The 133,852-nt window shown below is 41.5% G+C and overlaps 1 protein-coding gene and 1 long non-coding RNA gene across 3 annotated transcripts; one reads left to right on the top strand and one right to left on the bottom strand.

The window, feature by feature from the left end:
* Nucleotides 1-21,227: 21,227 nt before the first annotated feature.
* LOC311518635 lies at nucleotides 21,228-23,113 on the bottom strand. The gene is made up of 3 exons (XR_014711058.1): nucleotides 23,043-23,113; nucleotides 22,157-22,333; nucleotides 21,228-21,453 (listed from the first exon to the last, which is right to left on the bottom strand). It is a non-coding gene; the product is annotated as an uncharacterized lncRNA (long non-coding RNA).
* A 257-nt stretch (nucleotides 23,114-23,370) lies between these two features.
* On the top strand, nucleotides 23,371-109,051 carry MOXD1 (monooxygenase DBH like 1). Of its 2 annotated transcripts, XM_084624375.1 has the most exons (12): nucleotides 23,396-23,802; nucleotides 43,160-43,306; nucleotides 43,988-44,155; nucleotides 44,284-44,367; nucleotides 70,966-71,145; nucleotides 74,406-74,508; nucleotides 77,949-78,115; nucleotides 79,731-79,922; nucleotides 86,034-86,093; nucleotides 95,902-96,044; nucleotides 101,877-102,045; nucleotides 108,579-109,051. In XM_084624375.1, exons 1-12 carry the CDS (start codon nucleotides 23,548-23,550, stop codon nucleotides 108,741-108,743), a joined length of 1,833 nt encoding a protein of 610 aa, XP_084480501.1. In that variant the 5' UTR covers nucleotides 23,396-23,547; the 3' UTR covers nucleotides 108,744-109,051. The 2 variants fall into 2 exon arrangements, with proteins under 2 accessions (XP_084480502.1, XP_084480501.1); XM_084624376.1 differs by lacking the exons at nucleotides 101,877-102,045; nucleotides 108,579-109,051 and adding an exon at nucleotides 96,160-96,295 and having other exon boundaries at nucleotides 23,371-23,802.
* The last annotated feature ends 24,801 nt before the right edge of the window (nucleotides 109,052-133,852 follow it).

Genomic DNA, 133,852 nt, shown 5'->3' with positions numbered 1-133,852 from the left:
TAACTGAGGGCAGAACTTGGACTTGCAGTTGGAGTTTAGTTGATAATTATGTTGCTGCACAAGCTAAAACTAGATACAGTTTGCTCTTTTAATTTGGATACCATAGAAATTGGCATGGTATAAGCAGCTAAATCACACTTCAAATATTTAAGCACATACTTAACTTTAAGCACATGAGTAGTTCCACTGGATTACTCATGCTTAGAGGTAAGCATATGTGTTAATGTTTGTAAGCTTCAGGCTCTAGATAATTTGCTCTCAGATTCATAGAGTATAGGGCCAGAAGAGGCCATTGTGGTCACCTCTCCTATAGACTTTAAGATCAGAAAGGATCAGCATGATTATCTAATCTGACCTCCTGCACCTCGCAGGCCACAGACTCTCAGCCTCCCACTCCTGCAATTGACCCATAACCTCTTGCTGAGTTATTGAACTCCTCAATTCATGGTTTAAAGACTTCAAGTTACATAGAATTCACCATTTACACTAGTTTAAACCTGCAAGTGCTCTGTTCCCCATGCTGCAGAGGAAGGCAAAAACAAAAAAAAACCCAACAACCCCGTATCCCTGCCAATTTGACCGTGGGGAAATTCCTTCCTGCCCCCCAAATATGGTGATCAAGCCATATGACTTCCCAAATTAATTTTGTTTCAAGTCCAATAGCAATGGTTGAACTAGAGCATATCTTTTAGAAAAACGTCCAGTCATGATTGAAAAATTTCCAGTGATGGAGAATCCACTAAAATCCATGGTATATTGTTCCGGTGGTTAATTACCCTTACTGCTTTTAAAAAGAGAAGTGTGCTTAACTTGTAGTCTGTATTTGTCTAGTTTCAACTGCCACCCATGGGATCTTGTTTATACCTGTGTCTGCTAGATTGAAGAGCCTTCTGTCACATTTCTGTTCCCTGTGTGGGTACTTTAAACCTTGCATGCCATCTAACTCTCATTTGCAGGAGTTAGCTGTAAGCAGACGGCATTCTGAATGCTTGCACTGGGCAGATCTGATGAATCGCACAGCGCCATTTTTACATAGTTACTTTTCATAGTATAACTTAGATACTAAATTTTATTTTGTGCATACTGTAATCATAGTGTCTGCGTTACTTGCATTCTCCTGCTCCTAGGAAAGGGTTGAGGGAGATGTTTCCTTTTCTCTCCTTAGGTACTAGGAAAGGGAGTGAGCAAAGGATCTTGTTCCCCATTGCACAAGTGATAAAGGAGGGGGAAGCAGGAAGGATTCCTCCTTTCCCTCTACTCATAGTAGTGGGGATGAGTTGTCCGAAACCATGTAGTGCAAGCCTTTGATCAGGGCACAGTCACTTTGTGGTTGGAGTAGATCAGACAGGGTGAGCTGCCCACCAGATTCAGCCAAACTGCACTCTCTTGGGAGGTGGAGTAGGCTACTCAACCCCCCTAAACTGAATATAAAAACCTAGCCCGACTGGACAAGTGCCTGATTGCAGATTAGCTCAGACAGGGCCTTCAGCCTGACAAAACCAAGGGGGCATAGGGAGGAGGAGGATGGTGTGGGTTTTTTTTGGTTTTTTTTTTTTTTTTAAAGCAATTCAGTGATGGAAGGCACACAATTTAGGTGTCTGTCAGCAATTACTTTAAACAACAAATTCTAATGGAGCTACTTTTCCTAATCTTTTTCCCAGTATAGACATAGCCCCCCCTACACACACGCGTGCTCTCTCTCTCTCAAAATGTAATCCCCAAGTATTGAAAGAAAGCTTAGGTTCTTAATAGATAATCAGACAAAACATCTGGATAGTCTCATATAGATCCTAAGTGTCTTCTAGAACACAGACATTCACTGTTCTGCATTATCCATCAACATGTCAGAGTAGCAAGGCCAAAAAAAAGGCAATCAAAGCATATTTCAGTTTCACTGATGAGACCTTGTAAGAATAGTTCCTTTGTAGTTATCTTAACCACACACCAGGAGAGCTTCTTTTCTTTCCTGCTTTTTCAAAAGGGGTGAAAATCACAACACCAGAGGTTTTTGAGAGGTTTTTTTTCTTCTTGGAAATTGTTCTTTGTATTATACAGTATCTGCAAACTAACTTATTATCCAACAGCCTGTTCTGGCAGGCCCCCTTACTGTGTGCATAAAATCAGCAAATATATTGGAATGTCACTGTTTGAGAAACTAAGGGGTTGGCTGGAAGTTGGCTATCAAATTAATTGGTTTTTTTTAAGCATTTTAAACTGTTTTTAGTCCAGGGGGTGGGGTGGGAGGGTAGTGATCTAAAAGTGAAAATACAGTTGGTTATCAGATTTATATCCCCAGCTGCTAATGGCATTGGAAATAGCAATGTTCTAGAGCTGTTCTGAAGTGTGCTAGAGAACAAGTTCTGTGTTCTGGAGTCACTTTATTTAGCATTTTCATTAAAACGCTTTTGGGGCTTGCAAGCATTAACTGTTAATGAGAGGGGAGTGTGTGGGTATAGACATGAACCCATACAGTACGAGCCTTATTTCTCACTTGCACATTTATATTCTGATAGTATCCACAATGTGCCTGGTGCAGTGCAAACAAAGGCAGGCACAGTGCCGCCTCAGTGAGCTTGAAATTGAATCTTAATATCTGTCACTTAAAGTGTAACACCTTGTCTCCATGGGGAAATTGACCAATATAGCTATTACAGAATATGTAATTACTCCAGAGTTAGTGAGTTTTATTCTGAAATAGAATGCCCACACAGGGAGCTCTTCTGGAAGAGCTATTGCAGAATAGCTTAATTATCAATAGCTATGCCACTCAATTTCCTTGAAAACAATGCCCAAGACATACCACAAAAGCAAACCGTGCCTTAGAAACTGCAACCGTTTTCAGAGTGTAAGCATGCAAATAATTAAGTTTTCTTCTTTACTTTCTTTTCATTGAAGATGAGTAGGTCATACTTTTATTCAAACATCGTAAGTGTACAAAAGCTGTAACTAGAGATGTCCATAACTGTAACAAAATTCCGACTTAAAAGGTGGAGAGGAACATGTAATGTCTTCAAATAGGTCATCATAAAAGGACCAAATTTTGTCATAGGTTTTCTTCTTTATACCATTGGTTAGAAGCTTGTCCATTAGTGAGGTGCTGTCTATTTGTGTCCATTTCAGGGTGTACAGAGTCACTCCTTTGGTGCTTTCCCATCTTGCAATACTATTTCTAGCTGCTGTTAAAATAATGTGAAGGTGCTGGGGTTGGAAATGCAGCAAGATGTGTTCTGATCTCCATATGCAAGGGTGCAATGTTTTGCATAGGGGACAGTAGAGTGATGGTGACTGTCAGTCATATATAATATATAAAACTTGCCTCTGTGCAAAAATTCAGCAGAGGAAGCAATTTGTGTGGGAGAGGTTGGAATCTCTGATAAAATCAGGGAATCTGTCTAGCGTCAAAGGCTTGTTAGTGCAAGAAAGTATTACACATTTGCCTTTTTTTTTCTTAATTCACATATTGCTTTAACCTATCTTTGCAGGTGGAAAAAACAAGGCAATTCAATTTTGAAAATGGCCAGCAGCATTTTATTTTTCTTTACTCCATCGTTTCTCCACTCAAACCATAGTGATTTACAGTCATGGTTTTCCCTCATTTCATCCAAACCCTGGTGGTATTCGATAAGGAGTGTAACAAGTGGTTTTATAAGTGCCTCAAGAATAATTGCATTGCTGTGATTTAGCTATTTAGCTATTCTGGTGTGTCATTCTCTCATTTTGACCAGTATTTCCATTCCAAAGAATTCCCAACCAACTGTACATGGAAGCCCTGTCAGGACTTGCCCATGATTGAGCAGAAGAAGAGGTGGAAAGCATTCTCTTCTCTGATTTCAGAGCCTGGTCAGTTGCTCAGTCCACAAAAAAGGATAGTTACTCCAGCCCTAAAGTCACTGTAACTCTTGCCTACTAAGTGGTCCTAAATGAGAATACTGGGAGAGACTGAATGTCCTGGAGTTGGGGTGCAGGGAAGTAAACAGCTGATTAGCTTGAGCTGCTGCCTAGCTCTAAAATGTGCAAGCCAGCAAAGTATTATTGAAATAGTTTTCATAGGAGACTGAGGTTTCCTCTGTATCTGTTGCCTCCCAGGGCTTTTGCAACTCCCAATGCCAAGGATATCTTGAGATGGGTTGGGCCCTTAAGAGTTTCTTCTTAATCATTTTCCAATATTTTTCCTCTCTTTGATGTCTATATGACTATGTGACAGGAATTGCTTCCCATACAGTGTTTTAGCGTCTCTTAAAATTCCAGCTTCAGCCAAAGATGAAACTTGTTTTAACTAGCTTGGGAATTTTGTGTTTATACATCTTTAGGGTTTAACAGATTTTTTTAAATTGGCCTCTTTAATCTCAGTTCAGTCTGTAAGTGGAGTGTTATGTATTGGAGGGAAGAGCGATCTGGGGAATTCGTATGAATTTGGTTTGTAAAACACTCTGGAGGTTCTCCCCCGTCTCCAGATAAAACGGAGTATTAATACCTGAATAGAAACTAGGCCTCAATACTTTCTTCTCTTCCACCGCCCCACCCCTCCCCCCAACTTTTATAATAACTCTAGTTGATTTAAAGGAGCTTGAAAGATTCAAGCAGAACATATTTCATAAGGAAAAAGCTAGTGGATTAATTTTGTGATTCACCTACTTACAAACCCAGCTTTAGATAAAAATGTTCAAATAATATTTTTTAACCATATGCCTAAACCAGGAGGGCTCTTAAACCCCAGAAATATTCAATAAAGACCACAAGACTAAATGAAAGAGGACAATTATTTGGGGAGGAGATGACGCGGGGGAAGGAGGAAGCAATCTTCTAGCAGTTTCTACTTTAAAGAAAAGTGGAAACAAACAAAAAGTGTCTAGAAACTGCATGTGGCTCCAGAAGCTTCTGTATAACACTAAGGGATGTTGATTACTGCACAAAACAGTGACTGACTGTTGTCCATTAGAGGTGAGTCAAATGTTGAAAATTGCCCTTTCTGGATGGTCTCAAAAGGCCACCCTTTTCTGCAGCCAGAAAATATACTTGCGGTTTTATTTTTATGGTTCGGGGAGGAAAACTACAATAGCATTTCTGCATATTGTATTTCATGTATATCTGAAAAGGCTTTAGTTTTCTGGTGTAATCATTTCTGTTATGATCACAGAAGAGGGCTCAGTTCCCTGAACTCTTCCTGACTTCTCTCTTGCTTATGTCCTTGCTGTATGACAGACATACCTTCTAACTGAAAAGATTAAAATGTTATAAGGACTTAAATAGTGCTGGGGGCATGTGGCAGTATTAAGAGGACTGCGCTAATGACAACCATTTCAACTCCAAGAAACCAATTTATTTCAGAATCTGATTACCCAGTGAATGAACATAAGGCAAAATATATTGGTCCCAAAATTTATTCACTTAACCTAACCAAATTACATAAAAAAAAAAAATCATGGACCCCTTATTTATTTGTTAAGCTCGGACAGCATCCTTGGTGTGGCACAAAATACAGAAGTAATGGTTTGTACTCCTTTATTTTTGTTTGTTTCCTAATCATCTTTCTTATATCTCCCTCTTGGCCCTCCAGTTCTGCCTCTGTCTCTCTTTCCACAAGCGATTGTCAGATGGGTTTGATGAAGGAAATTGACTGAACCTGTTCCTGTCCTGTGCTTTCCTTGTGTTATTGCAACAGTGTAAAAATTGTGATTACAATCCTAGTAGCACTCTGCTATGACTGCCTAGAAGGGTAGGGCAAATCAACTTCACATGGTGCCATAGCAGTCTGCTGGCCCCTGAAGGTTTACTTTAGGGTACAGATGAGAGATTTTTCTTCCCCAACAAAATGTCCTAAGATGAATTCACCACTTAGTCACAAAGGGTCTAATTAGTGGAAGTAAAAGAACAGCATTATCAAACACCATTGGCTAGAAAATATTGTTTAATTCCTGAATAGGGTTCTGGAAAATAATTCCAAGTTGAGAATGCAAATTCATAGAGAAGTTTTCAACATAGCTATTTCAAGAGTCACTCTGTTTATCCAGAATTTAACTCTTCTCTGTGAATTTGTACTAGGGAATAACTTCATACTGTTCTGAACAGTACTATAAGAGCTTGCAAGTTGTCAAAGTACTAATTTGCTCTTAATAGATGCTGGAGTGTATGCTGTGAGCAATGGAATAAAATAGACAAACTAACTGGGTGAAGCAAAGATATGAACCAGTCTGGGTTGGTGTGCAGGTGTCATGGCAGTACAGTGCCACTTATCTAAAGCTGCAGCCCAAAAACACCACTTCTGCCAAGGTGGGGGAAAATCTCCTCTACTGAAACAGTTGAAGTACCAGTGCCCAACTTCAGCAACCAACTGGTATCAGCTCTGGAGTGTGGGGGAGGGCAAGGAATCCATCTAGTCCATATCTAGGCCTTCTTTTTTCTCAGGGAGAGCTGGACACCAAATGGTCAGTCTGTTTCAGACCCTTTCATCAGACCCTTTCATCCTCCAGGAAAGCACCTTGTCCTGCTTGCTGACTCTGGTCCCCAGGCCTTTGAATCAAACACTCTCTAGTGATGTGTGTTCCCCGGGATAGGGCAGCCACCTCCAAGGCTTGCCTTTCTCCCTTCCTGATTAATAAATGCAGCTGGGTGGACCTTCCTCCAGGACTGACACTTCTGGTAGGTGTTGTAGGACAAGGCAGATGTAAGTCCATGGGTGAAATCCTGGTCCCACTGAAATCAGTGGCAAAACTCTCATTGCCTTCAATGGGGCCAAGAATTTACCCTCCTGTCTCTGTTTTGTTGCCAAAAGCCAGTTTTTGCCAACAAAGCTTGCCACTGTAGACAAGCCCTAAGCCGCTACCTTCTCCTGCACTGGCCCAGTGTAGGGTCTGTGCACCCCACTGCAACTGGTTTCTAAATGCTGTAGCTAGGCTGACTCTCTCATTTCTCTCATGCTGTGACAGATTCTGCTCTGTCCACCGTGTACTGCATGAACTACTTTTCTTACAGAGTCTGTTGTCTCCAAGATACTTCACAAGCTATATTATCACACATGGCCAATGAAATGCAGCCTCTCTGGACTGTAAACAGGCTTGGAAGGATTAGATTTTTATCTGTAAATGTTGATAAATGTAATTTCCCCCCATGCACACAAACAAATCAACAAAAAAAATTCCATGAGTGATTATCTAAATTTACAGACAGGCCAAGTTTAAAAAAAAAAAAGTATTCATTTGAATTAGGGATATTTACTTTGTATATTTTGACATGTGATGTTGACAATTCATGTTTCAATAGTTTAAAGCTTTAACTTTTGGAATCTCAACATCTATCGTCATTAAATCATCTCCCCCCCCCCCCATTTCCCATAACTGAGAATATATATCAATAAAAAAAATCTTTAAAAATCTTTAATAATAAACATCAATATTACTTGTATGCAGTGGTGGTGTAGCTGCGTCAGTCCCAGGATAAATGCGAGACAAGGTGGGTGAGGGATTATCTTTTATTGGACCAACTTCTGTTGGTGAGAGAGACAAACTTTCAAGCCACACAGAGCTCTTTTACTGGATCAGCTGAAGAGCTCTGTGTAAGCCCGAAAACTTTTCTCTCTCTCCAACAGAAGTCGGTCCAATTAAAAAATGTTTTCTCAGCCACCTTGTCTCAATATTATCTGTGAAAATTATCAAAAAAATCAAATCCAACTCTGCCAAGCCTGGGCATAAGCTAAAGAAGTGAAAACATTACACAGGAATGAGAGAAGCAGACACTTTGGTCTAGGACAATGGAAAGCCCTTTTGAAAAATGTTCATACAGTTTTTAGGGATTTTTTTTTTCCAGTGGATAGAGGCCCACTTACACATGCCCACTCTCTTTTGCATTTTCATGCCTACATCTGCATGCACAATGGATATTTTGAAATTGAAATACCTGTTTGCATGTGCAGTTGTAGTGACTGTGCGTGCAGCTGAACGTGCATTTTTTGGAGTGCCTCCCTGAAGCTTCTGGCTGTGTAAAGGGAGCATTTCACTACTGTGCCCACAAGGGCCAGGGGGAAGATACCAGCGAAAGGAGGACGCTCAGGCCTAAGAATAGTAAACTACGCTTTATTGAAGGAAGGAAGAACTTACGCTCCAATCTGTGTGGGGAGCCCCTAGGCAGCGTAGAGGGGCTGCAGGGGACTCTGGCCATTCGGGACACCTGACCAGGCAGGACTCCGCCGGGGGGAGTCCCCTGCGGTGCTATATTCTCCGCGCGTATCTCGGGGTTACATGGGGTCACAGCTGGTTACATTCTTATATGTATGATTTATGCTTATTACATAAACTGACTTATTTACAGGCAAAAATATGCTGAGCTATGCTACAATATCTTTTGGCAAGGTCTGTTGGACAAAGTTTGTTGAAACTGCCTGCATCCTCCGCTTACATCCAGTCATGTACTCAGTCCACCACTTAGCTCCTCGCCAATCTTCCGCAACCTTGCTCCTACAACTACTTTTGTAGGGTGCAGATTCTTTCCACTACAAGGAGGGCCTGCTCCACTGGCAGGTGCACAGAGGGAAGGGGATGGGAACCATATGCCTTCTGTGTGTATCTCTCTCTCTCTCTTTCTCATTTTTGCAGTGTTGGGGATTGGGAGATACAAGTTCCCATACTGCCCTAAGCAAGGACTGTCCCCACACTCGATCCTCATGTAAGAGAGCAGGAGTGGAGAGGCTCCTAGTTTCATTTGCCTCAGTCCCCATTACCAATCATGTAGGGACCATGCAGACTCTGACCTGAAGCCATAACTTCTTGATACGCATTTTTTAAAGTAAATATCCTCTTGGAAAATAAATATTCAATCTTTATTTTTTATTTGTTGGCTTCTTATATAAAAGAACTGCAGGCCCTGGCACTTCTAAGTCAGAACCACCTCTTCCCAGAACAGAATTTTCTCCACAACTTTGCAGTATTTTGGCAAAATGAGATATCTCTGTTAATATTATGACTAATATATGAAGAATTTAAAGCCTTGGTTACAACAGCAGCCAGCAAAATAGTCAATTTCCTCTGTATGATCTTTTCTTCCCCCTGCAATTCTCTGTGGTTAGTCATCTGATGGGTTATACAATGGACATGGACCTAAATCAACTCACATCTCCACCACAAAGTATTAAATACGGGCTCAACTCAGCACTCCCTACAAATATAAGTATCCCCAGATGGATTTCAATAGGCATATGCACTGTCGTAGCTGTGTCAGTCCCAGGATATTCGAGACACAAAGTGGGTGAGGTAATATCTCTTATTTTACCAACTTCTGGGGGTGAAAGATACAAGCTTTTGAGCCACACAACAGAGCTCCCTTCAGGTCAGACCTGAAGTTGGTCCAATAAAAGATATTTCCTTACGCACCTTATCTCTTCAATAGGTATAGTCACATAGGGAAGGATACCTGTGTGAGGGTTGCAAGATTCTACTCAACAGTTAAACCAGAAAATCTGTCCTTGCTGAAAAATGAAATAGCATGTATTCATGCTTTGGACTGATATTGTGTGCCTACAAGCAATCATTTTTTTTAGTTTTGCTGGGAAGATTCTGGCTTTGGCTGAGCCCTGACTGAAAAATATTTGTGCTTGTGAACATTAAAGATGTGCAACTGCCTCCTCAGTGCTCTTATCGCAACATTAAACAGCTGCTTTTCTTCTGATTTTAGCAAAATGTTGTCACATCCCTGGTCAAGCTCCTCCTGTTGGACAGGCACCAGGCTGCTCTGTTTGGACTTATGCTCGGTCCACGTACTTTTGGTTTTTTGTTTTGGTTGGGTTTTTTTAACAGCTCCCCTGCACCTCAGTGGGCTCCAGGCACTGTTGTTGGCTTTTCTGACATAATTCTTGGGCACAGATTCTGCCCCGTGTCCCTTTTTGGAAGTGGGACCCCTCAATCCCAAGACCAGTGCTGAGCCTCCTAAAAGCTTAAACATACCCTTTCCCAGAGCCCCAGTCTTGTGGGCACTCTGGTTTATAGTTTATCCCTTCAAGGACACATGATAATTGAAGTAAATAGACAAAGACTTTGCAAATAGATTTCTAAAACAATCACTTTTTACTTTATAAAGCATGAGATATATAGATCCATGCAAAATGAACATGTGTACCCATTTCCCTTCCTCCGTTTCCTGCAGCCAAATGTCCTTCAGCCCAGATAGTCCAGCATTCAGAAAGTTCCTTCTCCCTCAGGAAATATGCCCCTTTTTATTCCTCCCCCAAACTTCTCAGCCTCTGTGGGTTTAAAGGGCTGTATGAACACCAGTTCCTTTGTTCCCCTCTTGGGGATTTTCCACTTTTCCTCTACAGATGAACAGAGATCCAGTTTCACAGAGGCTGCAGCCTTCTTATTGTTCCGTCAGAGCCCAGCCTATTGACTTGTTGATAGTCTGTAATGACTCTCTTTCAAAGATAAACACTCAGTAGCCCCTCCCTGCTCTTAGCACAAGGAGTCTCTGTGGAAAAGAGAGGGGTAAACTGAGTCACTCATCTTTTTCATAAAATTTAGAATTTTCTCCTATTCTCCACAAATGTCTAAATTTTGTTGTTTAGATTTTTGATTAATTTTCCTGATAGTGTTTCACATCATTCCCTGCATAGCATCTCTATTAATATTCTTGCTACAGGACCTCAAAATATTATATAGATTCTTAAAATAGTGTATACAAATTTGTCAGTACATTTATCAAAATTGTAGCATAAAATATTAAGAATAAAAACATATCACCAATATTTGTGTTAGGTTCTTCTGTGCCACCCTAGATGAGATTGGAGCCCTCTCTCAATCACATGATGAGAACAGTCCCTGTGCTGAGGAGCTTACAGTCTAAACAAACAAAACAGATAAAGGGTAGGAGGGGAGAGAGAGAAAGGGACTTGGCTATGGTCACATGGCAGGTGAGGGCAGAGCTGGTAGCAGAATGCAAGTCTCCTGCCTCCTTAGTCAGTGCCCTACCCCCTGTACTACAGTGCCTTCCTGCTAGGAAAATATAATCTAAAGCGAAGTGTAAATTGACAATTTTTGTACTGATAAACATGTTTTGTAACGATGAAGTTGATATACCAACTTGCATTCAGCTTTCAATTAAGGATTCTGAATTAAATATTGAAGTCTTCATATCATTCACAGATTTAACGGCCAGAAGGGACTATGAGAGCAATAGATTACCACCCATTAATTCCTGCATCTAGCACACAACTTCTGACTGAACTAGTTTTGAACTGTATCGCCTCAGTTTCCAGCCATTGGATTTTGTTATGTTTTTACTAGAGTAAAGAGCACTGTACTATCAGAAATTTTCTTCCCTTGTAGGTATTTACAGCCTATGATCAACTCATCTCTTAGACCTTTTACTGGCAAAATAGATTGAGCTTCCTTAGCCTCTCATGGTAGTTTCTTTAGTCTCTTAGTATAAGAGTTTTACAGAATTTGAATAATTCTTGTAGCTCTCTTCTGAACTTTTTTCAATATCCTTTCTAAAGTATGGACACAGTGCTCCAGTAATGGTCTCACTCATAATGCCTTCAGCCTTATACACATTAGTAATACGGTCACCACCTCCCTGCTTCTACTTTATTTTCCTGTGTTGCTACATCCAAAGATTGTGTTGACTCTCTTTGCTGCCACCTTACCCAGGGAGCTCATGTTTAGTTGGTTATCTGTCACAATCCCTAAGTCCCTTTTTGAGTCACTGCTTTCCAGGTTGCAGTCCCTATCTTCCTACATTCTTTTTCCTTTAGATGTATGACCTCATGTTTAGCTATGTTAAAATGCATGTAGTTCAGATGAGCCCAGTTTACCAGTCCTGAAGTTAGAGATGTTATTTATGTCAGTCAGTGTCAACAGGTAGTCACTTTTTTATTTAATTTTAGGGATTTTAACTTGTTTGACTGTTTTCTTCTTTTGCCTTATTTTTACCGTTTTAATAGTCATGCTTAGCATTTTAATCATCCACATGCTAATGAAACCTCTCTGCATAGGCGCCGACTTCCCCTCTTTTCCGTGGGTGCTCGACCCCTCCACCCCCACTCCACCCCTTCCATGAGGCCCTGCTTCTTCCCCCCTTTCCCTGCCCCTATTCCAACTCCTTCCACAACTCCCTGGCCCTGCCTCTTCCCCGCCTCCTCCCCTGAGCATGCCATGTTCCAGCTCCTCCCCTGCGCCCCCCCAGAGCTTGCTAACGCCTCCAAACAGCTGTTTGGCAGTGGCTGGGTGGGAAACGTTGGGAGGTAGGCAGATGAGCGGGGACGCAGCACGCTCATGGGGGGAGGAGAAGGTGGGGAGGAGGGGAGTTTGGCTGCCGGTGGGTGCAGAGCACCCACTAATTTTTCCCCATGGGTGCTCTAGCCCCAGAGCACCCATAGAGTCAGCACCTATGCCTCTCCACAGTTCCAGCTGTCTGAGGCCAGTAACTAATATGTCCCCATTTTACAAATGGGGAAACTGACATAAGAAGGGTAAGTGAGTTCCCTGGCTTCACAGAAGGGCTCAGTGTCAGATCCAGAATCTGTAATGGATGCCGATTACTAGACACCCCCAGCCACTCACTCATTTTCTTTCTATCTTATCTGTTGTTGTTCAAACACCCTATTTTCCTTCTTGCATTGATAGGTTTGCCGGCTGTCTGCTTAGATTCTCTTGTTGTTCAGTTTCTAACTCTTCAGAACCCGCTGTCACTTTTAGTGTGTCTCTTCTACTCTACTTTCTCTTGCAGAAGTGGGTGAACAGTTTGGCTTGAAACAGGAACCTGTCAGAACCACCTATGACCATGTGCCTCCTGAAAATTTCAAGTTACTGCAAGTACTTGGGACAGTGAACGTTGACTTTTTCGGGATGAACACTGCATGTGGGCCTATACCACCTTTCGGATATGTTAAAGTAAGCATGCCTTCAAGCCAGCAGACAAATGTCTCTCATGAACATGTATACACTTCTATATAATTCTCCTTTAAACCCATATTTCCTTATTTCCTTCCTTCCTTCCATAAATGTAATCTGTCCCCCAATTGTCCTTTTATCAAGAAGGCAAAATGTACTGTATAAATTTTTTTGGAGGAAAAAAAGTGCTTAGTGCAACAGATACTGAAAGTTTAAAAAAAACCAAAATATTCTAGAATGTTGTTGTCCTCAAAGATAAAAGGAAGTTCCATACTTGCTTGCACTGGAAGATTTACCATTGATTTCGTTGGAAGCAGGATTGTGAGCAATGCTACCTTCTTTTAAAATAATCTGGAAACTTTTATGTGACAGACTAATTATATGTTAGTCTTCTTAACTTGTCAGTAAGTCAGGTGCTGCCAGTTTTGTCCAAGGGATACAATAACTTATGATTCCTCCTTTCAAACAATTTTACAGGCGTATTCACAGCTCTTGCGTAATAAAGCATATAATTTCCTCTGGCTTCTCCAGAAGAGAATATATACCTAAATTCAACCTCCCTTACTGTTTGTTTAACCTTACTAACTGTAGTGTGTAAATAAGACATGGAAACTCAAATCCAGAGGAAATCTGTAGCTAACAGTCCATATGTTTTTTTATTAGTAAACACAAGAATCACTGATTGTCCATTTTTTTTAAAAAAAGTAGATGTTCATAAAACCGTGTGATGGCCACAGCCTGAAAAGATGTCCTCCTCCATCACCTTAAAGTTACACACCTTCATGTTCAGTAAAGCCATTCATCAATTCACTGCAGTACAGCATCATCAGAGAGCACTGGGAGAGACTTCTGACAACTACTGTCTCGGGCCTTGAGCCAGCAAAGTATTTAAGCATGGGTTTAAGAGCTTTGCTGGATTGAGACCTTGGCCAGCAACCTGTAGAGTGAGCATCTGAAGAAGACAAGGAATGTGAATGACTCTAAGGCAGTAGGTTTCTCTGTAGGCACAAACCGACAATCTTTCTGGGTTCAATAATATACCCTAGGTGATCCTGGATTTGGTCTTTGTCTGCTCATCCAACAATGTCTCTGCTAGTTCCCACCACCAGAAGAGGGGAAGAAACGGTGTCTAACAAATGGAGCTTACTTCTGATCCAGCTTTCCAACTTGATCTCAGGTAAACTAGAGATCTGCCTGCCCAAGGAATAAACTACGCCTCTATCATGAATCTGACTACAACCAACCTGCATTTTTTAAAAAATTAAGACAGAGGTTTTAATATTGTGTCATTAGTAAGCAGTTAAAGCCTTAGATCATGAGAGAACCTTAAAGGACAGCACTACCTGTGAGCAGCAATAAATAACATTTAATTAATCATGACAAGTCCCCTATAGTGATTTGGCTCTCCTCTCTCCCCAGTCTCATTTTGAGGAAAACCGACCTGGCGGCCAACTCTTCTTCCTACCCTGCCTGGCTTCCTTTACTCAGAATTTTATGTTGAAAATGAACATCTCTCACTGCACAGAAGTGATAGTACAGGAATCAAATTTTATATGTAGGAATGGAACAATGGCAGGGACATCTTCATAGTGTTTCACACAGAGATTAAGCATTTTCCATGGACATTTTTATTGCTACTTAAAGTTATGTGGCCTACATTTTCAAATGTGACTAGTGATTTTGGATACACAACTTACAGAGGTCTAAATTTTCAGAAAGCACCGAGTCACCCTCTAAAATCAGTTGCACACCCAAAAATTGCGGTACCCAGAATCACTAGTTACTTTTGAAAATTTAAAGCATGTGGTTCTAAGGTTAAAATATAGGCATTATGAGTGTGGTGAAAATTTTCACCTAATTTTGTGTGTGCTTTTAAAACTAAATATTTTAGAAATTTCCTCTAAACTGCAAACTTTCAGTTCCTTTTATAGGATCATAGAAATGTAGGGCTGGCAGGGACCTTGAGAGGTCATTTAATCCAGCCACCTCCGTCGAGGCAGGACCAAGTGTACCCAGACCATCTCAGATAGGTATTTGTCTAACCTGCTCTTAAAGACCTCCAATGATGGGGATTCTACAACCTCTCTTGGAAGCCTATTTCATTACTTCACTATTCTTATAATTGGAAAGGTTTTTTTCCTTCATATCTAACCTAAATTTTCCTTGCTACAGATTAATCCCATTACTTCTTGTCCTATCGCCAGTGAACATGGAGAACAATTGATCCCCATCCCTTAACATATTTAAGACTTCTTTTCTTAAGACTAAACATGCCTAGTTTTTTAAACCTTTCCTCATAGGTCAGGTTTTCTAAACCTTTTGTCAGGTTTTCTAAGCCTTTTATCATTTATCCTACTCTTGTCTGGACACTCTCCAATTTGCCCATATCTTTCTCAAAAGTGCGATACCCTGAATTGGACACAGTATTCCAGCTGCAGCCTCACTGGTGCTGAGTACAGCAGGACAGTTATCTCCTCTTACGTATGACACTCCTGTTAATATGAAGTTTTCGTTAACCTTGCGTATTACATCTGCAGCTGCCAGGGCTGGTGACCTAGGCTTGGGGGGTGCTGGGCTTGGGGTGTTGTTTTTGTTAACGACAAAAGGGAAAATAGAATGTTTGAAGTAAAATGTTTCAGGTATTCCGTATGTGAATTCATTTTTCACAAACCTCCTAGAATGTTCTGGACCTTTGTAGAATCTCATGGAACCTTCCAGACTTTGAGAACTACATTTGCCTCAAACCTCCTAGAATTTTCTCAGCCACGCCCTCGCCAGTCAGTCAGTGAGATATAAGAACGAATTGAAATGAAGTGAGAGCACAGCTGCAATATTGTGAGCCTTATTTTACTGTGTAATTGTGAAAGTATACTTGTGTTTTGAGACTTGAAGGTGAGAAAAGCTACTTTTTGAACCAAAGGACTAGAGCTAACATTCTAAGGTTGTCACCTACTGTAACACTATTTAATACTGGTCCCAGGGCTGGCTCTAGGCACCAGCAAAACAAGCAGATGCTTGGGGTGGCACATTTCTAGGGGCGGCATTCTGGTGCCGGCCAGGCCGCCCCTAGAAATGTGCCCCCGCTGCCGCAGCTCGCCTCCGCCTGCTCCCCTGAGTGCGCCACCCCCACTGCTCCGCTTCTCCCCCCTCCCTCCCAGGCTTGCCGCGTATGAAACAGCTGTTTCGCGCGGCAAGCCTGGGTGGGAGGGAGGGAGGGAGGAGAAGCCGAGCGGCGGCGCGCTCGGGGGAGGCGGCGGTGGTGGAGCGGAGGCGAGCTAGGGCGGGAAGCTGTTCCTCTAACCCCCCCCCCCGTTACTTCCTGCGCTCCCCCCCACACTCACCTCCGCTCCACCTGTTCCCCTGAGCACGCTGCCTCTCCCTCACCTGAGAGGGAGGGGGGAGAAGCAGAGCGGCGGCATGTTCAGGAGAGCAGGCGGAGTGGAGAGGAGCTAGGGCAGCGGTTGCCGCAGGAAGCAATGGGAGCGGGGAATGCGGCGCGCCCGGGGGAAGAGGTGGGGCCGGGGATTTGGGGAAGGGGTTGAGAAGGGGCGGAGTTGGGGCGGAGCTGGGGGCAGGAGGGGCATGAAAAAAAAGCAGGAGCGACCAAATGTTTTTTTGCTTGGGGAGGCAAAAATCCTAGAGCCGGCCCTGACTGGTCCGCCCAATGTTGATGCACAGTTCAATTTCTTGATGTTAGTACGCTTCAGTTATTCTTAGAATTAAAAAGTTTCTATAAGCCTAGAGGAAACAATTTTTTATTTGATTATATACGGCATGAATAAATACAGATTTACAGATCCTGGCAAATGTATCATCTTATATGAAAAGGGCAAATTGTGCATCAAAGTGGTGAAATGGGCTACAAATGCAATAAAAAAGGTATTCAAAATTTTAACAAATGGAGGGGGGTGCCATTTGGTCTAGGGCCAGCGCTGGCAGCTGCCATACGTAAACTAAATTTGGCAAATATTTAGTGCTGTGTGGAATACTTCCTGGAATATTTTAATTTAGTTTTAACAGTTAATATGAAAGTTTGAAAAATAAAAACTCTTCCAACTTTGATGCTAGCTGTTTTGCATGCTAATAAGCACATTCTGGCTGCTCTTGTATGTTGTTACAAAAGGGGGAGAGGATGCACTTATGTCTTCCCTCCTTGCTCAATCACAGAGAGGGCAGCTAGAACTCTGGTGCTTGAGTATCCTGACTACAAGGCACAGGAGACTAATAATGCTGTTTGGAGCACTAGTGTGCCCCAAGGAGAGGTGGCTGGATGTACTTAAGTGAGGTCATGGCAGTGACAGGGTGGTCTGCTCCTCTAAGGGTCAGAGGGCCTGTGGCCAGCCAGTCCTGTATGAATATTTAGACCCAGCTGGGAAGAGGTCATGTGATTCCTGTAACTCACTGAGACACCTCAGCTGGAGGGGAACTGCAGGTGCAAGTTTTACTCCTATAACTGGCCTTGGAGCAGAGACAGAGGTGGGGGTTGGGCAGCCAGCCTGTCTCTGTGCCCTGCAGCCTGTGTTGTTGAGGGTAATAGATTTGTTTTGTGTAACTTTGGAGTTATTTTGTTTCAATGAATAAAACTTGCACTAAGGGGAGAGCCTGAAAGAGTTCTGGGTGTGGGGTTTAATCCTTCCTGGGCTCGGGAAACAGGCCTGCAGCCCTATCATCCTACTCATTTTCTGCATTCTGTACTATCTTGGACTCTGAGATACCCATTTAATAAGTGTAGCACTTGCCTATGCTTCCACAGAACACTGGATGCATTTAATTTGCCTCTCTCCTCCTTGGGCAAAATGCCTCCAACTGCTGCCACTGGCCTGATGGCCCTCTAGGCACATACCACTGGTTGCACGCAGTAGCTGGTACAACCACAAGCTAGCTATAATATATACATATTAGCATGAATAGTTCAAGAAAAATAAAATATCGAAGCACATTGATTTAACCAAATAACTGTATTGCTCTAGCAGTGATGTGACCCTAGATTATTAGGGTAAACATTTTTCAAAATACTATATTACACCTTTCATTACCCTTTTAACTTTATACACTTAGTCTCCCCCAACAAAATTAGTTATATCAAGCCAGATTTTGATGCTTGTGCACCACTTTGGTGATGCAAAGGGGATAAAGAACCATCTTAAAAATCCTGCTGGATATTTATGTTGCACAGAGGAGCCCTTGGGTGGAGTAAAGCCAACATAGCTAACTCTATAATACTTACTCCTGGCCCTCACCAACATAAAGGAGCTGCCAAGGATATCACAAGAGGAGGAAGGGATATGGCTGGACATTGCTCTACTTTCCAACAATGCTGGGCCAGCAGGAAGTCTCCTCGAGGCTGTTACTACCAGAGGAGGCCTAAGACTATTTTAATTTACACCATCACCAAATTAGCTCCCAGCTGCCTTGGGAATAGGAATTAGGAAATTTGTCAGAAAATTGTTTAAGCTATTTAATATTAAAGAAAATCTCCTGCAGTTTGGAACAACTTACCAAAAAATTCTGCCTGGCTGGGGGAATGGAAAAGGGTGTGACATTGATTTATAACAGAGCTTATTAAAACTAAACATGGAAAAACTACGTTGCCACATTAATAATCAACTTTATTTATATATATTTACATTCCCATTAGCTGCTACCTTTGTTCTGAAGAGGGCACTGACTAGCTCTGAGAGGAGAAATATTTGGCTTCTTTAAGTTTGTGGAGAAAAGATTCCATCTAAAAGCAGAAACAGCAATGTACTTGAGATACAGGATCCCATAAATTTCATTTGTTAATCTGTTCTGTTTTAAATTTGCTCTGCTGTTTCATCTTTTAGTCTCTGATGATTTTTTATAGTCTGTTTGGTTTTATTTTCCCTGTTGGTAAGTGAAAATAGGCTCCCACCCCTAATCTTACATTGGAAAAATCATACAATTTGATTTATCCCTGTGAAGAGAAATGTTTTCACTTTCAAAATATGAAAACAACTTCAAAGATTGGCTAATATGAAGGAATTTTTTTTTAAGGATTTTAAATTGCTCCTGTTGACATTGTTTTTTGCAAAAAAAAAAAAATATTTGGCACTTGTATAGGGCCTGATCCAAAGCCCATTTAAGTCAGTTGAAAGAGTCATTGGATTTTGGATCAGGCCCATAGTATCTTCTATCCAATGAGTTTGAGTGCTTTATTAACATTAGTCAAGGTGGTGAGGTAAAGTCTTTTACTGGACCAATTTCTGTTGATCAGAGAGACAAGGTTTTGAGCTACACAGAACTCTTCTTAATGTTACCAACATTAACTAATTTAGCCTCTCAATACTACGGGGTAGAGGGCAAACAATGTTATACTTAATTTACAGCCCCTAATTTACCTAATTATTCTATTCTGTTTGTTTGAATTAGTTTGTATCTGAGTTTAGATAGCAGTAAAATCATGACTGGTGTGGAGAAAGTAAATAAGGAAGTGTTATTTACACCTCATAACACAAGAACTAGTCGTCACCAAATGAAATTAATAGGCAGCAGGTTTAAAACAAACAAAAGGAAGTATTTCTTCACACAACGCACAGTCAACCTGTGGAACTTTTTGCCAAACAATGTTGTGAAGGCCAAGACTATAACAGGGTTCAAAAAAGAACTAGATAAATTCATGGAGCATAATAATAATAGCCAGGATGGGCAGGGATGGTTGCCAGAAGCTGGGAATGAGTGACAGAGAATGGATCACTTAATGATTACCTGCTCTGTTCATTCCCTCTGGGGCACCTGGCATTGGCCACTGTTGGAAGACAGAATACTGGGCTAGATGGACCTTTGGTCTGACCCAGTATGGCTGTTCTTATGTTCTTATGAATTTGGGCATTTTGTCTCAGGCTCCAGATGCTGCAGCAGTGTTGGCTGAGTCTATTGAGATGACCTGAGAGGGCCCAGTTCTTCGGTTCATTGGAGTTGTGGTGAGCGCTGTGACTGTTTTCATTTGTTCTGGCTTGACTGGGGAGTCAAACAGAGGTGTAGACAGTGATTTCATGTTTTCTACAGCCATGTGATTGTACATGGAGCTTTGTATAGAGATTCTAAGAGTCCAGTCCTGTTTCCATTAAAGTCAGTTTCTAAACTCACACTAACTTCAAGATCTGACCCCTAAACTTCTGAAAAAGGATTCCCTCATTTCACTGGTTACCTAAAAAGATTTTGAAATCTTACATATATACTCACTGTGTTGCACAGGATTACCTGTACTGTCTTGTGTCTCTCTACAGTAATATCCTATCCTCTGTTCTGGGTTTTCAGAATTTGTCATTTTCAGATACAAACTATTTCGAACAAACAAAATAGAATAATTCAATTTTTAAATTTATTTTCTAGCAACAGAAAATTAAAGGCCAGATGGTACTATATGGCTGACTAAGACCTGGTCTACACTAAAAAGTTAGGTCTACCAGCTATGTCACTCAGAGGTGTGAAAAATCCACATCCCTGAGCTACACAGGTAAATTTACCTAATTCCCGGTGTAGATAGCACTACTGCCTATTAGGGAGATCGATTACCTATGCTGAAAGGAGAACTCTTTCCCTCAGCATAGGTAGGGTATACACTGAAGATCTACAGTGACGCAGCTGCAGCATTTCAAGTGTAGACTTTGCCATATCTGAGCTTTGGTATTTTTTCTTTTCTGTTTAATTCTGCCTTTATGTGGGTGTAACACGTCTCCAAGAGAAATGTAGACTTTGCAATCTCTGAGACATTTCTAACCGTAGAGGGATGGAAGTTGATCTACCAGTACTCTATTCTGATTGCAATTTGTGAAGTAATTAAAGCATCCAGGTTCACCTGACAGCGTTGGGATCAGGATTTTTATTAGGGAGAAAGGATGGCTTTGAGGGTAAGGTACTGGCCTGGGATTCAAAATATTGGGGTTCAGTTTCTGGCTCTGCAACAGACTTTCAGTTTTACCTTGCGCAAGTCACACAATCTCTGTGCCTCATCAGTTTCCCACCAGTTAAATGGGGATAATGATGCACCCTGGTGTGCTGTATGGATAAATCCAGTAATATATGTGTAAGCTGCACAGATATTAGACAATGGAGAGTAGTGGTGGAATGAAAGTAGAATATAGTTATCTTTTCTTAATTTTTTTAAACTGCTGCCCATCATCCTGGTATCTGAGCTCTTAGAATGTTTAAAATCAATAGCAGTAGTGAAGTCCCTAGTGAACCTCATGGAGTCTCAGGCTCTTCTCCCTTTTTGGAGTAAAACTGGGGTAGGGTTTGGGTTTTTTAAAATTAATTTTCTTTGTTATTGTCTGGTTGTATAGAAAAGGAGTACTAGTGGCACCTTAGAGACTAACAAATTTATTTGAGCATAAGCTTTCATGAGCTACAGCTCACTTCATCAGATGCATTCAGTGGAAAATACAGTGGGGAGATTTATATACATAGAGAACATGAAACAATGGGTGTTACCATACACACTGTAACCAGAGTGATCTGAAATCTGGTTGTATAGGTATTCTTGGACTCATACCCTGGATAGTCAAGTCATGGCTGTTGTATATCTCCCCAGCACCTCTATGTGAGTGGATCTGGAATGTTGCTGAGGAAAGACAGAAGAAAAAGATAAAACACTGAGAATGAATAAGTATATTACCTTCCTGTACTAGCATGCCAGCCCAGTTCTGATGCGATCTTTCAATTTTTCCCTCCCCCTACGGCCTGAAATTACCAGTCTCCTCTTTTAAGAGGTCTCTTTGCCGCATCTCTGGATACCTCTCTGCATGATAATTGACTTCCAAACGAATTAACACACATGGCCAGTGAAGGATATGGAGTTTTAAAAGTGAGCGCAAGCCTGGTAGCTTGGAGGCAATGCTCTTCACAGCCTCATGGGACTTCCATTTGAGAACATCTGCCCTGTGTGATGAACCTACCAGAAGCCGCGAGAAAAGGGAGCCTACACTATCGCTTTCAGATAAAGAACGCTGAAGATGAGCTGCCCTGGAACAGGAACGTTTCCTATATGGGAATATGTATTTGGGCAGCTTTTGAAAAACAAGACGAACTCAAAAACTTAGACTCTGCGTTAAAGGGGCACATGACAACGTGACTTCAGGCATTCCTATTGCTCATGCCTCATTTTAGCCATAAATAAGAAAGGGGCATAAGGTTGGCCGGTGGAGGGGGTTAGGTCCTAGGCACATTCCCTGTAAGAGTACCCACCGATTTCCTCCCCGGTGGAGAAGAACGATTTCCCTGCTTCTGCCACTTCGTCAAGTCATGCTATTCTTCAACCTGCTCACCTTTCCAAAGGCGTGTCACGTTGTCTTTGGGTTTCCTTGACGAATCGGGCGTCAAATGTGTACATGGTAGTAGGGGCATGTGTTTTCCATTCAAACACAGAAGCCTTCACCTTGTGCATAAGAGTCGTGTTCTCCACCTTGCTTACATGTTCTCTACTGTCTCCGTACAAGCTTTTCCTGGGGGGAGGGGCGGCACTATGCAGATATTTAGATGCACATTTTAAGCAGGCGTTGCATGCAGGCGACCGCACCCGCCGAGCACCAGCCGCTATGTAGCTTCGCGGGGCCCCTTTAGAATCCACCTTCCTCCCAGCTGCTCGGTCACTCTGTCGCAGCCCTGAACAGTGACCAGTAAGCATCCGAACTCGAACAGCGTTCCCATTTACACGGGCTGGTGGCCTTATACCGGAGTCTCGGGGCAGTGCCTGGAGCTTCGCCGCTGTTACCCCAGTGTATCAGATGAGCTTACACACAAGCTATTAGCAGGAGCAGGGGAAAGTGTGTGGCCGGCCGAGGGGCTGCTCTGAGGCTGGGACTGTGTAAACCAGGTTGGTTTCAAGCGGAGAGCGCGTGTCTTGGTAAACGAGAGCGCAAACACTCACAGGATCACCCATCCGCTCCGCTGCAGGGAGGCTCCAGCCCCGGGGGGCCTGGGCAGGCGCCGGGGCTGAGGGAGGCTGGGATCTGTCCTGTCAGGCCGGGGCTGGTAGCTAGCCGGGCAAGGCGGCTCACGCACGTGCGGTGCCTGCGGGCTGCCCCGGCACTGGCAAGAGTGTCTTGGCCGCCCGGCCTCTCCCAAAGGAGGAGAAGCCACAGCCGGCCGGCCAGGGGCTCATGCGCTGGGCGTGTGTGTGGTGTTGGGGGGGGGATAGGGCTCCTGACTCACCGACTCAAAGGGTGGGGGGACAAAACTGCACGTGGGTCCCCAGCCGCTTCTTCCCTGAACCCCTCTCTCCCCCATTCCTGGCCTCCAGGACCCTTCCCTTCCCCCCGAGTGCCAGCCCCTCCCTTTCCCTGACCCCTTCCCCCCGGCCCTGCCTCTTACCCCTGCGTCCCGCCCCCCACCAGCCCCACCTTCGTCCGTCCAGCCCCTGCCCTCCCCTCAGTGACCCGCCTCCGCCCCCCGCCCTTCCTTCCCTCCCTGCAGCCCACCCGCCCCATCACCTCGCCGCTCCAGGGGGGGGACAAAGCCCGCCCCCTGCTCCCAGCCAGGGCTGGTGCCGCCCGCTGCGGGGGCGGGCTGAGCAGGACACCCCCCCCCCCCAGTGCAGTGCGCGGCGGCGGCTGCAGCAGTAGCAGAGCCCAGCGCCGGCTGAGAGGGGCTGGCTGGAGCCCGGCGACGTCCCCGCACCGAGCCCCTCCTGTGCCCGAGCGAGCGGCGCCCGGGAAGGATGCTCCGCTGGCCGCTGCTGCTGTGGGGGCTGCTGCTCCCCGCCACCGCGGCCGCCGGGCGCTACCCGCACAGCGCCGTGCTGGACGGGGCGGCCGGATACCGGCTGCTGTGGGGCCACCAGGGCAGCAGCATCTCCTTCCGCCTGGAGGTGCGCACTCTGGGCTACGTGGGCTTCGGGCTCTCCCCCACCGGGGCCATGGCGTCCGCGGACATCGTGGTGGGAGGCGTGGCCAGGGGCAAGCCCTATCTGCAGGTAAGGACCGCGCCGCCCCCGGCACCTGGCCGACGGCCCCAGCTCCAGCCAGCCTGCGAGCTGCGCCTGCCTTCGCGGGGCGCCCCGTGCCACCGCCCGCTGCTGCGGCGCTGGGAGCAGCCCGAGGCAGCGGGAGAGGACGAAGCGCTGCGCACCGAGTCACGCTCTGCCCTTGCCTGTGCCCGCTCTAGTTCTCTCGCCTCTGCGTCTCTCCCCTTCCCTCCACACACCCTGCTTGCTCTGCGAGCCTCTGCCCTTCCCTTCCCTTCGCTGAGCTCCCTTTCCGCTCCGTCTTTCCCTCCCCTTCCAGCCTTTCCGTCTCTCCGGGTCTCTCCTCTTCCCCCGCTCCTCTGCTTTAGGCTTCCCAGGCTTTCCTTTCGCTAGAACTTTCTTTCTTTCTTTCTTTCTTTCTTTCTTTCTTTCTTTCTTTCTTTCTTTCTTTCTTTCTTTCTTTCTTTCTTTCTTTCTTTCTTTCTTTCTTCTGTCCCTCTGTCAACTTTTCCTTTATTAAAGCTGTCAGGGTCCTCCTCCTCCCGCCCCCCCGCCCCAGGATCAAGAATAGGTAACAATCCTTTTTTCTCCCCCTTTCCTACTTTCTCCGCGTTGCGTTTCGGGGCTGAGCTCTGTGCTTGGAGAAGTGAAGTGCAAAGGCGGGGCCTCTTCCAGCGGGATGCGCTTTCCTTGGCACACTGCTGCCCATGAACAGTTAACTGAGCGACAGTTAGCTATGCTTCCTGCGGGTGGCGCAGCCTCCGTGTATTATAATCTTCCTGCCTTTAGAGTTTCTCCTTTCTAGTCAATCTAGGGGACCCCACCGACATTATGACCTCTTTATAATTGGGATGTAACTTCCCCAACTTTTAGTCCCAGATCCAGCCTCATCAACTGGAGCATAAACTGTCTCTGCCCATCTCTGTTCGTGCCATTATGTGCTGGAAGCAGACAGTAATGTTTTGACCTTGTTCTCACAACGGGGTTCAACAGCAGCAACTTTATGTTATATATATGAGTATTTGTACTTGTGAAATGTACCTCCTGGTAAGACAAGCTCCCAAGATGGTTTCAGTGAATCTCTCCAGTCCACTTGTTTTAATATAAGCCTGGTGGAAACATTTACTAGGTAATGCTAAGAGGCCTGGCTTTGAAACAGAAGTCCAGGACCACATCCCCCTAACGTAACTGGTGTTTGCAAACTAATAGAAGTGTATAAAAAATTATTGCAAAACGGTCATCTGATCGATTTATAATGCAAACAACAATCCATTCACAACAGTGTAAATCTGAAGGAACTATTTTGAACCCAGTGAAGTTAGATGATGTAAAATTGGGGTGAGAGGAGAATCAAGCCTGGTATCTACAAATGATGAGCCAGATTCTGCCGCTCTTACTTGCCTCGGTAATAGTAATAGTAATAGTAATTTATACTCCCTGTAACTTCATTGATTTTAAAGGGACTACTCATGGAGTAAAGTACTAGCCAAAGCAAATAGGAGTGGAAGAATCAAGCCCTATAATATACTCCTGATGGCATCCTGTGCCAAAAAATTAAAAATTCTGTGCATAATATTTTAAAATTCTGCAAAATTCTGCAAATTTTATTTGTCAAATAAATGTGGAGGTTTCAGCATGGCATTGGGGAGCACAGGCCACTGGCTGCACAAAGGTGGGAGAACACTGTTCAGTACCCCACACCCCCCGGGACACAGACTCAGTGGTGAGGCTGCACCCAACCCTGACACATTGCAAGGACTGGGCCTGCCCCAGAAACACCCAAAGGCCCTACCCCTCTATGTCAGGTGCACCTGATGTGAGCAGGCAGGCTCAGGAAGGCAGGATCCAAGTATGGAGGGGCTTAGTGTGGGGGGATCCACATGTGGGTTGAGAGGGTTTTGTGTGGGGCAATCTGGGTGCGGGCAGCTCAGTGGGGAATCTGGGTGAGGAGGGGATGTGGATGCAGAGGAGATTGTTGGGGTTTTTTTGGATGTAGTGGTAATGGGAATCTGCAGGGGGGTCTAGGTGAAGGTGGTTGAGGCTCAGCGAGAGGTGGGGGAGTCTGGGGGTGAGTGGGGTCCAGATGCTAGGGGAGTGGGACTCAGTGGGGTGGGGATCCAGGTGCAACTGGTTGGGGCTTGGTGGGGTGCGGATCCAGGTGCGGGTGGCTCGTCAGGGTGGTCCAGGTGCAGGGTCTCCTCGGGGGGGGTTCTGAGTGTGTGTGGGGGTGAGGCTCAATGGGAGGGTCTGAGTATGAGCGGGTCTGGATGCATGGGGGTTGGGCAATGGGGGAGCAGCTCCCTGTACAGGGATTCCTCCCCTGCAGCTGAGGAGCGATGGGTGCAGGAAGCAGTGGGGGAGGAAGGAGTTTGCAGAGCTTCCTGCAGCTGCGGGGAGAAATCTGGGGATGGGTCTGATCCGGCCCAGGATATCATGCTGGGGAAGACTGGACTTCTCATGCAGGGGAAGAGGAAGTCCCATCTTCTCCAGCCCAGACTAGCAGCTGAGCCTGGCACAGGGTAGGAGCTACCAGCCGGTTCTTCCCCAGTCTTGCCGCCTGCCCCACAGTGATTTGCCTCTCTGCTGGCTGCCCTGGGCACCCGAAACATACTGCTGGGGAGGGTCACATGACTGCTCTTGTGGCTTCCCATTGCTTCCCTGTCAGAAAGTCATTTTTCTGCAGGGAAGCAAAGAAATCTACAGGGGACATAAATTCTGTGCATGCACAGTGGTGCAGAATTCCCCTAGGAGTAATAATCGTAGCCTTTCTTTTCTCCTCCAGGATTTACTAGAAGCATTTGATCATTGAAGTGACTTCATACAAATTGGAGGTGCTTTTATTTTAAGCATATGGCATCTCTAAAACTTCAGCAGTAGAAACCAAGTTATAACATTTCTCTGTTGCATCAACTCAATAATCCAATAATAATCAGATTTTCTAAAATTAAACTAAATTTTGGAATATTAGTAACATGTTTAACATTAGGAATATTTTGTTATTTTACTGCATGAAGTACAGGCATATATTAATTGATAATTTCAGGTAAAAAGGGATTTTCTTTGCTCTTTCAAACTGAAGATAGATTTACATAAAATCTGTCTCTGAATAAAACACAAAACCAAAAGAGACCAGTTTAGTTATCTGGAAATGTATGTCCTAGGTTCATAGAGTTTTAGGGCCAGAAGGAACCATTGGATCACCTAGACCAGAGGTGGGCAAACTACGGACGACCCTCCTACCTGGCTCCTGAGCTCCTGGCTCAGGAGGCTAGCCCCCAGCTCTTTCCCTGTTGTCTCCCCTCTCCCACAGCCTCACCTCGCCGCGCCGCCGGCACAATGCTCTGCGCGGCGGGGCAGCAAGCTCCTGGGGCAGCGCTGGTGCTCCAGACAGAACGGTAAGGGAACGGTGTGGGGGGGTTTGGATAGAGGGCAGGGGAGTTCGGGGGCAGGGGTGTGGATGGGGTTGGGGTGGTCAGAGGGCAGGGAACGGGGGGGTTGAATGGGAGCAGTCAGGAAGGAGAGGGAGGTTGGATGGGGCGGCGGGGGCAGTCAGGGACAAGGGTTCCGGGGGCGGTCGGGGAGAAGGGGTGGTTGGATTGGGCAGGGGTTCTGGGGGGGAAGTCAGGAAGGAGAGGCGGGGTTGGATGGGGTGGTCAGGGGCAGGGGGTCCGGGGGCAGTCAGGGAACAGGGATGGGTGGATGGGGCAGGGATCCAGGGGGGGGCTGTCAAGAAGCGGGGGGGGGGGTCAGATAGGGGGCAGGGGCCGGGCCATGCCTGTCTGTTTGGAGAGGCACAGCCTCTCCTAACCAGCCCTCCATGCAATTTTGGAAACCTGATGTGGCCCTCAGGCCAAAAAGTTTGCCTGCCCCTGACCTAGACAGACCTGTATAACGCAGGCCATTGAATTTCATCCAGTTGCCCCTGAATTGAACCCAATAACTTGTGTTTGACTAAAGCATATCTTCCAGAAAGGCATCCAGTAGTCTTGATTTCAAGACCACTTCCTTGGCAGTCTGTTCCAATGGTTAATCATAGAATATCAGGGTTGGAAGGGACCTCAGGAGGTCATCTAGTCCAACCCCCTGCTCAAAGCAGGACCAATCCCCAATTTTTGCCCCAGATCCCTAAATGGCCCCCTCAAGGATTGAACTCTCAACCCTGGGTTTAGCAGGCCAATGCTCAACCTACTGAGCTATCCCTCCCCCTGTTAATAATAATAATTAATAATAATAATATAATCCTCCCTGTTAAAAATGTGTGCTTTATTTTTACTTTGAATTTGTCAGGCTTCAGTTTTCAGTCAGTGGTTCTTGTTATATCTTTCTTTAGTAGATTAAAGAGCCCTTTAGTACAAGGTGTTTTCTCCCCATGAAGGTGTTTATATACTGTTATCAAGTCATTGGTCAAACTTCTTTCCGATAGGCTAAACAGATCGAGCTCTTCAAGTCTTTAACTGTAAGGCATTTTCTCCAGTTTTGAAATAATTTATGTGGCTCTTTTCTACATCCTTTCTAATTTTTCAACATCCATTTTAAAATGTAGACACCAGAACTATATGCAGTATTCCAGTAAACCTTAAAAGAGTGTGTTCGCTGTCATGCACAATAAATTACAACTGAGATGAAAAAATGATATAAGCAACTTCCTAATATTTTTCGGAACTGCACATTTTATTCATAAACCTAGGCTAAGCCAAGTGGAATGACTTATTCTGTTGCAGTATGAAACAGAGTCTTGCTGAAATGCCAGTATCTATTTAGCTTGCTGACATCATCTCTTTTTCTCCATCATCCTTTCCCCAGTGCTGCATCCTATAACCTTTCTGTAAAATGGGGCAGAGTCTTATATAAGAATGGCCATACTGGGTCAGACCAATGGTTCCCTCTAGTCCAGTATCCTGTCTTCCGACAGTGGCCAATGCCAGGTGTTTTTACAGGGAATGAATAGAACAGGGCAATTATTGAGTGGTCCATTCCATGTCACTCAGCACCAGGATCCAACAGTTGGAGGCTTCGGGACATCCAGAGCATGGGATTGCATTCCTGACCCTTTGGCTAATAGCCATTAATAAACTTATCCTCCATGAACTTATCTAATGATTTTTTTCAATCCACTTATGGTTTTGGCCTTCACAACAACCCCTGGCAATGAGTTGACTGTCTTTAGGTTGACTGTGTCTTTTGTGTGAAGCAGCACTTCCTTATGATTGTTTAAAACCTGCTGCCTATTAATTTGATTGGGTGACCCCTTGTTCTTGTGTTCTGTGAAGGGGTAAATAGCACTTCCTTATTCACTTTCTCCACACCATTCATGATTTTATAGACCTCTATTAGATCCGCTCTGAGTCGTCTCTTTTTGAAGCTGAACAGACCAGTCTTTAAATCTTTCCTTATATGGAAGCTGGTCCACCCCCCTAATCATTTTTGTTGCCCTTTTCTGTACTTTTTCCCAATTCTATCTTTTTTGAGGTGAGGCAACCAGAACTGCATGTAGTATTCAAGGTGTGGGCATACCATAAATTTACATATTAGTATTATTATGATATTGTCTGTCTTATTATATATACATTTCCTAACAGTCTGTTAGATTTTTTGACTGCTCTGGCACATTGAGTGGATGTTATCAAGGAACTACCCTGATGACTCCAAGATCTCTTTCTTGAGTGTTAACAGCTAATTTAGTTCTCATCATTTTGTATGTATAGTTGGGATTATGTTTTCCAATGTGTATTACTTTGCACATATCAACACCAAATTTCATTTATCATTTTTTTGCCCAGTCACTCTGTTTTGTGTGACTCTTCACAGTCAGCACTGAACTTAACTACCTTGACTAATTTTGTATATTCTTCAGACTTTGTCACTTCACTGTTTACCCCCTTTTCCAGATCATTTATGAATACATTGAACAGCACTGGTCCCAATTCAGATCATTTTGGGGAGCCTGCTATTCACCTCTCTCCACTGTGAAAACTGGACCTTTTTTCCTACCCTTTGTTTCTTATCTTTTAACTAATTATTGATCTATGAGAGGATTTTCCCTCTTATCCCAGGACAGCTTACTTTACTTAAGAGCCTTTGGTGAGGGACCTTGTCAAAGGCTGTCTGAAAGTCTGAGTATACTATATCATAGAATATCAGGGTTGGAAGGGACCTCAGGAGGTCATCTAGTCCAACCTCCTGCTCAAAGCAGGACCAATCCCCAATTTTTGCCCTGATCCCTAAATGGCCCCCTCAAGGATTGAACTCACAACCCTGGGTTTAGCAGGCCAATGCTCAAACCACTGAGTATATCCCCTGGATCATCCTTGTCCACATGCTTGCTGACTCCCTCAAATAATTCTAATAGATTGATGACGCATGATTTCCCTTTACAAAAGCCGTGTTGACTCTTCCCCAATATATCGTGGTCATCTCTGTGTCTGATGATTCCATTCTTTACAATAGTTTCAACCAATTTGCCTGACACTGAAGTTAGGCTTACTGGCCTGTAATTGGCAGGATCACCTCTGCAGCTTTTTAAAAAACTGACTTTTCATTAGCTGTCCTCTAGTCCTCTGGTAAAGAGGCTGATTTAAGCAATGGGTTATGTACCACAGTTAGTTGTGCTGCAATTTCATATTTGAGTTCCTTCAGAACTTTTGAGTGAATACCATCTGGTCCTGGTGACTTAATGCTGGTTTGTTTATCAATTTGTTCCAAAATCTTCTCCAATGACCCCTCAATCTAGGACAGTTCCTCAAATTCAGTGTGGGCACTCAGAATCACTGGTCCCTTGTGAAATTTTTGGTGCTTATCTTTTTTTCCCTTAACCCTCTTTGCTCTCCCTTCTATTTTTAAAGAAAGTGTTTCAGGAAGAGAGAGGTCATTGTTTGAGAACAGACATTAGAAGCATAGCAAAACGACTGTAGTCAATAAGTGTAAAACCAGGTTCTGTTTATTGCCATGTGAAAGATCAATTCATTGGGGTGGAAGAAGACTGCAGAGGGTTTCCAGGGAGCAGAAAAAAATCTTTTGCCTGCCATACAATCTTCATCCCTACATGTGCACTCCACAGGCACCACCCCACCACTGGGAAGCATTTTCCTTAAAAATATATATATATATTTTGAAAAATAGCATTTCAAATGCTGGCTATTCAACATAGATTTTACTTTGTATATTTTTAAATGTCTCTTGGACTTTGACGTTACAACTTTTGTTTCACCTGAGCCTTAATGCAACAGAAGGGATTTATGGTGGGGTAGCGCTAAAAGGACTTGAAAGACAATTCTGTTAACTCTCTCTAAGTACTGTAGATCAATCAGGCTGAAGAATATAATTATATCATAGAAGGAAACATGATTTGAAAAAGTGTGGCTACGTGATTTGAATGATGGGGCAATAATACATTAGTGGCCAAGCATTTCAGGAGTTCAGCTATTGGAGTGGGAGCCTAGTAAACAATTTTGGGAAGGTGCAGAGAACAAGTCTCATGGCATGGTCACTTTAGCATACTCAATAGTATACTTGTATGAGGGACTGGAAAACTAGAAAGGGGAGAGAGATACAGAGAAGGCAGGAGAAGAGGCGGAGAACTGTGGTTATCAATAAGAATGTTACAGCCCGTATTCTGCCATGTTGCAGAGAGCATTGCAGTGGCATAGCTGCAGATTGCACAGGACTACAATGAACATGCTTGTTTTAAAAAACAGCAAACAGCAAAATAAAGCAATGGTGCCTGATGTAGGAAGGCTGGGAGCTCCTTATGACTCCATTGGAGAAACTGTTGAACCTGTAAAAATGTTACCCCAGTAATATTGCCAAGGTCACTTTCAACCTGGATTATATGCCATGAAAGTGCTTGGGGCAGCCTTAACTTTTGGATCTAGCTATATTTTAAAAAAAGCGCCTCTCTCATTTGTGCTCATGAATTGACACAGCATGGATTTTCATGCTAAATCCAAGCCTTCTCCTTTGGTCTCCACCCCTGTCTGGAATTGTGCATCCTGACCCACAGCACGTAGCAGCTTAGAGCCCCATTTTGAGTAATCCTCCTTGATGAATGCCTATTTTATGCAAGTTATACAAGAGGGTTGCATTGTAAGATTCATCTGTTGAACTTACACAAAAATAGTCCTTACTCAGGGTGTAAATCATTAGTGAATAGTGGCTATGTGTCACTAAAAAGTACTTCATTATTCATTACAGAGTTGCTTGTTAACTCTCACCCAAACTAAAGAATATCTGTTATCAAATGTATCCCATAGAGTTAGCTTATTTGCTTATAGGAAAGTTCTTGGAATGGATTTTAAAAGACAAAAACAGTGAGCATTCTCTGTGCTTAACGATATGCTGCTTTTAAGTGCACTCATGCTAACAGCAACAAAAATGTGTTTAGAAAACAAGTTGAAAGGCAGCAAAAGAGATGCAAATTGTGTACCACCCTGACATATTTCAGTTGTTGCTTTGTTGAAGGTATTTCTTGCAACGTGGAAAAATCTCCAGATGAATATTAAGCCCCTCTTAGCTTGAGTTTGGGACATAAGGAGACACTGCACCATAATTAGCCAGGCCAAAAAATAATTTGAAGAGCAACTAGCAAAAGACACAATAACTAACTGCAAAAAAAAAAAAAAGAAATTAAATACATCAGAAACATGAAGCCTACCAAACAGTTAATGGGGCCACTAGATGATCGAGGTACTAAAGGAGCACTCAAGGAAGATTAGGCCATTGTGGAGAAGCTACATGAATTCCTTGCATCGGTCTTCACTTCAGAGGATGAGAGAGATTCTCATACCTGAGCCATTCTTTTTAAATCTGAGGAACTGTCCCCGATGTGTCAATAGCGGAGGTTTTGGAACAAATTGATAAATTAAAGAGTAGTAAATCACCAGGACCAGAGGGTATTCACCCAGGAGTTCTGAAGGAACTCAAATATAAAATTGCAGCACTACTAACTGTGGTATGTAACCAATCACTTAAATCAGCTTCTATACCAGATGACTAGGGATAGCCAATGTGACACCAATTTTTTAAAAAAGGGTCCAGAGGCAGTCCTGGCAATTACAGGCCTGTAAGCCTAACTTCAGGGCCAGGCAAATTGGTTGAAACTATAGTAAAGAACAGAATTATCAGACACATAGATTAACACAGTTTTTTGGGGAATAGTCAACATGGCTTTTGGGAGGGGAAATCATGTCTCCCTGATCTATTAGAATTCTTTGAGGGGGTCAACAAATATGTGGGCAAAGGTGATCCAGTGGATATAGTGTATTGGACTTTCAGAAAGCCTTTGACAAGGTCCCATACCAAAGGCTCTTAAGTAAAGTAAGCAGTCGTGGACTGGATCAGTAACTGATTAAGACAGGAAACAAATGGTAGGAATAAATGGTCTTTTTTCAGAATGGCAAGAGTTCAATAGAGGTGTCCCTCAGGGATCTGTACTGGGACCAGTGCTGTTCAACATATTCACAAATAATCTGGAAAAGGGATAAACAGTGAAATGGCAAAATTTGCAGAAATTACTGAAATAGAAATAGAAAATTACTCAGGATAGTTAAATCCAAAGCAGACTGCAAGGATTTACAAAGGGATCTCATAAAACTGAGTGACTGGGCAAGAGAATGACAATTGAAATTCAAAGTTGATAAATGCAAAGTAATGAACATTGGAAAACATAATCTCAACTATACACACAAAATTATGGGGGCTAAATTAGCTGTTACTTCTCAGGAAAGGGATCTTGGAATCATTGTGAATAGTTCTCAGAAAACATCTGCTCAGTGTGCAGCAGCAGTCAAAAAAGCTAAGAGAATGTAAGGAACAAGATAGATAATAAGACAGTAGATGTCATAATGCCACTATATAATCCATGGCATGCTGACATCTTGAATACTGCATTCAGATCTGGTTGCCCTATCTCAAAGAAGATATACTGAAATTGCAAAAGACACAGAGCAGGCAACAAAAATGGTTAGGGATATGGAACAGCTTCCATATAAGGAGAGATAAAAAGACTGGGACTTTTCAGCTTGGAAAAGAGACAACTGAGGGGTGGGGGATGATAGAGGTCTATAAAATCATGAATAAGTGGAGAAAGTGAATAATGAAGTATTTCAGAGTAACAGCTGTGTTAGTCTGTATTCGCAAAAAGAAAAGGAGTACTTGTGGCACCTTAGAGACTAACCAATTTATTTGAGCATAAGCTTTCGTGAGCTACAGCTCACTTCATCGGATGCATCCGATGAAGTGAGCTGTAGCTCATGAAAGCTTATGCTCAAATAAATTGGTTAGTCTCTAAGGTGCCACAAGTTCTCCTTTTAATGAAGTGTTTTTTACTTCTTCAAGAACCAGAGGTCACCCAATGAAATTAATAGGGAGCAGCTTTAAAACAAAGAAAAAGAAGTACTACTTCACACAACACACAGTCAACCTGTGGAACTCATTGCCAGGGGTGCTGTGAAAGCCAAAACTATAAGTGGATTAAAAAAAAGAATTAGGTAAATTCATGGAGGATGCATCCGTCAATGGCTATTAAGCAAGATGGTCAGGGATGCAACCCCATTCTCCTCCTTGCAGACCTAGATTATTTTGTTATTTATAATGAAGGGTAAGGTTCTGTCATGGGTATTTTTAGTAAAAGTCAGGGACAGATCGCAGGCAATAAACAAAAACTAGTGGAAGCCTGCTGACTTTTAGTAAAGACTAAAGAGAAGAAGAGGGGAAGAGAAGAGGGCTAACAACCACAATGCTGCCAGGGGCTGACCTCTGTCAGCTGCTCCACACCTGCTGCTGCTCTTGCAGCAGGGGCTGACCCAACCTGAGTTTCTGCTTCAGCCCTGGGGCCACTGATCCAGTGGCCCGGGGACCACTACTCCGGCAGTCAGCCTACTGGCCAGCTGCTCCAGCAGCCCTAAGGACCACTGCTTTGGCGGCGCCAGGGCCAACTCCCAGCCATCTGCACCAGTGCTCCGGGGCTGATTGCCTACACTTGCTCCAGCCCCGCCACTGCTCCTGTGGCAGGGGCTGACCACCACTGCTACAATCCTGGAGGGGGCTGACCTAACCTCAGCCGCAGCTTTAGCTTTGGGGCTGATCCAGGGCTGACAGCTGCTTCAGTCCTGCCGCAGTGGAAGAAGTCCCGGAGGTCCCGGAAAGTTACAGAATTAGTGACCTCCATATCCTCCGTGATCAAATTGTATCCTTATTTATAGTACTTTTGTTGTCTTTATGAAACAAGGAGGAGATGAGATTTTTCTTACAGTTCCTTATTAACCCATACAGTTTCATACGTAGGACACAATGTGAACAAAAACACTTAAGTGGGAACACAAGAAATATAGTTATATGATATCATATATAATATGATTTAGTTAGCATTAAAAATAAGGATTTTAGATATATGGAGGAGATTTTCAAAAGCACCTAAGGAGTTTTGGAGCACAAGTCTCATTAGCTGTGCTCCAAAATCCCTCGGGTGCTTTTGAAAGTCTTCCTCATAATAATTTCAAGTAATTAAAAACAATACAACATCTACCTGTATAAATCTGGATCCAGAATGAGGGATATTCCTAATGACAAGGGACAGCTGAGAGGTATGCATAAATCTCCACCCTTAAGTCCACCTGAAAGATAGTCACTTCAGATGCTATTTGACTAGCATTTACTTCATCTGCAGACTAAAGAATCCTAGGTTGTTGTGCATCCCCACCCAGTGAAGTTTTTCCCCCTAAAGCATATTGTCACATACTTTGTCTAGTCTAGTTTTTTTTAATGACAGTCCTGCATCCAGCTCTATAACTTACGGTTGAACAAGATGATATCTTTTAGACAGATAGCTAATCATGATGAAAAGACTCCAGGTGATGGAGAATTTACCAAATACCTTGGGAACCTGTTCTGGTGGTTAAGTATCCTCAATGTTAAAAAATTGTCTTATTTCAACTTCCAAACACTGAACCTTATTATGCCTTTGTATGCTAAATCAAAGAGCCCTCCAGTATCCAATATCTTCCCTCTCTGCAGATAATAATCAAAATATCTAAGTCTGATGCAAAATTTCATCAACTGCCACAGGGTTCCACAGAAACCAAGGAGTGTTTGCAGAATTTAGGCCCATCTTGCTGCAGAGCATGCAGATCCCTGACAGAACTTACCTCGATAAAAGAAATTGGATTTAGAATGAAAATTATTGACACCTTCCAGTTTGTAGGTTTATTTGACATATAAGAATGGTTTGTTTATATTTTGTTTGTGTTTGTGTCTGTGTGCACACACACACATACATATTATATACATCCTTCTAATATGTCAAATAACCCTAAAAACTGAAAGAAGTTCATGTATCTCTTTTTCTCTCTTTCTTTTTTAAAAAAATATTTATTTGCGGGAAAATCTTTCCTTACCCAAATGATAGTTCCGCTGTAGTAGGTGGGCCACATTCACCTTGGTATACTTCCACTAACTTAATCAGAGTTATACCAGTAATGAATGTAGCCTGCTGGGACTGCTCATATGAATAAGATTTGGCTTTTGTAGTAGTGAAGCATAGTTTATTTAATCTAGTGTTTCTGTAAACAGCCATCGATAATTAATCATGAACGAACTGGTTATAGGTGGCAAATGAACTGGCTATTGGACAGTTACTTTGGACACCTCCTACAGTTGCTTGATTGTTGTCAGTCTAGGCTTTCTATGGAATATTCTTTTTCATTTGGGACCCGTTACATCATTGTCAGTCAACCAGAATGATCTCATAATGTTCTTACTGTGATTGAGGCTTGCAGACTTTTCCTTCTTGTTAGCTCTCTCTTGGTCACTCTACTTTATTTTTAATAAAATAAGAACTGAGTAGAGTCATTGCTCTAAATTCAAGCTGGAACTCATGTGAGATTGAAAAAAGTTTGTTTTGCTTATTTGTAAAATTATGTTCTATCTGGTTCCTGTCAGATACCATGTGAAAACAGCTTTTCTTGTGATATTATCCACTGGCTGCTGGAACCAAGAACTCCAGGATTCCATTTGAATGAAAAATAATATTAATAATAGTAATTAATAATAAAAAGATTAACCATGTGATTTAGAATTCCAAAAAAAGAGCTGGTTTGTTGCAGATTTAAGACAAAAGTTTTGGTCAGTTCTTACTTTTTCAAGAGCAGTTTGTCGTTCCTAGATATTCTGAGCCAGATTCTGTGCTGTACTTATTTCCTGCTAGGTTATAGCTCCCTGCTTCTCTCCCCAGCTCATCTCCAACTCTGTCCCAAGATAAAGCAATCTCTAATTAACAATGGTCTCTAAGATGGGAATAGCAGCAGTGCATCTAGCTCTGTCCATGCCTCTTTCCTATCGCTTGACCCTGACATGCCCCCTTATACTAGTCTAATGAACATTGCAATTTGGTGATCTCTGAGGAAGAACATGGCAACTTTTATAAATGGTGCAGTCTGCTCACACATTGAACCCGTGGATAGGGCCATAGTCTGTAAATTGTTTTCTGATCCTTTGGATTGAAAGGTGCTATGTAAAATTTATTATAGGAAATGGATATCATAAACAAAACAGTCTTGGACATTGTAAAGATTTTGAGGGTTGCTTTTTTCTTTATAAACACCTGTTCAAGTGTGTGATGACAGCTGGTAATATTTTTTTCTCAAGATTCCTTGTGCAGCTGTGCTTACATTCTTCAAGGATAAAACAGCCTATTTGCAGCTTTTATTACATCTATAAGAAATTACTCTCCATACTGTTTTGTATAGTGCCAATCAGAAACATGTCTGTTGCAAAGCTCTTATACGAAAGTGATACAGGTCAATAGAATGTGAGAACCAATTTAACATCATTGCCTTCATCTGTTGTAAATGATACACAACAACTTGTATAATCTGTGTGATTGTTAACTTTCCATAAACTGTTTTAATTTCTAAACAGCATATTGTGATAATGCTATCTAAGTATTCAACTGATGTAAAGTCTGTGCTAAGGTTTGCTTAGACTGATTTATGCAATATTACTATAGAAAATGCAGGAAAATTGTGTTATATTTAAGATACTTTAAATTATTTTAAAGGGTATAAAATATCCCAAAGAAGAAAAGTCTGTGCTATCGTATCAAGACTAATAATATTTAATTCCGAAGGATTCATCTATAGTACTGCAAGTTTTCAACAGAAATTCTATAAACAACCAAAACTTGGTTTACCATTGGGCAAGGGAGCTAGACTTCACAGAAGAAATAAAGGGCCTGATTCTCCACTTGCTTCCTCCTTCTACAATCATTTACACTTAGTAAAGTGGGTATAAAACACTACCAGTCTGATTTGATAGTGTTTTTATATGCACTTTTCACTTATTTTGCATGGCAATATCCCCAGAGGTGCAAAGAAATAGAGACTCAGGCCTTAAGCCCTTATTATAATGGATGAATAGTAAGTGTAGAATCAGCAAACCAGACCATATCTTTTCCATGCTGTTAAGATTGATACAGAAATTTTATACTGAGAGCCTGATTCTGACTACAGATCTGTGCTTCAGCTCTCTAAAATTTAGAATAGCATGTACCAATATGGGCTTGTCAACAATAGAAAGTTTAGCTGCTTTAACTATAACTGTATAGGTTAAGTGGTAAAACCCCGTTACTGTGGACACAATTATACTGGCATAAAACTGCTTATATTGGTATACTTATTCTAGTTTGGGAACTAGAATGAGCTATATCAGTATAAGACATCCTTTTACAACTATAACTGTGTCCACACCAGGGGTAGGTACAAATCATGCCCCTTTAACTGACATAATTTTACCAGTAAACTTGTAAGTGTGGACAAATCCTGTGCTACAGAGCAGTCTCCACACTAGTAACCTGAGAAGCCAATGGGAATTTTGATTCTGGTGGTAATGTGGGAACAGGCCTTAGATTGTTTATTCTTATTCTCCCACCCTAAAGAGGTGTATCTTCAGATCCATATGTCCTCCATGTTTGTGATGGCAGATCTTCCAAAGACTAAAACAGTGGTTTTTAACCAGGGGTACATGAGATCTGGGGATACACAGAGATCTTCCGGGGGTATATCACCTCATCTAGATATTTGCCTAGTTTGACAAGAGGCTACATAAAAAGCACTAGCAAAGTCAGTACAAACTAACATCTCATATAGACAATGACTTGTTTATACTGCTCTATATACTATCCACTGAAATGTATGTACAATATTTGTATTCCAATTGGTTTATTTTATAATTATATGGTAAAATGAGAAGGTAAGCAATTTTTCAGTAATAGTGTGCTGTCAAGGTTCCTTCCCCACTCTGAACTCTAGGGTACAGATATGGGGACCTGCATGAAAACCTCCTAAGCTTACTTTTACCAGCTTAGGTTAAAACTTCCCCAAGGTACAAACTATTTTACCCTTGGACTTCCACTGCCACCACCAAACTTTATCTGGGTTCCCGAGAAAACGTAGTTTGGACACGTCTTTCCCCCCAAAATCCTCCCAACCCTTGCACCCCACTTCATGGGGAAGGTTTGGTAAAAATCCTCACCAACTTGCATAGGTGACCACAGATCCAAACCCTTGGATCTTAGAACAATGAAAAAGCATTCAGTTTCCTTACAAGAAGACTTTTAATAGAAATAAAAAAGAATCACCCCTGTAAAATCAGGATGGTAGGTACCTTACAGGGTAATTAGATTCAAAACATAGAGAATCCCTCTAGGCAAAACCTTAAGTTACAAAAAAGACACACAGACAGGAATATTCATTCTATTCAGCACAGCTATTTTCTCAGCCATTTCAAGGAATCATAATCTAACACATACCTAGCTAGATTACTTACTAAGTTCTAAGACTCCATTCCTGTTCTGTCCCCGGCTAAAGCATCATACAGACAGACACAGACCCTTTGTTTTTCTCCCTCCTCCCAGCTTTTGAAAATATCTTGTCTCCTCATTGGTCATTTTGGTCAGGTGCCAGCGAGGTTACCTTTAGCTTCTTAACCCTTTACAGGTGAGAGGATTTTTCCTCTGGCCAGGAGGGATTTTGAGGGGGTTTACCCTTCCCTTTGTATTTATGACATGTGCTGTGACACTTGTATTTTTATGTCTGATTTTGTAAGCAAGTAGTTTTTAAGTGAAGTGAAACTTGTGGGTATGCAAGACAAATCAGACTCCTGGGGTACAGTAGTTTGGAAAGGTAAGAGCCATGGGACTAAAAGATTTAGCCAAAAATATAAATTGTTCCCAAGCTAATGGCTGGATACATTTGTTTAGTAAATACTGGGCTTTTTACATGCCAAAAGTGGTAAATGAGTGAATGGATTTGTAGAGGTAATGACTGAAACCAGCTTTTCTCTCCTTTGCTAGATGCTGAAAAAGACATTGATGTGGTGGTTTCAGAGTAGTAGCTGTGTTAGTCTGTATCTGTAAAAAGAAAAGGAGTACTTGGGGCACCTCAGAGACTAACCCAATCACCATTCCCCTGTAGAATCAAACTGAGACATCACTCACTGTAAATTGCGCAGATCTGTGACCATCCCTCTCCATTCATACAGGGTGAATGAAATAGTTAGGTTGACATTTAAATTGTCATCATTTATCCTTATTGGCATATATTATGCCTAATTCAGTGATGCAGAGGACAGGATTTTAATATTTGGATGGGACTCAAGCAAAACTTGGAAGTGGGACCTCCACCCCACTGCAAATCCATCTAATCCCTTGTGACTGTCTCAATGGAAAAAAATACATAGTTTCCACTCAACAAAAATATATTAATCACTGAACACAACACCCCAGTTCCTCAAGCAAACCTCCACACAACACCCACCCACCCATCTGTTCCCCCAATACAGACCCCAAAGCAGGTCCATTAATTCCACCTTGTAAAACAAATCCAGTAATTCTGCCCCACCACACAACCCAACCCAACCCAACCCATCCATCTATTCCCTTCCTCTCAGCACATGTATATAGGCCCCAGATTTCTCAGCTGAATCCTCTGCTCCTCTTCTCAGCTCACGATCGTTCTGATTCTGTGACTTTTCTCATCCACACACACTCACATACCCGTTTTTGAACATATACTCGTTCACTTGCACCTAGCCATGCATAGGGCTGGCCGGAAAACTATTTCATTTTGTGACAATGTATGAGGTTTTAACATTTGTTTTTATTGTGGATTGCACCCTGGCCTCATTCAGTGCACAGGACGGACAGTGGTCAATGAAAAAGCAGCTATTCCATAATTTGTGTTTTCCCCATTGTTCAATGTGTGGCTCCAGGCCTTATTTCTGCACACCATTCAAACCTTGCTGTGCATACAGAACTGTGAATTTCTTCATGGACTTATCTGTGGTGCTCATCACTATAGTATCTGAATGCTTTCCAAACATTAATTAATTAATCTTCACAATAGCCCTGTGAGGTTAGGGGAACATTATTATCTCCATTATCAAACACTTCAATTTGAAAGCACAGCTATGCTGACTTCAGTTGCAATTGCAAGTTGTCAACCTCAGGGACTCAACTTGGACACCATAAAATAAAAAACAATGTCCATGTGCGAATAGTTTGGTGTAACTGACTTGCCAAGCATCACATGGAAACTCTGTGGCACGTGCAAGGATAGAATCCAGTTCTCCAGGGAAGATTCAACTTCCTTAACCAAGAGACCATCCTTTCTCTTCCTGCTGCCCTCTTCCACATTTGCTATACACCATCCAACTTCTGTAACAAATGAAGCAGGGTTCCTACGAGCAACACTATGCAGACTTGATTCATCCCCATAACGTGGTCCATCCTGTGCACTGAATGAGGCAAGGGTCCTGTGGAAAAAATAATATGCTCCTGTAATTAATAGCATAGTGAATACACACAAGAGGGACCAGTTAAGTTTTCACAGACAACGTTAAATCTGGCATGTCCTAACTTTGGAGTGCTCCACATTCAAGATCTATAGATGCATACATATTTATGCATATCAATCTATAACATGCATAATAAGCCAAATTCCACTCTCGGATGCTATGATGATAATGAGAGAAAAAGGGACACTTCAGAAATGAGTGGTGAAATCCTGGCCTCATTAATTAAATGTGAGTTTTTCTGAGGCCAAGATTTCACTTAAGATTTTGATTTAGTTGCTGTTGACCAGGAGCCAAATTTTCAAAGGGATTTCAAGTTCAGCCTCAAATTTTACACTGAATATAATTTCTAAACACTTGCATGTGCACTTTTAAAACTCTCTCAATTGCATATTCAGGTGAGAGATTCTGCCTCTGGAGACTGGAGAATGCAAGTTATAGAAACCACATAAAACTCATTTAGCCCCAGAAGCACATCTACTAGTTAAAAAATTTTGCTTCAAACAAAATCCTTTGGTAACAGAGAGAACACTAGCATGTGCTGGGAAAGCAGTTTTCTCTTGATGTTTTCCTAACCACAGACCCGCTGCTCCCCTCCAAGGTTCAGTGCACAGAGTAGCAAAAAACAAAAAATCTGCACAGAACAGGCCTAAAACTCAAAGAAGGGCATCTAAGAATATCCTGCTCCCCTTGTTCCTGAGCCTACGGAAGGCCTTTTTTATGAACACCACATGGTTGGGGCTCTGTCAATATGAGAGGTTGTGTCATCTTGAGGGAATGAGGCACAGCTAGCAAGCAGCTGCACATGGCAGCAAAGAAGTCAGGGGTGACAAGGTTAATGATGTGACATTATTGAAGCGATTTCTGAAATTATATGATATATCTGTTACACTGAAGACTGTGATCTTTCTTTCTTTTAAAATAGTCACTACAAACATTAGAGTGGGCTTTTTAAACTGATAGATGTGTAAACAAGACTATGCCATTGTAAGATGAATTTTGCTGTTTAATGATAATTTTCCAAAAAACCCCACACTAGTTAAAGCTAGAGTGGCTGGTTCCTTTAGATTTTTAGATTTCTTTTAGATTTTTTTTCCAATTATTTTTTGTAAGAAAAAATAGTAAATACTAAAATGTGGGGAGAGAGGAAAAGGAAGTGCTTTTGATATAAACATTAAGTGAAATTAACTCTTGCTGTACTGAAATCGGTAGAGTTACAGTAAAGATGAATTTGCTCATTATCTTTTAAGTATCCTATTTGTTTTTTCTAGGTGACTGGGCACAAGCAGTAAATTTATACCATTGTTAAAGAAGGATCTGCTTTAAGTTTCTGAGCCTCAGCTGTCTACTAGTAAGACTTAGGTGACTTTTTACTCAGAAAATTACCCAATTTCATTTACAATAAATCCTTTAGCAAACAATTGTTGTAGTTTCAATATTTTACATAAAGACATGTTTTGGATTTAATACCAGATCATTTTATAATGAATTATAGCAAGTTGGTTTTATTTTGTATTTTCAACAGGATTATTTTACAGATGCAAACAGAGCATTGAAGAAAGATTCTCAACAGGATTACCATCTTGAGTATGCTATGGAAAATAGTACACATACAATATTGGCTTTTAGCAGAGAGCTGCACACTTGTGACACAAATGATAAGAGTATAACGGTAAGGTGTTTTCCTTTTGTATAGAGAGACACACATAGATCAAGTACATAAAAATATACCATGACATTGAAGCCAGTTATCAAAAACTCCTCAGATTATAAAAAAGAAAAAGAACTACAGAAATTAATCTACCAAACGTGTTTATCCAGCTATTTGACTTTCCAAACTTTCCATTTTGGGGCTTCGATTAATCATGTAAAATTTCAATATTTGGATGTATTTTAGAAGGCATGGGCAGTTAAAGTCAAATTCGAATTTCTTTCCCTCCCCTTCTATCTGTTTCTCAGACCTTTCCCAAATTTCTTTTGTACTGAGTCTTACATGCTTGACGTCAGTACAGAAAGATGAGTTTCTGGAAAATTTGTGCATATAGCTTACTTACATATAAACTTACTAACCTTTGTGGGAAAGACACATATACCTTGATGGCACTCATTTCTCAGTGGCAGAGTAAACCTCCAACTGAGACCAGCTGAGCCCTGCAAGGAGATCTCTGTGAAACATGTTTGGAGGACAGCCGTTGTAGATACATGGGGGTGGATTATAAAAACAGGGAAAGGGTGGCACCAGCAGAGCAATGACAAGTCACTACAGCTCTGGATCTGCCTTGGGAATGTTGTGAACTAAACTGTGAGGAAGGACTTCTTCCTATACCTAATCAGAAAAGATTTTGTTTTCAAGGAGAGCACAGTAAGGGTGATATGGGCCTATCACCACAAAGACATAGGAGAAGCAGGCCAAAATTATCATGGATCAAATCGCGGCTCAAAGAGTCTACGTTTACTGAACCCTGAGAAAAAGAATGTTATATCTGCCTCTTTGCCATACTTTGACTTGACAAACCAAGACGTAAGTTACTTTGGGTTTTGTTTTTATTTGGAGATACGTAGTGGTGGGGGTGAGAGGCGGGGACTGAAGCAACATGAAAAAAGTTTGACTTTTATATTAGTGTTTTCTTTCCCTTTTTATTAAGACAGGTGCCTATACCGGACAAAGACACAACATATTGGTGCCAAATGTTTAAGATACCTATACATCATGAAAAGCATCATGTGATAAAGGTATGTGACTCAGTCTGAAGAGTCTAATTTATACCCTCCTGTTTAGAGATGTCCAGAGGACAGCAATTCTGTTTCACAGCAACTTTCAAGGTTTTCAAATTTGTTTTTGTTCTGCACTTGGACAAAAACAAAGAAACAAACAAGATCTTTCAACTGGTTTTGTGAAAACAGGAGTAAGGAAGGGTGTGTGTCTGTGTGTGTGTGTGTGTGTGTGTGTGTGTGTGTGACAGAGAGAGAGAAAGAATGGGTAAACTAATTTGGGTAAAAAAAAACAAAAAGCCACAGGCTTTTTTCCAAAGCTCACAGCAAATTCAAACTGATTTCAAAACTGCAACCAGTTAGCATTATTCCTTATATTATATATATTTTTAGCCTCTGTAACTTCTGGTTCAGGCTGAACCCAGAAGCACAAAAACACTTTGAGAAAGATGGTGCTTACACTCTTCCTCACAAAACCAATAATGTGATGTACCTTAGATTTCACAAAAGAGCCCACTCTCATAATAATTCTGTTCTACTTTGCCAGACCAAAGTGAAGTAGATAGTTCAAATAAATGTCCATCTGTTTGGGTGCCTATCTGAATCAACAAACACTTTTTAGATTCACTCCTCATTAATTTAAGGTATGTAATTTGTAATCATAAAATTATTGTGTCAGTGTGAATAGATGTTAAAAGAACAAAGTAAGAATTATTTGAGAGAAATTTCAGTCTTGAGAAACAAAATTAGATGGTGCTAGTTAAAAGGAGCATGATCCTGCAGTTAGTAGTCCTTGACTTGAGTGGCACTATACAATTATTATGTATGAATAAGGGTTGCAGGATCAGGCCCAAGGTTTTAATTTTTCCTAAAGCCCATTGATGTTTCAAGTAAAAACATGAAGATGTTACTACTATTGTTGGGCTTCTCTGTTATGTTCATGCATCTCCAATAAGTTCGGTGAGATTGTAAGGGTCTAAAAACAAAAGGTACATCTACACTGCAAAAAACACCCCCAGCAGAGAGTCTCAGAGCCCAGGTCAGGCTGTGGACTTGTGCTACAGGGCTAAAAATAACAGTGCAGACATTCCTGCTTCGGCTGGAGTCCAGGCTCTGAAACCCAGCGACAGGCGTGGATCTCAGAGCCTAGGCTCCAGCCCAAGGCAGAATGTCTACACTTCTATATTTATCTCGGTAACACAATCCCAAGTAAGTTGACCTGGGTTCAGAGACTTGCTGCTGTGGGGTTCTTTTTCAGTGTATACATACCCTAAGAGAACTTGACCCATTATCTCAAATGTGTATATGAGACATGGTTATTCTGCGGTACCATGGGTTTAATCAATTTTCCAGTGGATAAATCGTTAGGTCCAAATGATGCTGCCAGTTACTTGCATGTAAATCCCATTGAAGTAGGTGGTAACCAGTCATACAGGGGTATATGTAAAACAGAATTTGGCCTGCAATATTAATGTGTGAAAACTCCTTGCTATGTGTTTTCAAATGATATAGGCTCAGAATATTAAGCACCTATGCACGTCTTTCAATGCTGATCTTAATAGCAACTGTACACATGTATGCTTCACTGAAAAGACTGTGTAACTTGCCTTAAGATGCTTTGGATGACAGCTACTATAGGTGCACCATGTGAATGTAGTATGTGGCCGGTTGAAGTTTGAGAACTTCAGCTGAAATTCACTTATTGGTTGATTTTTTTTCACAGAAATGTGGTGTTTTATATTCTGTATTTATGCTGTGATTTATAATGAATATTAGAATCTCATAAACTTTGAAAGTCTCCTGTTTGATATTTTATTATAAATAGCTGACAATTTTAATATTATTTTCAATGTTTTTCTGACTTGGGGAAGAAAGCAATGTTGTAATTTAAATGTTGTAGTACTCACTGACAGCTAAACTGATTACAGAGAGAAGGAGAGAAAAGGAATTGTGAAAATCCTGTTTTAGCATTTCTTTCTAAGGATAGAACTTGAATTTTCAGATATGTCACCCAGCTATATAGCTGACTTATACAGGCTTGTTGTGGATTTATACAGATGTATTCTTGCAAACACATTGTGCATTTTCAAATGCTTATTGATTACACAAAGGAATGGGATTATGGATCTCCAAAAAGGACATGGGCCATGCAAACAAAGATAGAAATGGACAAAGGACAAGCCAAATGCATTATCTGCTTTCAACAAACTGATTGGGCTATTTGGATGCATAAGTAGATGTTGATTCATGGTTTCTTCTGTTGTATACATTCAGCACAAACAAGGCATGCCACTTTTAGAAAGAGAAAAAGCCATGTGCATAACTTTAAGTACATAAGCAGTCTCATCAGCTTCAGAAGGACTAAACAATTAGTTATGTACAAATGCTTAAGTACTTTTACTGGTTTAAGTCCTTAAGGTGGTCCAGCTCCAAGTTAAGTAGAATTTGGTTCATATAGCACACCTTTTCTTTCTCTCTTTCATTTCTTTTTGTTAATTATTATTATCCTCTGACTAATTTATTTTCAGATATATTAATTTTCATTGTAAAGTACAATATTTTGTCTAGACAAGACCTTAGGGAAATAGAGATAAAAGTAAAGCTAGGTAGTGAAGAATGTCAAGATTCTCTGATTGTAGACGGTTGAGTTGAAAGAGGTAAAGAAAGGGAAGTGATTATTGTAAAAAAAAACCTGTGAAACCTGGGATGTGGTTCCAGTTAGGAGACATCAGCCCCCCGTTCCCACACACAGAACAGTCCAACTCTGCTGGTGGTGAGTAGGCTCCATCTTTCTAAAAGATGCAGTGTTCATTCTCCCTGCATTCCCCGGAGAAGCTATGTGCTTCACGAGTTCCTTCCAGGCAGTGCAGCTCTGCTTCACCCCCACTGTAGGCCTGAAAGCCACAATCTACCCCAACCGCTTTTAGGAAATATGGTTTTCTCTGGGTGAAGAGCCTGCCAAATTGAATGGTGTTGGCTGTTAGTTCAAAGGCATTTAAGACTGCATTAGGTGCTGTTTTGGAGACTTACATGTTAAGGAAGTTAGGGCCCAATCCTACAAACCTTTACTCATCCAAGTATCTACACTGGCATCCATTGAAGCCAGTGGGACTGTTTGTCTGGGTAAGGTGTTGCAGGATTGGGCCATTATTCCTACTACAAGGTACGGTAATGAAATAACATATGTTAGTGAACTAACAGTTCTTTCTATTAGTTCAGGATTTCACATACAATGTAAAATGCCAACTGCACTATTTTCATTATCTGGTACTTTGCTGTATGTAGAAAAAAACCCCATAACATTCACTTTGTTTTCTGTGGGCCAGATCCTCAGAAATCAGCATTTCTCCACTGCCTCTATATCTTAGGACAAGATGCACCAAGTGACAGGTAAATTACGTGAGAGACAAGGTTGGTGAGGTAATATCTTTTATTGGACCATCTTCTGTTGGTGAGAAAGACAAGCTTTCGAGCTACACAGAACATTTCTTCAGGTCTGGGGAAGGTACTCCGAGTGTCACAGCTAAATGCAAGGTGGAACAGATTTAGCATAAGTAGCTAGCACATATTTTAAGGGACCATTCAAGGTAGAGTGACCTGTTAACACCTCTGCAATCATAGGACAAAAAGAGGGAGTTAGTGGGTTACGGATGGTTGTAATAAGCCATAAATCCAGTGTTCAGTCCATGACTTTTAGTGTCTAGCAGAGTTATGAATTTAAGCTCCCAGGAATCGACATGGCTACAATTGCACTGCATACAACAGGTAAATTATGTAGCAGATAAGACTACTTCTGCATTCAACACTTAGCTACAATGAGGACAGGAGCAAGTAACTATGCCTTACACCATATCTGCTAACAGAGAAGAGAACATAAGTACGATAAAGGGTCACTGAATCAGGGTTAAAAGAAAAGAAGTACTTGTGGCACCTTAAAAAGAAAAGGCGTACTTGTGGCACTTTAGAGACTAACCAATTTATTTGAGCATAAGCTTTCGTGAGCTACAGCTCACTTCATCGGATGCATGCAGGGGAAAATACAGTGGGAGGATTTTATGTACACAGAGAACATGAAACAATGGGTGTTACCATACACATTGTAACGAGAGTGATCAGGTAAGGTGAGCTATTACCAGCAGGAGAGGAAAAAACCAAACCAAACAAACAAAAAACCTTTTGTAATGATAATCGAAGTGAAAAGGTGGGCCATTTCCAGCAGTTGACCAGAACATGTGAGGAACAGTGGGGGGTGGGTGGCGGAGGGGAGGGGAATAAACATGGGGAAATAGTTTTACTTTGTGTAATGACACATCCACTCCCAGTCTTTATTCAAGCCTAATGTAATGGTGTCCAGTTTGCAAATTAATTCCAATTCAGGGGTCTCTCATTGGAGTCTGTTTCTGAAGTTTTTTTATTGAAGAATTGTGACTTTTAGGTCTGTAAACGAGTGACCAGAGAGACTGAAGTGTTCTCCGACTGGTTTTTGAATGTTATCATTCTTGACGTCTGATTTGTGTCCATTTATTCTTTTACATAGAGACTGTCCGGTTTGGCCAGTGTACATGGCAGAGGGGCATTGCTGGCACATGATGGCATATATCACATTGGTAGATGCGCAGGTGAACGAGCCTCTGATAGTGTTGCTGATGTGATTAGGCCCTATGATGGTGTCCCTTGAATAGATATGTGGACACAGTTGGCAAGGGGCTTTGTTGCAAGGATAGGTTCCTGGGTTCGTGTTTTTGTTGTGTGGTGTGTGGTTGCTGGTGAGTATTTGCTTCAGGTTGGGGGGCTGTCTGTAAGCAAGGACTGGCCTGTCTCCTAAGATCTGTGAGAGTGATGGGTCATCCTTCAGGATAGGTTGTAGATACTTGATGATGCGCTGGAGAGGTTTCAGTTTGGGGGCTGAAGGTGATGGCTAGTGGCGTTCTGTTATTTCCTTTGTTGGGCCTGTCCTGTAGTAGGTAACTTCTGGGTATAATCAGGGTTATGATTTCTCATTTTAATTTTCCTTTATTTTATATTTCTTGGAACTTTAAGTTCCTTGAGATAGGGACTGTGTCTGCCTATATATTTGTGCAGGCTCTACTAAACCCTCCTGTTTGAAGGCTGTAGGAGCTACTGCAATACAAATAATATAATAATAAATAATAATAAATGATCAATTTACCTGTCATAAATACAAAGTATACTTTCAACAACATAGAGAGGAAGCTATTTGAACCAGAGTCAGTACCAGGCACTAAACTGTATTTGTATACAGCTTCAAACAGTAGAACAGTATCTCCTCCTCTTGTTTCACTAAACTTCTAAGGGTTTGTTCAGGCTTCATCTATACCCACTCGATCCCATTATGAACTTTCTGGCTGCAGAACCAAATATCAGTGCAAGAGGCCAATTTTAAAAATCGCAATAGGTAGAACTGAAGAATCATAGAATCATAGAATATCAGGGTTGGAAGGGACCCCAGAAGGTCATCTAGTCCAACCCCCTGCTCGAAGCAGGACCAATTCCCAGTTAAATCATCCCAGCCAGGGCTTTGTCAAGCCTGACCTTAAAAACCGCTAAGGAAGGAGATTCTACCACCTCCCTAGGTAACGCATTCCAGTGTTTCACCACCCTCTTAGTGAAAAAGTTTTTCCTAATATCCAATCTAAACCTCCCCCACTGCAACTTGAGACCATTACTCCTCGTTCTGTCATCTGCTACCATTGAGAACAGTCTAGAGCCATCCTCTTTGGAACCCCCTTTCAGGTAGTTGAAAGCAGCTATCAAATCCCCCCTCATTCTTCTCTTCTGCAGGCTAAACAATCCCAGCTCCCTCAGCCTCTCCTCATAACTCATGTGTTCCAGTCCCCTAATCATTTTTGTTGCCCTTCGCTGGACTCTCTCCAATTTATCCACATCCTTCTTGTAGTGTGGGGCCCAAAACTGGACACAGTACTTTAGATGAAGCCTCACCAATGTCGAATAGAGGGGAACGATCACGTCCCTCGATCTGCTCGCTATGCCCCTACTTATACATCCCAAAATGCCATTGGCCTTCTTGGCAACAAGGGCACACTGCTGACTCATATCCAGCTTCTCGTCCACTGTCACCCCTAGGTCCTTTTCCGCAGAACTGCTGCCTAGCCATTCGGTCCCTAGTCTGTAGCTGTGCATTGGGTTCTTCTGTCCTAAGTGCAGGACCCTGCACTTATCCTTATTGAACCTCATCAGATTTCTTTTGGCCCAATCCTCCAATTTGTCTAGGTCCTTCTGTATCCTATCCCTCCTCTCCAGCGTATCTACCACTCCTCCAGTTTAGTATCATCCGCAAATTTGCTGAGAGTGCAATCCACACCATCCTCCAGATCATTTATGAAGATATTGAACAAAACCGGCCCCAGGACCGACCCTTGGGGTACTCCACTTGATACCGGCTGCCAACTAGACATGGAGCCATTGATCACTACCCGTTGAGCCCGACAATCTAGCCAGCTTTCTACCCACCTTATAGTGCATTCATCCAGCCCATACTTCCTTAACTTAAGAAGGGGACATGTTGGGGATAGAGTATGTCAGGCATCATCTAATCCACACACTGGACCTGTAAGATGGCTGTACAGTAGCTCTGAAACCCCAAGATGAAACTGTCTTTGTTTATCAGAGCAGTGTACATCACCTCTGTGCAAAAACCTCCCACAGCTAGATGTGCATTTGCCTGTCTTGTTGCTTGCAGCTCCAAGATGTGGCATATGCTTGGGGCTTGCGGCCATGAAGTATGTTTTTATTTTTCCTATACATAGAAATTAGCCCTGAGTTTTCTCAAATGCAGGGGCTCAGGCTTTGTGTTGTATTTGTTACTCAAGACTTTCTAAAATATAAGTTTAAGTCTATTGATTATTCAGATTCTTGCACTGCTCTAGATAATTATTAACTAGCTATTCTTGAAAATGAAAGTTTGTCTCACTTCTTTTTCTAAATGTGCTTTTATTGAAATGAGTACACAAAGAGTATCATATTCATAAGACAAAGTCCTCTGCACCACATAAGCTTCTCACAGGAAATGAGTGGGGTGTGGGGGGGTGTCTGCTGATTGGGTAGTCCCACTGCCCTATGAAAAGGTCTCTGCATCGGTCTTGCATAAACCACATTGAGCATGGATTTTGTGTGCATGGATAATTGGCCTAGAGGGGCCACTGGTGCTATGCCAACCCTTAGATTGGGGTAGGAGCTATGTCAGTAAGAGAGAGAGAGAGCAGCTCCACTCCCCCAATTGCTCTGTATGCCACCTGCCTGGTGCCTGAATACTCAGGTTTTCTGCGGGTAATGAAAGGGTTAGTTTAGGTTATGCCATTTTATCTGGTCAAAGATTACATTTTTTAAAAATTCTTTTTATTATTTCTCATTCTATGTAAGAGTTCTCCCCTGGAGGCACATTGAAACTTCTGAAATCCATTTAAGTACCATCGTGCACTCTGATTTCCATTGCTTATCTACATCGTGTGACAACACATCTCTTTTGTCACGTCAGGTCTCAGCATTTCTCCCTGTGGTGTTGAGGAGACCTGGGGTAAAACAGGCTGACACTGGAGGTTTAATATTTCACATGGTTTATTTACAATATTTACAGAGTTGGCCCCAAAGCATCTTTAAACAAAAACAAAAAAATTACATTTCCTAACACCAGCTGGAGTACTGCCTCTTTTTATGTCACTACCAGTTGCCAGCCACCCTCTCTGGGTCCAGCTACGTTGAGAACCAAGGCCCCCACCCCAAACAAAAGATTTCCGCTTATAGAGGAAAACAGCTCTTCACTACAAGAAACCTTTTCCCTTCACTGCATGCAACCCTTCTGCAGCGTGTTTGTCATCCATCCTCTCTTATCCCTCTCAATGGAAGAGATTTTTAAAGGTCACAGGCTGCCCTTCATTAAACTCAGGTGTCGATAATTAACTTGAGGATAACCTCTTTCAGTTCATAGGAAAAAGTGCTTTAATCATTTTAAGACTACTATACCTACCTTCAACCACCCTTCCAGAACTGCCAGGTCTGACTTTGTCACAATATATAAAAATGTTACCAGATCGCTTTCACTATTAATGCTTCGTATATCTATTATTTTTGTCTTATTTTTCAATTTATCTGGTGACCTTATTTCTTGATTCTTTTTCTGAGCTTGCACCATACAGATGTTTGCCATACATATGTCATGAAAATGACAGTTTCAAATTCATGAGAAACGCTTCTACAGAAACTATATTTTTGAAGCGTGTTTTAGTGCTTTTATCTCTTTCTGTTCATGATTCTTCAGTAACATTTTTTTTTTTTTTTTACAGTTTTTAGCTTAGGCCTCTGTGCTTTCTTTCTCCCTAAGACTTATTTTAAGTGGATTACTTACTAATTTAACTGCATCAGCCAAAATTATATTATACATTACTTTGGACCTGTGCTTCTTAGGTATAAATGCTGACCTCAGATCTCCCAAATGCAGCATTGTATTTCCTACTGCAATTAAAAAACTTAAATACAGTATTACCTGCTTTATACAAATGTTCTCCCAACACACCTGGCATACCTCTGTTTCCCTTCACGTACTTGAGTGGTGTATACACACTTCTGTCAATTTATAACATCTGTTGATGAAAGAATGTATGTTTTAGAAGCCAGGAACTCCATAATCACTTTGCTTGAAGGTTTTTCAGCACTAAGTGTAACATGACCATACTAGTTTCAACACCCAATCCATTTTTCCTTCTTATTTGCTTAACCTCCTTAAAGTATCTTTTTAAAAATTTGTGGAACCAATCTTGCAACTCCTAGTAATAATAATCTCTACATGAATAGTAGTAATAGGCAGAAAAAAGTTGTCTGAGACTGAATATTGGTATTAAGGATATCTTCCATGGCTTGCAGTGTTGTAGTCATGTTGGTACCTGGATATTAGGGAGACAAGGTGGGTGAGGTAATATCTTTTATTGGACCAACTTCCGTTTGTGAAAGAAAAGCTTTCAAGCTTACTAAGTTGGTCCAATACCCACCTTGTCTCTCTAGTATAAAGGATAGTCAAAGCAAGTAGTATAAAATAAGAACTAACTTACCCAGAATTTGGAACCTTCACCCAGAACTTTGAACCAGCCTTGCTGAAGATACAAAGAAATCAGCCAATGTGTTTCTTACCCACCCCCCCTGCCATTATTTTTAATTTTCATGCTGCTTGGAGGTTCTGTCTGGGACCAGAAGCAGAATAGCCAAAATACTGGAAGAAAGGCTGCGCTATTTCCATGACCAAATGGCACCAGAAAGTATTACAAATCCCATCAGAGAGCCTGCTTTTATGAGATTTGCAGCACAATTTTGCAGACTCTGCAGAGATTCAGAGAGTATGGATGATGTTTGGATACGTACTCAAACCATCTCTTTCATGTGTCTCCATTCATTGTGCAGTATCACTCATGAGAATGGAGCAAACATGTTGACCAGTGATGGAATGGGAGAAAGTACAATGCTTAGGGTTTATATGGGTAGACACATAAGACACAATCAAAAATACATCTGGTTGGTCAAATATCAAGTATCTCTGAGTGTCTCTTGTACAATAAAACAAATAGCATATTGACACAAATAAACCTTTTTCATCATTATTAATATGTTGGGTGATAGAGAAGGTAGTGATAAAGGATTTTTAACTCAAATTTCTTAGGGAAGTAAATCACTTTGAGTCCCATTGATGTATCCTACTTCAAAATAAAAAAAAACCTATTGTTTTTTTTAAGTCTGCTTTGAGGAGGTTTGGATTTTTTGCATAGGCAATTATTTTTTCTTTTAATCATCAAAGGATAAGTGAGAGAATAATCAAATCAGGCCATATATTTCACCAGGAAAAGCCTAGTTATAGAACACTGAAAAATGTTGAAGTACACTGTTGCATAACATATGTAACCAGTTTTCCAATACTGGTCTTACAACTAGAAGGGAATGCCTTTTAAACTAAGATTTATCGGCATTGGAGCTGGCTAGCAGCTGCTGGTTAAACTTCATTTTCAGATTCATAGTAATCTCTTATTAGAAAGCAGAATCCCTCAAAAATCTTGTTGCCAAGAGAGACTGGGCTTTTGGACATGGGAATGCTTTAGTAATACCAAAGACTCCAGTGTGAAAAACACAAAGGGACTCCAGTTTAAGAGACTGATTGATTAAAAGCCAGAGAGGCGGCTTGTAGCCTTTGGTACCTAAATGGGGGCACTGATTTTTATGTTGAATGATACCAGACAGTAACTTCTTGTTGTTCTCTGGCCTGAACTTTTACGTTTTGCTTAATGTCATAACTCTGGAAAATTGCATCAGACAGTCTGAAACAAAAAAGTTCTGTATTTTACATGTACATTGCATGTGCACAACAATTTCAACCCTATAAAATTAGATTGTCTGCAAAGTGTTCATCCTGTGCCACAAAGCTTGCAAGCTATCTGGCCTTTGACCTGGTGGGCTCTCACTTCATTGCAAGCCTGAACAGGCACATTAGATTATGCAATGTCAAAAATCACTCCACTGAACTGGCAGAAGATTCAAACTTTTCCAAGAAAACCCCCTTAAATGTACACCTGGCACATTTCAAGCACTGTCCCTTCATGCTGTAGGTGATTGTGTGCCTCAGACTTGTGAGCAAAAATAGTAGCATCTATAGCCACATCAGAGTTGGTTGTGCAGCCAAACTCCACATTTCTCAGTGGAGTGTAATCCTCCCCTGAAGTTTTGTCTGTATTCCTTTCTAATAAGAAATATGTAAAGGGTGCAGCTCCTTCTATTTAGCCCCATATTACACTGTACACTGATACTCCATTCCATTGTGGCTAGCTGCAGAACATGAACATCTGAATTCACCCACTCCTATCACCTTGGTCTTCTTTTCTAACTAAATGATCACCCAAGCTCTATACTGATGCACTCACAATGTGATCATGCAATAGGCAGCTACATACTCTATACAGGCCTTCTGGTTCACATGGACCACAACTTCTTCTTAAGAGAATGACCAGTATCATAACTTAAACTTTTTCTTAAAATCCAGCATAGTGAAGGGACACAAGTATGTGTGCCCTGATCCTCTGGGATTCAGCTCCCTAATCCCCAAATCTTCTAACTGCCCCTTTCCATGATGGTAGAATTTGTCTGCTTTGAGGGGTCATCATCTATCTATGCTTGATATTAAGGCTCCATTCCCACATTTGATCTCCTACTCCATCTGTTTCCCCTCCTCCCCCCACTCTCTGTTCTGTGTATGGTTTTGGGGATGTGGAAGTAGATAAAGGGAATTTGGATTCAGGCCTCTGAAATGAGCAGGAGTCAGGCTAACTCTAGCTTTAATAATGCGAGATTTGTAGAAGCGGGGATAGTGCAAAGCGAGTGGAAAAGAACTGTGAAAGAGGCTGTTGTGACCTTGTATTAAGAATAGAATGTAGACTATAAGAGAAATTGGTGAGAAAAATAAGAGATCATGAAGGAATATGTATAAACAATATGCAGCTGTTATTATTGTCTGTAATAAAGGTATAAATGCTTGCTCGAATTGTTTATCTTTAGAGATACCTGCCTAGGTGGGGGAAACCCTGAGTCCTAGTGCACTCTCTCCCTTTGTGCAATTGCTTGAGATAATAAAGTGCATCTGTCTTGCTGCACCCAACCTGAGAGGGAGAACTGTGTTTTTCTCCAACAGGGATATGGTAGCGACTAACCAATGCAGTAGTGTAGTTGAGGGTAAACAGAATTTACCCACTTCTTACTGGGAGAATATGGAGTTTAGTTTAGGGGTTTACCCATGTCTTTTTTTACTACTACATCACTGAACCAATGCACCAAAGATGCAAGGAAATCCTGTTATAGGAATGTCTGCAATTAGTCTGACTATTCTCCCCATCATGGTAGGTAATAAAACATTCCTGTAACCTGTAAATATATAGTCTGTAAATATATATCCGCCAAAATGATGCTGCAGTGGTCAGGTGTATACCACTCTTTGTGTAAATACCAGCATAGCTAGGCTATAAGTAGGTAATAAAATACCAATGAATGAGACAACTGAGCATGAGTAAGGATGGTTGTATCTGGACCATACTGAATAGCATGCCCACCTAAGTCCTAATAATACTGTGCCTATTTCCCTGGTGATCAATTTTCTAGATCAGACAAGCCAGGTAGGTTTAGCATCCTTGCCAGAGCCTCCTTAGAAGCACTTTTGAGTACTACAGGTTTATAGGTATCACTACCTGGGGAATTCCAGTTGGTGTCAAATCCTAGTTATCTGGTTATTCTCCACAGAGTGAACAATTATGATTGGAGGATACCCATCTATCCATCAGGTAATGAGATGGGAACAGCTGCTTCCAGAGTATCCTCTGAATGATGTGTCATAGTGACCCCAAAATCCAGTTGTAAACTCATCTTTCCAATGACTGCTTATTTCAGGGGCCAGTGAATGAAACTGTTACTGAAATGCGGATCCATATGTTCCAATGAACTCTTAAAGTTGAACAAACAAAATTACATTCATATAACCATGGAAAAAAACTCAGGCAAAACCACTCTGCCACATCAGTCAAATTCCTGCTGAGGTCACACAAATATAACATCTCAATACACATCAGGTGACAGCTGGATCACTGTTGGCTTCTGAGTGTCCTTTGCACCAGGACCCAAGGGAAATTATACCTGGCTAAGTATACTCTAGCTCATAACATATTTAAAAATATAAAAACAAAAACTACCTCTGGCCCGATGAAACATACAAAGACAAAGTTGCTATAAAGCTTCTGATGCACCCTTCATCATTACATCCTCTGCCCCATCCCTCTCTTTCATTTCCCTTCTTATTATGTATGGACTCATTTTAGATGTTAAGATATTTAGGCATGGGCTGTGTCTTCCTCTTTGTTTAATGAGGTGCCTATCACAATTTTGGGTGCTGGAAAAGTTATGAATGATAATAACAATATTCAAATAGTACTAATTACTTTGAAAGAGTAGTATTATCTGAAGCTGACCCTTATTATGTTTCCACTGATGCTGAATAGTACTTTATTCCACTGAAATCAATGGGACTACTTATGGAGCAAGGAGCTACCCTATGCAAGGGTATCAGAATCTGGTCTAATATTAGAGAATGTGAATTTCATGGAATTAATTAACATTAATTAACTTTAACATGCTTTACCACACTACTGAGCCACATACAATTTGCACCCTCTCTCTTTTCTATATGTTACTTCTTTAAGCCTTTGGAGGGCAGGGACCATGGGTAAAATTTTCAAAAGTGTTTGAGTGACTGAGGATAGAGTTTAAGTCCCATGTTCAAGAACCCAAGTGCTTTTGAAAATTATATCCCATGTCTTTATTTTTTACTTGCAACAGTATCTAGTAAATGTTTAGTGTTACAGAAAGATTAGAGATGGGTGAAACTTTTTAAGTGAATAGTTTACTTACCAAAAAATGCTGTTTCAGGACAACTGAAATGGTTCATGAATTCACTTTGATTTGGGAAATAGTTTTGGCTTAGAGAACAGAAAAAATACCATATGCCTAAACAGACTGATCACAGAGAACTGTCAGCAGTCATTCCAGAAAGTTTTTTTTTTTTAAAAAAAAGTTTCCCCCCAACAAAAAAGTCAAATATTGTTTAGCAGCAAACAAATAAATTACAGTACTGGTTTTTGGATCTGAAACATAAGAAGTTTATTGCTTCATTATTTTCACAGATTAATTTTGTGTGGTGTGTGTGAGCTGCACTGAAATCTAAGATTCTGTGGTCGTACTGTATGTGTATCACAGCTACCATGCCAGTATGCCTCATGCTTGAGAAAGAAATGACAGGATGGCAAAGTAAGATAACTGAATGAAACATGTATTTTCTTGACCCAAACATTTTATCAGTTTACTCCTCAGGGTTGCATTTTTTACTCTGTTACTGCAATCTGTTATCTTAACAGTCTGAGGACATACCTGAGGGGGAAACAAGTCTTTGTGAGTGCTCATTGTGATGTATGTTTCTTTTGGTTTGAGATGACTTTTAAGTTCTGAAACTCTTCCTAGGTAGTAAGTTCAAACTGGTTAGTTGGAACTAAAAGCAGAAATTTAGGAGTGGACTGGGTGACAGTTGTAATTGTTGTCCACCTGTGCTTATTTTGAAATCTTTGCTGTTACTATTTTGTTTTTGTTTGTTTCTTCTTACCCAATTAAAGTTATTTAGTTTATGGTTGCATGGCTGCTAATTGGGTATATGGAGGTGTAACAGTTATTCAGATTTTTTACTTTAATTATGATGATTTGGGGGGGATTGCATGAATTTAGAATCATTTAATTTAATTATGATAATCTTTGAGGAAATGGGGGGAACAGCATGAATTTAGAAATGCAAAATACAGAGCAGCATTTAGCTGCAACTGCATATTTATTCAAGTGAAAATCCTACAGTTTCAAGCTACAGTACAGTAATCAAGTCTTAATGAGGTATAATAGTGAAATTTAAATAAGTGTCTCTTATTACATTAAGCAGCATGGTCAATCAGCAAACAAATTTCTCCTTTTTAACCATAAACAGGAAATGTCAATGCTCTGAATAACATTTTCCATTCAGACGGTTAGGACATTGTTCCCCACAGTGATGACAGAATTTGTGTTCAGTAACCTTGCTAGATAGTTTAAATTACCCTCAGAAGCAGTTAAACCCAGACTCAACAACAGTTTATAAAATAAATAAACAAACAACACTGTTATTTCAATTCAGGATTATGTTCTTCATTTGAAACTGTCACTGAATACACTCTGCATGCACTAAGAAGGAATCATTCAAGTTTAAATGTCTGGAGTTGTCGTATGGAAAGTTTCCCATCCTCCAAGGGAAATTTACCTAATCTCATCATTTGGCTCTTTCTCCTGCAGGCTGGGCCTTTTCCTATTTAAGCGATCTTTGAATTAAATTGTTGTAAGAAGCAATTTATTTCAGTAACAACAAAATGTAATTGATATTTTCCCCACATCCAGGGTATGGCTAATGTAAGAAAATATTTAATCTGAAAAAATATCAAGATACATAGCGGTGCTCAGTGTCATATATAAATAGGTCTGAGTGGAACTATAACAGTGACTTTGTTATGCCTAGCACTATTGACTCCAAAAATCACACACTTTTTAAAGATGCCTATATATTTGGTACCTCATAAATTCTGGAACTCTTTCTGGAAGGCAGAGTTCAGAACTGATTAGTTAGAAATAAGGACTGAATTTAACGTGGACTGCATGACAGTGTCACCAAAACATATGCACATGCTTAACTTTGCACACAGTGATTAATCCATTGAACTACTCACAGTGTGTAAAATTAACATGTGTTTTAAGTCTATGCAGAATTCAGACCTATGTAAAAATTCAGTATTGAAGCATGTTTTTCAGCATACCACATGGGACATGGACAGATGCCCTGGCTATTCTGTGAGTTTAATTTCACAGCTTCTGACAAATGCTCTCCACAGGGTGGAGGTGTTTGCAGGGCTACAATGGGGACAGGCGTGTGGTCCCCAAAATCCTTGAATTCCTAGGAACTGCCATGAAAATAGATTTCAGGGGTGAAATCCTGGCCCTATTGAAATCAATGATAAAACTCCCATTGACTTCAGTAGAGTCAGGATTCCACCTCAGCTCTGCAGATCCAGCTACATAGGGCTTCTGCTCATTTGACCTGCTCTGGCTTGCATGGTGCTTTACATATGTGTATAAGAAGGGGAGCTGATCAGAAAATGAGGAAGGGGGTGTTGTGTAGAAAAATTAGACCAAAACAACAAAATACATTTAATCAAAATTTTCAGCAGAAAATGTCAACTTTTTGTCAAAAAACCCCTAAAACATTTCAGTTTTAATTTTCTGAAGACAAATCTAGAACTTTCAAGGGAAGCAGATACTTTCCATCAAAATTATTATTTACTTAAAACCCAATTTTTGGTTGAAAAAAGTTTCAACAAAAATATCTTCAATCAACTCTAATGAGAAAACATGGACCTTACCTTGAGGAGCTTATTATCTAAGTTGGACAGGCAGATCAACAGATAATGAAAAAAATGTTGTTGATATATGAGAAGGTAAAAGTAAACAAGAAAGTAATACTAGATGTCAAAAGCAAGAGGTGAGCAAAACATCTGTACGTCTCTCATTGAAACTGGTGAAAATTAGCCAGAGCTCATTTTCAAAAAGCATTCATGGGTTTGGTGAACCTGATTAGATAAAATAACTATCCTAAACCATCCTGAACACCAACAGTAAGTACACAAAAATCTCATGTCACTTTTTCTAATCCAATTTTTCAGACCATAGAATAGTATTCTGGACACTGAGCTGAACACTATGGGCAGCTGATGGTACCACATTCAAATGACTGTATCTATCCACTGCAGAGCTTTTGTGCAAGGCCATCGCCTTGCTAAGTGCCATTTACCATGGAGAGTACATCCTCCTATAGTGCCTTGCTAGCAGTGGTTCTGGGTATTACATGGTGTCACGGTTCCTCCCCCACTCTGAACTCTAGGGTACAGATGTGGGGACCTGCATGAAAAACCTCCTAAGCTTATCTTTACCAGCTTAGGTCAAAACTTCCCCAAGGTACAAAATATTACCCCCGTTATCCTTGGAATGGCCGCTACCACCACCAAACTAATACTGGTTACTGGGGAAGAGCTGTTTGGACGCGTCCTTCCCCCCAAAATACTTCCCAAAACCTTGCACCCCACTTCCTGGACAAGGTTTGGTAAAAAGCCTCACCACTTTGTCTAGGTGACTACAGACCCAGACCCTTGGATCTTAAGAACAATGAACAATCCTCCCAACACTTGCACCCCCCCTTTCCTGGGAAATGTTGGATAAAAAGCCTCACCAATTTGCATAGGTGACCACAAACCCAAACCCTTGGATCTGAGAACAATGAAAAAGCATTCAGTGTTTTACAAGACGACTTTTAATAAAAAATAGAAGTAAATAGAAATAAAGAAATCCCCCCTGTAAAATCAGGATGGTAGATATCTTACAGGGTAATTAGATTCAAAAACATAGAGAACCCCTCTAGGCAAAACCTTAAGTTACAAAAAAGATACACAGACAGAAATAGTTATTCTATTCAGCACAATTCTTTTCTCAGCCATTTAAAGAAATCATAATCTAACACATACCTAGCTAGATTACTTACTAAAAGTTCTAAGACTCCATTCCTGTTCTGTCCCTGGCCAAGACGACTACAGACAGACACAGACCCTTTGTTTCTCTCCCTCCTCCCAGCTTTTGAAAGTATCTTGTCTCCTCATTGGTCATTTTGGTCAGGTGCCAGCGAGGTTACCTTTAGCTTCTTAACCCTTTACAGGTGAGAGGAGCTTTCCCCTGGCCAGGAAGGATTTCAAAGGGGTTTACCCTTCCCTTTATATTTATGACAGGTTTAATGAGATGTGGGTGATTTATGCAGCTATGTACTCCATGGAGTAATGGGTCTCTTGTCAATCTTGATGCTGTAGAGGGACTGTTACTCCAGGGAAGTACCTGAATTCATTTTTCTATGTTGAAGCATCGCTGTACACACTTTCACAATGGTGCATGGTGCATGGTTCATAAGACACAGGACACACCTATTCTGTGCAAGTGTGGCAGGGTGCTGGTTGAGAAGTCCTTCATCAGCTCCTGCCACTTCAGCCCCAATCAAGGGGAATGGATTGGGGCTGGGTGAATAGCCCTGTGCTTCCCTGGTAACTGGCTGCATCTGCCAGTCTTATTAGCCCAGAGCTATAAAGGCTGTGAGGAAGCCAAAGAAAGAGGGGAAGGTAAAGAGAAAGGTCAGGTATAGAAGGAGTTGGGAGCCCATGAGTCCGTTGCTGGCCAAGCCTGTTGTAGGCAAAGTAGCTGTGACACCTGTATATAGTTGTGAACTGGTGGTGGGAAACCTTTAGAGAATAAAGAGCATAGGTGTTGCACCAGACTGAAGTGTCCTTGACTCATTGAGGAGGGAGGAACAGGGGCTGAATACCCGGGGGTGCAGCGTGGACTCCATTACAGCAAAAAGAAAAGCCCCTTTTTGAAGCCTGCATTGTCAAGATCACTTGCTTTAGTGCAGGGAGTGTGGAGGTGCTTCTGCATCTGGCTAACGAATGTGGAGTCCCATGCAAGTCTGGTGCTTTAGGAACACTACTGTGCCCGTGAGGGCGGGGCGGGGGTGTGTGTGGAGAGATACCAGCGAAAGGAGGACACTCAGGCCTAAGAATAGTAAACTACGCTTTATTGAAGGAAGGAAGGAAGAACTTACATTCCAATCTGTGCAGGGAGCCCTTAGGATGCGCAGCAGGGCTGCAGGGGACTCTGGCCGTTCGGGACAGCTGACTAGGAAGGACAGCTGACCAGGGAGTCCTCTGTGGCGCTATATTCTCCGCACTTATCTCGGGGTTACATGGGGTCAACAGCTGGTTATATTCTTACATGTATGATTTATGCTTGTTATACAAACTAACTTGTTTACAAGCAAACATATGCTGAGCTATGCTAAGATATATCTTTTGGCAGGGTCTGTTGGACAAAGTTTGTTGAAACTGCCTGCATCCTCCGCTTACATCCAGTCAGGTACTCAGTCCACCACTTAGCTCCTCGCCAATTGGGCCAGAAGTGACTACAGAAATATGCAATAATGACAACATTTTATCTCAAGAATTTAAAACATCAAAATTAAATGGAAACCAGCTTTTGAATCTGAAGAAATGAATAGACTAGCTTTAGTTTTTGTTGATGTTGTTTTCATGTTCGTGTGAAGACACCACTGGAACAAAAACAAAAACTGATTGACATTTCTTTACACAACAAAGAAATCCAAAACTTGTTTTGCTAAATTTGGTTGACCAGATTTGCTAGTGAGACATTTCTGAGGTGGAGGATGGGATAAAGTTTTCTGGCTTGGATCATTTGGAGAAACAGCCATTAATAACAAGCTACAGCTGTAACTTCAAGGAAGCAAAGCAAACAAAAAGAGACAGAAAATAGTTATAAACAAGGGTAAGCTTTCTTGTGAGATTTCTTCCTAGTAGGAGTCCTGACATCTTGGCACATTAGATCAATTTGAAAATTCATCCTGTTTAATGTTAATCCCATCAGTACCTTGAAGCTGGTTTGCAACAGAGTTGAATCCAAAACCCCTGTTAATAATGCTATGTTAAAAAAAATCAGGATATAGAAAGAAAAACAGTATGGTTGTGTTTGTAATATGTGAGTGGATAATTATGCAAAAAAGAACAAGAATTTATCTGAATAATTATCGGGCCCTGATGAGTAGAAAATCAAAAGGCCAGATTCTGGTCTCAGTTATTCCTTTGTAAACATAGAGTAACTCCATTCATTTTAATTAAGTGACTGTGGATTTGCACAGGTGTGATTGAGGTCAGAATCTGGCCCCAAATTCTAGTTTCATATTACACTGACAGTTCTTTGGAGTTAGTCTTGTGGCCATTGCTAAGAGGATACATTATGATGAAAGATGCTATAAAGAGGTGTAATGGCTCCCTAGTTAAAGAAGTTTGCTACTAGAGGAGGTTTCTAAGGGGTTTGAAGTGAATTATTAATAAACTCTAATAAGAATATAACAGTAGGGATCTATTATCGATCACCTGACCAGGACAGTGATAGTGATGATGAAATGCTAACTATCAAAATAAAAAACTCAATAATAGTAGGGGATTTCAATTATCCCCATATTGCCTGCCTTTCCTGTCACCTCAAGATGAAATGCAGAGACAAAATTTCTCGATGCTTTAAATGACTGCTTCTTGGAGCAGCTGGTACAGGAACCCATAAGGGGAGAGGCGACTCTCAATCTAGTCCTGAGTGGAGCGCAGGATCTGGTCCAAGAGGTAACTATAACAGGACCGCTTGGAAATAGTGACCATAATATAACAACATTTAACATTTCTGTGGTGGGAAGAACACCTCAACAGCCCAACACTGCGGCATTTAATTTCAGAAAGGGGAACTATGCAAAAATGAGGAGGTTAGTTAAACAGAAATTAAAAGGTACAGTGACTAGAGTGAAATCCCTGCAAGCTGCATGGACACTCTTCAAAGACACCATAATAGAGGCTCAACTTAAATGTATACCCCCAAATTAAAAAACACAGTAAAAGAACTAAAAAAGAGCCACCATGGCTTAACAACCATGTAAAAGAAGAAGTGAGAGGTAAAAAGGCATCTTTTAAAAAGTGGAAGTCAGATCCTAGTGAGGCAAATAGAAAGGAGCATAAACACTGCCAAATTAAATGTAATAAAAGCCAAAAAGGAGTTTGAAGAACAGCTAGCCAAAAACTCAAAAGGTGATAACAAAATGTTTTTTAAGTACATCAGAAGCAGGAAGCCTGCTAAACAACCAGTGGGGCCCCTGGACAATTGAGATACAAAAGGAGCACTTAAAGATGATAAAGTCATCGCAGAGAAACTAAATGAATTCTTTGCTTCAGTCTTCACAGCTGAGGATGTTAGGGAGATTCCCAAACCCGAGACGTCTTTTGTAGGTGACAGATCTGAGGAATTGTCACAGATTGAAGTGTCACGAGAAGAGGTTTTGGAATTAATTGACAAACTTAACAGTAACAAGTCACCGGGACCAGATGGCATTCACCCAAGAGTTCTGAAAGAACTCAAATGTGAAATTGCGGAACTATTAACTATGGTTTGTAACCTGTCCTTTAAATCAGATACTGTACCCAGTGACTGGAAGATAGCTAATGTAATGCCAATATTTAAGAAGGGCTCTAGAGGTGATCCTGGCAATTACGTAAGTCTAACGTCAGTACTGGGCAAATTAGTTGAAACAATAGTAAAGAATAAAATTGTCAGATACATAGAAGAACATAAATTGTTGCTCAAAATTCAACATGGTTTCTATAAAGGGAGATCATGTCTTACTAATCTATTAGAGTTCTTTGATGGGGTCAGCACACGTGGACAAGGGGGATCCAGTGGACATAGTGTACTTAGATTTCCAGAAAGCCTTTGACAAAGTCCCTCACCAAAGGCTCTTACATAAATTAAGTTGTCATGGGATAAGAGGGAAGATCCTTTCATGGATTGAGAACTGGTTAAAAGACAGGGAACAAAGGGTAGGAATAAATGGTAAATTTTCAGAATGGAGAGGGGTAACTAGTGGTGTTCCCCAAGTGTCAGTCCAAGGACCAATCCTATTCAACTTATTAATAAATGATCTGGAGAAAGGGGTAAACAGTGAAGTGGTGAAGTTTGCAGATGATACTAAACTGCTCAAGATAGTTAAGACCAAAGCAGACTGTGAAGAACTTCAAAAAGATCTCACAAAACTAAATGATTGGGCAACAAAATGGCAAATGAAATTTAATGTGGATAAATGTAAAGTAATGCACACTGGAAAAAATAACCTCAACTATACATACATGATGGGGGCTATACATACATAATGGGGGCTGATTTAGCTACAGCTAATCAGGAGAAAGATCTTGGAGTCATCGTGGATAGTTCTCTGAAGACGTCCACGCAGTGTGCAGCGGCAGTCAAACAAGCAAATGGGATGTTAGGAATCATTAAAAAAGGGATAGAGAATAAAACAGAGAATATCTTATTGCCCTTGTATAAATCTATGGTATGCCCACATCTTGAACATTGCGTACAGATGTGGTCCCCTCATTTCACAAAAGATATGCTGGCAGTAGAAAAGGTTCAGAAAAGGGCAACTAAAATGATTAGGGGTTTGGAACAGGTCCCATATGAGAAGAGATTAAAGAGGCTAGGATTTTTCAGCTTGGAAAAGAGGAGACTAAGGGGGGATATTGTAGAGGTATATTATAAAATCGTGAGTGGTATGGAGAAAGTGAATAAGGAAAAGTTATTTACTTGTTCCCATAATATAAGAACTAGGGGCCACCAAATGAAATGAATGGGTAGCAGGTTTAAAACAAATAAAAGGAAGTTCTTCTTCACTCAGTGCACAGTCAACCTGTGGAACACCTTGCCTGAGGAGGTTGTGAAGGCTAGGACTATAACAGGGTTTAAAAGAGAACTGGATAAGTTCATGGAGGTTAAATCCATTAATGGCTAGTAGCCAGGATGGGTAAGGAATGGTGTCCCTAGCCTCTGTTTGTCAGAGGGTGGAGATGGATGGCAGGAGAGGGATCACTTCATCATGACCTGTTAGGTTCACTCCCTCTGGGGCACCTGGCATTGGCCACTGTCGGTAGACAAGATACTGGGCTGGATGGACTTTTGTTCTGACCCAGGATGGCCATTCTTATGTTCTTATGTTCTTATTAAATCCTGTAACAAAGATGGGCTTTTACAAAGTTCAGATGTGTGGCTATGTGAACAATTTAAAAAAACTTCATTTACCCAATCAAGGCAGGTCATGCAGGTCAAACATCATAACCCAACTATTTAGAGTAAATAGAATGCCCTGGGCATTCACTTGAAAGACTTTAATCTTCAAGACTTGATCATCCCACAGAAAAGCTCCCAAGAAAGATATAAGCCTTTTTTTTCCCGCAGTATAAACAAAATTTGCTACAAACCATTATCAAGAAATTTTAGTGAAATGTTGAAAATGTGAGATTCAAAAAAGATACCTTGTGGCATGTAAAGAGCTCATCACTAAAGCATTTTTTGAAGCTTAATAAATGTAATTATACTGATACGTACTGTGTAATTTTCTGAAGATGTATTGATTTACAGTAGTAGCTGGCATAAATCCATCCAGAGCCTTAAACTTCCCATGGTTTATTGTAGAAAAAAATCAGAACAATTGAAAAACCACTGCAATATCAAATAATATTTGTAATGGGTGGTAAAAGGAAGCACTTAATTGTGTATATATACTTACTATTTTATACAAAGTTAACCATTTTTTAAAAATCTCCTTCTTTCATTTGTGTGTGTGTGTGTGGGTGTCCATCCGTTCATCCGGTGGCGGGGGAGATTACATATCCCTCTAAAGAAAGGAATTCCTTCCATTTCAGGTAGTGGGATATAAAACATGTACATGGGTATTAGTGTGGTCGTTCAGAAAAACTTTGTGCCCAAACATGCATGCTACAGGGGGGAGAAGGGGAGAAAGGAAGTGAGCATGAATGAGTGGCAGCAATAAGGAAGTGGCAGTTAATTTTTTTTAATTCTTGTGAAAAGTAGGCGTGATTAAGGACTTTTTAAAATACTTTATACACTCCTAAGGGTTTTAGGCATTTTGATTTGGGGTAAATGTGAGACTCTCATTCCCCAAGCCTCTGGTGGTAGGGTATGTGAAGCAGAAAATTCCTCTGCCTTGGGGGAGAGAACTGACTGACATGCTCTGATAGTACAATATCTCCTGCGGGCCTATTCGTGACGCAGTTTACAGATCAATTCTGACAGCTGCTTCTCACTTGCATTTCAGCAACTGCTAAAATACCACAGATAAACAACTAAAGAATAGGCAAAGTGGGGATGGAAACATTGTAGGTAACTATAAATGAATTCCCCCTCTATCTCGTCTTTCTCTTTCAATAATAATGACTAATGGATGGCCAAATCTTGCTACAAGAATCGGGTAAGAATCAGCAAGGAAAGGTGAAGGAACCAAATAGCCAAGTCGAGTTGTGCCTAAAATGTTACAAATAAATGCCCAGAGTCTCATTTATGCTACAGCCCCTTCACATGGCTCTGGCAGTGCATATGTACCAGGAAGTGGGGCCTAAATGCAATTTTAAGGCTCATTTACAGTCTGAGAGCACAGTAAAAGGACTTTTGTGTAAATGAAAATCAGATCTAAAATTAATTAGTGACATAGGTCTGCAAAGATTGTTTAGTCATCACAGAATATGACTTGACTTTTCATAAGTTTTCCCAGGACTTTACTCCTCTACCCAAATTTACTATGACAAATTAAAACCCCTTTTTCCTAAATTATTCCAAAATTTGGGTTTCTCCTTTCTCATATTCACCATAATGAATTAGTAGCCTTCGACACTCATGAGCATAACACTTTTGCTGGAGTAATTGTTTTGTTTCTGTGACCGGTGTTTTGTAAAGGTAGAACTGAACCTAAGTAGCTTAGTTTCAGGTTCTTTGGCTTTTGGATTAAAAGGCATAGAACCAAATTTTAACTTTACACTTTAAAAAGTTCAAACAATTGGGAAATCAGAATTTATAAATTAATTGGTCCAAAGTTTCAAGTGTGTGTGCCTAAAATTAGGCATTATAGTCCATTTTTAGTCATCTAAATAAACATGGCCCCATTTTCAAAGGTGCTGAGCACCAAAGTTAACACTGATGTTCATGGGAGCTGCAAGTACTCAGCAGGCCATTCTTATTTAGTGCCTAATTACGGTTTCAGCTGCCTAACTTTATGTACCTACTATAGCAAAGCACTTAAGCACATGCTTAAACTTCAAACACATGGGACTGTTTACATGCTTACATGCTTTGCTGGATTTGGGGCCCAAATTTGAAAATTTTGGTCATCAGTGTTTATGTCCTATTTCTCCATAACTGACTTTAAATGACATCCACCTCATGCTCATCCTTATTTTTTTATTTATCTAAATTGTAATGAGAAAAGCATATAATTATCATTGCACTGACACTTTTAATAATGTACAGTATATTCATAATTCTGTCTGAGGAGTATAAAACCTCTCACAAAATGCACTGCAGAGACACAACTGAAGGATTTTTAAATGGTTTGTTTTTTAAAGATTTTTTTAAAAAAGCTCAAAGCTGAACCAAAAATATCTATTTGAAATAATGTTATTGTTTAGATAACAAGATGTCAGTGACAGGATGTGGATTTCTAACTTTAGTGATGTCCTATTGCTTTGAAGAGAAATAGTTTTTGAAGTAGTGAGTGTAAGCACAGCAGGTGCTGGGTCCTGCAGCAGCAGGTGGACGTATCACATGTTTGGACAAGTACCTTTATTTTCGTGGCATATACAGAGAAAACATTTCCCATAAGCTTTTCACTGAATCCATTCATAATTTATATAGAGATTCTGAATGCTGGAGGCACCTACTCCTCTGTAACTTCTGAGCCACAGTGGTGTGGGCAGTTTTGGGTTTTTGCACTTCTTGACAGATATGCAGGTACTCTGCATGGAGCTGGGGCCGGGAAACATCAGGTTGAGGTAGAATTCTCATAATATAATCATTTAGTCCTGGAAAGATAATGGGGTGAAAATCTCATCACTGTGGGAAAACTGCTTGCATTACCGTCACTCCTTTTCCAATAAATACATTTTGTATTTGTACAGTGGTTTGGGGAAGTGGCAAAGTGGAGAGAAAAGGGGAAAATAATGCAGAAGATGCTTCCACCCCAGGAAGACTTTAAGGCTTGCCGTCAATAGTAAACTCTCATACACTACCTGAAGATCCGGTGTAAATCAGTATAGTGCCATTGACTTCAATAGAACTGTGCTAATTTACATCAACAGGGGACTTGGCTTTGGTATATGCAGACTCTGTGTGGCCTGGTTTGTATGCATTCATTTCAATAGTTTGAATAAGGGCCAGTGACATACATTTCTGGAGACTGGCTCCAAATATTTTAACAAGACGCTCTGACAAAAAATGTTCTCAGCCAGTTATGAGCCAGCTGTAACAGGGAGGCATATGTTTGCAAGGTGAAATTGCAGGACTTGGGAATGTGTTCACTTGTTTTCCCATTTAAAAAAAAAAGTATTCTCATAACTATTAAAAGGAGACAACACTACTAGGCAAACAAACATATTAAGCACTACATGCCAGAAGTGATTATATTTTTGCCCCTGAAATATATATACAGTATATTGATAGCATGGCACAGGGCTTCTCTTGTGTAATTTGAAAAAGGCTTGGACGGAGTGGGGTGTATACCTTGAAAGGGTAGTGTGGGGGAGGTTCTCTCCCTTTTAATATTTCTGGATAGCCTGACTTTTAGTGGAATCTGGTCTATTCAAAAAGCAAAAAAATTTGCTCTTCAGAAACGTTCATGTTTTCCGCAGGGATGTCATCTCTGAGAGAGATGATTTAATAGCACCCAGATAGAGGAAGAACTCCATTAGACAGCAGTGAAATCACTCTAGCCTTCTCTTAAGTTCAGTGGCAGAATTTTAACCAAGGGCTCCCAGGCACTCCTGAGAACCCTCCAGCACATCACTGTAGCAAACATACTGCAGCATCTATTCTGTGATGGGTGACTTCATGTAAAACATTGTGGGTAACAAATACCATGGTAACTGGAAAGTGTTTGGTTACACGCTGAAAGATGTTGGGTTTATTTCATGGTAATCAGCTTCCAAGACTCTCACTCTAGAAGTATGCAAATTATGGAAGATTCTGTATCAAAACTGACCAGTCATGGGTCTAGTGTTCCATGGATACTGTTGAGCGATCATGTTCTTTATCCTACCAGCAGTGCCTCTTGGAGTTGCACAGCACTGAAGTAGCTCTTCAAACACTATAACCAGGCTATATTTTATGACAAAGCCTTCTCCATTAAAATAAGAATCCACCATATTTTTGGATGCAGTCTACATATCTATATTAGTTGTTTCCTGTTACTGAAAATGATTCCATCCAAAATGTCATCTTTTTGTGTGTGTGTGTTAACAGGTCGAACCATTGATACAGAAGGACCATGGGAATCTGGTGCACCATATCCTACTTTATCAGTGTAGCAGCAGTTTGAATGACAGTGTGTTGGACTACGGCCATGAATGCTACCACCCCAACATGCCAGATTCTTTTCTCACTTGTGAGACAGTCATTTTTGCCTGGGCCATTGGAGGAGAGGTAGGATGAATGGCTCCTGGGATGATTTATCAATAAAGCTTTAAAGGAATGTGCATCACAGTGAAGGTTTTTCCATGCTGCCAATTAGTAAATTGGATTTCATATTACAGAATTTTGGTCACTAGGACTTTTACCATATTTGCAAATTGTGTGAGATTGTGTTCTGCCATTACACACCTGCATAGTGGTGTAATAGGTAGTGAGAATGTGTGTTCCCCCCTTACATGCAGTGCAGCCTTGGCACTCAAGGATGTGCAGGGGCTTTGCCTTGAATGCCACCCCCAGGAAGCAACTGGTAGAGAGTGGGGATTAGGTGGAGTATGGCTCCCTCTTGGGAGCAGCTGTTGGGAGAGTGGGGATGGGGAGCAAGCGGAATCATGGCTCTCTCATAAAGTCATTAAATGATTGTTATAAACAACACCCCTCACAACAGAACATGAGCCCCGTGGTTCTTATTTTGATAGCCAAGATGTAAATATAGTTTTTCGGGAAGAAGTTACATATTATCTTAGCTGGTCACTTAGGCCTAAAACTACAAAGTTACTTAGGATCCTCCCCACCTAGAGTGGAGGCCATTTTGGGGAGCCCATTCTTAGTCGCCTATCTCTCCCCATGCATTGGATAGGGAGTCTAGGCACCTAACTCAGGCTTTGTGGATTGCTGTGCATACCAGTGATTTTCTAGGCACCCTAAAAGTTAGGTGTTGCGATGCTCAGTGTCAGAAGGCCTAAGTTCCTATATGGATCCAGACCTTAAGCTCTTTTCCTTAAAGCATATATAGCTGTAATAGCAAGTGTCTCACCATACAATGTTAAATTGTATTGACCTTTTCTGTAAAGAACATGATAGGGATATTAAGTGCTAAGTTTAAAAGTAGTGAAAATAATGTAGAAAGTGCCAACGCTTGTGGAAAAAATGATTTGGGAATGTTGGCTTTGCCATATCAGACTGCCCCATCTAATCTGGAATCCTGCCTCCAGCAATGGCCACCACCTAATGCTTCAGAAGAAGATGGAGAAAACCAAACTGCCCATAGTTAGTGATGAAAACTAGGTAAGGACAGGAGGGTTCTCTCCAAATAAACATAGAGATTAATTTCACACTGGCACAGATCCTTGTGTGCACTGCTGTTATTTTGCACCACATGGCAGGTGTAATTTGGCCGTAATTCTGGTATACCCAGACCAGGGTGTATCACGGAGAGGGTGATCCTGCACGAGTGTAAAGCCAAGATAAGGGCTTATATGCCACACACCTTTTCTACTGCAAGCATATTGATCATGTTTAGTCTTGAGAAAAAAGAGGGAAGATATGTTCATTTTTCAGATATGTTAAGGGTTCTTCTAAAGAGGATAGTGATCAGTTGTTCTCCATGTCCACTGAAGATAGGACAAGAAGTAATTGGCTTAATCTGCAGCAAGGGAGATTTAGGTTAGATATTAGGAAAAACTTTCTTACTATAGGGTTAGTTAAGTGTTGGCATAGGCTTCCAAGGGAGGTTGTGGAATCCCCGTCATTGGAGGTTTTTGGACAAACACCTGTCAGGAATAGTCTAGGTTTACCTGGTTCTGCTTGAGAGCAGGGGGCTGGACTTGGTGACCTATAATAGCTGTGGAAATTGGATGTGACTTTTCAGCTTGGAAAAGAGATGACTAAGGGGGGATATGATAGAGGTCTGGGGTAGAAAAAGTGAATAAGGAAATGTAATTTACTCATTCACCTAACCCAAGAACTAGGGGTCACCCAATGAAATTAATAGGCAGCAGGTTTAAAGCAAACATAAGGAAGTACTTCTTCACACAATGCACAACCAGTGGAACTGCTTGCCAGGGGATGTTGTGAAGGCCAAAACTATAACAGAGTTCAGAAAAGAACTAGATAAGTTCATGGAGGATAGGTCCATCAATGACTATTAGCCAGGATACGCAGGGATGCAACACCATACTCTGAGTGTCCCTAGCTTCTGTTGGCCAGAAGCTGGGAATGAGTGACAGGGAATGGATCACTTGAGGATTGCCTGTTCTGTTCCTTCTCTCTGGGGCACCTGGAATTGGCCACTATTGGAAGACAGGATACTGGGCTAGATGGACCATTAGTCTGACCCAATATGGCTGTTCATTTGTTCTTATGACTATTGAAAAGAGGACACAATCCTGATGTCATATCAGTCCTAGGCTATGTTTTCAGTCCCTTGCAAATGTTAAAGTTAGGGCAGTCCTAATGGTACTGTCACACTGTGCAGCTGGAACTTCCAAGCCCACTCTAGCACCAGAATCAGAGCAGTCCAGTGGACAACTTTAGGCCACTTTTGCACATCACCCCTGACATGTGCTTTGTGCATTTTGGCCATAACGCTACACTCTAGCATCATATTTGTAACTTTCCTCTACCTTGGTCCAAGTGAAGTAAGAAGACCATATAAATAAAATCTAGTTTAACAAGGTTTATCACAGTCTTTGCAAGGATAATCCTGTTAATGCACTGGAGTAGGAAAGGGAAGATCTGGGTTCTATTCTGGCTTTGCCACTGAACCCCTTAGTGCCTCAATTTCCTCATATGCAACATAAGGATGGTAATATTTATTGCTACCCATAGAAGTGTTGTGAGGTTTAGTTCGTTAATGTAAACCACTAGAATGCTGAGATCCTAGAATGCGAAGTGCAAAAATACTATTTGTATATGAGAAACAGTGTAACTTGGCTTCCGACAGGTCTGAAGTTTGATAAATGACCTCTTCTAGTTGGTGTAGGATCAGTTTTAAGGCTCAAATAATTTTACTGAGAATGCAGCAGTTTGTCTAAGAACAGTCTAAATTCATATAGCCAACATATTATCTGGAAATTGTTGCTTTTAAAAACGGGGAACATTTTTACTTTAGATTCAAATGTTCATAAAAAATGTATTTTCCAACTAACCCGCTTGATGGTGCAATACTGACACTTTTTTATTTAATTTCCTTTTGCAGCTTAGTCAACAAATGTAGGATGAATAATCTGCTAGTGAGCAACAGAGCTGAATATTTTATATAGGTTTAGTGGTTTGGTTTATGCATTCATTATTATTTAATGGGATATATCATTCCATGATGCCGTGTCCAGTAAGTTTTTAAAAAGAATTGCTGTTTGTCCATAGGTCACATAATTCTTATTTACATTGTTATATCATTGTTTTTAAATCAGTAGGTATATTGATCAAAACAAAACTGACATGTGGTCAGGACAGGAACCCTATTAACCAGATGTGCATGTTTCAAATTACAGGCCTTTACATACCCTCCTCATGTTGGTTTATCCATTGGCACATCAACAGACCCTCAGTATGTGCTTATGGAAGTCCATTATGACAATCCATCATATCTAGAAGGTATGTTCATTCACCCTAACCATAATATTCAGGATTTCAGAATGTACTGCATGTTGATATATCTCATCCTTTCACCAGAACAGGAGAACCAAATTAACAGCAAAACAGAAATCCATTTTCCTCTGATATTGTCCCTATTCATTATCAGATCCAATCCTTCATTCCTTGCACACCAGAAGTCTCGATCGAAATTAATGGAAGTTTTGGATGCACAAAGAATTCTGAATCAGGCCCATCATGAACAATAAATAACTGTTTTATCACTAAATACTTCATATTATGTCTGTTTGTATCCTGTTCCTTACATTGATAAGTTTAGCCTTACTGAAAGATGACTAGCATTAATTCACTTGCATCGAGTGACCTTGAAGCATACATAATGTAAAAGCAAACAAAAATTCAGTAGAGGAATCAGGGAACAAGATTAAAAAAAGAATAAGTCAGCAACCACAACTGAAGGCAGTTTCTGAAAACTGAATATTCAGGATGCTAGACAAATCACAGATTAAAGGATGCATGTCTTGAAAGATTTACTCTCCTTTTGTAATATTATTTTTTGTATTTTTTTCAAAAAGTTGAAGAAAATTACTTAAGTTAAATAGAAGCAAAGGGAATTTTTGCTGTGAAACCAGAGACATTCCAGAATAATCTAAGACATTTCAAAGCTAACTTCTGACAAGATTAGTAATTCATTCTGGATCTTAAAAAAATATGTGCTGAGTTACCTGAGAATTTACTGTAACTGGCAAAATGCTAACTGGGTAAAATGTACCACAGCCCCTTTTAATTCTCTTAAGATGAATCATCATTAGTAAACTCATGTCCCTATTAAATCCTCTGCTCATAGCTTAAGAGACCCTCTCTCTCCTATTTTTGTATTAATACAATCAAGTCCACCTAAAATACATTTATTTAACTGAGCAATTTCTCCATTCTGCAAACCTCTGCAAATCTCTCAGATATTGTGAAAACCAGTTTGCACTGAATACAAGAGTCCACATTAATATCATTGACATTTAATGATTTTCCATTAAATATCAGCTGAAAATCAGAGATTTCAGGCTCCAAGGAGAGCACTTAATGTTAATTATTCCTCACAGAACCATTGTTTTGTTTTAATTAACCACACTGTGTAATTTTATGTTTTTATTCTAAATGACTTGTTAAAAAAAAAAAAAGGACATGGGCAGACTGGAATGATGATTTAACTTTGGAAGCCATGGGAAGGATTGTGCCTCCTGGTTTGGCCCCTATATGTTGCCATAAACAGCCAGCAAAGGACAAGGGAAAATTTGCCCAGTGGAGGCACAGTATGGATACCACCAAAGGTGGCCCTGTGCTGCCACCACCACCACCCCCCCCCCGCCCATCACTACTGCATGCCCTGCTGCAGGAGGCATGCAAAGAGCAAAGGGGTGAGGGCCTATAGTGCACGATGCTATGGGAAGGATGCTGTCAATTAGAACAACTCCTGGCTACCGGACCAGACTAGAATCTTGAGGGCACAGAGTTGTCATAAAGTCACGTCTGTCCTCCCTCTTTCTATACTATATCTTCTATGCAGTTCCTGCTGGCATTGCAGAACAGAATCTTAGCCAATGCCTTCACTGAGTGATTGAGGCCCCTGCAGTGGCAGGGAAATGATTAACTGAGATATACCCAGATAATCCTGGCAAGTGACTTGCACTCTATGCTGCAGAGGAAGGGAACCTGCCTCCCAACCCCCCGAAAGGTCACTGCCAATCTGACTTGGGGAGAAAATTCCTTCCTGTCCCCACATATGGCAATCAGTTAGACCCTGAGCATGTGATCAAGAACCAGCCAGCTAAGCCCCTGAGAGAGAATGCTCAGACCCACCTCTGAGCATTGGGCCACCCTATCCAGTGTCCCATTTCCAGCCATAGCCATCTCTGATGCTTCAGAAGAAGGAGGCCAAAAAACCCCACCCAAACCCAGAATACATTGGTGCTCCAAAGAGATGAGATCCTACAAGTAGCTCAGAAAGAAAAATCAATCTAGAGTCCCAAGTCCTAGACGTATTAAAAATCAATATGTTGCTGGGTCCCTTGTTATCTCTGATGAGGTCGTAAGTCATGCACTGTACTGTAGATCAACAATAGTAACTGGTTATGTATAACATAGAAATGGAGAAATCAGTACATATCTTATACTCAGTTTGCTAACTCAAACTTGTCAGAACTGGTGCCCAAGATGATACCCCAGGTCCCCAAATAATTACACAGTTTAGATCTTGCATACTTTGGTGAATGGGCACTTTAGAAAAACTATTGGTAGACAGGGAAAGATCTGTCTTAACATATCCAGCTAATAATATTGTATTGACGTAATATATGGTTGCAGTCATCATGTCTGTTATGTTTCTTAGAAGAACTGTACAAGTCCCTGGAAAGTTTCTTGCCTTCTTTGACGTTCTTGTTAATTTACTTGGATTTTTAATTTTCTAAAGCAAATATTTCAAAAGGGGGGAGAAATCAAAGAAGGAAGTGACAGAAATGATCATAAAAAATACATAAATGTGACTATACATTTTGATGTATGAAATGGCCTTGGACAAATATCAATTTGACTCTTATAAATTGTCAGTCTTTATACATAAGGCTTAGCTTCCTTCCGTGACTTCATATTTATGTAGACATGTGCCAGGCTAGAAAAACAACATGTCCCTTGCACTTCCACAGAAAGCTCAACACACACAGTACATTCACTACCAGAAAACAATGGTGTACACAGAGTATAGCGAAAATCTAGAAATGTCCCTGATTATAGCACCAAAAAATCCTTATCTAGTTCTCCCTCCTCTCTCTGGGATTTATACAGTGGATAAGCACGTTCATCATTAAAGGCTCCCTGAGGTGACAGGGATCAGAGAGGTGGCAAAAGAGGCTTGCTTGGTCTCCAATGACATGCTGCAATCTTAAAAGGCTTCTTTACAGTCAAACCAACAGAGAGGAAAAATACCACTGGTGTTGTGAAGGGATAAAGAAACTTATAACTGGAGGAAAATAGATGTCTGTTACCTAAAAAAACCCAAAATGAGTTTAACTGCTTTTCAAATATTTTATTTTAAAATCACACATCCTGCCTTTTGAGATTTTATTATTCACTTTCATAGATTGCCCATAATCTGCCTTTGTGCCCTCCAATTTCCATGTAAACGACTAAGAGGAGCATGACAAACATTTTTCATACTGGTTAACTTGATTCAGATATCAACATACCTTATTTAACAACTTTCTTGTAAGTTACCTTTATTTATTGCTTCCCTGATTCCTGTAAAATATTTAACCCATTTCCAATTTAAAACCTCCCTTGCATTATTTTCATGTAAAAATTATGAACAAATCTGAGAGAAACTCTGTGATTGACCTTTTTTAAAATCCTGATTTATAGCCACAGTTGACAGTGCTCTTTTGTTGCAGGTTTGGTAGATAACTCTGGACTGAGGCTATTTTATACTACAGATTTACGGAAATATGATGCTGGTGTTATTGAAGCCGGTCTTTGGGTTAGCCTCTTCCACAATATCCCACCAGGCATGCCTGAATTCATGTCAGAAGGTCACTGCACTCTGGAATGTCTGGAAGAAGTATGTGTCCTGTCTAATACTATTAGGTTTCGGTCTCAATACTAATTTGTGATGGCATTTTTAAATTAACTTCTTGGGAAGAATAACAAATATTAGTTAAAGTCACTTGAGCAAAGGCACTAGGCACCAAAACTTTGGATCTTTTTGGATATTAGTACCTCCTTTTCAAACAATATAATTTTTAGTATTTTTTAAATTATGATTTTCTCTGTGCTGAGATTATTCTATGAAGTTGATATTGTAATATTCAATATTCCAGTTGTATATATTGATACATATAATGAAGTATTATATAAAATATTAAATTATTTTATACACTTTTTAATATAATACTAGATAAAACATTTCACTCTGCAGAGCAAAGACATCATTGTATAGAAAGCTAACCATGAAGAATTGTGGACAGAGATTAACTAAGATCTTTGCAAAAGCTAAAGGTTCTATGTATTGAAGTCACAGTCTGAAAAACAGTGTTAGGTTGATCAATGAAGACTGGTTAAGATACAGGTACTGAGGTTTTGCTGTGTGTCCCAAAGTATTAAATTGTTCAGTCTCAGTTTCATTAAAAGACCTTTAATGTAGTTTTGAGGAGAGGATTCTGTTCCACTTTGTGTTATTGAGATGTGGTATGAAACCAGTGATTAAGGTATTATATCATACTCTTGTTGATATTTTGTCCTATCTAAAGTTGGGACAAGTTTGAATGTATAGTTAATTTAAGCTATGGTTTGGGTTTAAGGCCAAACTAGAGCTAGGATTTGGGTGTGCAACTGACAGTACCAAGATGGGGTGGTGGTGGTGGTGGTGGTTGTAGCAAATTTCAGCCTAAAACCGATAAGATCTGTTCTTGCGAGGTTGCTGCCATCTAAGGCCACATGTGAAACGAATCTGGAAAACATGTGCTTTCCAGTTTTGGATCTAAACCAAAATCAGAACTACAGGGTAGGTTTGGATCTGTGTTTGAAACACTCACACCACTTGGAATTTGGGGATGTGTGTGCCAGATTTGTAAAATCTGATTCAGTCCTATCTTCTGTGCTAATCTGTCAAAGAATGCCTTAAAATTGTTTTGGCCTGGAATGAAAACTTTAGACTTAATTCTGCAGTATTTTGGTATCAGCTCACCTGCAGTTTGGCAGAAGAACGTCTTAAGCAGTATTTCCAAACTTTCATCTTAAACTGCCTGTCTATGCATGTCCTTTCTAGTAATGCGGTAAAACACCGCACATCATTTGTCACAAAAAAGACACACTCATATGCAGCAGCAGCAGCCCATAGCCATGAAATGACCATACCATTTAAAAAACTGTATTTTTAAAGGTCAGATTCTATTGGCTGTGTACTCCATTGGATGTGGCACTCCAGTTAATTTTAATGAGAGCTACATGTGCACATCAGACTAATAAATATTGCTTAAATAATTGTTTTTATTGTACAATGGCAATTTGGTTTTCATTTGGTGTTTTAGATGTGCTGTTTCTCCATATTGCACAGTGCTTATATTATTATAAGCTGAGGAAACATACAGTGCATTTATATATTTAACATTCTCACTCATCTGTTTACCTTTTGTGCTTGTGATGTACTGACAGTTTTGTTGGTTTCCCTTTGTCAGGCCTTGGATGCTGAGAGGCCAAGTGGGATTCATGTGTTTGCTGTTCTTCTCCATGCCCATCTTGCTGGCAGAGCCATCAGGATGCGTCACTTCCGCAAGGGTGAAGAACAGAAGCTGCTTGCTTATGACGATGAGTTTGACTTCAATTTTCAGGAGTTTCAGTATCTAAAGGAAGAAAGAACTATCTTGCCTGTATGAATCCCTTCGTTCTTCCCCTTACCATAGTTTGTGAGCCACAGTGACTAATATTTTGTTCATAGTTAGGACTAATTTTGCTTGTGAAATGACTTTGCTGTCTTACTCACTTCCCGCCTTTCACAAAATCACATTAGAGTTGGGAAAATACTCTAAACAATATCCCATGAATATGTACCTAAATTTTTAAATAATTTTCTTTGACCATATTCTGATCTCTTTTGTGTTTGGTTTCCACAAACATTTGAGCAATTGAGTTTTACTGTCACAAATGTTTGTGGAAAGCACATTTTAAACTCTCATATGTGAGTGTGCCAGTTTTTTTGCACATTAATCCAGTCAGGGAAAGGAAACAATACCATATGGCTTTTCTGACCAATTGTAACTAACACAACACATCTTGACTATCAAGTACTTGCAAAGAGCTGTTTATATTCAACCTCACACACAGACAGGAAATCAGTCAACTAAGTCTTCCATTTATTTTAAATTTTTTATTTGTTGCTAAAGGGGAAAAACTTCATTACTCCATCATGCTCTGTATTGACCTTCATTGAGTAACTGAATCTTCTTAGGGCAAGAAATCATGATGTCTTATTTTCACTGAGGCACTTAGCACACTCCTGAACATTGTAAAATAAATAATAATAATAATAATGCACAATTTAAAAAAATACAAAAATCATCAACTTTTTTATAACAAATATATTCAATTCAATCACCATCTATTTGCAGACATTCCATGAGAAGAAAGAGTCTAAATTCATTACAGATTATTCACTCAGGTCTTGTTACCTCCGATTGGCACCTTTTTTGGCAGAGAGGCTACAGACTGAGGGCTCCAGGGCTCTGAGCACTCCAGTCATGATCCAGCAAAGTACTTCATCATGTGCTTATCTTCATGCAGGGGGAGCAGTCCCATTGACTTCAATGTGATGGCACATATTGGTAAAGTTAAGCACGTGGTAATTTTTTCAGAATAAGCCTATTACAGAAAGTGAGTTGAAAGTGGCAAGAAAAGGTCACTAGAAGTGACTGAATGTTAGCTTAAAACTGTCAGTCTTCCCCTCACAATTTTCTTCATCTCTATCTCTCCTCCCCCACATCAGACTTCTTTGATACTTGCCCTTCTAAGGTAAGAAACTGAAATGGGAACCTTTATCTAGCTTCCAGTTCAATTTCTACAGCAAAGCCTGGCCACTTCTCAGGTGCAGCTGTGCTTGCAGGGGAGAGCAGCTTTTTCCTTTTGAAGTCTGACTGCTAACAATCCAGTGGGACTTCAAAAGAGAAAGCACTACTTCCACATCCAGAGAAGGAGTACAGGGGTTTGGGAAGGAGAAAGTGGAGGCTGAGAGAGGATTAGAGGTTTGGATGCCTTTATAGAAAAAGCTTGTATGCAAATTATAGAGAAAAGTCCCTTTTAGATTAAAGAATAAACAGAAATAGATAGGAAAGAGACTGAAAAGCACATTTGCTTGAGTATATTATGAGCAACTCAAAAAGAGAGGGCTGGAATGAAAGTTGGAATTCAACCTTCTCTAAAGTGGGCTATGCCGGCTATAATATGAATCACCTGCATCTAAATTCTCATAATTTGCTACCAATGATTCCAATATTACTGCTACCACAATACATATAAATAATAATAATAACTAATAATACTGCTTATTGCCAATATGGTAGAACAATTAATTCAAAGTATTCTCCTCAGACATTCCTATCAGTCTCTCTGTCTGTTCCTGCATGTGCTGTTCCTTGGAGTTGTGGAGTTCATAGTATTTGTTCTCTGCAAGTATTAGAAGCTTCTGATGCATTTGAAACCCGAAGAGCTAATCACCAACCAAAGAAAGCTTTGCTGGATGTTCTGTAACTACTTGTACTCCAAGGGCCAGGTACTCAGCTAGTGTAAACCAGCATAGTTCCACTGACATCAATGGAGCGTTGCCAATTTCCATTATTCAAGTCATTAATGAAAATGGTGAATAGTACTGGACCGAGGGCTGACCCTTGCAGGACCCCACTAGATATATCCTCCCAGTTTAAACAACAAACCATTGATAGCTATTCTTTGAGTAGGGCCTTTCAACCAGTTGTGCACCCACCGTATAGTAATTTCATGCAGACCACATTTCCCTAGTTTGTTTAAGAAACTGTCATGTGGGACTGTGTCAAACGTCTTACTAAAATCAAGATATATCATGTAAACTGCTTCCCCCTTATGCCAAAGGCCAAAGAAGGAAATTAGGTTGGTTTGGCATGCTTTGTTCTTGACAAATCCATTTTGGCTATTCCTTATCACATTATTATTCTCTAGGAGCTTATAAATTGATTGTTTAATAATTTGTACCAATATCTTTCCAAGTATCAGAGTTAGACTGACTGGTCTATAATTCTCTGGGTCCTCTTTGTTCCCCACTTTAAAGATAGGTACTGTGTTTGCCCTTCTCTAGTTTTCTGGGACCTTACTCATCCTCCAGGAGTTGACAAAGAGACTTGTTAATCGTTCTGAGATTGCTTCAGCTAGTTCCTTAAGTACCCGAAAATGAATTTAATCAGGTCCTGAAAACTTGAATACATCTAACTCATCTAAATATTCTTTAACCTGTTCTTTCCCTATTTTGACTTGCATTCCTTCCCCCTTGCTGTTAATATTAATTGTGATAAGTATATGATCACATTTACATTTTAGTGACGGAGCAAAATAGGCATTTAACACCTCAGCTTTTTTGATGTCATCAATTATTAACTCTTCTTCGCCACTAAGTAGAAGACTTACACTTTCCTTCATCTTTCTCTTGTGCCTAATGTATTGAAAGAACCTCTTCTTATTGGCTTTTACGTCTCTTGCTAGGTGTATAACTCATTTGGCGCCTTAGCCTTTCTGATTTTGTGCTGTTCTGTTGTACTCATCCTTAGCAATTTGTCCATCTTTCCACTTCTTGTAGGATTTCTCTTTAGTTTTCAGGTCATTAAAGAGCTCCTGATAGAGCCATTTTTGCCTCTTACTATTCTTCCTGTCTTTTCTTCACATCAGGATAGCTTGCAGTTATTGTCTCTTTGAGAAACTGCCAGCTCTCCTGAACTCCTTTTTCCCTTAGATTTTCTTTCCATGAGACCTTACCTACCAGTTCTCTTGAGTTTGTTAAAGTCTGCTTTTTTGACGTCAGTTGTCCTTGTTCTGCTACTCTCACTCTTTCCTTTCCTTAGAACCATGAAATCTATCATTTCCTAATCACTTTTACCCAAATTGCCTTCCACCTTCAGGTTTGCTACCAATTCCTCCTTGTTGGTCAGAATCAAGTCTAAAATGGCTGTCCTCCTTGTTACTTCCTCCACTTTCAGGAATAGAAAGTTCTCCCCAATACATTCCAAGAATTTACTGGAAATATTGTGTTTTGCCCTATTATTTTCAGGCAGATGTCTGGGTAATTAAAGTCCCCCATTACTACCAGGTCTTGTGTTTTGGATATTTCTGTTGTTTGTTCTAGAAATGCCTCATCCGCCTCCTCTTCCTGATTTGATGGTCTATAGCAGGGGCGGGCAAACTTTTTGGCCTGAGGGCCACATCAGGTTTCCGAAGTTGTATGGAGGGCCAGTGAGAGGAGGCTATGCCTCCCCGAACAGCCAGGTATGGCCTGGCCCCTGCCCCATATCTGATTTCTCCCCTGCTCACCCCCTGATGCCCCCCCCCCGGGAATCCTGCCCCATCCAACCACCCACCCCCTTCTCCCTGTCCCCTGACCACCCCTGGAATACCTGCCCGTGACTGCCACCCACAGCCCCCCCTTTCCTTTCTAACTGCCTCCCCGGACCCCTGCCCCATCCAACCACCCCTTCTCCCTGTCCCCTGACTGCCCGTGAAACCCCTGCCCCTGACTGCCCCCTGCCACTCCATCTAACACGCCGTCTCCTTCCTGCCTGCCCCCTGGGACCCCTGCCCCCAGTCAATCCCTGTTTCCCGCCCTCTGACCGCCCCAACCCCTATGCACACCCCCACACCCTGACCACCACCCCAAACTCCCCTGCCCTCTATCCAACCCTCCCTGTTGCCTGACCCCTTACCGCGCTGCCTGGAGTACCAGTGGCTGGCAGCACTACAACTGTGCCGCCCAGCTGGAGCCAGCCATGCCACCGCACAGCACAGAGCGCCGGGTCAGGCCCCGGCTCTGCAGCTGCGCTGCCCCAGGAGCTCGCCGCCCAACTGCCCAGAGCATTGCGCAGGCGGCACCGTGAGCTGAGGCTGCGGGGGAGGGGGAACAGCGGGGGAGGGCCCAGGGGCTAGGCCCCCCTAGGCCAGGAGCTCAGGGGCCGGGCAGGAGGGTCCTGAGGGCTGGATGTGGCCGACGGGCTGTAGTTTGCGCACCTTTGGTCTATAGCAAATCCCTACCCTGACGTCACCCCCTATTTTTTACCCTTTATTCAGAGACTCTCTACAGGTCTGCCTCCCACTTCCTTCTGGACCTAAGAACAAGTATGTGTGTGTGTGTGTGTGTGTGTATATATATATGTATATATATATATATATATATCTTCAAAGAGTCAGAGTATAGTTAAGATGATGACTGCTCCTAGAACCAGTAAGTCCACTTTCTCCATTTCACAACTAATTACATAGTTTTATTACAAAGCTGTAAAGGTATACACACTATCAGAACTACATAGGGAGAGGGAGATTCAGACCTTCTGGTAGGTAATCCCCTGACCATTTCAAGAGAAATTAAATCAGCAGATAAGGGCTAAATAACTCAGCTATCCATATGCAAATAAACAAAAATCCCCAGAACTGGTGTGCTCTGAAATTCCCCAAAGTATCATATTTCTAGTTCAATCCTGTTCTCTACTTCCACTTACAGGGAAAGTTGTAGGTTTTTGTTGTTTTTGTTTTGTTTTTTAACTTACTAAGGCCAGAAGAGAAATTTTATAAATCCACGATTCTATTTACAACCCCTTCAGCTTCCCCTCTTTTTTTGGGTGGGAGAGATGGGGGGGAGGAGAGGGGTTATTGCTGTCTAACAAAATACACCTTTTTAAGTAGCAGGCCTGTGCCCTGTGGCACTGAATTCTTCAGATCTTTCAGTCACAAATTTAGGACTACTTTGTGAGGGGCAGTGGCTGCAGCCACTCTGGCACTATCTTCTTTAAGGGATAAAAAATATTCCTCAAAAAAAGTAGGCTTCCCTCTTTTTAGTAATCATTAAACAACTCAGTCAATGAATAAACAAGCACGTGAGAGCCCTGAACTCCTCTAATTAAAGGTCAGACAAGAATTGCCCACAAGGCTAATACAAATGTGTCCAGTCAGTACTTCTGCACCCCTCATAAATTATATGTTATAATTATATATGTTATATATAATTTCTGATCCATATTGCTTTGCATAGGGACATGTAGACTGTATTTGATTTGGTATAGAAGATTAGTTACTCTGTGAGCTACTGCTTTTTATTATTTAAAAACATGGTAGAGCAATTTAGTAGTAATGAAAATGAAGAATTAATTGAACATACTAAAGACAAAAAATGTGCAACCTTCTCCAAATAAATCTGTCAATATTTCAATCATATCTCGCCACACCTCCTGCCATACCAAGCTTGGGGTTCTCTTGAGGAGAGACTGCCAATCATGGCAAACAATATGGTGCTTTTATGATGTGGAAAATCTTTTCCTTATTCACACGGATAGTCCTATTGAAATTGGTGAGAGGATTTATCACAAACAAAATATCCGTACTCATAGAGTGTAAGGAATTTGGAACAAGAACCACATCTTCCTATGTGTGAGGGCCTTGGTGGTGACTGGAGCTTTTGGGTGCTAATGCAGTACAAATAATGGACTAGGTTCTCAGCTGGTGTAAATTGACATGCCTTCATTTAAGTCAATGTAGCTACACTAATTTACACCCGCTGAGGATAATGAATAATGAATTAACTAAACAACCAAAGTTTTAGTCTGGGCTAATGTACTGATCCTCTGCTCCTTCAAAAATTCAAATCCCTGGATTCCAGTGTTCTGACCATTATTTGTTAAACCTTTGCAATAGTAAATCATCACCTGAACCAAATGTTATAAAACTTCATAATTGTGAACTTCTTATATTTTATGTTTCAGGGGGATAATTTAATCACGGAATGTCGCTACAGCACTATAGATCGAATACGTATGACATGGGTAAGGAAAGCTTCAAATGGGTTGACACTGAAGGCATATTTCTTTGAAATAAATACATAAGTGATATGTTCTCATTTGGAAGCAAAAATAATTTGATATTGTGAAGAGTAAAGCATTATTAAGTGATAGCACCAAGGTTCCTTATGGATTTATGCAGCGATTACTATATATAATTTAACATTCTCTAATTGTAACTGTACAGTATGCAATTAAGGCACCAGTCTTCCCTTTGGAAGTTTGATCTTTCATGGGACAATGCTTGTTCTGGCTCTTTTTTTATTCCTCATTAAAATAAGAAACAATTAATGCCCTTACTAAATCTATCCCCAGGCAAAACATCCATATATCAGCACAATGGGATATTTACATGCATTTGTCTTCTCCATATAATACAAAAGTGGGAAATTTGGGGGATTGGCATAATATTTTATTATTAGGTTGAGCAGTAAATACAGAATCAAAATATGCAATCCTAACTACCAAGTGTATTTAGTGCTTGAAAATATGTGTGCTCACAACTGCCTAATGTGAGTCAAATTCTGGAATCCTTACTTACTCTGTCCTCAGACAAAAATCCCATTGATTTCATCTGGATGTTTTGCCTAATAAAAAGACTGAATAGGGACTCCAAAGCCAGAGTCTGATTCATAGTAATTAGACAATTAAATGTGTATGTATGTTTCAGTACTACAAATTCTTGGTAGTTAGACTGTTGTATTTTGAGTCTGTGTTTACTGCTCAACCTAGTAATAAAGTATCATCCTAGGCTCAAATATACACTATATGGAGGAGAGTGAAAGCATGCAAATATTGGCCAAGGATCTAATTCTGCAAAGACTCACTCACATGATTAATTTTACACATTGTAAATAATCCTATTGACCTAAGTACCTGAATAAGTCTTTGTAGGATTGGGGTCCAGATGTGGCCAGTGCATGGAAAAGTGGGGAGCACCACCTGGATAACCTTCTGCAAAGCCTGTGGAAACTCCTACATGAGACTATTGTGTAGACAGGAGGGGGATGAGTTTTTGAGACATGTTGGGTCATGGAGGTTGAGCTCAAAGAGCAGCTACTCCAGAGGGCATGCTGCCTTCCAAATCCAGAAGATTTTCCACCAGTGAAGGTCTCCCTGTGCTTTGTGAGTCCCATCAGAGGGGGGTCCCAGAACACAAGGTGGCAGGGATATCATTGGCAAGATGAAGGAAGTGTGGGGTCTGGAGTTGTGCCAGAGGGGCTTCTACTGTACATGGATGCCTTAAGACCTTCAGCATTAGGACTGAGACTACCCACAGATCCTCAGGTGCAAACCTCTGACCTTTTCTGCTCTGGCACTGGCCCCTCTCCCTGAGGGTAAAGTAAGTCAGAAATTCCCAGAGTTGAAACCTGAGGAGCTGCATGTCTGTGTGTAGAGCAGGGTAATTAGGAACCTGGTTAGGGCACTCCAGGCAGTACATAGATATTAGGCTATTGAATGATGGTTTACCGTGACAAGTGAAATAAATATATTTCAGTAGAAAGAGAAGTAAACAAAAAAGTGAGAATTGTGTCTTTTACAAAGATACCTATACCTTAGTTGAGCCATATCTACCATCCAAGGTTAGAAAGTAATGAGTCACTCTGTTACCTATTCCTTGGTTTTGCACTCTTAACTCAGAATTTAATAATTAATAATTACGTAATTATTTAATGATTAAACTATGCTCTCTGGTACTAACATACCTTTTGTGGTGAGAAAATACATCATTAGACTGAACACTTCAATTTTATTTTGCATTCTATTCTTCCACCCTATTATGTCAGAGCAAGATAGTAATAATTCATATCTGGAGCTATATGAAATGGAATGCTAGTATGGAATTACACAATTTGAATTTGTCTTAGCAAAACATGGCTTAAGGCTTTAAGACTAGAAGAACAGAAAATGTCAAATGGAAAAATTACTAAACCATTGTTAATCTTTGTACAGAATTGAATCTGTCAGTATCATCTTGTTTATCAGCTGTAGGCAACCAATCAGGATTAAATTATTCACCTAGGACATATTTTTAGGTTTGTCTTCATGTACCAGTTTTCGGACCAGTTCCTGTTTAACTCAGTCCCATGTGTACTTTCACTGAAGTCTAGATACTCCTTTAAGTCTTTTCCATCTTTAGCTTCTGTGATTCCGTGAAATCAGTGGGAGTACTTGCAAGCAGCATTTGACATTTAGTTATTCCAAGTTATCCAGGTTCCTCCCCCACTCTGAACTCTAGGGTACAGATGTGGGGACCTGCATGAAAACCTCCTAAGCTTACTTTTACCAGCTTAGGTTAAAACTTCCCCAAAGTACAAATTAATTTTATCCTTTGTCCTTGGAATAACCACTGCCACCACGAAACTCTAACTGGGTTTACTGGGAAATGTAGTTTGGACACGTCTTTCCCCACAAAATCCTCCCAACCCTTGCACCCCACTTCCTGGGAAAGGTTTGGTAAAAATCCTCACCAATTTGCATAGGTGCCCACAGACCCAAACCCTTGGATCTGAGAACAATGAAAAAGCATTCAGTTTTCTTACAAGAAGACTTTTAATAGAAATAGAAGTAAATAGGAGTAAAGGAATCACCCCTGTAAAATCAGGATGGTAGGTACCTTACAGGGTAATTAGATTCAAAACATAGAGAATCCCTCTAGGCAAAACCTTAAGTTATAAAAAAGACACACAGACAGAAATAGTCATTCTATTCAGCACCATTCTTTTCTCAGCCATTTAAAGAAATCATAATCTAACGCGCACCTAGCTAGATTACTTACTAAAAGTTCTAAGACTCCATTCCTGATCTATCCCCGGCAAAGCAGCATACCAACAGACACAGACCCTTTGTTTCTCTCCCTCCTCCCAGCTTTTGAAAGTATCTTGTCTCCTCATTGGTCATTTTGGTCAGGTGCCAGCGAGGTTACCTTTAGCTTCTTAACCCTTTACAGGTGAGAGGATTTTTCCTCTGGCCAGGAGGGATTTTAAAGGGGTTTCCCCTTCCCTTTACATTTATGACACAAGTAGATTTTGCTTGTTGGTGATTAGGATAGCTGAGTTCAATTCCAGCTTTGATAGGGATTTCTTGTGTGACCTTCAGCAAGTCATTTGAAGTTAGATTGTGGTTTCCCTTACATGGCTGCATAGTGGGGTGGGAGGGAGTAAGGCACACCCCGCCCTCCTTGAACAGACAGGGTAAGGGCTGATCAGAATTGCAGTGGATGAACTTAGGGTTCACAGAGGCTACTATCAAGATGGTCCCCCCAGTAGATCTTGGCAGAAAAAGTACAGGAGGAAGATAGATGGAACCGTGGCTTTCCCGCACTTATTCACTGGACAGCAGAGCTGGCCACACAGGCTATAGGGGAGTATCTTGCAGGCCTTAAAGAGGCATTTCTTATTTAGTTTTGTACTTCTCCTGAGAAAATAATAAAAGAAATTAAAAAAAACAAATTAACACATTATTATTGTGCTTCTGGCTGCCACTTCAGTTCAACTGAGACTGAATGCCTTCTGGTGGTCCCCCTGTGTGCCAGTCCATCCGTTCTGCACTATCTGAAGCCAAACCTGGGGCTAAATGCCACACGTGAATTACTGATCTCTCTGTATCTCAATTCTGTCTGTGTCTGAAAATGGGGTTAATACTACTACTACCCTACCTTGCAGGGGTGTTTTAAGGATAGATCTTCAAATACTTGGAAGGTGCTCAGATAATACTATAAGGGGGACCATATATATAGAGAGAGAGACTTTCAACTGTTCTTTTCAAATGTAGTAATGTCTTTTAGAATGGAAGTACAATTGGGTCCTTTATAATTTGAAGTTAGTGGTTGGATATGACAGTGCCACATGGGAGCACGTGCAATTTGGAGCACATTCGAGTTGGAGTAAACCTAAACTAAGTGCTGGCAACTTCCATGTAAGTCTCTTGGTCAAACTCTATGATGCAAAAGGTTACAGAAATAGTCTTCTTCATCTTCCCCTTCTCCCACTGATCAGGGTCAGTAGCTCTTGTTCTTTGTTTCCAGGTGCTCTTGTTGAGTGCCTCTTCCAAGCAGATACCAACCTTCTTCATGTCCTACTTCAGCATCTCAAACCACCCTTTTTTCTAGGTCTTCCTTGTGGTCTTTGTCCTGTGACTATTATAGTTCTTGTACTCTCTGGCCAACATATTCCACATCTTATTGTCGCACGTGACCCAATCATCTCAGTCGATACTCCTTCTTCTTTTCCATAAGGGTGACTTCCTGCATCCTGGCTCATACTGTTTCAGTAAGTAGCTTATCAGCTGTCATCTTACACAGCGTCCATCTGCACATTCTCATTTCGGCTGTGTGAAGTAGGAGTTCTCCTCTCTTCCTTGTTGGCCAGCATTCTGACTCATACACCATGGCTGGCTTAATCATGATCTTACACACATTGCTTTTAGTTTGTGTCATATTCTTATCGCAGAGAGTTCCCATCAACTCCCTCCATTTACATCAAGTGTTCTTCAAGCAGCTCCTAACATCCACATTTCCATCATGGCTCAGCAATGAACCAAGGTATTTTAATGTCGTCTTGTTGTGCCTCTTAATGAAGCATCACATGTATTCTATCTTTTGTCAGCTGATTCATAAGCCATTTTCTTCTAATGCAGCCTCTTATAGTTCTAGATTCTTTTCTAATTCGTATTTATCTTTGTCATAAAAATAAAGGGAAGGGTAACAACCTTCCTGTATACAGTACTATAAAATCCCTCCTGGCCAGAGGCACAATATCCTTTTACCTGTAAAGGGTTAAGAAGCTCAGATTACCTGGCTGGCACCTGACCAAAAGGACCAATAAGGGGACAAGATACTTTCAAACCTTGGGGGGTGGTGGTGGGGGTGGGGGTAGGGGGGGCGGTGGCGGGGAATGCTTTTGTCTGTTCTATGTGCTTGCCAGAGAGAGATCAAGAAAGCAAGCAATCCAACGCCATTAGAATTAGTAAGTACTAGCAAGGAAATGCATTAGTTTACTTTCGTTTTAGCTTGTTGTTTTCTCTGTGCTGAGAGAAAGGTGTATTCCTGGTTTTCTTTTTGTAACTTTAAAGTTTTTGTCCAGAGGGAAATCCTCTGTGTTTTAAATCTGATTGCCCTGTGAGATTAGCTTCCCTTCTAATTTTACAGAAGTGCTTCTTTTACCCTTTTTCTTTCTAATAAAGTTCTGTTTCTTTTAAGAGCCTGACTGATTTCTCTATTGTCCTAAGAACCAGGGGGTTGGGTCTGTGGTCGCTTTGTAACCAATTAGTTAGGATATTATTCTCAAGCCTCCCCAGGAAAGGAGGTGTAAGGGCCTTGGGGGATATTTTGGGGGAATAGGAACTCCAAGTGGTCCTTTCCCGGATTCTTTGTTAAATCACTTGGTGGTGGCAGCGTACCCTCCAAGGGCAAAGAGTTTGTGCCTTGGGGAAGTTTTACCCTAAACTGGTAGAAATAAGCTTAGGGGGTCTTTCATGCGGGTCCCCACATCTGTACCCTAGAGTTCAGAGTGGGGAGGGGACCCTGACAATCTTAATGATGCAATATAATGTTATTGGTGAAAAGCATGCTCCATGGAGCCTCTCCTCTAGTCTCCCACATCAAGATGAGAGTCAGAGGCCCTTTGGTTCCATCTGGCAAAGGGTTCCCTGTTCCCTGTCAGCAACTCCTTTCAAGGTTGACAAACTCACTACACCTATTGCTGTCATAGTATCTATCCATAGAGTGTCATGTAGGATCTTAAGTGAAAGCCAGGATCATGCTGGCCATTAATATAATTGTGGATCACATTTAAAAAGTTATGTCTATATACTGAATATGTCCTTATATTTTGTATCAAGTTGATATTCCCCTGCAGACGTGAGAAACTGATAAACATCTCTGGTCTGTCAGGAAATCAGTCTGTCTGTTGAAATGTAAATTGAGCATTGTTTTGTTCACAATCACCAACCTGAGCTAAATGCAGATTTAACAAGAAGAAGAGAACAGTAGGGGGAAAAGACTTGTTTGGGGGTGCACTTAAAAGGTTTACTTGGACTATAAGCTGGGGACAGGGATAATACCCTGTCATCCTGCACTTAAGGAATTAGCTGGGCAGCACAATTATATTTATGAAAATGGGATCCCAAGTTGACCTGTTGGAAATATTGGAAGGAAACTGCTTTAGACAAGGAATTTAACCTGTTACAGATAAGTTTAGCCTCTAAGAAGCATGTTTTGTTTTATATAATAATTTCTGTTTCCATTATTAATACTCACTATCTCTTACACCTTAATCTTTAATGATAAACTTACGATTGTTTCACTATATTTATATCTCCATGCTTTGGTAGTATAAAGGACCTTATCAATGAAGCTGTGCGTGTACTGTTTCCTCGAGAATAGCAGACCTAGTAATTACTGTGAGTGTTTAGTGACGGGGGCTGGACACTAGTGGGGTACACTTCAGAGGAGCTCAGGGACTGGAATACACCAAGTGTTAAGCTGCAAGGCAAAGTAAGGGCTGGCAGAGTCCTGTGGAGATTGTATGTATGGGTAAAAGACTGGGGATGTCAGGGAGCTGCCACCTTGTTTAGCAGAAATAGTCTGTTGGTGTCCATTGGTCCATCAGCCCTCACAGAGAGCACCAATCACAACGTGTCATTCATGTTGTTCTAGCCAGTCCTTCAGTCATCCGCTGGCCAGGCTGTCAGTGGCACCGGACACCTGATCGGCATAGCGCACCGCAACCCAGAACCCCTTAGGGATCCACCAGCCTCAGCCTCCCAAGTAGCAGGGATTACAGGAGCACCACTGTGCCCAACCCCAGGGTGTCTTTTACAGACACAAAGAAGAAAGGGCTTAAGGCTGATCCTTGATGTAGACTTACCCTCACTGTAGCCACAGCTGCTTCCCACTACCATTGTGCTACCCTCATCCATGTCCATGATCGTCTGAAAATATATCTGTAGCAGACTGTGTGACTGTAGGCACCAGCATCACAATTCTTTAGGCACTCTGTCCTAACCCTTCTCTAAATCCACAAACACTAAGTGCAATTCTTTGCATTTCTCCCTGTTCTTCTGCAATATTTGGGTTGCAAACACTGCATCCATGGCTGGCCTTCCTGGCATAAACCCAAATTGGTTGTCACTTATATGAGCTCGAGCTCCTCCCAAACTCTTTTCTCGGTAATTCCTTCCATCCATTTCATCATGTGACTCATTAACTTCATGGGGCTGTAATTACTACATTCTTGCCCATCTCCTTTATGCTTGAAGACAGAGACTGATGTGCTCTTCTTCCACGCATTGGGCAATTTTTCTAATACTGAGAATTAAGTTGAAAAAATTCATCATCATCACTACTTCTTCTGGCCTAATACTTTAAATGCCTCTGTTGGTACACAGTCTGATCCCTACATTTCATCATCTTTAGTGCTGTCTGCATCTCCACCGTGATGAGAGGTCTTGTGAGGTTGTTTGCGCATACTGTCCCCAACAGTTTCTTCACATTCTCTTCATTGAGTAATTTCTCATAAAACTGCTGCCAACTCCTAATGATTTCACTGCCTTCCACCAGTACTTTTCCATTTTCATCTTTGACACACTTCTACAGCTCCCAAGTCTTCTATGTTTCTTTGCCTAGTCTTGGCTAATCTGTATATTCCTTTTCCCCTTCCTTTGTTAGAAGTCCTCTGCCTTGCATCTAAGGCTTTAAATGCTTGATGCTTAGCTTCTGCAACCATTCTTTTTACTGTTTTCTTGTATCCCTCATAACTTTGTTCCATTCTGACTTTCTGCCATTGCTTAAGCCTTTTCTTCTTCTTTGGTGCCTCCTGCACATCACTGGACCACCACCACATCTCCTTGCCGTAAAATTTCCCTCTTTTTGTTTGGCCACAAACAGCTTGTGCACTTTCTGTGATATGTTTGGATATTTTCCCCCCAACCTTATTGGTATCATCGCAGTAGGTTTGGTCATTGTCCAGCCTCCTTGGAAACTCATCCTTAAATCTCAGACTAACTTTCCTATCCATAAGCCTCCATCAGTTTATCCTTTGTTCCTCAACTCATATTTTGTCCCCCACTAGTCTTTTCACCCAGAGGTCCATTACACGCAGTCTATGTTGCTCCTCAATTTGCTCTCCCAGGATTACTTTACAGTCTCTCATGTTTTTTTAAATCCCTTCTTCTTGTCAGGAAGTAATCAATCTGGGACCTGCTGGGACCACGCTTGTATGTAATTAAGTGCCCCTTCCTCTTTACAAAGTATATATTGACAACCATAGGTGCTGACTCCATGGTTGCTCCAGGGCTGGAGCACCCATGGGGAAAAAATGGTAGGTGCTGAGCACCCACTGGCAGCCCCTCTATCAGCCCCCCTTCCCATCCCCCAGCACCTCCTTCCTGCCAGTGGGCTCCGCCAATCAGCGCCTCTCCCTCCCTCTCTGTGCCTCCCACCCACCACAATCAGCTGTTTTGCAGCATGCAGGAGACTCTGGGGGGGGGGGGGGGAGACGGGAGGAGCGAGGATGTGGTGCACTCGTGGGAGGGGCTGGAAGAAGTGGGATGGGGGCAGGAAGAGGCGGAGCAGGGATGGGGACTTGGGGGAAGGGGTAGAGTCAGTGTGGGACCTGGGGCAGAGCTGGGTGTTGAGCACCCCCAATCACATTGGAAAGTTGGCGCCTGTATTGGCAACAATCAGACCACAGGCTCTGGCTATCTTTAAAATATCCTCTCCAACTTCAGTTCTTGTTCCAAAGCCTCATCCTCCAAGACAACTGTTGTTGCCATCACTGCGTTCTCACACATGTTCATTGAGATCCGCTCCAATAATCAAGTACTCAGCTTGTGGTACTTCACTTAATCTAGTGCTACCTGGAATTCCTCCTTCTCGGAATTGTACAACCAACCTGTGGTACATATCCACATATAACGTTAAATATTTGTTCTCTGCTTACTGCTATTCTAACTTTCATTAGTGGGTCACTCTTCTTTAGAATGTCTAGGTACCTTCTCCTGTAATATTTCTGCTACCATTATTCCTACTCCAATCTTCTTTGCTACTGATTCATGATATATTATCTGGTAACCCTCACTGATATTGATGGATTTCAACCCCTTCCATTTTGCTTCCTGTATTCAGGCAGTATGCACTCTCTATTTCAACATCTTGATTACTTCTCTTGATTTTCTGGTCACAGAAATAGTATGGGAAGGAAAAGGAAGCAAATGCAATGCTATAACAGTAGTTCCACTGACTTGGCATTCAGTGGTTGAGTATAACAAGTGTGATTTATATTATCAGTGCGTTAAAAGTGGTCGACAATGGGAAAAGCAACTAATGGACGGGTGTTAATATAAAATACCCACAGCTGCACTTGAATCATCCCCATTGCCAACTGCTTCTTCCTGGTGCAGCAGGGTTCACTGCACTCCAGTGTGAATTTACCCTACCTCACTTCCATCTCACTTTGGAAAATAGTGTCAAAACAAGAGTTCATGAAAGACTACAAAGGTGTAAAATAGCAGGAAGGTTATTCTGACTTCACTGTCAGTAACATACTGATAGCTGCTTTTGCTGCCATTTATTTTTATACCTGATCAGAGCAATGAGTGGACTTTTAATGTATTTTGTTACAAAGGGACTACTGACTTTTGTTCCTTGATAACTGAATATGCAGAGTAACCTTGCCATATTGGTCCATTATTTCTTTTCTCATGACGGTTCACTAGCTAACATATTAATTATCATCACTGTCTTTTTCTGAGAAATCATAAACTTCCATTGCTAAAACGTCTTCATCTTCAGGGGGGTCTGAGCACCAGAAACGAAATGTGCCTGTCTTACCTACTGTACTACCCGAGAATCAATCTTACCCGATGTGCAAGTATTCCAGACATAATGGAGCAACTCCAGTTTATTGGAGTGAAGGAAATATATAGACCAGTCAGGTAAGTAGGGGAAATATAACGGGGTGTGCACCTTGTAGTCATTCATTAATTCATTTTGGTCTGTGGGATTATTGCACACGCATATGATTTTTTTTAACTTCTTGTAATAACACAGTATGTTGTCTCATCTCGTATCACTGGCACTACTTGAACTAAACACAAGAAATGTTACTACGTGTTCCCAGCATCTGATGTCTCATGATTGTTGCACTTCTTCTAAGGTATGTTTAGAGTAGAAAAAATGACACATTGCTGACCATGCTTGTCAGTCATTAGGCACCTCCTCCACTGGTATTGAAAAAGGTTTGTCGGGTAGTGTAGACAGAACACAGTCATTTTCAGTGTCATTACAAAAAGCCTAATGGAACCACGTTACACTTAATCCAATGGTAAGGTCAGTTAACACTAGCAGGTAAAATGTTTTCAACACTAGCTGAGAAGGGGTTGAGGGTCTCCTTTTGCTGACAACCATTAAAACAAAGGTCATTTTCACAGTGTTTAGGGGCCCTAGTGTAAGGCATTGGGGACCTGATTGTCCTCGGATTAAATCAGAAGTCAAGTTAAACTGAAGTCAGTTGAGTTACATTGACAGAGAGGAGAATCAGGCCCTAGAACTGCTGCTACATCCAAAAGCTAAGAACAATTTGAAAATAATGGCAAGAAAGGATGATGATGGAAAAGATAATAAGGTAGAAAGGTGATAGAACAGGAGAGTGGTGCATAGCAGGGGATAAAATGGAGATGGAAAGAGATGTGGAGAGAAGGTAGAGGCTCAGGAGGGCAGGACAGTAGCAAGTAGTAAGAGGAAGTGCAGGGGAAGTAGTAATGAAAAGGGTAGAGGAAAAGAGATCAAAGACAGCAGGAAGAGAATGAAACAAAACAGCAAACAGGAGAGGTAAAAACAAAAAAAGCAGTATTTTTTTTATCACAGTAGAGAATGTGCCTCTTGAGAGAAACCGCCAAGTGGCACTGTCTCTAGAACAGCCCACTCAGGGATTAGGAAGTTTAGGAGCAAAAGGAGGAGACAAATCAAGTGATGTAAGACAAAATATTGCTTCCAAGAATCTTGCCTTTTGTTGCTGGTGTACATTGTTCCTCTTCAAACCATTTCTGAAATGAAACTTGCTTGGGTGTGTGCTGCATAAACTGTGCCTTGATTTACCAAAATGCACACTTAGTGTTGCAAAGCAAAAATGTTTGTAGGAAAAAAATAGAGATTAAAAAAAGAAAAAAGAAAAAAGGAAAGAAAAGGTTATTTTTTGTCAAGTTGCCAATAACGTTTCCCCTAAGCCACAATTTGTTACTGTTATACTGTTATGTACACCACCACCACATTGAAGCTGCTGGAAGTAGTAAATGCCTTCAATTCAGGCTAAATAAGGGAACATCTAAATTCCCCTTTGTTTAGTGGCATTTGAAACAATGGAAAATCATCACCCAAGATCTAGACCGCATGCAAATCTGGGCAGTGGCTGAACCATGCAGCGCAAGGAGTTTCCTGGGTGTCTGATAACAAATGCAGGGACGGAGGATTGATTTGATTAGAACTGTGTGGGGTGAGAAGCAGCAGAAACACCAGAGAAGCGAGCAGAGAAACAGCAGACAGCCGAGGAGAAAGCAAGAACAAATACTGGGAATATAGCCCTGAGACAAAGCCTAGAAAGCAGGGCCGTGTCCTTACCCATACGCAAAGTACGCAGCTGCATAGGGGGTGCCCTGTGCAGCTGTGTGCTGCTCCAGCCCCTGCTCCAGCTCTTTTCCAGGACCTCCGCTCCACCCCACCTCTTCCTGCCCCTGCTCCACCCCAGCCCTGCCTCCACTCCCCTGAGCTCTGCAGAAGGGCAGAGGATGCACTGACTGGTGGCGGGAAGTGCAGCCACCTGGCCCCAGCCGCGCTGCTGGTGAATGCTGGGGGGTGGTTCCCCCATGCCTCCCAAGCCAGCCCCGCCCACTGCAGGCCTGCCCCCCCACTCCCACCCACAGAGGCCTGGGGCCCCACACTCCCCCTCCCCCGCGGGAGGGGGGGCTGTGTAGGGCCCCAGAATAGCTAGGGACGGCCCTGCTAGAGAGAGCGCTTTTTGGGTAAAGTGTTGGCTAAAAGAGGCTTATAACGGTGAGCAAAGGAACTGTTTTCCTGATGTTTGATTCCTCCTGTGTTCAGGGAAACAGGCCTCTGCATATATTCTGTGTAAATAAACAAGGACTGAACCAAAGAAATACCTGGCGTGAACTGAAATCTGTCTCTCCTCCTAACAGAAACAACCTGCAAGGCCCTAAATATTGGCTACCTCCTCAGGTCAAAAGGGGTAACCTTGTTTTATTGTCAGTTCTAACCACTTTGGTGCTCTACAAATATTCAGCACACCCTCCGAAAAATGTCGCCCTTTTAGCAACTAAGGACCTCTGTCAAACATCCTGACATTCTGTGGAAGATTCAGCTGGAATATGTGTGTGTGTGTGGGGGGGGGAGAGTAAACCACCTGTCCCATGAATTTGCAGTGGGTGTGGCACTCATAAGGTTAAATGATGTATTGTGGTTTGGCCATTAAAATGGCAGGGCCCTTACCCGCTTCACTATGATTGTATCAGAGAAAACAAAAAAGTTTCACTGCATATTGTTAGTGTTGGGAAGAAATTCTCTATAAACAGCCATTCATCATCATGACTAAACTTCTACATTACTTTTAAACTGAAATAAAAATAGCTATTTTTAAAAATCCCATTGGACCTGACTCCTACAGCTTTTGATTTCAATGGGACAACTTGCAAGATAAAGCATTGTTCTCTAGGAGTAAGGTAGAATTGGGCTTCCAGAAATTAAAGTTATATGTTTTCCAGCACAACACAACTTTTAGGTTTTGGTAATTAAAAGAAGAGGGAAGGAAGGTTCCTAGAATTACTATGAATAGATTTTTAAAAAATTAATAAACAGGTTTTTTTAACATTTAAGTGTTCCTTGTGGTGTTGTAAATCTGAAAAGCAAAATTGAAGGTCAGAAATTGAAAGTGATTATAAACCAAAAGGGAGAATGGTCCAGTCTAGTTACACTGCTCAAGTTGAGTGAACTACAGAAAAATAAATAATGAAATGGTGAAAAGTAAATTTCCATTATTAAAAAATAGTTTCAATAACCTAAGATACAGGTAAGGATTTTAAAATATGATTAATAACCCAATAGTGTCCTATTAACTTTACATTTTAAAATTTTTGATCTCACTATATATAAAGTATCCAGTAAACGCTCACAAAGGCTTTTAAGACTATTATTCCAGAGAGCTTTGATGTAAAAAATTACTGATCCCAGTTCTAAACTCTGTCAGATGCACAGGAATAAGAAGAACCTCACAATACAATACCAGCTGCTGCTCTCATGCTGTCAGTATTCACAATCTTCCTTGACAGCTAAACAAACACATTTTCTAATTTAGTGCTAGCGCAACCAGCTTTCTGATCTCCTGAACAAAATATTCTAATAAATGAAGTGTTATCTTGAGTGTTCATTCATAATCACTGTTCTTAACAAGAAAATGCGCATTTGGCCTGAGGAAAGAAAGATGTTTTGAATAAAGTAAGTAGGCAGACTCTCTGCCTGAGATGGAACAGTCATTAAAAGAAGAGATTATTAACGCTCCTAGTATTCATAACCTAATCTACAGTTCTTATTGCATTAAGCATTACCAGCCTAAGAGTATGTGGCCTGATGCTGATCTCACTTCAACCAGTATTACACTAGTATAACTCCACTGACTTGGTTAAGTTACTCGTGATTTACACCAGTGAAACTGAGATCAGAATCAAGCCTCTGATGGCTCAGATTAGAACTCTTTGTCCCTAATGTGTGTAAATCAGGAGGAGTTCAAGTGAAATCAGCTGTTACACTGTTGTAAAAGAGGTGTGAGAGCAGAATCATGACCTTCCATCTATGGCAGTGGGGTGTGAGTATGGCAGAGGAGGCAGTACAGTATTAATAACAAATGGGATATCGTTTTATTGTAGAAGGCATAGGTCTGATTAAAATATTTTAAACAGGTGAAATCATGCCTTCATCCAAAGAACTAATAAATCCGTGTTAAATAAAGTTTAATCACAATCAATTCTCCACTAACAAAATTCAGATTTCCGTTTAAAAGTATACCATACACCATATATGACTTTCCATTCCCCTCATTCTGTCTCAGCACCAGGGATCGTATCCCTTTAAAGAAGGCTAAAGTTATAGAAAAGATTTTCCTTATGCCTACCTCTTAGTTCCTTATACCCTGTCTCTCTCTTCCTTAGAAGAGTCACAGAAGATCCAGTTTGACTGGGCCAAATTTTCTATCCCACTCTATCACCTTTGTATATCTCAGACTGTGCACAGAGGACAGAATCAGGCCCTTCTCTTCTGTGGGGGGGATCCCCCTGGCATGGAAGAGTCCTCAGAGGGCATAGAGCCAGCGTAGCAAACTTCTGCGCCATCCTTTCCCACAGTCCTTGGAGCAGAGTGTGTGCTGGGGGTCTTCTTGGAACATATCAGGAGCAGGGAAGGAAAAGTGTCTAGAGCCTGCTGTGCTCTGACTGTCCTCATTTGGGCCCTTTGGCACAAGTTAGATCAGCCCCCATGCAGCTCTAACTTCCTCTGAGGCTGGGAATAGGATGAGAATCAGGGAGCTGTAACTAGCTTTCTGACAGCACACATCCTCTCCTCTGTGCCAAGTGTCTGCTCCATGCAGCAGAAAATGTGACCCATTGTCTTTTGAGGAATTAAGAGGGGAAAGATTTGCACTGGATTTGTTTTCTCCTTTTTTCTAGATATTTTATCTAGAACCTGTGGTGATTTTCTTTTTGTTTTTTACTTGAGAAAAATTCCTTCCCTTTACCAAAGCCTGATGGGGCAGATCCTCAACTGCTATAAACTGTCACAGCTCTAGCGCAGTCAATGGAGCTATGAGAATTTACATTATTTGAGGATCTGTTTCCACATGGCTACAGGTAACATAATACAGTGGTGCGGCAGCACTACTATAGTTAAGGTTGTATCATGACTTCTGTTTAAAAGTTGACCTTTTTAGGTCCTCTAAAATCCACATTCTTAGTCAGATTCCTTTGAACTTCGGTGTGCCTGAGGAGGATGCAGAGTAAGATTAATGACCCAAATTAGGGGTCAAAGCTAGCAGACTGCAGAGATGTAAGATCTGAAAAAAACAGCCGTTCTTCAAAACGTTTCTAGGTGCTTTTTGTTGCCTAGAACTAGAGATAAAACTGTTGATGTGATGCAGGACAACGTGGTCTCAATCTGTTGAGTTTAACCAGTGTAGTGCATGGCACCCACTAGATCTTTGGGGACCCAAATTGAGATGGTCTGGGTTTACTTCGTCCTGTCTCAGTGCAGGGAGCTGGACTTGATGACTTCTCGAGGCCCCTTCCATCCCTACATTTCTACGATTTTATGATTTCAACAACTGTGGGGGTTGGCAGAGTAAAAGGTGTGTTTGTTAACAGTGTACTGTACTGGGGCACTGCTGAAAAAGGGCAGAGTTAAGGTTGTGTGGGCAACCCTAATTGAGTGTTTCCTGGTTTTCAAAAGTTTTGAGTTTTTCTGAACTCAACATTCTGCAGAGGGATGACACACCAGCAAGCAACCTTAACTCTGTGCTAATGTAGTTTTCTGCCATTGACTATAAATTGAGTATTAGTCACATTCAAAATTAAATAAAAATAAATAAAAATTAAATAAAAATAAAAATGATAGCACAAAAGGTTAATAATCAATTTGCTTTTGTTAAAAGGGTATTGTATATACCTTTGCTTATAAATGTTAATAACTTAGTAGGGAATTTTTCTTTTATTCAGGACATGGCCTTTCATTATCAAGAGTCCAAAGCAATATAAAAATCTCTCTTTCATGGATGCGATGAACAAGTTTAAATGGTCCAGATCAGCAGGTCTCTCCTACAATGAGCTTGTTCTTAGACTGCCAGTGAATGTGAGATGCTCAAAGACTGACAATGCAGAATGGTCGGTAAGTCTAATCCTGCATTAGCTGTCCAAGTGCTATTGAAGACGTAACAATACTATGAATACAATGGGGTTCTCTCTGATCGAAGCATATGGGAGTTACTGTGCTTGAATTGATGGGGAATATGAAGTTGGTTAAATACCTTTCCCCCCACTTCTCATGGCTGTTGAAAAACAGTTGAAAAAGTTTGGAAAAGTTGGAATATACTATCTGTATTTTCCTTTCTTGAGCACTGACAGGATATTAAATGACTGAAAAATCGGGACCCTAGTCAGTACATGGAATTAGTAATAGAATAAGGAGCCTTTCATCACCTCTGGGCCATAGGTTATGGAGTCTACATCTCTCACCTTAGGAGTTGGTCTTCTAGCTCAGTGATGAGGTGTGTTAGTAGGTCAGGGAAGGAAAATTCACATTGTTTGCCATATTTTCTCTGTGTCCGGTTGCAGGATTTCAGTCTCCAAGGATGTTCCTTTCTGATTCTCCCTGAGCACTAAATTCACTTAGAAATGTAAAGTAAAAAGTAATCCTCCACTGAGTTAACAGCAGCTCTAAATGTCTATTGACATTTTAACACTCCCTCTGGGAAAAAAATGAATGGCATGGCTACTGAACTTGCATTGACAAAGTACCATTAGAACACCAATGTAGCATCAGTGGAGGAGACATTGCAAAAATAAATGTGCTCTATTGCATATCTGACTCCATTATAAACAGATTCATGCATCAATTCTTCTCTGTATGTGAGCTCTGCAGAGCATGAGAGGGGAGTGCATCATGGACCCAGTTATGTGCTTGCTTCTGTGCTTACCCAGCATGGGCATGAGTTAGAGAAGCCTAGATGCAGTTCTGTGTCACTGATGATATGATCTGTAAGCACACTGCTGTCAGTGGTGGATTGGCAAAGCAGTGCTCTCGCCCCAGCCCTGAATAGCTCCCTCCATCTCCCACTCCAGTAAGAGTGGGGACAACTGGCATAGGAGATTTATGCCATTGGGGGAGTTTCCATCCTCCAGGGGAATTCTCTACTCACTAAAATCCAACCCCCTTATACCTCCTGAGAGTTTCAAAAGGGCAGGAGTATAATGCAGAATCCGGCCTTCAATGTCCCTAGAATTCTTAGAGTTATCATATTCATACATTATAAGAGAATCTAACATTGATCAGATTGGCGTGACTTTGGGATGGAACTGAAATAATTCATGGTTCATTATCAGTACAGCTCTAACTACGCATAGTATGATATTACTAGAACTATGAGATACCTTCATTGAAATTGTATAGTGTGTGAGAGATTTTTATGAGACGTCTGTAAAATAGTTCTGATTTCATCCTAATATTTGCTATACTACTGAAATTCTATGAAAAGTAATTACAGACACTACACGCAAAATGTTCACTGTTCATGGTTAAATAGCTTGGCTGCTTTAATTTACTTAAAACAATAGTAAACATAAAATGCACAGCCAAAATAATTTCATTATTTATTTTTGGGGGGTTCTAGCGAAGAGGCTGGAAATCATATATGGAAATTATATCATATATGGGGAGGATTTTCTATTTTCTCTACTCTTCACTTATTGGACAGCAATATTTGCAGTATTACAGACCCAAGTCAGTATGATCTCAGGAGGATCTGAGGGTGATTGACTCTATATTTTTATCATTAGTTTCTTTTTTCACCAAGTTACATCCATTAAAGCTAAGAGCAGGATATCTTTCTTTCTTTCTTTCTTTCTTTCTTTCTTTCTTTCTTTCTTTCTTTCTTTCTTTCTTTCTTTCTTTTCTTTTCCATAACTAGTATTGCAGTTAGCCATCCTTCAACAAGATGAAGGTAAGAGCTCCATACTGGGTCAGACCAATGGTCCATCTATCCCAGTATCTTGTCCCCTACAGTAACCCATACCTGCACTTCATGGTGAGTGTACAGAACAGGGCAGCTGGAGTGATCCATCCCTTTCTTCCTCTCCTGGCTTCTGGTAGTCAGAGGTTTATTGTCTCCTCAAGCATGGAGCTGCAGCCATGCCCATCTTGATTAATAGCCATTTAACACCTCTAGTTCTTTTTTTGAATCCAGTTATACTTTTGGCCATCTCAACATTGCATGGCAGTGAGTTCCACAGGTTAATTGTGAAGTGTGTGAAAAAATACTTCCTCTTGTTTATATTAAAACATGCTGCATATTAATTTCATTGGGTAACCCCTGGTTTTTGTATTGTGGGAAAAGGTAAATAACACTTCTCTGTACACTTTTTCCACACCATTCATGATTTTATATCATATCCCTCCTTAATCATCTATTTTCTAAGATGAAGAGCCCTAATCTTTTTAGTTTCTCCTCATATGGAGCCATTCCATACCCTTGATCATAGAATCATAGAAGTGTGAGACTGGAAGGGATCTCAATATGTCATCTAATCCAGTCCCCTGACTTCAAGGCAGGGCTAAGTAATAACTAGACCATTCCTGACTGGTGTTTGTCTAACCAGTTCTTAAAAACCTCCACAACCTACATAGGAAAGGAGTACTTGTGGCACCTTAGAGACTAACCAATTTATTTGAGCATAATAAATGTGTGTGAGCTGTAGCTCACGAAAGCTTATGCTCAAATAAATTGGTTAGTCTCTAAGGTGCCACAAGTACTCCTTTTCTTTTTGTGAATACAGACTAACACGGCTGTTACTCTGAAACCTACATAGGCAATTTGTTCCACTGCTTAACTGCCCTAACAGTTAGGAAGTTAGGTTAAGTTTTTCCTAATGTCCAAACCTAAACCTCCCTTATTGCAATTTAACCCATTGCTTCTTATCCTGTCCTCAGAAGTTAAGAACAGTTTTTCACCTCCTCCTTATAACAACCTTTAATGTACACCTCTACCCCGATATAACACTGTCCTTGGGAGCCAAAAAATCTTACCGTGTTATAGGTGAAACCACGTTATATCGAAGTGGCTTTGATCCACCAGAGCGCGCAGCCTTCCTCCCCCCCGCAGAGCGCTGCTTTACCACGTTATATCCGAATTCATGTTATATCAGGTCGCGTTATATCAGGGTAGAGGCGTACTTGAAAACTGTTATGTCCTCACCTCCACCCTTCTGTTCTCCAGACTAAACAAACCCAGTGTTTTCAATCTTCCTTCATAGGTCATGTTTTCTAGCCCTTTAATCATTTTTGTTGCTCTCCTCTGGACGTTCTCCAATTTGTCCACATCCTTCCTAACTATTTTCTTTTTGAGATGGAGTGACCAGAACTGGACACAGTATTTAAGGTGTTGGTGTACTATGGATTTATATAGTTGCATTATGATATTTTCTATCTTATTTTCTATCCCCTGCCTAATAGTTCCTAACGTTCTGTTAGCCTTTTTGACCACTGGTGCTCATTGAGCTGAAGTTGTCAGAGAACTATCCATGATGACGCCAAGATCTCTTTCTTGAGTGGTAACAGCTAATTTAAAACCCATCATTATATATGTATAGTTAGGATTGTGTTTGTCAATGTGCATTACTTTGCACTTATCAGTGTTGAATTTCATATGCTTTTTATTGCCTGGTCACCCAGTTTTGTGAGATTCACCTGTAACTCTTCATAGTCATCTTTGGATTTAACTGTCTTGAATAATTTTGTATCATCTACAAACTTTTTTTAATTGTTTGCTCCCTTTTCCAGATCATTAAATAATTTGTTGAACAGCACAGGTCCTGGTACAGATCCTTGAGGGAGCCTGCTGTTTACCTTTCTCCATTGTGAAAACTGACCATTTGTTCCTACCCATTGTTTCCTAACTTTCAACCAGATACTGATCCATGAGAGGACCTTCCCTGTTATTCCATGACTACTTAGTTTCATCAAGAGTCTTGTCAAAGATTTCTGAAAATCCAACTATATTGTATCCACTGGATCACCCATATCCACATACTCATTGACTCCCTCAAAGAATTCTAATAGATTGGTGAAACATGATTTCCCTTTACAAAAGCAGTGTTGACTCTTTCCCACAAATCATGTTATCTATGTGCCTGATCATTCTGTTCTTTACGATAGTTTCTACCAATTTTCCCAGTACTGAAGTTAGGCTTATCAGCCAGTAATTGCCAGAATTGTATATGGAGCCCTTTTTTAAAAAATGGTGTTACATTGGCTACCTTCCAGTCACGTGGTACAGAGGCTCATTTCAGCGATAGGTTACATACTACAATTAGTAGTTCTGCAATTTTATATTTGAGTTCCTTCAGAACTCATAGGTGAATGCCATCTGCTCCTGGTGACTTCTTACAGTTTAATTTATCAATTTGTTCTAAAACCTCTTCTATTGACTCATCAATATGGGACAATACTTCAGATTTCTCACTCAAACAGGGTAGCTCTGATGTGGATATCTCCCCCACATCCTCTGCAATGAAGACCAATGGAAAGAATTCTTTTAGCTTCCCTGCAAAGGCCTTGTTTTCCTTGAGTGCACCTTTAACACCCTGGTCATCCAGAGGGCTCCACTGCTGTTTGGCAGGCTTCCCGCTTCTGATATACTTACAAAAATTCTTACTATTAATTTTTGCATCTTTAGGAAGTTGCTTCCTAAATTCTTTCTTGGCCTGCATTATTTTACTTTTACTCTTCACTTTCCAGAATTTGCGCACCTATCCTATTATCCCTATTAGAAGGATTTGATTCCTAAATTTTAAATGATGCCTTTTTTTCCTCTAACAATCTCCATTATTCTGCTGTTAAGCAATGATGGCATTCTTTTGGTCCTCTTACTGTCTTTTCTGATTTGGGGTATACATTTAGTGTAAGCCTCTATTATGGTGTTTGTAAATACTCCCCATGCTGCTTGCAGACATTTCACCCTTGTGACAGCTCCTTTTGGTTTCTGTCTAACAAGCATCCTCATTTTTGTATAGTTCCCCTTTGTAAAGTTAAATGTTACTATGGTGGGGGTTGGGGGTGTTTTTTTGGCATTATCCTCCCTACAACTATGTTGAATTTACATTATGATCCCCTTTACTGAGCAGTTTAGCTATAGTTTCCTCTTAGACCAGATCCTGTGTGCCATTTAGGTCTAAATCAACAGATTCCTTAATCCTGATGAGGGCTGAATGGCCAAGAGGTCAGTGATCTGATACAAGAAAGGAAGAAAATCTTAATTCTGAGGGTGTTAATTGAAAATATTTAATCCCTCTTTAGGGTTGTCATCTCCCGTCTGTCTTAATTTTAAATGTTGTGTTTATTAAGATTAAGTGACTGTTTATTTCCAGTACTCTATGGAGAGAGCAACTTCAAAACCAGCCCATCAAGCCACAAACCCATCTGTTGCATTTCCAAAGGCTAAAAAACGTGTGTCCTAAGCTGCTGGAGTCTCATTTTTCATGGAACTCCTTTATTTATCTCAAACATATTCATGTTTGTTTTTAATTCAAGTTGTTGCTCATCTTAATGGGGAGTCCACTGCAGGAAACACACAACCAAACAGTGTACACCATCCCACTCTTATGTCAAAGCAGGGGCAGACGGGGGTTGTGGGAGCTGCATCACAATGACATTGAGGTGACAAGGAGGACTCTCTGAAGATTATACTCCATCATCTTTATTGTGTGCAATAGTCCCTTCCATTTCACTCTTTGAGGGGGATGTGCAGAGGAAACTGCAAGTGAGGACAGCATGAAAGCTGCTGCTCCTGAAGAAACCTGAGCTAGAGCCCCAAGGGGACTTAGGCACCTAAAGCCCAGTTTTAAGCACCACTGCCAATCTAGAAAGCCCCCACTCAGCTGCCACCTAACTCTGTAGGTGCCTAAACTCATTTTGTGCCCTAAATTTTTTGTTTTGGAAGTTCCCAAGATACCTAAGTTTCTGCCTCTGGGCACGCGCACAGCTGCCTCATTCAAGGCAGTATCTTCTACCTGAGCCCCAATTTGATCCACAAATCAGTGAAAGATCAACATCCTTCTGCCTATAGGGACCAATCCAGTAGGCATGCTCAGAGGCTATCTAGCGCTATACAAAACAGTCGGGGGGAGGGGGGTAGTCGTAAAGGAGGCCCCTCCCTCATCACCGTTAGCCCCGTGATTAGGGTGCTCACCTAGGATGTGGGAGATGCCCAGTACAAGTGCCCCCTCTGCCCAATGAGAAGAAGGGGTTTAAACTGGGATCTGCCGCCTCTCAGGTGAGTGCTTTAACCATTGGGCTACATGGAGAGACTCTTATTCTTTCTCTGGCCCAATTAGTATGTAATTGAAGTGGAACAACTTCAACAGAAGAAACTGAGAAAGCCCTACATTGGAATATCCCTGCCCCCAGCCCTTCTGTGTGGAGTTGCCCTTAATGGACAGGCTGCAAAGGAGTTATGCTGATTTATGCCAGCTGAGAATCTGGTCCAGAATACGTGGATGGGTTGATTGAGTTTGACAGCTACGGAGGTGGAGGCCCTACCGCAGTATAAATACGAAATAATAACGTTTCTGATGGACACACTGGACAGAAACTACCTATCTTCTATATGATAGAAAATCTGATCATTTTCAATATTGTTTTAATTGTAGATCCAAGGCATGACAGCTATACCTCCTGAAATTGAGAGACCGTACAGGACAGAGCCAGTAATATGTATCTCATCTTCCTATTTACATTGCAGTCTATTCCTTAACCTGTTGTTCAGTGCGTGTGTCACGGTCAGTACCCTTAGGAACAGTTGGCCCTTTGTATAATAATTTAATTGTTTTCATGTATGTTCTGTATGCCATGCAACTCCAGATATGTTTGCACTGTTGCTATTGTAGATTTATTTTTTTACATATTAATAAACCAAATTTACTAGTCCAAAATAAAATGTTGACTTCTTCTGAAAACTCTGTTTATTTTGTTTTTTAATGTACAGTATGTGTAAAGAACAGTAGGTACACTGTTACGTTACATTATCAAAATTGTTTCCCCTACAGTTTTGTTACAGCTTATCCTGGCTTTTCACACAGTGTTTCTAGAAACAGCTCTGTATCCAGATAACATTAATAAACTAAAATTTAAGTAGTTCACCTTAATCAACGTGGAGTGTGCTGTATTATTTTGTCTTGGTTCTTGAGGCTGATGTAGGGCTTGATCCTGCAAACGCTTATCAACCTCAGTAACTATACACACCTTGGGCTGGCTCTCCCCCTGCTGCGGTAAAATTCCCAAGAGAGAGCTTTTGGGGAAGGAATTTCGGTGGGAAATCCCTTGCAGACTCTCTCCATCATAGTCCCTTTGAGGGGAGGTAAGGTGCACGGTTTGTCCTCCATGGAAAATGGTGCAGGGCAGAACCCCAGGGATCATTGTAGAGGCAAGAACTATCCATGCAGAGACATTTTGTCTTTGCATGGGCTCTGGCTCCAGGAACCCTCCCTCCCAGCTTCGGGCAACGGAGTGTAGTTTCTCCTCAGAGGTGTAGCACAAGCCGCCCCTCTGATCTTGTTAATCAGAGTGGCTTTTCCCTCCCAGCATGGATTGGGTCCTGAGTTCTTTGTTGCAATGTCTGGTGCCTCCACCCAAGGTGACTCTTCTCTGTGCCTGGGACACAAAGGGTGCTGTTTCAGGGAAACAACTAAGGGATATCTGCACTAAACTTGTTTCCTAACTGATTGGGAGCTTCTGGAATGAATCACAAAGACCCCGTATATCATTTTAAAGTAAGATTCCACAGACCACTGGTTTAATCTTGCAACTTTCAGAACACAATATGCGGCTTCTTCCTTTGTAGCTTACTGCCCTCTCCAGTCAATACCAAAACCTGGGATGGACCACTGTGACCCGGCTGCTATACTCGGTACTCTAAAAGACTGGCAAAGATCCCAGGCTGGATTTTCCACCAACACTACGGATTCTACAATGGCACAGCTGTAGCACTATAGCTATGTTGCCATAGTACACAGACAGAAGGTGTTTTTCCATCGAAATAATTAATCCTCCTCCTGGAGTGGGGGTAATTAGGTTGATAGAAGACCTAGCTACATCTACAATGGGGGTTAGTTTGGCTTAACTGTGGCTTGGGGTGTGAATTTTTCACACTCCTGAATGGCATACTTAGGTCAATCTAAATTTTAAGTGTAGACCAGGGTTAATACTATACTGTTAACAAGGAGTATGACACAGAACACAAGAAACAAAATACAGTCATACAAATCCCAACAAATAAAATGCCACACCCAAAATAACAGTGTAACAAAGAGGGGTCTTGACTGGTGACAGGAAACAGAGGCTCTAGGGAGGGAATCATAGAATCAGAGAATATCAGGGTTGGAAGGGACCTCAGGAGATCATCTAGTCCAACCCCCTGCTCAAAGCAGGACCAATCCCCAACTAAATCATCCCAGCCAGGGCTTTGTCAAGCCTGACCTTAAAAACCTCTAAGGAAGGAGATTCTACCACCTCCCTAGGTAACTCATTCCAGTGCTTCACCACCCTCCTAGTGAAAAAGTTTTTCCTAATATCCAACCTAAACCTCCCCCCTGCAACTTGACACCATTACTCCTTGTTCTGTCATCCGCTACCAGTGAGAACAGTCTAGATCTATCTTCTTTGGAACCCCCTTTCAGGTAGTTGAAAGCAGCTATCAAATCCCCCCTCATTCTTCTCTTCTGCAGACTAAACAATCCCAGTTCCCTCAGCATCTCTTCATAAGTCAGTTCCAGTCCCCTAATAATTTTTGTTGCCCTCCGCTGGACTCTTTCCAATTTTTCCACATCCTTCTTGTAGTGTGGGGCCCAAAACGGGACACAGTACTCCAGATGAGGCCTCACCAATGTTGAATAGAGGGGAACGATCACATCCCTCGATCTGCTGGCAATGCCCCTACATATATATCCCAAAATGCCATTGGCCTTCTTGGCAACAAGGGCACACTGTTGACTCATATCCAGCTTCTCGTCCACCGTAACCCCTAGGTCCTTTTCTGCAGAACTGCTGCCTAGCCATTAGGTCCCTAGACCCTATAATGTGTTATAGTTAAATAATATATACTTAAATATTAATAATACAACAAATTCCCCACCTCTCAACATTCACAGATATACCACAGCTCTCAGCTCTCCCCTGGCATCTTCCCAGGCAGGCGGAATGCATAGGATGAGTCCAGAGATGAGTGTATGGAGATGAGAGGAATGGTATCCCTAGCCTCTGTTTGTCAGAGGGTGGAGATGGATGGCAGGAGAGAGATCACTTGATCATTTCCTGTTAAGTTCACTCCCTCTGGGGCACCTGGCATGGGCCACTGTCGGCAGACAGGATACTGGGCTGGATGGACCTTTGGTCTGACCCAGTGGGGCCATTCTTATGTTCTTAAGTAGCAGCACTGCAAACGGACAGTTTAGAGAACAAAAGGACCCCTCTGACAGTATTTTCACTCTTGAATGGGCAGGGTTCTCTCTCTGGTCTGGAGCCTTGTGGAGATCCCAGCTGGCTCTAGGTAGCTGGCACCAGGCTGGTTCACTGCCTCTCTGGCCACTGATCTCCACAAGCCTGGAACTGCCTGATCCATGCACTAGATCCCACAGCAGTTCACACCCTTTGTGGGGACTGGGAGCTAAGCAGAGACTCCCTGAGCTGTTCTGCTTCTTGCTCTGCTCCAAAGTTAAAAGCCAAAACTGCTCCTAAAAAGCCTTGTTCCTTTGTCTCTGAACCAGGCTGTCCCCTCCCCCTGAGGGGGTTGAGCAGTCCTGTCTCCTCGTTGGCCCAGAAAACTGTCTGTATAAATCACCCCATGTTCAAAAGCCTTCCTAATGCAGGAGCTTTCCATTTACTCTGCCCTGCCCTGGATTCTAAACATGCTGGAAAATGATGTCCAGAGGCTCTGGAGCCAATTTTATTGTGGTCCATAGGCTAGGGCCCCTAGGATATGTCTACATGGCAATAAAAGAGCCGCGACTGGCCTATGTCAGCTGACTAGATGTTCTGGCTTGGGCTGAAGCCTGGGCTCCAGGACTTCACAATGGGGGAGGGTCCCTAAGCCTGGGATCCAGCCTGAGCCCTGAGCCCTACACTGCAATTTTATAGTCCTGCAGCCCAAGCCCTGCAATTCCAAGTCAGCTGACGTGTAGGTCAGCGTAGAGACACCCTTTGAGGCTCAGTCCAGCATTCCAGGAGCTGATTGATATACTCCTAAAGGGGTTAGAGTAGCTTCTTTTTCTGCCTTAAAATGAGAGCAGATACTGAAAAGAGTGATATCCTGTCTCTTGTGAAAAGATAACATCTCTTTTGGGAGGAAATTAGGACCAGACCTAAGCACCACCTTCTCCGCAAGGAAGATAAGACAATGAGGAAGAATGCAATGCAGTGCTGCTAAGTCTCCTGTGTAAAGAGCCAAAATGATGGCCATTGTGAACACCACTTCCAAATGAAGAGAAGCACTGAAGAATGGGTGAGAAGATAAGAGTATACAGGTGAACCAAAGCCTGATTTAGGGTTCAGGATGTGTATAGGGACCTACCTATCGGGTGTAATGTACAAGGCAGCCTCATTTAAAATAAGACATTCTAGGGAGAGTTCCAAAGGGAACTTCTCTAATGCTACTTCTCAGTGATACAACCTGCACTCAGAAGGAGAAAAGAATCCTCATCAAATGCCCGAGGAATTTCTAATCCTGGAGCTGGGAAGCAGTGATACAGGAAGTCCATAAATGCCCTGCACTTTTCATGCAGCCACATAAATCACTAAAGGTGAACGTATTTGATTCACCTTTTCTTTTGGAAAAGAGAATACAGCACGAAATGAGAAAAGAAAATGGACGCCGGGTGCATCTTGCTAAACACAGTGTGCTTCTTGCATTTGCTAGTGGATGTGCATTTCTGGCTTCAAGCCTACATGGACTTGCTTTGGAATAAAAATAAATAAAGCAAACATATGGTTATTTCCCATTCACGCAAAATAAATGGCTCCTATCTGATTTGATGCAGTTTCATATCGGAGAGGGGTTTTTTTCCAGGGGGACCTCACCTAATGATATCTTAACCAGTGTTGTTGCCATCCAGTATGTCATGCTATGATGTAAAATGAAGCAGGCTAGGAAGGGATGTTTGTGAGCTGTAACCACCAATACACCAGGCAGCAAGAGTTTCCATATTCTCTAATGGACCATTTCTGCTTGGCCTGCCTCTGCTTTTAAGTGGCTAGAAGGGAGAGCAATGGAAAGTTGGCTCTACTGGTAAACAAAACATGGGTGAAGCGACACAGATTCAGCATGCTTCCGGCGAAAAGAAATGGGAGCAAATATGCATGTATGTATATATGTATTACCAACTAGATTTGCATGTATGTATATATGTATTACAAACTAGATTTGCAATGGAGAAAAAAAGGATGGAGACTGCCAAAAACCAAAACATGGGCGAAAAGTACCAGAAGTGAACACCGTGGCATTGAGAAGGTCAAGGTAGGAAAAGCATATGCGGCAGCGGCTAAGATCTTTTGGCCTTGTACACAAACAGCTTTCAAAAAGGAAGGTACAGTTTTAATTTCTATGGTTTGCTGCATGATTACCTTCTACTGCAGCATATATGTTTGCAATGTACAGCTACTTGGAAGTTTTATAGTAGCTGTAGTTAAATGAGAAATGCAGTAAATACTGAACTTAAAACATTCTCTGTGAGAGGAAAACGTGTGTGAAGAGGATATAATCAAAACAATCCTGTGTGATAATCAGTGATTGGAGAACTTCAGAAATTTCTGGAGCAGACTGTAAATCTCTGCCAGCTCTGTATCTGTAAACAGCTCTGTATATAATACTTTAGTGTGCAAACATTTATGTTTTGGAAAAGAATATAAAAACACTCTCCTTCATCAGAACCCATGTGAAATATATATCAGTGGCATCCGCAAAATGAAATATTATCAATTTCTGTTATGCTCTTTAATCATAATAAAGCTTGCAAGTAATGAAAATGTGGCTCATCTTAAACATCTGGGATACTCGGATGCACAGATGTCTAGAATTCTTATTTGAAAGTTTTTTTTCACTTTATCAGAATACAAAGATGTAAAAAAGATGGCATTCGGTATTTATATAGCACTTCAATTTTTGCCCCTATTAAGGAATCTGTCATTCCTCATTCCTACTTCTTCATTGCAAGGGCCTGTTATGTGATACAGACGCAATCTACTTGTGATTAAATCACAGTGACATCTGTGCAAAGTGCTTGTGTTGAGTGAGGACCCTGAATGGCCCCTAGTTAAAGTCAACTGATACGGTTTGGTAGGCCTAAAACCCCCTTCCCTTGGGAGGGTTGTCCATTTTAAATTAACCAGACTGGCTGTTTTACATTCCCATTTTTTAAAATAGAAATGATCTATTATAATCAAAATGTCCAAAAGGCTTAAAGGGAACATATTTAGCAAATAACAGAATCTGAGGCCACTATTTGTTTTTAACATTCCCTCACTCCTTTCTCCCACACTCCCCTATAACCTAGAATGTGACTAGACATACTTTGAAACTGATGACATTAACTGCAGAACATATGAAAATCTCCATTCCTCTTCCCATGCTCACCACATGAGAGCATTTTGATGTTAGCATATTGCTTGCAAGGTCCTGTCAGATGGGCTGTGTGTTTGTTGTAGCTCTTTAATAGAGAGGGAGCAGGAAATGCTGAGAGAGAGAGAGAGAGGCTGGAGCTGGCTCTCAGGAAGAGTAGGCTAGGTCCCTGCCGGCTTCCTCATCTGTCAAGATGGAGGACTGCCTGAACACCAGGCTATCTGATGATTAATAAGCCTTAGCTCTTATGCGGCGCTTTCCATCAGCAAATCTCAAAGGAGGTCAGTATTATTATAACAGTGCCTTAATGTGCTATGGGTGTCTATTATGCCCAGATCTCACTGGATTGTGATTTGGGGGCATTTCTGCGTGAGGGGCCTCCTGCAACAACACACAGGAAATTTTCCTCCTTGGGGCCCCTTTTGCTGCAGGTAGCTGTGTCAGCTTCCTGCTGTACTGGGGTCTGACTCCCAGCAGTCCTTGTGTGGTCTGAAAAGGCAAGTGTAATACAGCAGAGCTGCCCCCTCCCCACCAAGCTTGGCAGCAGCAGCTGGATTCACATACTCTTTCCCCTGCCCCCTCTCCCCCCATAGTGCACAAAGGGGGATTAATGAAGATAGTAGGAGCCCTGGTAAAGACCCTTTCCTGTAGGCTGGAGACAGCCATGTTGTGGATGGGTGGGCCTACTGGGGAAGCAAAGGGCTGTGGGAGCTTGCAGTGTGGAGGATGCTAGGTGAGGTGGGGTGGGGCTGTGGATCAGGGACCCGCAATTTGGTGTGCCTAATTTATGCATTTAAGGTTGAATTTTCACTTATAAATGGTGCATATGGGAGATGGGCAGGAGAGTTCAGAAACCAGAAGGTGGTACAAAACCCATAATTTGCAGCTTGAGTAGTGCTGTGTGGGGTAGCAGAGTGGAAGGAGCGTATGGTTGACTGCTGCCAGACTGAGGCCCTGGAGGAAGGGCAGATAAGGTGGTAGGGCTGCCCCCACTTCCCCTGATGGAAGTGTCTAGCACAGACTGCAGTTTGCCACTGGAGTAAGGGACTTGCCTGGTGAGTGGCTGGACTACAGGCTACTGGGTTCCCCAAAAGTTGGGGAGACAGCAGAGCAGGGCACAGCCACAGGGCTGTGCCCAGAAGAGGATGTTGCGGTCTGGGCAGTGATGCAGGTCCCAGAGTCGTAGAGATAGCAAAGTGGGAGTAATGGTGCGTGACACACCACGGGAGGAGGGTGCCCTGCAGAAGGACTTGAGTTAATTCCAGAATGGCTATCGGGAGGTGCCATAGTGGTGAGTCCTACACTGCTACAGGGAGGAACTGAGCAACGTCTCAGCCCTGTGCTCACAGGGAAGGTTCTTCAGCACTCATTGTATTGCACCATGCCACAAGCAATGGGATTGCAATACCCACAAGTCAGGTAATGCTGAAACAGAGCTGCCAGTATTTCCAAGCTGAAGTGTTCAAAATGGGTTTATTTTCTTACTCTGCATGACTAGGCAAGTCACTTAGGGCCAGATTTTCAAAGGCATTTAATTTCATTAGAAGATGAGTACCTAAACTTCTTAAGCACTTTCGAAAATCCCACTACATACATCTTTAGGGGCCTAATACCTTTCGCAGTTTTGCCCTTAGCCTCTGTGTGCCTCCAATGGGAATAATAGCACATCCCGATCTCCCATGGGTATTACAGACGCATTAAAGATTTTGTGCGCACAGATACTATGACAAAGGAGACCAAGGTAGATGAAGCCCCTCAAAACCTATGGAAACTTGTTCTCCATTATCTCTCTTCCTCCTCTCTCCCCCACCCCCAACTGTTGCAAACACATGCTTTTATTGTGAGTCTTGCAATATTTGGTGGGCTTTTAAAAGCTCTGGTTTCTGGAATCAGAGTGTATGTGAAAATCTCAACTTTTATTGTAACAGTTTTCAATCCATGTGGTTTGGCAGAAAAGCATGAAAACATGACCCAGTATACCCTAAAAGCTCACAAACTGGAAGATTTTTAGACAAATTAAAACATCCCCAAAATATTTTAAAGTCAAATTTAAGCCAATTTCTTGATTTGGGGGGTCCTGACCTAAGATTTTTGTGATGCTTGGGGTTGGTAATATTAGGTCCCTCACATTCCCCCTGTGTACTCCAGTCCACCTCATTTTCCTTCCCTTTTCCACCATAGACTCTTGACCCTCAGTTTCTCTCCCTGCTCCTTAATCAACCGTCCTGTCCCCATTTCCCTGTTTTTTCTCTACTTCCATCAGCCTCCATCTTTCCTTCTCTCACATTTCCCTCTCCCCCACAATCTTTGTCTGTTTCCACAGTCTGCAACTCATCCCTTTCCCCACAACAGTCCTTTGTCCACTCACTGTCTCCTAAAACACAAGGGGCAGCCTGTCTTCTGTCTCACTGACAGTCAGTGACATTGAAACAATTTGTATAGTGGGGGTGTTGAAAGCCATTAAACAAAAATGTAACCCCTGTATATGATGGAAACCATTTCAAGCCAGGGGGTTCTACTGCCCTTGTGAATAAGGGCAAAAGCTGGTAATAGAGCTGGTGAGGAGTTTCTGATATATTTTTTTAAAGTCAGAAGGTTTCCCACACCCTAGCTGAGTGCCCTAAACACTTGGCTATAGAGACAGTCTTTCCCACCGCAGGATTTGTTCTGTTTTGGCTTAATATTCACTGGGCAAGAGAGACTGAATGTATAACCTGGTGGTTATGCACTCACCTCGAATGTGGGAGACCTGGGTTCAAGTGCTTGTTCCAAATGAGGTAGAGTACAGACTTGAACGTGGGTCTCCCACATCCCCACGTGAATACCAGCTATTATCTGGGAGGGTTCTCAGTTACCTGTTCTTCTCCTCTCATGTCTTTCACACCAAAAGTTCAAAAGGTTTCAGTTTCGTTCTGCATCAATTTTTTTACGTGGCATTCTTGATTGCGGACCAGCCCCAGTTGACAAGAATGTGTCAGGACATCATGAGAAGCCTTTAGATAATCATCTGAAAATATGAGACTCATAATCATAGTGCAAGAGTTGGCAACTCTGTCTGCTCTGACACTGGCCTGCCTGCAGTTTAGACAAAATCATATCTCTTCCTCCCTGCCTACGAGAAGATCAAGACATGCTAAAATCATGATTAAATTCCAAGAGCTGACATGCCACTTCTTCTGAGCCACTGAGCAAGGATTAACCAGGATCACACAGGCATATCCCACACAATCAATTTCAGGTCTTCCCATTACCTGCCTTCCTTTGTATTCTATTTGTTGCTTCAGTATTTAGAGTTCTTTCTCCTTTCACTGAGTTATTTATAGATACACATTTTTCTCTTCTGGATTCATAATTGCTTCTCCATTCCATCCGGTCTTTTTCAAGGTAAGATAAATCTATAGTCAATGCATAAGTGTGAAATCTCATGGAGGACCCTATTCGCTATTGCCCTGTTCCTGTGTAGTCTTTACACTTGTGCAAGGTGAGTGGGAAAAATGCTACCATTCTGACAGTGTTTAAATCCAATTTGCACTGGTGTAAATGACCACAGACGGTGCAGGGCAATAGTGAATTAGACTCTGAGTATCTAAGGCAATAAGTTGCGTTGGCAGATATTTCTCTGCGACATTTCACAGCTTGACAAAACACACTAGTCCATCATGAGTATAAAGCTTTCTTGGGCAAGTGTGGGGTTCACTACCATCAACTTCCGCAGAACCCAAGCTGTTATTTAAAATACATTACGTTTCCAGTCCTTATGGCTTTGAAGATTACCCTCTAAATGTAAAGCTAGTGTTGTCATCCTAAGTCTGTAGGCAGACAGCTGCTGCTGCTGCTTATAACTTTGCCAAGGGGTCACAGAGTTAAAACTGACCATATTCTTGTCAGTTTTCATTGATGCTATGCAAAATTCTGTATTCCTCAATGAAAATGGCAGGAATTAGGTCAGATTATCTTTTTGTTTTTTAAAGACTGTATTCTAAAACCCCACATAGACTTTACACTGAAACAGATTGTATTGCTACATTGCCAAAGTATTGCAAGGATTTTAACTGTGATTCCTATTGAATTTAATGGGAACTTCATGGCTGAAACTATTGTGTGGCTTCTTTGAAATGTAAGAGGTTACTGTGCAGCCCATTATAAACTAATCAAATGCTTTTTATAATGAAGGCTATTAGAGCTGCATTATGGGCACAATCTTGCTTCCATTGAAGCCATTGGGAATTTTGCCATTGGCTAGGCTTCCTAGATGATGATGAAAGGAGTTTTTGTAGGTGACTGGCTGGCTTGAACTCTTGCTGAAGTAATTATTTAATGCTGCTTTCTTGGAATTGTATTGGTAATGGGTGTCAGGGCACTTAGAGCCAGAGATAGGTGTCTTTTTAGTTATTTTTAAAAATCTAAATAAATAAAGGACCTTAAAAGGAGCAGGCCCAAAGTCTCTGACGTGTTGGTTATAAATCCTAAGACAATTAAAGTCAAATGGCAACACTCCTGAATCAGATGTAAGGAAACCATGATAGAGCTTCATTTTCAACAAAACCATTGTGCAGTGAATTCATGGGTTGGTTGCTTGACTAGAGGTTTTCAGAGTAGACAAAAAGGGTACAAATAGATGCAGTTTACAAATAGTAAAAAAGGAAACAGCCCCTCAGCTCATCAGTTTTATTTGAATCAAGATGTCTGTTTAATTTGCCATTTATTTTGTTTTTTTAATTGTTTAAATTCTGAATCAGATAATATTGTGACAACCAGCCTTTCTTGCCTTTGTGGCATCTTATAGCTAAATAATGTAGCCTTCCTTAGCTATCAAAAGTATACTTTCTTTTTGGTATCCTCACCTGCTGTCTATATTGAAATACCATTACTTCTTTTAGAGCGGCAGCCGTGTTAGTCTGTATTCGCAAAAAGAAAAGGAGGACTTGTGGCACCTTAGAGACTAACAAATTTATTTGAGCATAAGCTTTCGTGAGCTACAGCTCACTTCATCGGATGCATTCAGTGGAAAATACAGTGGGGAGATTTATATACACAGAGAACATGAAACAATGGGTGTTACCATACACACTGTAACGAGAGTGATCACTTAAGATGAGCTAATACCAGCAGGAGATCCAGGGGAGGGGTGAAGGGAAGAAAACCTTTTGTAGTGATAATCAAGGTGGGCCATTTCCAGCAGTTGACAAGAACATCTGAGGAATGTTGGGGGGATGGGGGGGGATAAACATGGGGAAATAGTTTTACTTTGTGTAATGACCCATCCACTCCCAGTCTCTATTCAAGCCTAAATTAATTGGATCTAGTTTGCAAATTAATTCCAATTCAGCAGTCTCTCGTTGGAGTCTGTTTTTGAAGTCTTTTTATTGTAATATTGCAACTTTTAGGTCTGTAATCGAGTGACCAGAGAGATTGAAGTATTCTCCAGCTGGTTTATGAATGTTATAATTCTTGACATCTGATTTGTGTCCATTTATTCTTTTACGTAGAGACTGTCCAGTTTGACCAATGTACCTGGCAGAGGGGCATTGCTGGCACATGATGGCATATATCACATTGGTATATGTGCAGGTGAATGAGCCTCTGATAGTGTGGCTGATGTGATTAGGCCCTCTGATGGTGTCCCCTGAATAGATATGTGGACACAGTTGGCAACGGGCTTTGTTGCAAGGATAGGTTCCTGGGTTAGTGGTTCTGTTGTGTGGTGTGTGGTTGCTGGTGAGTATTTACTTCAGGTTGGGGGGCTGTCTGTAAGCAAGGACTGGCTGTCTCCCAAGATCTGTGAGAGTGACGGGTCGTCCTTCAGGATAGGTTGTAGATCCTTGATGATGCGTTGGAGAGGTTTTATTTGGGGGCTGAAGGTGATGGCTAGTGGCGGTCTGTTATTTTCTTTGTTGGGCCTGTCCTGTAGTAGGTGACTTCTGGGTACTCTTCAGGCTCTGTCAATCTGGTTCTTCACTTCAGCAGGTGGGTATTGTAGTTGTAAGAATGCTTGATAAAGATCTTGTAGGTGTTTGTCTCTGTCTGAGGGGTTGGAGCAAATGCGGTTGTATCGTAGAGCTTGGCTGTAAACAATGGATCATGTGGTGTGATCTGGGTGAAAGCTGGAGGCATGTAGGTAGGAATAGCGGTCAGTAGGTTTCCAGTATAGGGTGGTGTTTATGTGACCATCGCTTATTAGCACTGTAGTGTCCAGGAAGTGGATCTCTTGTGTGGACTGGTCCAGGCTGAGGTTGATGGTGGGATGGAAATTGTTGAAATCAGTGGATGGGTCATTACACAAAGTAAAACTATTTCCCCATGTTTATTTCCCCCTCCCACTCTCCACCACCAACCTTCCTCAGACATTCTTGTCAACTGCTGGAAATGGCCCACCTTGATTATCACTACAAAAGGTTTTCTTCCCTCCCCACACCCACTCTCCTGCCGGTATTAGCTCATCTTAAGTGATCACTCTCCTTACAGTGTGTATGATAACACCCATTGTTTCATGTTCTCTGTGTTTATAAATCTCCCCACTGTATTTTCCACTGAATGCATCCGATGAAGTGAGCTGTAGATCTTTTAATACTTCTTTTAATACTTTTTAAATAATTTTAATCATTTCTCCATTTGAAGTTGGATGTGGAATATATTTATCATTCAGATCCTTTAATAGCAGCTGCTTTCTCTATTTTAACCCTCCGGTATCTTTTATAATTCACATCTTTGTATTTAGGACTATATTAGTTACAGTAGGCCTGCTTTTTTCAGAGGTGCCGTGCACTTCCACATCCTATTGAATTCAATTAGATGTTGTGGGGGCTCATCTCTTGAAATTGGCCCCAGTGTTTTTTTTTCTCCCCACTTTCAGTCCATCTCAGGCTCTGTATTGTAACGGCCATCTTTATAGCAGAGGAGGATTGGACAGAACACAGCCAGTTGTTCTTCAAAGGGGGATTCCGTACCAGGGAACACTTTAATTAAATGTTTGTGTTTCTGTTTTGGTGTTTTCTCCATTACTTTCCTTGTCATCTTTGTTAATTATCAATATTTGCTCTTAAACAAATGTTGTCTTGTACAGCCCCACTCCCCCACCCATTTTTCCTTGACATGAAGTCATATAATGCTGAATTTGGGACATCACATTCATTTCCATGGCAACAGATTGTGATTTCATGAACACAGGGTTTCACTGTTGGACTGAGATGGGCTGTGATGGAGAGAACTCTGAAACACATACAATACCCTTAAAAATAGCCCTGGGGATTCAGAGTTACTGCAAAGTGAATTGCCTTTTTTCTAACTGTTCCCTCCTTTTCATATCCCCCATGGGGTTAAGTATATCACCTGGTAAATGCTTCCAGCCACTTCCATCCTAGTGAGTAAGATGTGGTCTACACTTCATGGGTAGGTCAACGCAAGGCAGCATATGTTGATCTAGCTGTGGATGAGTCTACAATTAAATTTCACTCCCGCCAACATAACTGCCCTACTACCACTTCCCTAAGCAGTGCGGAGTCAGGGTTGATGTAGTTAGGTTGACACACTGTCAGTGTAGACACTGCATTTCTCATGTCAATTATTACTGGCCTCCAGTACCTGACCACTTTGGTTACCATGGTGAACTTTGCTGCCCAGAGGCCAGGTGGACAGGAAGCTGCCCTTCCCCTAGAAAGCCCCATGAATTTTTGAAATTCCTTTTCCTGGTTGCCCAGCTCAGCGAGCACACTTACACTCAACAATGGAAAGCTGATAACTGCCCAGCTGACCATGGCTACATGCTACAGATGCGCTCCTGCCTGGAGTACAAAAGTAGTGTTAGATCTTCTGGGTCTGTGGGGAGAAGAGGCTGTGCGGGCATAGCTCCGATCCAGCCATAGAAACACGGACATCGGTCTGCTACCATATGTCTGTATTTTCCCAGATGTGACCTCCCTGGGTCCTCTGATCTGTCTGGGTGGATTTTTGAAATCTGACCAAACGTCCATGATTTTGAGCCGGGTGACCAAAGAGCCGCAGCTGCTGGCTGGGTGCCCTGCTGTGAAGGCAGCGCAGAAGTCGGGATGGCATGGTATGATATTGCCGCCCTGACTTCTGCGCTACGTCTGGTGGCAGTGCTGCCTTCGGAGCTGGGCAGCTGGAGAGCAGCGGCTGCTGTACCCCCAGCTTTCCCTTCTCTCCCCTCGTAGTGTCATCTATTTGGGAACTTGAAATACGGTAACCCGACATCTATAAGCAGATTGCTCAGGGGATGCAGGAAAAGGGCTAAAACGGGGACTAGCCCCATTGCAACGTAAAAGCCAAGGAGCTGCACCGGGCATGCCAGGGAGGCCGACATTAGATCTGGTGTGGAACCACAGACCTCCTGCTTTTTACAAAGAGCTGCAATCTAGTTCTTTCATGAATTAACCACGAGCCAGCCTCAGTCCAGGTGTTTTCCAATTCACCTAAAAAGAACAGCACAGTTAGTATTTTTCCCCCACTATGCAGCTGTGGGTCGTAGTTTTATTGACCTTGAGCAATCATTGTCTCAGCACACTCTCAGACTGTCAGCACACGCTCAGTTAAAAATAACTGAGAACAGGAAAGTCAGTTCAGACTAATACAGTGCTTTTCACTGGCAATCCTAAATCCTATCGAAATGAACATTTACTTAGCCCAGATAATGATCCTCTCAGGCAAATCTTTTTCTCTGCCTTGTGTAGGAGCCTGTCTTCCAGTGCCAGTACTCTGAACAAAGACATGGGAAGAGAAAAAAGAGGTAGAACTTTATATAATTTAGCGAACAATTCACTCTTTCTAAGGCGTTATCAGTGGCAGGAGAACTTCAAATGGTTTGCAGGCTACTCAGGCTTATTTCAGCTCAGATAAGCGCTCAGCAATTTGGATGCTTATACAAAGCCTAGATTATCTAAATGTCTTGCTATCAGGAGAAATCTTGAGATCAGTATCTGGTTGTGATTAAAAACTTCTTCATAAGCCTTTGCTAGCTGTAATGCAGAATATCTCTGGAGTGCAGCACACCCCACTAAATATGTGCATTATTTGTTTTGATCGACTTACCTTTTTTTAAAAAGAAAAAGATGAGGCCTTTAGGAATGATGCAAAGGGTTGCTGATATCCTTAGCAGATGCAGAATGATTGTTAAAACAGCTCTCTCAGACTCAAGTGCTGTTAAACACTGATGCATTGAGCAACCCAGTACAAACAAACTTTGTCTGACATTATGTTTGTCTTTGTCACAAATGGTTTGCAGGAGATACTATTGTTGGAGTGTTGCGCCATATTCTTCATTCCCAGCACTAATTCTGTCATCAGGACTTCAATTGTACCTGCTTCTTCATGGCAACCTTTAAAAAACAAAAAAACAGCAACCTGTGAGTCAGTACAGTGCTAGTGAAAGCAAAGCAATTGCATTTCAATTCTGATTTGTACCTCTCCCTGTCTCAGCCTGGGCCTCCCAATCATGTGGTGGCTTTGAGAAGTTAGAAAGGTGGGCAGGAAATAATTAAATGAGATTCTGTTTTAAAAGCATACACTTGTGCCTCTGAGGGAAGTTACTGGGGATGTAGTTTTCTAATAGGTGAGACAGGTCCTGTAAGTTAGTAATAGTGCAAGAGACCTAGAGATGCTATTGGATGCAATTACAAATTTGCGATGTGCCAAGGCCATAAAAGCTGTTAAGGTTTGGTAATAAGTAATAAATCTGTGCGATGCTATTCCCAGACATTGCAGTTCTGGTGAGATGGAAACTGGAATACTGAACCCATAATGCATTTTTAGACATGGCGGGCCAAATTCTCTGCTGGTGTAAATTAGCACCGTGGAGCTGTGCCAGTTTACATCTGCAGAGAATTTGGCTCTTCAACACCTGCAAGATGTAGACAAGTTGGAAGGTGCTCATAGAGGATGGAGTAATTACTGTTGGAGGAAAGGTTTGAAAAGCTAAATGGGTATATCTTAGCTAAGCAGTGACTTGAAGGGGTGGAAGGGATAGGGATACAGAACTAAGGCTCCAAACATTTGTCAGGTGTAAAGGAGAGGAAGGCTGGCGTTACAGCTGAGGCCCTGCACTGCGACTAAAGAGCTCTTGCTTCAATTCCCAGCTCCACTTAAAAACTTCCTGTGTGGTGCTGGGCAAATTGCTCATCTTTCTCTCTAAAGCTGGTAGAGTGATAATCTCCCTGCCTCACAGGCCGGGGAGGAGGGGCTATATCTGCTAATGTGTGTGAGGGATTTGGATTCCACAGTGATGAGAAACAGAGAAAACTGTGCATATAAAATATAACACCGGGGCAGGAGAAGAGGCTGTTGGAGCACTGGTTTAAAATACAACTATGGAAGCGTGAAGCTGAATATTACACAAACATTTCCCGATGGTGAGATCTCTTGACTAGTCTCAGAAGGAAAGCTGGGGGAGCTCCCTGGCCTGGGATATGTACCGTTAGACAACATCTTAGAAAATCTGTTTTATGGAATAATCCCACATGGGCCAAGAGGATGGGCAAGGTGACTAAATAAGTCCTTTCCCTGTCTAATTTCTGTAGTATATCTGCCAGAGTTTCACTCACCACCAGAGCTGGGTGACAGGACTTGTTTCTCTGGGGAATATAGGTTTACCAGAGCTGATATTTATGAAAGATTTCATGAAAAGTCACACTGACTCCAGATTTAAAAAAAAACTACAGCTTGATCGTTTGCATCAGCTTTTCATGGCAGAAAGGTGGACTTTGCAAAATGGAAAAAAAATATCACCATTATTTTTCAATAAAAATCATAGGGTGAAATCCTGACCCTGCTGCGGTCAGTGGGAGTTTTTCCATTGACTTCAGTGGTGCTGCTGTTTCACCCAAAATATTTTGCCTGTGCTCTCCCAACCTTCATAGGAGAGAAGGAATCTGAGTAAGAGTTGGGAGTGACAGAGAGGGGAAAGTGGCCTTTCATTTCAATATTAAAGGAATGATTTATTTAAACTCATTTTGTTGTCTTCAGGTGCCCATGCAAGGACAGAATTTGGTATGTTTTTTTTTACTTTCTTTGTCATCTTCTCAATCACATTTACTAAGGGGATACATTTTAAACTATAAAATAGAGGGAAAATTTCGTGATATAGTTAAGGCACAAGCCTGGGAATCAGGAGATCTGAGTTTGATTTCTTTCATGATTTCCTTTGTGGCCTTGAACAAGTCACTTAGCCTCTCTGTCCCTCAGTTCCCCATCTGTAAAATGAGGTTTATAATATTTTCCTTCTCCCATTCTTTGTCTGCTTTTGCTATTTTGATTGCAAACTCTTAAGGGCAGGAACTGCCTCTTGCAATGAGTATGCAAAACCCCTTTCACAATGGGGCCCTCAAATCCATTGGGGCAAAGTGTTAATGTAATATTGCTACTAACAACATTTTGAAATTTAATTTTTAAATGTCATTGGTATTAAAGTTTTACAGGGTTAAAAAAGCAACAAATTAAAGCAGAAAAAGAATATTTCATAGATGTGTATTCCATCTTTGTCAAAGATAATTCACAATAAATGTCATGTAGATTTGACTAATCCTGGTGATGGTAAGGGGAAGAATGGTAGAAAGAGTTTCCTCTTTCTCAGAGAAGAGGGCAGCATCTTTCTAATATCTAGCATCAGAGCTACTAAACTTCCAAATCATCATAAACAGGAAAAGGAGAATTCTCCCCTCAAATACTTGGATTCTGGGTTAACTTTGGTAAAATCGGCTTTGTTTATACAGCTGATTGCTTGCTCCCTTCCAGCAACTTCATCCCTCCCTTTTTTAGCCTGCTGTGCTTCCCTCCCAGCCAACCATCCTGCTGTGTTCCTGACCAATCTCCTAACCTGCACTGTTCCCATCCACTTGATGACCCTGTAGCTAACTTGCCATCCTGCTGATCTCCCTCTGACTGCTACTTCTCCTCTCCTGCTGTTTCACTAACTGATGCTTCTCTCACACCCCAGGCTCTCTCTAGCTTTTCATCTTTCTTCTGAAAATTCCCTGCCCTTAGATTCTCTCACTGGACCCCCTATCCACCCATCCACACCTTCTACAGTTTTCCCCTCTTCCCATAGCTAAATGTGTTTTTTTTTTTAATTACAAAACTAGAGTTTAAAAAAGTAACTAAAAATGCCTCAAGTACTTAAAAATGAGGATTTTTCTGAGCCTCATTGGGCTGACTCCATATTCTTCTGCAGGTTTCTGGTGGTAGTTATATCCTGAGGCCTAATCGGCACATTGGCCTCTCTAAGAGGAAAACCCAAATCCTTTATTCAAATAGGGCACGTAAAAGCATAAAATGGTTTTCCAGGCAACTAGGGGCCTAATCCAATGCCTGTTGAAGTCAATGGAAAGACTCCCATAGACCTTGATTTAAAGTTCCTTGAAGTCAAAATGCCCATTTGGCTGGATTTGGGCACACAGCGTAGTTGCTCGGGTATGAAAAACGTGCTCCACAGACTGCACAGTGAGCTAAAAGGCTGTTCATTTCTCTTTAGGTCCCATAACTGTCTATATGCTGACTGGTCACTAGAAGTTGGTTGGTAGGGGATGGAGGGCACTCAATACAGACAGAGTCCACTGATTATTATTTTTTTGTAGTAGTAGTTTTTGTTTGTACTGCATCCTTTTATGGAAATCTAGCAAATAATAGCTTAGTGAATAGTGCTCTCTGCTGGCTTGTGGAAAATTAACATTCAGTTGTGACACTGAAATCAGACAAAGTGAGTGAGGTAATTAATATCTTTTATTGGACCAACTTTTATTGGTGAAAGAGACAAGCTCTTGAGCTCCACAGAGCTCTTCAGGTCTGGGAAAGAGATCATTTCTTGGAAAAATCAGAATTTAAACTTACCAAACAAATTTAGAAAGAAATTGATAATGACTAACAGCTTTGAATGAAGGAGCTGCCATCTAATGGTATCAGGAGAGTATTACAGCCTAGCAAAGAGCAACACACTGTTGGACAAAGGAGGTGCTGTTGTCGTCATGAATAGGTCGGAATATGAACAAGAGGCTGCTCGGCAGCTCTCCAACACGAGTTTCTACAAGCCATTACCCTCTGATCCCACTGAGAGTTACCAAAAGCAACTACAGCATTTGCTCAAGAAACTTCCTGAAAAAGCACAAGATCAAATCCGCACAGACACACCCCTGGAACCCCGACCTGGGATATTCTATCTACTACCCAAGATCCATAAACCTGGAAATCCTGGGCGCCCCATCATCTCAGGCATTGGCACCCTGACAGCAGGATTGTCTGGCTATGTAGACTCCCTCCTCAGGCCCTACGCTACCAGCACTCCCAGCTACCTTCGAGACACCACTGACTTCCTGAGGAAACTACAATCCATCGGTGATCTTCCTGATAACACCATCCTGGCCACTATGGATGTAGAAGCCCTCTACACCAACATTCCACACAAAGATGGACTACAAGCCGTCAAGAACACTATCCCCGATAATGTCACGGCTAACCTGGTGGCTGAACTTTGTGACTTTGTCCTTACCCATAACTACTTCACATTTGGGGACAATGTATACCTTCAGATCAGCGGCACTGCTATGGGTACCCGCATGGCCCCACAGTATGCCAACATTTTTATGGCTGATTTAGAACAACGCTTCCTCAGCTCTCGTCCCCTAAAGCCCCTACTCTACTTGCGCTATATTGATGACATCTTCATCATCTGGACCCATGGAAAAGAAGCCCTTGAGGAATTCCACCATGATTTCAACAATTTCCATCCCACCACCAACCTCAGCCTGGTCCAGTCCACACAAGAGATCCACTTCCTGGACACTACAGTGCTAATAAACAATGGTCACATAAACACCACCCTATACCGGAAACCTACTGACCGCTATTCCTACCTGCATGCCTCCAGCTTTCACCCTGACCACACCACACGATCCATCGTCTACAGCCAAGCTCTGCGATACAACCGCATTTGCTCCAACCCCTCAGACAGAGACAAACACCTACAAGATCTCTGTCAAGCTTTCTTACAACTACAATACCCACCTGCAGAAGTAAAGAAACAGATTGATAGAGCCAGAAGAGTTCCCAGAAGTTACCTACTACAGGACAGGCCTAACAAAGAAAATAACAGAACGCCACTAGCCGTCACCTTCAGCCCCCAACTAAAACCCCTCCAACGCATTATTAAGGATCTACAACCTATCCTAAAGGATGACCCAACACTCTCACAAATCTTGGGAGACAGGCCAGTCCTTGCCTACAGACAGCCCCGCAACCTGAAGCAAATACTCACCAACAACCACATACCACACAACAGAACCACTAACCCAGGAACTTATCCTTGCAACAAAGCCCGTTGCCAACTGTGCCCACATATCTATTCAGGGGACACCATCACAGGGCCTAATAACATCAGCCACACTATCAGAGGCTCGTTCACCTGCACATCCACCAATGTGATATATGCCATCATGTGCCAGCAATGCCCCTCTGCCATGTACATTGGTCAAACTGGACAGTCTCTACGTAAAAGAATAAATGGACACAAATCAGATGTCAAGAATTATAACATTCATAAACCAGTTGGAGAACACTTCAATCTCTCTGGTCACGCGATCACAGACATGAAGGTCGCTATCTTAAAACAAAAAAACTTCAAATCCAGACTCCAGCGAGAAACTGCTGAATTGGAATTCATTTGCAAATTGGATACTATTAATTTAGGCTTAAATAGAGACTTGGAGTGGCTAAGTCATTATGCAAGGTAGCCTGTTTCCTCTTGTTTTTTCCTACCCCCCCGCCCCCCAGATGTTCTGGTTTAACTTGGATTTTAACTTGAAGAGTGGTCAGTTTGGATGAGCTATTACCATCAGGAGAGTGAGTTTGTGTGTGTATGGGGGTGGGGGGGATGTGAGAACCTGGATTTGTGCAGGAAATAGCCCAGCTTGATTGTCATGCACATTGTGTAAAGAGTTGTCACTTTGGATGGGCTATCACCAGCAGGAGAGTGAATTTGTGTGGGGGGGTGGAGGGTGAGAAAACCTGGATTTGTGCTGGAAATCACTTTAGATAAGCTATTACCAGCAGGACAGTGGGGTGGGAATAGGTATTGTTTCATATTCTCTGTGTATATATAAAGCCTGCTGCAGTTTCCACGATATGCATCTGAGGAAGTGAGCTGTAGCTCACGAAAGCTTATGCTCTAATAAATTGGTTAGTCTCTAAGGTGCCACAAGTCCTCCTTTTCTTTTTGCGAATACAGACTAACACGGCTGTTACTCTGAAAACTGTTGGACAGATCATTCCAAGAAGTTAATTTCTAATCCATCATTGTGAGATTCCCTGCTTCATCTCAGTCCCAAATAAGCAGGTTTGGTGAAACATTTTGGTTCACAACTGTTTGGAGAAACACATTAAGCTCACTCTGTTGGCACAGGAGCAATTCTCTTAATATCAACAATTCCACATGTCCAAGTTAGAGAGAAGGGTGCCCTCCTATTGAATTAGCTCCAAAAAGAGGGTGGGGGAAATCCATCCCTCTAACCTTAGTGGAATATAGGGCAAAATTTACTTACTATGAATATTCAAAGTCATTGATAGCACCAAGTGTGAGAATAATTGGGAGAGGAGGCAGGAGAAAGAGTAACACGATTTAAATACTGTAGGAGTTCATTACTTGGTTGATGGGAGCTTTTAAAAGTTCTCTGCCTTTGAGTTATGTCTTATAAAGTGCCTGCTATTACACCTATATCTTGTGAGCACAGGCAACCTTAATTCTGACATTTCTTAACTGTTGAGTGCTTGGCTTTAGTAACCTTAATGTTCTTTTAACGTCATTCGTGCCGTTTCCTAGGCTTTTAAAAAAGCAAACTAAAAATAACGTGGCATAAAAAGGTGGCATAATATTGACACCTACATGGTTCACCAGCAGGACTGGAACCTCTAGAGCTGCCTCACAGACCTCTCCGCCTTGGATTCTTTAGGGCAGGGCCACACTACTGGCTAAATCGATCCAACTTTCGTCACTCAGGGGTGTGAAAAAGCCCTCTCCCTGAGCGACGCAAGTTTTGGGCTGTCCACACCAGTGCCATGTTGGTGGGAAACACTCTCCCGCGGACATAGCTTACACTTCTCACCGCGGTGGAGTAATTATGCCGATGGGAGAATGCTCTCCCATCGGCATAGTGTGTTTTCACCACACGTGCTAGAGCAGCTCAGCTGCACTACAGTAGTGCTGTAGTGTAGACTTGCCCTAAATCCACCTCACAGACATGTGTCTCTGCTATAGACCATGAGCTAACAGAGTAACTTGTAGCAGTAGTAAGTCGTAATCTTCTATGTGGACCATCAGTAGAGGTTGGGGGGAGGGGCAGAATGAGACATACCCTGACTTCAGTGAGGCAGATACTACTCAGTGTAAAAGTAGCAAAAATCTAGCCCTAACTGTTAGCCCAAAGAAACTTCATCTATATAAGGGAGTCAAAGAGTAATTTAACAAATGTAACCAATATAGAAAAGCTATATCAGCAATGGAGCGATTCCATTTCCCCCCAAGGTGCTGAATGTACTAAAGCTACAGATGTGATCTCTAAGCAGTGCCCGTCAAAATAATTCCTCTATTTAAGTGCTTATCTGGCAAAGGTATAATATAAAGCCTGGTTCACAGAGAATTCCAGCACTCAGCTAGACGGTTTCATATTTACATATAAACCTGGAAATGCAAAGGGGATAATTCAGTGCAGAGACAGGAAGTTAAACAACAAACAGACAGGGTTAGTAAATGTAGGATTTTTGCTGACTAATTCAGTATCCAAATATTCAGAAAAATATATTCTCTTTGGGAAACTTCAGTTTAATTTTAGCTCTATCATATGCAAAGAAATACAGAGCATCATTCCAGGCAATCATCCTCCTTTCATTAGGTTGGTCTATTATGAGAGGTACCAGGGCTCCTATTTCAATTGTGAGGGTTCAGTCCTAACTTAATTCCAACACTGGCTCAGCTGTTCAACCATCTTAAGTTAATAAGTTTGAAATGTGTTCTGTCTTGTAAAAAGGATACATTTAGTTCAAAGAAATTCAGTATTGACTAGAATTAAATATGTGCATGTTAATTTTTAGATAATTTAATCCTAAAATAATTAATCAAGCTTCCCTAAAGATAATCATGCCCTTTGGCTATAATCTTTTCTCTTTAGTTTTACATTCTTCCCTTTGTTGGGTAGGGTCAAGAAATGTCACTTTCCATTGGCTCCTGTGTACCAGTCAAGCCCTATTCCTGTTAACTTATGTTTTCTTAATTTGGGCTGGAAAGGTTATTTCCTAGGAGCTTTTAAAGTTCGCAAAGTTTGTTTTGGAATCTTGTGTTTGCATTGTTTTCACTTAGTAACACCAGTTCTTCCTACACAGCTTTATTGAAATAGTTACCTCAAATAAGAGTTGGCCACTATGACCAGCGTTTGTCGGGGGGGGGGGGGGGCGGGAAAAGCTGAGTAAGGTACACTGGCTGCTGCTGATCAGCTGTGTTTCTCCAGACTGAGTTAATAAATATGACCGAGTCAAGACGGTGAGCCTAGTGTCTGTGGCAGCTTGCCAGTAGCTTTTGGGTAAAGGGAGAAGCTCAGTGACATGGGAAGAAGAGAGGCCAATGTTTACTGTTGGTACATGACTGTTAAAACAACTTACGCAGATCACAGTGGGTTGAATAATCAGAACTTGATATGATGGCCTAGATGGACGCTAGCATAGCAGCAAAATTGTCTGAAAACACATGGGAACTTTTCATAACCTGTTAAACTGCAGAAATATATTTTGCTTGAAGTTTCAATATGGAAAATACTGATGGGATTGGCAGACCAGTCTAATGGGGGGAAAATATTTGCTTTGTGCTGTGGTTTGCCTAATATGTTCTTTGAAAGGAGCAGTGTAGCTAAAAGACTGTTAAATTCCCTTTTACCATCATTAAAACTTACGGAACTCATCATACATTAGAGTAGAAATATGTACAAATAAACTGGCTTGTTGCATTGAGAATGCTAGTGCATACATGGTGTTGTCTGGTAAGATCTGGGGACTGAAGTCATGAGGTCAGAATTAAAGTACTGTACTGTGAGATAGATAAGAAACTAAGGATAATGGAGAGTAGGGGGAAAAAGGACTCAAGACTTTACTGGCACTGGGAATTTAGGTACCTACAGGCATCAGCTAAGCAGGAGTTTTGAGGATTTACATTCTGGACTTAGGTGGAAATCCCCAGTATCCCTAGAGAAGCATATGAATATAAATCCCCACTCTATTCAGAACTCTGTTCAGCATCTCAAATATCAGATTTTCACAGGGAGGGAATGTATGTGGTCTCTAACAGAAACCGTTCCCATTCCTTCCCTGAGGGAGGTACATATCCACCCCTCCTCCGCTTCCAGCTTTCTCCTGTGACCAAGAACTACCTCCTCTCAGCTGTGGAAACCTATCCAGTTTCTCCTCCCATGTATGAACATCTGCCTGACTCCTTCCCATCCCAGCTATGGGGAAAAAACACCTGACTCTTGGCCAAGAACACCCAGTCCACATGAACTTTCCAAGTGAAGTTGGCTTCAGGCCTGCCTATGAGTATGAGTAAAGGACTGTAAACAGTACAATACTGATGTGATTGGCCAGTGGTCAAAATATTCAGAGCTGTAAGACACTCTGCTTGAGGATACACCTATATTTGCAAGTGGATTATCATTATTTCAATATAACACTAATTATTAAATAAAATTGTGTACACACTGAGATTTCAGTACACAGTTTGTGATGTGTGATTCTTCAGATATGTGATATTCATGAAATTCTGCTACAAGCAAAGTACAAAATATTTATATTTCTCCACCTGTTCCAAATTTGTGAAATAAACATTTGCTCAGTAGTATGACTTGTGGGAACCTGCAATAGAACATTATGTGCTGTGATGTGTTTCAAAGGGCTGAGTATGGATTCTGTAGCAGGTTTTATTAAGACCTGTCACAGGATGCTGTACTCACCACTGGAATGTCTCCTTCTGGAGATTAGCTCTGCCAGGCCAACATCTCTCCTGTAGTTGCTCACTCTGTCACTCTCCCTGTCTCACTTCTTTTGGACTTGAGAACTCCCACTTCATGGTATGGCCCTCTGGCCAGGTCACTGTAGTCCTACTTTTCCAAGGATTTCAAAGCTATTGGGGCCCAATGTCCCAGGCAGTCCTCCTTCTCACTACCCCTTAATGGTGCTACTGCCCAGTAGCTGGTAGAGGAACCCTGTCCCAACCTCTAGACTGGGTTCCAGAGACCCTACAACAAACAGTCAAGGTCTGCCCAATCCCACATTTCACTGCTGTAG

Source organism: Lepidochelys olivacea (assembly GCF_965140295.1).
Source record: "Lepidochelys olivacea isolate rLepOli2 genome assembly, chromosome: 3".
Lineage (NCBI taxonomy): Eukaryota > Metazoa > Chordata > Testudines > Cheloniidae > Lepidochelys > Lepidochelys olivacea.
The sequence above is the reverse complement of the archived record's forward strand: the minus strand, read 5'-3'. Positions and strand labels throughout refer to the sequence as shown.

Bases quoted from the DNA above. Each gene is read 5' to 3' on its own strand.
- MOXD1 (XM_084624375.1), top strand. From the start codon at position 23,548: ATGCTCCGCTGGCCGCTGCTGCTGTGGGGGCTGCTGCTCCCCGCCACC. The intron at 23,803-43,159 runs GTAAGGACCGCG...TATTTTCAACAG, and splicing joins GGGGCAAGCCCTATCTGCAG to GATTATTTTACAGATGCAAA. The intron at 43,307-43,987 runs GTAAGGTGTTTT...TTTGTTTTCAAG, and splicing joins CAAATGATAAGAGTATAACG to GAGAGCACAGTAAGGGTGAT.